This window comes from Myotis nattereri (assembly GCF_964212035.1).
Source record: "Myotis nattereri genome assembly, chromosome: 12".
In the NCBI taxonomy this organism is placed as follows: Eukaryota; Metazoa; Chordata; class Mammalia; order Chiroptera; family Vespertilionidae; genus Myotis; species Myotis nattereri.
Window position 1 is genome coordinate 9,363,980 of NC_138087.1, and position 144,179 is coordinate 9,508,158.

The 144,179-nt window shown below is 45.0% G+C and overlaps 2 protein-coding genes and 2 pseudogenes across 4 annotated transcripts; all 4 read left to right on the forward strand.

The window, feature by feature from the left end:
* Positions 1-19,273: 19,273 nt before the first annotated feature.
* Positions 19,274-22,508, forward strand: LOC308528423 (NUT family member 2G-like; the record flags this gene model as incomplete). Its single annotated transcript, XM_081104021.1, has 5 exons — positions 19,274-19,365; positions 19,826-19,965; positions 20,407-20,651; positions 21,021-21,137; positions 21,654-22,508. The coding sequence occupies 5 exons, from the start codon at positions 19,274-19,276 to the stop codon at positions 22,506-22,508; spliced, it is 1,449 nt and encodes a 482-aa protein (XP_080960147.1).
* A 12,226-nt stretch (positions 22,509-34,734) lies between these two features.
* Positions 34,735-119,029, forward strand: PTPDC1 (protein tyrosine phosphatase domain containing 1). Its single transcript, XM_081103531.1, has 10 exons — positions 34,735-34,834; positions 65,872-65,959; positions 95,588-95,759; positions 97,710-97,790; positions 98,022-98,140; positions 99,123-99,260; positions 100,593-101,812; positions 112,567-112,752; positions 114,554-114,664; positions 117,381-119,029. The coding sequence occupies exons 2-10, from the start codon at positions 65,878-65,880 to the stop codon at positions 117,495-117,497; spliced, it is 2,226 nt and encodes a 741-aa protein (XP_080959657.1). The 5' UTR covers positions 34,735-34,834; positions 65,872-65,877; the 3' UTR covers positions 117,498-119,029.
* LOC308528158 (diphthine--ammonia ligase-like) lies at positions 105,148-105,900 on the forward strand (annotated as a pseudogene). Its single transcript has one exon. The product of its transcript is annotated as a diphthine--ammonia ligase-like (transcript).
* Positions 108,421-108,595, forward strand: LOC308528050 (U6 snRNA-associated Sm-like protein LSm5; annotated as a pseudogene). The gene has a single exon. The product of its transcript is annotated as a U6 snRNA-associated Sm-like protein LSm5 (transcript).
* Positions 119,030-144,179: the final 25,150 nt, after the last annotated feature.

The window sequence follows — 144,179 nt, forward strand, 5'->3', positions numbered from 1 at the left end:
TAGTTTGGGTATATAACATAGTTATTCAACATTTGTATACCTAAGGAACAGATCATCACAATAAGTCTAGTAACCATATGGCACCATATATGGTTACTGTGATATTACTGACTATATTTCCTATACTGTACATTATATTATCATAACTTATTTGATAACTGATAATTTGTTCCTCTTATTCTTCATTTTCCCCCTTCCCCCTACCATCTTCCCCTCTGCCAACCATCAGTTTGTTCTCCATGTCTATGAATCTGTTTTGTTTTGTTTTTTATTTATTTTATCTTATAGATTCCATATGTAAGTGAAATTATCTGGTACTTGTCCTTCTCCATATGACTTATTTTACTTAGCATAATACTCTTCTAGGTCCATCTATGTTGTCACAATGGCAAGATTTCACTTCATTGCATATCCATCTATTGATGAACATTTAGGTTGCTTCCATCTTGGCTATTTTAAATGATGTTGCAATGAACATAAGTGTGCAAATATCTTTCCAAATTAGTGTTTTAGTTTTCTTCTGATAGATACCCAGAAGAGGAATTGCTGGGTCATATGGTAGTTCTATTTTTAATTTTTTTAAGGAACCTCTATATTGGCTTCCATAATGGCTGTACCAGTTTGTAATCCCATCAACAGTGTATGAGGTTCCCTTTTCTACAAATCCTTGCCAACATTTGTTTATTGTCCTTTTGATACTAGCCAATCTGACAGGTGTGAGGTGATATCTCACTGTGGTTTTGCTTTGCATTTCCCTGATAATTAGTGGTGTTGAGCATCTTTTTATGTGTCTCTTGGCCATCTGCTTGTTTTCTTTGGAAAAATATCTACTCAGATGCTCTATCTTTTTTTTAATTAGATTGTTTATATTTTTGATATTGAGTTGTATGAATTCCTTATATATTTTGGATATTAACCCCTTATTGGATATGTCATTTTCAAATATTTTCTCCCATTCAGCAGGTCATCTTTTAGTTTTGTTGATAGTTTCCTTCACTGTGCAAATGCTTTTTAATTTGGTGTAATCCCATTTGTTTATTTTTGCTTTTGTTGCCTTTGCTTGAGGAGACATATCCAAAAAGATATTTCTAAGACAAATGTCAAAGAGTTTACTGCCTATGTTTTCTTCTAGGAGTTTTCTGATTTCTAGTCTTAAATCTAAGCCTTTAATCCCGTATTGAAATAAAAGTTCAGGGTATGACTGATTATCCCAATAGTACCTACATCAGATGTTAATAAGAAAACCAGTAATGTCCATTAAGTTTCATTAGTTACTTAAGTAAGTGTGTGTAGGCCCTTGAGCTTAATAGTACCCAGTGCACAGCTATGTCCTATAAGTAAGTCCCAAATGTTTTGGGTTAAAGTACACTTAATCCATTACTTTGTGTGCAGTTGGTGTTAGAAGGTGAAGCACATTCAGCAGTAGCTTGACCCAGAGCAAACAAGTTGGAGCCACATGACCTTACAGTAGGATATTTTCAATGATATGAAACACTTCTGTGCTGTGTATTACTTTGGAACAACTGCCGGGAGCCGGTCCATGCTTGCTGTTTCAAGGGACCTGGCATATATGGCATACTGTTCTTAATATGTTTGCTCACCTTCTTGGCACTATGTGTTTTAACCAAGGTCTCTGAGAAAGGTTGTTTCCCCAGGTAGGGATTTTCCCCTGAAGTTAGGAAGGGAATAAAACCTCTTAACTAAGTGCCAGGCGGGTAATTAATCACTTTAACTATGAACAATCATGCTTAAGCTACATAATCTTTACTCCCTGGAATGGAGATAAGAAACGCCCTAATCTTTGTAATAGAGATTGATAGGATTGAATCAACTGGTATAAATACAGATGTAACAAGACAGCAAGAGACAGAGAGAGAGACAGAACCTAGGCACAGAACCTACACAGAACGTTCTCTAGGGACAGAAGAACTTCGCTGGAGAGAACATGGCAAAAGATCCTGGACAGAAACTGGCCTCAGAACCTAGAGACAGAACCTAGCGAGAGAACATGGCAAAAGATCCTGGACTGAACCTGACTACAGAAATTGGCAAGAGGACCTGACTAGAACCTGGTGACTGAACCTGGCTGGAGAACCTGGACAGAACCTGGCTGGAGAACCTAGTGAGGGAACTTGGCTACAGAACCTGGCTGGAGAACCTGGAGAACCTGGCTGGAAAATCTAGCAAGACAACATGGACACAGAACCTGGCTGGAGATCCAGAGCAGAACCTCTCTGGAGATCGAGACCAGAACTTGGCTGGAGATCCTGGCTAGGCTGCTGATCACCTGAACGCTGTCTCCGTGTCATTCCTTCTTCGCCGACTCCGTCTACACCTTTGGGGACCCCTGGACCCGCTGGGGTTGGACCCCGGCAAACAACCACTGATTTGGGGGTTCCTCTACTGCATGACAACAGTTATGGAAGTGGGGGAGGGTTTCTTTTATTCTTATCTCTTCTTATTTCCAATCTAAAGGATTTATAGGAATGCTCTATCAAACATTGGTTTATAAATCATGATGACCTGTGTTTTCCTAGCAATAACCCTATCAGGAGAATATAAACTCAGATATTTCTCTGGAGGTAATCTTTTTATTTCAATTATAGTTGACATTCAATATTATGTTAGTTTCAAGTGTAGAGCATGGTGGTTAGACATTCATATAGCATATGAAATGATCCTCCCATAAGTCTAGTAACCCCCTGACATTGTACATAGTTTTTACAATATTACTGACTATATTCATTATGCTGTACTTTATATCCCTGTGACTATTTTGTAACTGCCAATTTGTACTTTTTAAAAAATATATTTTTATTGGTTTCAGAGGAGAAAGGAGAGAAAGAGATAGAAACATCAATGATGAGAAAGAATCATTAATCGGCTGCCTCCTGCACACCCCACACTAGAGATCAAGCCCACAGCCCAAGCACGTGCCCTGACCAGGAATTGAACCGTGACCTCTTGGTTCCTAGGTCGATGCTCAACCACTGAGCCATGCCGGCCGGGTCAATTTGTACTTCTTAATCCCTTCACCTTTTCATCCAGCTCCCCAGCCCCACACCCACCTGGCAAGCATCAGTTTGTTCTCTGTATCTATAAGTTTGTTTGTTTATTTTGTTTTCTGGATTCCACATATAAGTAAAATCACATGGTATTTGACTTTTCTAACTTATTTCATTTTGCATAATACCATCTAGATCCATCCATGTTGTCACAAATAGTAAGATTTCATTCTTTCTCATGGCTGAGTAATATTCCATAACATATTTGTGGCCCCTCTTTTTTATCCAAATCCTGCTCCACGGCATCAACCCCTGTACAACAGTGTGTCTGCTGTACTCACAGCCATTCCTCACAGCTAATCAGCCTGAAAGCCAATACATACCCTTAACATACCAATAACAATCAAGTCTCACCTGCAACAGAATGGCACACACAATCCACACAAGAGACACCCCTGGAGTACCTGGCACAGTACCTGGAAGACTGCACCACTGGGACCAACAGGACACCTACAACATAAGGCCACTTTACCAAGATCAGGAGATGGAACAAATCTACCAAGTACAAGGAAACACACAGAGAGAAGCAGCTAAAATGAGGAAACAAAGAAACATGTCCCAAATGAAAACAAAAAACAGGGGAAAAATCCAGAGAAAGAACTCAACAAAACAGAGGCAAACAATCTACCATATGCAGAATTCAAAATACTTTGATTAGGATGCTCAAGAATGTAGGAAAAACATAGATAAACTGAGAACATTAATAAAGATATAGGATCTTTCTCTTCAATGAGGTGGCAGAGCAGCCTCCCCAGCAGATGCAGAGATGTAGATCTTTGTGAAGTGTGCCGAGCCAGCTTAGCCAAGGATTCAAAAGCCTGAGTGAGGGCGGCGAAGGATGGAGAAATGACACTCAACGAGAATAAGCTGGGTCAGCCATGGGCAAACTACGGCCCGCGGACCGGATCTGGCCCGTTTGAAATGAATAAAACTAAAAAAAAAAAAAGACCGTACCCTTTTATGTAATGATGTTTACTTTGAATTTATATTAGTTCACACAAACACTCCATCCATGCTTTTGTTCAGGCCCTCTGGTCCAGTTTAAGAACCCATTGTGGCACTCGAGTCAAAAAGTTTGCCCACCCCTGGTCTAGGTGGATCTTCCTGTGCCTGGCTGAGGCCACAGAGAGAGAGATCCAGAGGCAAGCTGAGCCTTTATTTTATAGCCAGAGGTAAACAAGATAGTGGTCACCATAGTTACAATGTTCTTGTGAGTTTCACTTGTTTTGGCAGCAATTGCTGCACCTCCCACAGCCCATTAGCTCCCTAAGAAGGATCTAGGGAGCGTCATAAGGTCAAACCTAATTATGCTAAGAGGACTGTGCCCTCTAAGCTGGGACCTGTTTGTGGCTTTGCCAATAGGTCAGTCTGAGGCTTAACCCTATAGCCACACCCTACATCTCGCCCTTTTTTTATTTTTAAGCTACTATAATGAAAGTAAAACTTAAGCATCAAGAACAAAACTCTGGCTATTAAAACAATAACAAAACAATGCCAAAGCAAAACCCAAACTACGGACATATTAACATTTTAAAACTTAAACATAAAGCTCTGGCTATTAAAACAATCCAATGTGTTAACATTTTTAAAACCAGTAAGAATAACAAAACAATGTCAATGCAAAACAGCAATAAGTGAGAAATCAAACTACAGTAACATTCTTCTACTAAATGAAAGTTTCTTTTGCTGATCTACTCAGAGTCCTTGGATTTGGCTGCACAAGACTTTGTAGAAGACTGGCAGCTAACCAATGCTAGCATAGCCAGAAACATGATTGAGGGAGTAGCTTCCACATCTTGTTTTTCTACCATCTTCTAGGCCTCAGTTGTTAACTTCTTCAGATGACCCCATGTTGGCACCTCAGTCCCTTGTATAGCCTTCCTTTTCTTCTTTTTTCTACTTTGCTGTCATTGGGGCAACTCTCAGTCTTTGGAACAATGGGACAAGGAGCTTTCTCTGGGTCTATTGTGGTGATGCACTTAACGCTCTGGTACCCAAATTGGCTGCTCCTTCTGGAAAGATAAAAAACACAACCTCTTCCCCGCATCATTACTAGATCTGATGAAACTCTCGTCAGGAGGCCCAATGCCTTTTGGCCACTGTACAACTCTCTGCATTGTAAAATATAGAACATTCTTCTCCCCCCTTTTTTTGTTTTTATGAAAAAGGTTTATATTGATGGAATTCTGACCATTCATAAAGAATGTTTATAGTTGATGGAATTCTGACCATTCATATAACGGTATACATTTTAGAGCTTGCTATTGCATTCCTCCTCATCCCTGGTAATGCTGTCAGGTGCTCCAAAATGTTAAATCAGAAGATATCACATGAAGCCTCAATAAGGCAGCTTATCTTAACTCGGTTAAACGGGGTAAGAACTCATTAGAAGAATAGGCTACTAAACATGGTATGATGAGACCTGAAGAAATAGCTCTGGCTTCCTAGATACATATAAACATACATGCTCCTACAACTTCCTACTTTAACTTAAAAAGTTGCAAATTATGCAGTTTTACATTTTTATTGTGAATTGGTTCTACTTTTGAGCCTTAGCACTTCAAAATAAAACCTTAACTTTGAGTCAAACTGTTAGTTTTTCTTTTTGTGTCAAGAACTTTGATGTGTTAAAACTAAGTAAAATCCATTTACTCAATCCAAAACAGGCATTAAAAAGAAAAACCCCAAATGCTTTCTTATATCCATTTTAAGAGAAGGATTGGTGCTATTACCTGAGTCCTGATCTATCACCCCAGGAAGAACTTGCCAATCCTGCGCTTCCCAGGGTGGCATGATAAAGGTTTACTGAGCTGGCTGGAAAGGCTGCAGTGCGGTCAAAGATAAGAACTCTACTGTTTGGTGGGACCCGGGCTGGCACCGCTTGAAGTTTCCCTGCCACATTCATCCATTCCCTTCCGGGAGTGGGCTCTAGACAGTCCCAAATCAGGGACCACAGCCCTGAACCTTCAACTATATATCGATCTCTAAGTTGTTTACCTACCTTCTCCCATGCCTCTACATTTACCTTTCCTTCCTCAGGAAACCATGGGCAGGTTTTACTCACAAAATCCAACTAATCGAAAAGTTGTTCATACCTCCCATGAACAGCCCCATGCTTAGAGCATAGCATTAAGCATTAGATACATATAAATTCTTTTCCTATGATCCTGAATTTCCCGTATTTTATACCTAGTTATATCACTGAACTTCGCTCCTTACCTTCCTTCTTGTTTTCTGCACGTGCTTCACTGGAGCATCCTTTCACCTGACAACTATAGTTCCCCCAAACTCATGCCCTGCGTTGGACGCCACATGTGCCAAGCCAGCTCAGCCAAGGGTTCAAAAGCGTGAGTGAGGGTGGTGAAGGATGGAGAAATGACAGACAAAGAGAATAAGCTGGGTCTAGGTCAGCCGTGGGCAAACTACGGCCCGCGGACCGGATCCAGCCCATCTGAAATGAATAAAACTAAAAAAAAAAAAAAAGACCGTACCCTTTTATGTAATGATGTTTACTTTGAATTTATATTAGTTCACACAAACACTCCATCCATGCTTTTGTTCAGGCCCTCTGGTCCAGTTTAAGAACCCATTGTGGCACTCGAGTCAAAAAGTTTGCCCACCCCTGGTCTAGGTGGATCTTCCTGTGCCTGGCTGAGGCCACAGAGAGAGAGATCCAGAGGCAAGCTGAGTCTTTATTTTATAGCCAGAGGTAAACAAGATAGTGGTCACCATAGTTACAACGTTCTTGTGAGTTTCACTTGTTTTGGCAGCACTTGCTGCACCTCCCACAGCCCATTAGCTACCTAAGAAGGATCTAGGGAGCGTCATAAGGTCAAGCCTAATTATGCTAAGAGGACTGTGCCCTCTAAGCTGGGACCTGTTTGTGGCTTTGCCAATAGGTCAGTCTGAGGCTTAACCCTATAGCCGCGCCCTACAGTGAAGACCCTGACTGGCAAGACCATCACCCTTGAGGTTGAGCTCAGCGATGCCATTGAGAAAGTCAAAGCTAAAATCCAAGAAAAGAAGGGCATCCCACCTAACCAGCAGAGTATGATTTTTGCTGGCAAATAGCTAGAGGATGGTCACATTCTGACTACATTCTTAGAAAAATACCACCTTGTGCTTGATGCTTCATCTGTGGGATGGCATCATCGAACCCTCCTTCCACCAGCTTGCCCAGAAGTACAACTGCAACAAGATGATCTGCCAAATGTGTTATATCCAGTTGTATCCTCACGCTATCAACTGCCACAAAAATAAGTGCAGCCACCAAAACAACCTGTGCCCCAAGAAGGTTAAATAAGGCCCCTCCACCAGCTCGACTGCAGGGAAGTCTTCTGCCTGAATCCCAGAACCCTGGGGCCTCAATAAAGTTACCCTTTCATTGACTAGAACAGTAAAGAAAATAAAAAGAAGAGATGGGGAACATAAAAATGAAGATGGAAAAAAGAATCAATCAAATGAAGAATACAATAACTGAAATGAAGAATACATTAGAGTGAGTCTAGAGTATATTACATGAAGCAGAGGATCAAATCAGCAATTTGGAAGACAAGGTAGCTGAAAATTGGAACAGCAATAAAGATATAAATTTTTAAAAATGCTGATAGCTTAAGAGACCTCTGGGACAACATCAAGCATAACAAAATTTAGATCTCAGTGGTACCAGAAGAAGAAGAAAGAGTATAAGGGATTAAAAACCTATTTACAGAGGTACGAATGGAAAATTTCTCTAACCTGGTGAAGGAAATAGACACACAAATCCAGGAAGTTCAGAGTCCCAAAGAAGATGAACCCAAGAGGCCCACACCAAGATACATCATAAGTAAAATGGCAAAGGTTAATGACAAAGAGAGAATCTGAAATGCAGCAAGATAAGAACTACTACTTACCTGTAACAGAGCTCCCATAATCATCTGATTCCTTAGCAGAAACTTTGCAAGGTAGAAGGGACTGGCACCAAATATTCAAAGTGATGAAAAGCAAGGACCTACTGGTATATCAAGATTACTCTACTCAGCAGGGCTATCACTTAGAAGGAGAGATATGAGCTTTTCAGAAAAGAAAAAGCAGGAGTTAATGACCACCCAACAGTATTACAAGAAATGTTAAAAAGACTCAAGAAAAAGAAGGTGTGGGTGTGGGTGTGGGTGTAGGTAGAGGTGGAGGTGGAGGTGAACATATGAATAATAAAATGGCAATAACTACAAACCTATCAATAATTACTTTAAATGTAAATAGATTAAATGCTCCAATCAAAAGACACAGGATGGCTAAATGGACAACACAGCAAGCCCCATACATATGCTGCTTACAAGAGACCTCCTTCAGATCTAAAACAAAGGGATGAAAAGTGATATTTCATGCAAATGGAAATTTTTAAATACTGGTATCACAATACTTATATCACACAAAATACACTTTAAATCAAAGGCCATAAAAAGAAACGAGGAGGACCCAGCAATTCCACTTCTCAGTATTTATTCAAAGAAACATAAAGCACTAATTCTAAAAGATATATGCATCTCTATGTCCATTGCAGCATTAATTACAACTAGAGGTCCAGTGCAGGAATTCATGCACCAATGGGGTCCCTCAGCCTGGCCTGCAGGATCAGGCCGAAACTGGCTCTCCGACATCCCCCAAGGGGTCCAGAATACGAGAGGGTGTAGGCCAGGCCAAGGGATCCCACTGGTGCTGGGGAGGGACGCAGGAGGTTGGCCAGCCAGGGAGGGGCTGCGGGAGGGCTCCAGGGCATGTCTGGTGCATCTCACTTAGTCCCGATTAGCCAGACCCCAGCAGCAAGCTAACCTACTGGTCGGAGCATCTGCCCCCTGGTAGTCAGTGCACATCATAGCGACTGGTGTACTATCTGCCCCCTGGTGGTCAGTGCATGTCATACTGAGTGGTTGAGCAGCCTTAGCATATCATTAGCATACTAGGGGCCCAGTGCACGAATTCATGCACCTTGAAAGGAACCATGGGCCGCGAAGCTGCGGCAGGCACAGGGGCAGGTCTCAACCCATACTCCATGCCTCCGCCCAACCCCTCTCCACAAGGCCCTCGGTCCACTGTCTGCCTGCAGCCCTGATCCCACTGCCGCCACCCCCACATACTGACGGCGCCAGCCCCACTTGCACCCACTGACAGTGAGGAGCAATTGGGGCCGGCACCAGCAGCAGGTGCAAGCAGGGCCCGGCACCATCAGTGGGTGCAAGTGGTGGTTACTACCCTGATTGCCCCTCAGGAGCAGGGGTAGGTGGAGAAGCCCTGAGGGGTGATCGGGGCCAGCAGCCACCACTCACATCCGCTAATGGCGCCAAGCAATCGGGGCCAGTGCCAGGCGCTATCAGCAGGTGTGAGTGGGGCCAGCACTGGCAGCAGGTGCAAGCACCGCGCGGGACCATGGCGTGGGGGAGCAACGAATTTTCAGTAACCACCAGAGGCTCGCCCCAATGACAACAACCAGTGCCCCACCTTGGTCTGGTGCCCCTGCTCACCTGCCCCACCATCCCGCCGCAGCCAACACCCACCATGTTCCATACGCATCATCTGGTGGTCAGCACACATCATAGCAACCAGTTGTTCTGTTGTTCCACCGATGGGTCTATTTGCATATTAGCCTTTTATTATATAGGATTACACTTTGATTGGTGGAATGAATGACTGGCTGACTGGGCACTTAGCATATTAGGCTTTTATTATATAGGATAGCCAAGACATGGAAGAAACCTAAGTGTCCATCAATAAATGAATGGATAAAGAAGTTGTGGTACTGAAAACAATACAATTTTGCTCAACCAAAAGAGAGACTGAAATCTTGCCATTTGCAACAACACAGATAGAACTAGAGGGTATTATGCTAAGTCAAATAGCTCAGATGGAGAAGGACAAGGACAATGTGATTTCATTTACATGTGGAATCAAAAGAACAAAATTAACCAACAAACAAAACAGAAGTATATTCACAGGTGCTGTGAACATTTTGAAGGGAGGTGGGAAGGATGGGTGAAAAGTGGAAGGGATTAATATCTACAAATTGACAATTATAAAAACAGCCATAGGGATATAAAGTCAATAATATTGTAAGAACTGCATATGGTGTCAAATGGGTACTAGACTTATTGAGGTAATCAATTTGTAAGTTATATAAATGTTTTATCACCATGTTGCACACCTGAAACTAATATAATAATTGTATGGCAACTGTAATAAAACATTTTCTTAAATTCTTTTTTAAAAAAGAACAGAAGATTCCTTCTGTCCATGGAGAGACAGGGGAATGACTACACTCCAAAAAAATATCAGCCCCAGAAAAACCAGCTCTGTCCAAGCTCAGCCATTCTAGCATTTTGCATTAATTGCACCTGGTGGGGGATTTTCAGTGCCGATTCAGGATACCAAGGTACTCCTGTTCCTCGCCCATACAACTCAGAGCCGTGCCTTCCCCATTTCAGAGCCAAAGCCAAAAAAATTTTCAACAAACAACCCCAAGAATATCTACCTTGTATACATTATACTGCATGTTTATTTAAATATGTAACATTTTAAAATATAAAACTAGGACTGGCTCCATTCTGGCATCAACCCACAACATGATCAGTACCACACTGTCATTTTATAGGGGCTAGGTTATGGAGAGGGCAGTGAGAGCTACTAGGAATCTGCTTATACTCAGACAAGCAGTTATTGGGGCATTCAAGCAAGTGAGGGGTACATTCTGTGGCAGGAGGATTCACCATGGGAGAGAAAAGACCAGGAGACTCACCATAAGGAAGGAAGACCCAATAAATTCTTGGGCGGGATTAAGAGAGGCAGGAGGCAGCTGCGGGGTCAGCTGGTGGCTACACTCATCATGTGGTTCCCTCTGGTGGTTTGCAGATCAACACGGAATAGAGAAAAGAGGGTCATGTCATCCTATCTGTGAAACATGAAGCTGAGATGAGATTCATCTCAGTGCTAGAATCATCCTGAGCCTTCAGATAACAAAGGAGAGCATGTCTAAAGTGTTCAGAAATGTCAGAGACATATATGTCCTCAGAGTGGGACTCCCCTGTCTGTCCAGGTGTCAGCTCCCAGCCATCCTCAGGGACAAAGCCTCTTCACATCCATCTCTGTCATATCACTGACCCCTGAAGTCCTCCCTATCCAAATGATTGAGGTTTCCATGGAGATAAGTGGGTTAAGAACTAGTGACATCACTGACCAGCCTGATACACAACACAACTCACAACCTGGACCCCATGTGAAGGCTGTCCTTGCCCACCCACCTTATCCTTAGGCTTTTATTATATAGGCACCTGCTGCTGGTGCCGGCCTCAATTGCTCCAAGCCATCAGCGGGTGCGAGTGGCAGCTGCCGGCCCTGATCACCCCTCAGGGCTTCTCCACCTCCCCCTGCTCCTGAGGGGCAATCAGGGCAGTAGCCACCACTTGCACCTGCTGACAGCCCCAGCCCCACTCCCAGCTGCTGCTGATGCCGGCCCCAATTGCTCCGTGCCGTCAGCAGGTATGAGTCAGTAATACGAGTACCTGCCCAGCTGATTCTTAGGGCGTTTGCCAGGGGGAACACTTTGCCATCTGACCTCCAGGAAGCCCCCTCCTCTTTCTGACTGCAGCCTGTCAGGCCAGCAGTACACCTGTGAAGGTTCTGTTCTGCATGGCTATCTGTCTACCAGGCCCACCCATCTAGGGCCCCAGATGCCAGGACCATACAAATGCTAAAGAATAAAGAAATTTCCACCTGCCTAAGGGGCAGACACCCCCAATCCATCTGTAGGAAGAGGGGGCAGAAATCACCAACATTTATGGGATTCTTTGGCCCTAAAGAATGGACCAACCTGATTAAGAGCAATGCAATGATTCAGAATGACCATGGTCTATGCAAGGCCCGCAGCCCCAGATGCCTCGCTCCCAATTCACATAGAGCCTCTCATACATATGCCCACTGATGCCTGAATATTCCTGCTTCACACACACACACACACACACACACTGAGACACACACACAAGTGGGGTGCTGGTGAATGCTGATCACTCTCAGGAAGATGCAGGAAAGCCTTCATTTGTGTTGAGTACCTGGTACAAATATTCCCAGCATGTCTAATTTCAAGCTACCCACCTGATGAACACAGAGCCCCAGAGAGACATGCACCATCAACTATCCCAAGCTAGTATGAGCCAGTTCCAGCACACCCCATCCCCTGTCAAATGATCATGTGCGTACAATGCACTTACAGCCTGCGTAGGAACCTCCACTCCCACCCAGATATATAAACAAAAATTAATTTACATATATGAACACACATGTACATTTCTACCCTCACTCTCCTGGAATATACAGATAGACCACCTCTTACTACCTAAGTTGTTACAAACAAACCCCTAATCATCCTGAATATTCACATTATACACCTACAATTATATACACACACACACAACATGGGCCTGTATATAAACATGGGCAACCACCATACCACCCAGATATACACACTGAATACTGAAAATTTCAGACCCTCTAAAAATACAAGTAGACAACTGTCTCATGTTTCACACCCAAAAAAATCCATATGAAACTCCACAGCCATAAAATGCACGCTCTCCATGATTCCTGAACACACACACACAATCTACAGTCTCTTTGTTTCCAAACACACAAAGTGAACTCTCACATTCCCTAGAATACACAGCCCATCCATAAGCTTCAAGAACTCAAATACATAGAGTGACAAACAACCTCTACTTATCAAATACATATAAGCCCACCTCACACACATTGAGAGGACACATAAAAGAAATACCACCAAATTCTGCAAGCATTACATTCTGGAACAGATGCAAAGAGGACCCTAAGCCTCCTGATACACTCACAAATCCCAAATACACACACCCACAAACCACTCACGAATATACACCCCCCACACTCAGATAGATACATGCAAAACACAAAAGCACGGACAAGCCCTTAACTCTCACTAATATGCATACACAATTCTCACACGCCTATGGAAACACACACGCTTGCAAATATTCTCAAGCCCTGATTATACAGACCCTCAAACACTATGCACTATGCCACCTCTCCAGAATACAACCTCATCACCTCGCCCCTTCAGTATGTAACAAAAGCACACTGTACACATTGTTTTCTCTGGCATCACTCTGAATATACAGACCACTGCTTGCTAACTACTACCAAATACATGTAGAAACACTTTAGTATTCTCCAAAGAAATACACTTTAAATATATCTAAGAACCCCATACACCATATGAACAAACTGATAATTCATGCACCTGGTGATAGATATAAACACAGACCAGTATACCTGGGCAAGACACGTAGAAATATCTCCAGCAAACAACATATAAAACAACATCCAAATTCCAAATTCCCCCTAGCTAATGAGTCAGCTCTCACATCCACAAATACTACAAATAACCGTATCACACACCTCCCATACATAGATACCATCCTCCATCCCCTGTATAAGCACAGAAACCATCTCTCCCTCAAATGCTCACACCCTCGGTACCCAAAATATGTAAGCCTTCGGGCCCGACTGAAAAATACAAGCCGGAGCTCCAGCAAACATCCTTGCCCGGCCATGGCCCTGGAACACACAGTAAACTCCACACACACACTCTCCACAAGCCCCAAACAGACCCCCCAATACCCTGTGCCCTGCAAACATGCACACCTGCCTCCCCATACGTATGTCCCAAACACACTTCATGCCACATACACACCTGCGCACACATAACCCCTCCCAAATTCCCCAGAATTCACTCTCCCATCTTGTGAACACACAGCCACACACGCCACACCAAACCGCACAAACACTCCTGTTCACCGGCATATAAACCTCCACACCCTCCAAAAGCAGCCTCCACCTGCACGTTCAGACACAGGCCTGGCCGCCCCGTGGCCAGACGACCGCAGACACAGCGAGCGCCCACATGGCGCACACACCTCAGACCCGCCGCCAGTGCCCAGGCCCGGACCCAGGCTGCCCGCCACCCCGGCACTGGCAGCAGCCGCATCCCGGTCGGTCGGCAGGTCGCCCTGCATGGCGGGGACAGGGAGGTGCCCATTCGGCGAGGCCCTGAGGAGGGAGGCCCGGGACTGTGGGGAGTGGGGGCTCCGCCCCGTCCACTCATTTCAGGGATGCGAGCAGCTTCTGCCGAACCCCGGCGCTGTCAGAGGCGGAAGAGCTGCCGGGAGCCGCGCTGTTCAGAAAGCGGGGGACACAGACCGACCCCGAGTTGGACGCTCACAGGCATCACTGGGCCGTGTAGGCCCCCATCACTGACCCCCAACGGGCAGTGGCTGTCACTTCCCGGTGAAAACACACAGAATATGTGAGGGTGGGGGCTGAGCACAGACCCGGGGCACAGAGCCCACAGGGAGAACCACAGAGAAGAGGGGGCGCCTGAGGAGAGAGGGGGCCGCGCGCCCCTTACCTCCTTGTTTGCCTAACGGACTCCAGAAGCCGCCATGCCAGGCCCCGCGTGCAGTCTGGGCGGCCATTGGGGACCCGCCCTGCCGTTAGCGCATGCGCATGCCTGTGGGAGCCAACCGCCCCAACGGACGCTGGGAGCAGTTGCAGGACAGAGCCCCGCCCCCAGGGGGCGTGCTCCTGCATGCTTCCTGGCGCGAGGCACTCTGGGAAGGGCCCAGGCTGTCTCTGCAGGAGAGGAAGGGTGCCCTGTGAGGCCTCCTGCAGGTCCTCCTCCCAGGAACCTCCCAGCGCGTGTGCAGGGAGCACTTGCGACTTTAAAGTTGCAAACGTGCAGTCCATGCACTTGGCTGCCCCTCGGGACAGAGTTTGGGAGAGGCCGGCCTGAAGCACTGTCGTCGGAGGGGCCAGTGCCTTCATGCCCTTGGACTGCAGGTCCGTGGTTTCTAGAGAGAGTAGGTCCTTCCTCCCAGAAGTCCGGGCGTTGCATTGCACAATTCCGGCCAAGAACTTTAGACCTGGACACACTCTAAGAGATGCCTGCCCCTGACCCCGCTCCTCCTGTATTAATTCAGTACGTGGGGGTTTTCAATAAACGCTGCTGCACAGATATTTCTGTTGCAAGACTGTTGTTCAAACATCGATCAAGACATGACTGTCTGGGCCAGTTTCCGTTGACATGGCAGGTAGCATGGGAACAATGTCACCCTGCCCGCCCTCCTTTTTTGTATTATATTGCAGAATTTCAGTTGGCAATAGAACATATATATATATAGTAGCAGAATCAACTTACTGACTTGAGTTTGCCATATTTTCCAAAGAAACTGAAATTATAGCATCATCTCTCCGGTCATTTGCAAGAGGGGAAGGAGGCAGGAGGAAGACTCCTCACTACATTTTCCATTTTGCACAATTTGTGAACTATGCAAAGGCATTACTTGCTTAAAACAGTACATTAAAATCACTCAAAGAGTAAAAAATTAGACATTGAACAACATAAAACTCTGAGAAGTAGTGATTTCTGGTCTTGCCCTGTAGGCTACAGGGCCTTGCCCGGATGGACAGGAGCCAAGGGAATGGTTTGTAAGGCTGGGCCGGCTGCATCTGCAGGGCTCCCAGCACTGGGTGGAACTTGGGGCCATGGGACTGCTTCCTGAGGAATGATGTGCACACAGCCACCTAGCATGCTCCCTCTGCTGGGTCAGTCCTAATTTCAAACACTGGGTTCCATGTGGCCATAAGTTGCCATATTTCTTCAGGCTGCATGTTCTGAATTTTGTTCAGAAAGTGTAGCCTGTGTTGAAGTCAACCAAGACCAGATAGGAAGCAGGTTGAGGGACCCAGAAATAGGGTGATGGATCAAGAACTGAAAAAAAGTCATCAGGTGACTTTGGGTGCCTAGAACTTACCTTAGAGAAGGTCATTACTGCTAGTGTGTCTTTAAATTTGTGAGTTTAAATTTGAAAGGAACTGCTGGTTCTCGCCTACCTATCAGAGCCCTCCATGGAATGCCCCCCCAGCCCATTGGTCCTCTGCCCCTCCCCCGCTGCAGAATGTCTGGAGCCCTACATTCTACAGTTCAAATCCAAACCTTCCCTCCACTGGATGCTGAGCAGCTGTTGGAGCAGCTCACTCTCTGGATTCTCGACTTGACTTTTCTCACTGTGGAGGCTACTAGGCAGCAGTGGTCAGTGAATGAGCCTGCGGGGATGGCTTCAGTAGGAGGTAAGACTATAGATTGGAGGGGGGATGTTTTAAACACGGAGCTGTCCCTCAAAACTTGGGGTTAAACTGTGACCCTGGGGAAACACGGTTTGACTGAAGTAGGGGAGGGAGCGAGCACTGGACCTCCAAGGACCTGTCACCCGGGGAGGCTGGGAGCCCATGGGAACCTGTGAGGGCACTGGCAGGAGGGCTCCTGGAGGTGGGTCAGGGTGGCTCAGGGAAATGCCTGGGTGTGGAGAAAGGACGGCAGCAGGCACGTGGGTTCTTCCCAGAGGGGAGACACGCCACTGCCACGTGTGTGGGGGGAGGAGTGAGCGATGTCGTGGGGGAAGCACAGGAAGGGTCATGAGAAAGCCTAGTCCTGTGTGCTGTTCTTCGGGCACCTGGAGCTTGCCCCGCAGTATCTTTCTAAGGGACTTGACCTGAGTTCACTAGAGCTAATGGGGGCTGTGGGAGGGTGTTAGCCAGAAAGCTGTCCAGTGGGGCTGTCTGTGGCCAAGTCCACAATAAAATGTCCTCTCGAGGGCTGGGCTGGAAGGTCCTCCAACTGCTGCAGCCCAGAGCTTCTCCCCTGCTTCTGGCCCAGAGCTCACCCCTCCTCAGCCCAGGGAGCTGCCTGTTGGCTTGGATTCCACAGGGGCATGGCGGCCGGATAACTTCCACCAAGAGAGGGCCCGGTTCCCTGAGCTGTCCCGAATCGTTCCCCCTGTGGCCACCCAGGTCTTCATACCAACTTCCTCTTGTCAAGATGAGGGGTTTGCTCAGAGTCCACGTCCCTGCTTCAGGGACAGAAAACAGGTGTGGAGCCTGGGTGGTGTTTCGTGGAACGTCTGTGAAGGCAGATTCCTTTTTAAAGGGGGGAGTGCACAGGGGCAGGAAGACCATGGTCTGTGTCAGTAGTAAACGTCCGAGGCCTCCTGTCCTGGGGAATTAGGGGCACGCGGTGTGCAGCGTGCTCTCCTGGACTAGGTCTGCTCGAGTTCCTCTGAGCGGGGACGTGTTCAGACAACTGTGTCCCACAGTCACCGGCTCACACCTGCTTCCTACTGGGCCTTCACTTTCCACTGTTGGGAGCTGGAAGGGGAAGGACCTCACACAGTCTGCAGTCCCATGACCCATCTAACAGGATGGCAGCTATGGAAGTTTCTGGAAACCCCTACCAACAGCCCCATTGCTGGCTGTGAAATGACAAGCTCCTGAGGGGCCATTAGTCGGAGTCAGTGATGGTGAACCTTTTGAGCTCAGCGTTGCCAGCATTTTGAAAAACCCTAAATTAACTCTGGTGCCGTGTCACCTATAGAAATTTTTTGATATTTGCAAACATAGTAAAACAAAGACTTATATTTTTGATATTTATTTTATATATTTAAATGCCATTTAACAAAGAAAAATCAATCAAAAAAATGAGTTTGCGTGCCACCTCTGACACATGTGTCAGAGGTTTGCCATCACTGGCCTGAGCGCTGGGGCCGAGTGGCAGGACCTGGCCCGTGTTGAGTGTTCACTGTTGGTTCTGACACACATGTGCATGCTGGTCAGTGCGTTCAGGGGTCAGATCAGGGTCCCTGTGCCTTCTTGTGGGGAGACATTACTCAAGTGTTTCTGTGTTGTTGTGCAAGCCCAGGGCAGAGAGGGGGTGATTTATTGAGAAAAGGGAAGGCTGAGGAGCAGATGGGGCCCTAATATTTCAGACACGGCCTGTGCTCAGAGGCCTTTGGGTGCCTAGAACTTACCTGGGAGAAGGTCACTACCGGGGTGGGTCTGCCTGGGGTCATCGCCCCCAGAGCAGATTGCTGCCCAGGGCCATGCCTCTGAGGCTGGCAGGGTCGGTGCCAGGGAATCCTTAGGGCGGCTCTCAGGGTCAGCGCTGGCTGGGGCCGTTTCTTCTCGCAGACCGTGGTCAGGGAGCCTTGGCGATGGGGAGCAAGCTCTCCAGTGGAGTAATTCCCAACTGGAGGTCAGAGCGTGACAATGACCTGAGGACATGTGCCACCGCCACAGTCTGCCCGTCCCAATGGCCCTCCCCTGGGAGACTCACTGCTCTGACTGCCCAGGGGCTACAGGGGCCCAGAGCGCCTCAGTGCTGTTTGCTGGTTCTCCTCCTCCCTTCACCCTTTCCTTTGTCTCAGCAGCATCTGCAGTGCTGGGAGCGGATGTGACCCTGCAGCCCGGTGCCTCCGTGACTCCTTTCATGGCACAGCCCTTTCCCCCGCCCACTACTGGCCCCGCCCACCGGCCACCTGGGGAGCAGCACCTGCTGCCCCTCAGGACCCCGTCATTCCCTCCTGGCCGCCCCCTGGTGCTGCCCACTTTGCCCAGGACACCTCTGGTGGCAGGAGATGCGGGTCAAGGCCCCGCTGAGCCTGGGGCTTGTAACATCATGGACCAGGTCTGGTCAGAAGGGGGACGACTACAGCCCTCCCAGACTCAGACCATTGTCCTGACTCAGGCCCCCCTCAACGGGAGTGCTCCAGGGACCATCTGTGGGGGTGCTGTGTGTCCTGCACCCCTCTTCTTGGAAGCCACTGCGGTGGAGGCGATTATGCCCGCCTCGGCTTTTGGAGGCACCCAGGCCGGCAATGGAGACTGGTGTCCCGGCCTTCCTCCTCAAGCTCCACCACCAGCTGCCCAGCTGGCCCCCATCGTCCCCCAAGTGGATCCTGGACCACGGCCACACGGGGCTTCCAGGGAGGGTGCCGTGGCCGCCTCCCAGTCCAAGGCCTCGCTTGATGACTCCTGTAACCCCAAGAGTGTGTATGAGGACTTCCGTCGTTGGCAGTGCTTCAAGGCCCTGGCCCGGGAGCACCTTCCCCAGAGTCCTGATGCGGGAGCTCTTTGCTGCTTCCTCATGTGAGTGCATTGGGCAGGGCAGGGGGTTCCTGGAGCTTTCAGTCCTGCCGGGTGGGGGTGGGAACCTGACGCCACTGAGCTGGGTGGGCAGGCGGGTGGAGGCCAGGCTGCAGCCATGACTGACCCTGAGGCATTACAGGCCAGCGCTCCGGTCCCTGTCCCGCCTGAGGCCCACCATGACGCTGGAGGAGGGAATAGGGCAGGCCATGCAGGAATGGCAGCGCAAGAGCAACTTTGACCGGAGGGTCTATTCTGAGATGGCAGAAAAGTGAGTCAGGGTCCTTGGTCCCCACAGCTGGGGGTGGGGGCTGACTGTGGGGCAGGGTCCAGCTGTGAGGTCCCATCAGAGAGGAGGGTGGTGGGAGGGTGTCACTCAGCACAGGGTCCCCGCAGCCCAGAGGCCTTTCTCTCCTGGGAAGCCTCTCCCTCAGCTTCAGAGAGTGGGTGCTTCTGTCCCACCTCCCAGGAGCTCCCCCTTCCTCTGACGCTGACCCATCCTGGGCTGGACATGAAGGCTCAGGACAGACTGGGGAGAAGGTGCCCCGCCCATCAGGCAGACTCCAGCCAGAGGGGCTGTGCAGGAATGTGCTCAGCCAGCCTCCTGCCTCCCCAGTGTCCGGGCCCTGACAGCCCCAAGGCACTGGCTCTCCCATCCCTCCACCCGCTGCTGCCTTTCTTGGCTCCTGGCGGCCTCCTTCTCAGCACAGCTGTGCCCCCCTCACCCCCAGGTTCATGGAGTTTGAGGCGGAGGAGCAGATGCAGTCTCAGAAGTTGCAGTGGAAGAAGGGGGCGCACACCCTGCCCCCTGCTGCCCCACCGAGACCTGATCTTCGGGGGCACCCAGCCCCAGTGGTGGGCGGGCAGCCAGGTAGGCCAGCACGTTCCCACGGGAGCCCATGGCCAAAGGCAACAGGGCCTAGGGCTGGCCACTGTCCCACCCACATGGGCCCTTCTCCTTCAGGGGGGCTTTGGTCTTTCAAGGAAAACAGCCCTGAGAGTCCCCATGGGTTCTGGACCTGGTCCACTTTCTCATCCCCTCTCCCTGCTCCCTGTCAAAGGCCCCACATGAAGTCTGCTGAGACGCGGGCTGGCTGCGGGGCCCTTTGGAGATTCGCTGGATCCGTACGTCCTCACACATGATTCTCTTGGCTGCCCGCCTCTGGCCTCTCCCGTCACATAGTCACAGGCTTCAGGTGGCCCCGACCCAGCCACACCCATATTAATGCCCCAAACACTGCCCTCAGCATTGCATGCCCTGGAGGTGGGAGCTTTACCCCCTCACGCTCCCTCCTCTTCTCTCTCTGCCCAGCTCGCACTATCAGTAAGGCTGTACCCAGCGCCCAGTGGGTCTACACAGCCCCGCTACCCCAGGAGACCGAGTCCTGCAATGGGACCCCCGCTGAGGCCGAGCAAGAGGGCATGGACATCATGGATGAGCTGCCCATGGGGGCGCCAGGTGGAGAATGGGAAGATGAAATAAAGGAGTGTCTGCAAGATGAGGGTCTCCTGAGCTACCTGGACCAGCTGTGCTCCCAGGAAGACTTTGTCACCCAGGTGGGCTGGCTGGCAGCTCTGGGTCTATAAGGTCCCAGAGGGAGGCGCTGCAGCACCCAGACCCAGGTTCTCCCAGGCTGATGGGATTGGGCTCTGCTTTGTTCCTGAGCTGGGCGTGTGAGAGTGTGTGTTTCTGTGTGCATGTGTGTGCTTTGTGTGTGTGTGGTGTGTGTGTGCTGTGTTCATGTGTGTGTATGTCCACGTATGTGTTTGTGTGTGTGTGTGTGCACCTGATGACCATGATGGAGTAAAACACCCGCCTGAGCAGGAGGACGGGTGGGTCTTGGCTTTCCCACTTGTGCTCCAGGCCCCGCTGACTCCCAGTTCGCTCCCTGCCAAGGGGCTCACAGCCGCTTCCTTCTGTCCCAGGTGGAGGCGGTCATTGACCTCCGATTCATGGAACAAATAATGTCCCCAGACGCACAGCAGGATCCCTTGGCCCTAGCTGAGGAGTTGGAGCAGGAAGAAGGGCTCACTGCTGCCCAGGTGAGCCAGGGGAGGGTGGACATTAGGGAGATGGGAGGGGGACCCCAAGTGAGCCATAGGACCCAGGGATCCCAGGGGAGTTAGAGGAGGGACAGGCCCTAGTGAGTCAGGAAGGGAGGGATCCAGGTAGATCGGGGGTGGGGGCCCTCAGGGAGCCAGGGGAGGGCGCACCCAGGTAAACCAGGGAAGGGAGCAGCCCAGAACCAGGACACACATGCCAGTGTCCACGCCACCCCTGCCTGCGGGCACCGCATGCCGAGGGTCAGCCCTGGGTGGGAGCAGGGCAGGACGACAAGAAGGAGAGGGCTACAGCGAGGAGGGGGTGGGAGCCCAGAAGGGGAGGGGCCACAAGGCTGGGAATATGGCACAGGGGACAGAGGAGAGACACATGACTGTGGTGGATTCCAGTCACGGTGTCACCTTCCCCTCCCCCCCCCCCTGTGCCATTGTCCTATCACCCACACTCCTCCTCCTCTCACGTGAGCAGCGTCAGTCACTGTCCCTTCTTCCTCCCAGCTGGTAGAGAAGCGAGTCCTGGCCTCCAAGGAGGGGGGCGTGCAGGCACCCCCGAGTCATCCCCTGTGGGACTCAAGTCCTTCTGAATCTGAGACCAGCCAAGATGCCCAGAGGCGTGACCGTGGCCCCCAGCTGGGGGTCAGTGACAAAGCCTGCCCACCAGAGACTGACTTCAAGGACCAGCAAAGGCGCGGCCCAGCAGGCGCCCACCGGCCCAGGCCCCAGGCCTTTGCTGTCTCTGCGGGGCGTCAGGAGCACCCACCACTCCGGGCTCGATGCCCCCCCTCTGCTCCCCAGGGCCACGGGCCTGCTGACTGCGCACTGGGCCCCAGGGAGGCCTGCGTCCCCAGAGAGGCCTCTCCTGTCAGGGAGACTCGCGGGCCAGCGGACAGGCCCCGTGAGGAGGAGGAGGACCTCCGCAGCCTGGCCTTCCTCTGGGCCTCTCCTGGCCGCCTGCTGCCCTGTGCGCTCTCTCTGAGTCCTGCCCCCGCCTCGGGCCTGGCCTGCCCTGGAGGTCGGGGGCCCCGGGGCGCGGCCCAGTCCCAGTCCCTTCAGAGACGAGGCCTCAGCCGCGCTGCACCTGCCGCGTCCAAGTCTCAGAAGAAGACGCCCCGCCCAGGGGCCGACCTCGGGGTCTGTGGGCGGCCAGCACTGGCTCTGGGGCTAGTGCCCTCCTCACAGCCTCGCAAGAGGAAGTGTGACCCGTCTGACCCAGGGAGTGGGAGGAAGCGGCACTGCAGCCAGGATGGAGCAGAGGGGTGTGCCCCCCACTGCCAGCGCCCCGAGGGGCCCAGACTGCATGGGGCCTGGCTGTCCCCCAGAGGAGCCAAGGGCTCCTTCTCATCACAGGGCTGATCCTGCTGTTCCACTGACATGGGAGGATGGGAGGCAGGAGGGAGGGCGGGACCCTTAGGGTGGGGGTGGGCCTGGGTGGGGGTAGGAGGGAGGGCAGGACCATTAGGGTGGGGTGGCCTGGGGTGGGGGTAGGAGGGAGGGCAGGACCGTTAGGGTGGGGGTGGGCCTGGGTGGGGGTAGGAGGGAGGGCAGGAACATTAGGGTGGGGGTGGGACTGTGGTGGGGGTAGGAGGGAGGGCAGGACCCTTAGGGTGGGGGTGGGCCTGGGTGGGGGTAGGAGGGAGGGCAGGAACATTAGGGTGGGGGTGGGACTGTGGTGGGGGTAGGAGGGAGGGCAGGACCCTTAGGGTGGGGTGGCCTGGGGTGGGGGTAGGAGTAGCACCTTTGGGGCATTGTGGGTCTGTTATTAATAAAGATAATTTTGTTTGAAAATGCTCTGGAGGCTGCTGTGTCTGTACTCGGGTCTGCGCTGCTCCTTGGAGAGGGGACCTGAGAGGAAGGGAGGATGCGGGAGGTCCTGGGCGCTCTGCATCCACAGGGGACCCTCAGTCACTCCTCCTGATTGACAGGGACCTCTTCCTGCTCCTGGGAGACACAGCTCTCTAATGCCCAGGGACCCCTCTCTCCCACCACTTCTGCTCCCAAGGCCAGACTGTGGCCTGACCCAAGAGGGAAAGGCTGGGCCTCAGGGGCACCTGTCCCCCATGGGCCTCCTGCAGGAGGAGCATCCTCTGTCTCAGTGGGTGATTGAAAGTGGAGGGGGTGGGGTGAGGCTGGAACAAGGGGGTGACAGGAGAGTCATGGCGACAAGCCTGTTAAAGGTGGGTACACGGGGAATGGCAGAGGGTGGGGAGGATACGAAGTCCCTTGGGGGGTTTCTGTGTGGGACGATCCTGTCCAGCTGGGGGAGGAGGACCCCTCTGCTGTGGCTGGGGGACGGGGCTCAGGGACAACGGGGATTCAAGGACGCCCACAACTGCTGTCCCTTCCCTCCCAACCAGGGCTGGACTCTTGTGTGATAGATGCTGACGCAGATTTACATCCGCGTGGGAAACAGGTGCTTCTCACAACCTGTGGGGCCCTTTCACAAGCACGACCATCAGGGGCGGCAGGGGCCCAGGTGCGTGTGGCCCCAGGGCTGGTGGCAGCTGAGATCCAGGCTGAGGGAGGGGCCCAGTCACCGGCTGTGGGCACTGCTACCGACCCCACAGACAAAGCAGGGACCCGACCCCGGATGTAAGAGTGAGATGAGCCAGCAGTGAGGGACGGAGCTGAGCCAGGAGGAGACCCCTGTCTGCAGAACTGCCTGTCCCAGCTCTGCTCCCACGTGGCCACGCCCTGGCCCTCACCCCTGCCTCCTGGGCACTGCCTCTTCCCCAGGTTCAAGTCTGATTCCTGCCCTGGGCTCAGGTTGGGTGGGACGGCTGAGGCTCCCGAGCAGGGCCCCAGCCCACCCAGCATGCAAAGCTGTGGCCCCAGGCGGCGGTCCAGCAGCAGCGATGGGATGGGGCGGAAGCCGCGCAGTGAAAGGCGGCCTGGCCCTCTGCTGCCCCACAAAGAGCTCGGGCGAGAATGGACTCATGTCAGGGCCCTCACCCCCTCCCACAAAACCGCAGGTCAGCCCTCAGGTCCTCCTCTGCTGCCTTCCCTTGTCCCGTGTGGCGGGCAGCACCCACTCCCCCAGCCTCCTGGGCACTTTGTGAAGGAGACTTCTCACCTGGGCCCGTCTTTCCCAGGCCGCTGCCCCCTCCCTGCCCAGCGTGGCCTCAAACAGAGAAACGGGCTCGGAGGTTGTGCCAGACTCTGTGTGTGTCGTGGGGCTGGTGCAGAAGCTGCCTCCCCTCCCGGGTGAGCATCTCCCCCATGAGCCCCGATGTGTCCCTGCCTGGGTGGCAGGCCCTGGATGCAATTGTGTGGGTGACGGACAGAGCCTGGACCCTCGGTCGCTGGTGCGAAATTGTCCTGGGACTTCTCTGCTTTCAGGGTCTTGTTGGTGAAACAGGGTAACTGCTCCCCGTCCCCGGCCCCCCACCCCCCGCCCCTAGGGTTGTCAGGAGCACTGAGTTGTGTTTGAAGGGAACGCACTTGCTCCACCCCTGTGTGCCTTGTCACCATCATCAGGTTCACACCTGGCCCCGGGTGTCTCTGCGACTGTCCTCACTCGCCTGCTGTTTCTGCCTTTGCGTCATTGTTTGGGTGAACAGTTCCCAGGGGGAGGCAGAGCCTGGGCTGCCCCCACCTCGGAGCCCTGGGGACCCCGAAATCTCCCTGGCACCTGCACAGTGGGGCTGACTGGAGGCCCATCGTTGCTTCAATCGTGGGTGAGGCCAAGTCCACGGGGTACGTGGAATCCTGGAGAGATTTGCACATTAGCGTTTGGAAAATACTACGGTAGGTGCAATGGGGAGAAAAGGGAAGAAGTGTTTCATATTTCCCTGCAGCCAACCTTCTTTATTACAAACTTATTACAGGCAGTTCTGCAGACATAAATAAAATGAACTGGGTTTGTCATAAATGAATGGAAAATAAACTTGACATGACACCCTGGAGGGCAGCGCATTAGGCAGGAAGTAGGACAGCGCTCCTAGTGACTGAGTAGAATCTGTGAAAAGGCAATGCCCTCCCGTCACTCCTCCAGGGAAATCGCGGTGCTCATACGGAGAAGGTGCTCCCTGTGTGCTCAGCGCTCTCTGCTGCTCCACTTCTTTGTAGCTCCCGGTGGGGCTGGAAGTGGGGTGGGAACAGGGAGTAATGTTGTCATATTACCTCCTCCCTTAGGGAGTCTGGGGGTGAGTTCCTTTCCCGTTTTTCTGTGAGGAGAGTGGGTTGGGAGGTCTGGGGACTGAGTGCAGGTCCCACACCAGGAACTGGGACAGCGTGGGAGGCACCAGGCAGGTTTGGCTGCAGAGACTTCCTCCTTCTCCACGAGGAATCAATCCTCTCGAGGAAGCCCTGGCATCCTGGGGAAATCCCAGTGACATGGGACCGACCTGTCACCACCCTCGTGGCTCCGAGCGGCATCTCATTGCGGATGGAGATTGCCTTTCCCTGATGTTGAGCATCTTTTCTGTGCTCCTGGCCACGTGTACATCTCTATGGAGCAGTGTGTCCTCATCGTTTGCCAAGTTTAGTTGGTTTGGCTTTTATTATTGAGCTGTAAGAGTTCTTTATATATTCTAGGTAAAAGTGTCTTTCCAGAGATAAGGTTTCCACTAAATTCTCCCATTTTGTGGGCTGTCCTTTACTTTCTCGATAGTGTCTTTGGAAGGAAAAAAGTCTTTACTTTTGATGAAGCCAAATTTATTTATTTTGTTCTTTTGTTGCCTTTGTTGTCATATCTAAAAATCTGTTGACAATCATGTATTGTGGAAACATATTCCTATGATTCTTCCTTCTTTACTCCATCTTTACCATTTTTAAGTGTACAGTTCAGTGGTGTTAATTATATTTACACTGCTGTGCAACAGATCTCTAGAAAAGTGTCATCTTTCAACATTGGATCTCTGTACACATTGGACCCTAATTCTCCCTAATTAGGGAATATAGTCAATAATCCTAACATATAAAAAGCCAGGAGCCGTCATGACCTAAACAACCAGATGGATGACTGAACAGCAAGCTGCATGGGGCAAACAGACCAGCAGGGGGGTTAGTGAGGGATGACCAAAGGACTGAACAGCAGGCTGCTTGGTGAAACCAGGCCAGCAGGGGGGTTAGTGAGGGACTACCAAACAACTGAACAGTAGGCTGTGTGGGGGACTAGGCTGGCGGGGGGGTGGGGGGGAGGGGCAGTTGGGGGCAACCAGGCTGGGGGGACAATTGGGGGCAACCAGGCCAGCGGGGGAGGGCAGTTTGGGGCGACCTGGCCAGCAGGGTTCAGTTGGGGGTTACTAGGCCGGGGGAAAGTTGGGTGCAACCAGGCCAGCAGGCAGAGGCAGTTAGGGGCAATCAGACTGGCAGGGGGGCAGGCAGGCAGGTGAGCAGTTAGGAGCCAGCAGTCCCAGATTCTGAGAGGGATTTCTCTGATTGGAGAGGGTGGAGGCTGGGCTGAGGGGACCCCTCACCCGTGCATGAAATTCATGCACCAGACCTCTAGTATTTTAGTATTACCTCCTCCCTTAGATCTGCACAACCACTTTTCTACCTTCTGTTTCTGTGACTTTGACTACTTTAGATACTTTGTGTGATTGGAATCACACAGTATTTGTTCTTTTGTGACTTGCTTATTTCACTTAACATAATGTCCCAAACGTTCATTTGCCTTGTAACATGTGATGTGGTTTCTTTGTTTTCAAGGCTCATGGTATTTACAGACCACATTTTCTTTATTTGTTCTTCTGTTAATGGACTTGGGTTTCTCTTGGCTATTGTGGAAGAAAAAAAAGGAGCAATGAATGTGAGTGTGCAAATATTTCTTTGAGATCCTTCTTTGAATTGTTTTGAAGAGAGGGTTGTGGAATCACATGCTAATTATATTTTTAATTTTGAGAAAATTCCAACTTGATGTATGTCCAGCTTACAAAAAAGCTTATGGTTTTATTATAGCTATGTGTAACCAAAATTATATATAACGATAATTTGGGGGGTTATATATAGTATCATATTGTATATATCATTTTGCCTTGGTCTTCTTTCAACATTCTGAGTTCAAGGTAATAAAATTTATATATGAGATCTCATTTAATTTTTGAATTATATATAATTTTGCATTATGTGTATATATTGAAAATAACATAATATTTGTTGTTGTGCTTTTTAAAATTATAATGTAGATGCTACAATTGTAGATGCTAAATTTTTCCATTCAAGGGCTTTGAAAAATTCTTTCATCTAATATACTTTATGTAGCTGCTATGGAAAATTATGCCATCATTTTAATAATGCTTTCTTTGTAGGTGATCATCTTCCTTGCTAACTGATTTTAAGATTGTCTTTTGTCTTTTGTGTTCTACCATTTCAAGAGGTGCAACTAGGTTCAGGTTAAAAAATGTCTATCCTCCTTGTGATTGCTTTTGATTTATTAATTGACAATATACATTCTTCATCAACTCAAGAACATAGTATTATCTTTTCAATGTTGCATTTCCTCATCATCTCTTGTCTCTACTCCTACAACCCCAAAGATATGTATATCTTACGTATTCTCTATGTGTTCATCTGCTCAGGCTGCTATACAAAATACCATAGACAAGGAGTTTAGACAACATTCTCTATTTATTTTGTTCTTTTTTAAAAATTCAATTTTTAAATATACAATTACAGTTGATAGTCAATATTATATTACTTTCATAGCGTAGAGGTTAGACATTTATATAACTTACAAAGTGATTCCCATGGGAAGTCTTGCATTCACCTGATACCATGTTTAATTAGTACAATATTAGAGGCCCGATGCATGAAATTCATGCAAGAGTAAGCCTTCCTTCCCCTGGCTGCTGGCACCGGCTTCCCTCTGGCACCCAGGATCTGTGCTTCCCTCGTAGTCCTGGCTTTGTTTGGAAGGATGTCTGGTCTAATTAGCATATTATGCTTTTATTATTATAGATTATTGACTATATTCCCTGGGCTTCACTCTATATCACCATGACTGATTTTTAAATGTCAATTTGTACCTCTTAATCCATTCACCTTTTTCACCTACCTCCAAAATCCCCCTCCCATCTGGCAACTATTTGTTTGTTCTCTGTATCCATGAATTTATTTCTGTTTTGTTTGTTCATTTATTTTGTTTCTTAGATTCCACATATAAGTTAAATACTATAGCATTTGTCTTTCTCTGTCTGAATTATTTCACTTAGCATAATATGCTGTAGGTCCATCCATGTTGTCGCAAATAGTAAGATTTCACTATTTTATGTCCAAGCAATATTCCATTGTATGTATGTACCACTTCTTTCTCCATTTGTCTTTTCATTGGAGCATTTAATCCATTTACATTTAAAGTAATTAATGATAGATATATAGTTATTGCCATTTTATTAGTTGTTTTCTAGTTGTTCTTGTAGTTCTCTTGTTCCTTTGTTATCCTCTTTCTCTCTTCTGTTGAATGTATTTGACTTTCTGTAGTGTTGTGCTTCAATTCCTTTTTATTTCTTATATGTCTCTTGTATATTTCTGGTTTGTGGTTATGATGTGCTTCAAATATATCAAGTTATGTTAATAGCAGCCTATGGTCACTTAAATTTGAACACATTCTAAAATCACTATCATTTTTTATTCACCCTCTTCTTGTTTATGTGGTGTGTGTGTGTGTGTGTGTGTGTGTATCCCTTAATTTACTGCTGTATTTACATATGATCTTCCTACTCTTACATTTTTAAAAATATATATATATTATTGATTTTTTACAGAGAGGAAGGGAGAGGGATAGAGAGTTAGAAACATCGATGGGAAATATCGATCAGCTGCCTCCTGCTGATCTTTCTCCCGCCACCCCCTATGTGGCACCAAATTCTTCTTAACTGCTGGGGTCAGAGCGCGGAGGGATGAAAGAGCCTCTTCTAAAACTAAAAGGGAATATGGATGTAGACGGGACTCTTCAAGGTGATGAGGTTCCCCCTCCCACCTTTGCCACAGGTTTCTGGGCTAGGTAGCTGGAGCTGTTTCCTCCCTCAACCCCTAACAGAGGCAAAGAGGTTTGTCCCCAGCCTGCTGGACTCTTAGACCATTATCCTGTACTCCTTTGGCAAACCTTGTGGCTCCCGGGCTCAGGGAGGTATAAGCGATCTGTGCCGTGGGTGCCCCTGCTTCAGCTCCTCTCTTGATGCATGTACATACTGTTTATCTGGGCTGGGGGTGGGGGAGGGAGACAGCAGCAAACTCAAGCACAGGGGCCACTACAGAGCAGCGTCTACCCTGGGTTCCTCATGGCTGTGGTGGTGGGGATGTGCCTACTGGGTATGTGCCTGCAAGCAAGGTACATGCCCTTGAACGGAATCGAAGTCAGGACCCTTCAGTCCACAGGCCGACGCTCTATCCACTGAGCCAAACCGGCTAGGGCCCTACTCTTACATCTTAACCTTTGTACAAACTTTAATGTTGGTTGATCCACTGCTTTTATTATGTGTTTTCTTTTGTCAATGAGAATATATTCTTTGCGATATTTTCTTATTCATATTTTTATTTTCCTTCTTTTTCTTAAAGAAGTCCCTTTAACATTTCTTGTAACTCCTTCAGTATTTTCTTGGCTGGCATACTCGTTATCTTTCATTTGATTATCAATGGTAGCCTTACTGACTATAGTAACCTTGGTTGAAGGTTCTTACTTTTCAGCACTTTGAACATTTGGTGCCAATGCCTTCTGACCTGCAAAGTTTCTGTTGGGAAATCAGCTAACAGTCTTATGGGGGGTTAGCTCCCTTTTACATAACAAACTGTTTTTCTCTTGCTGCTTTTCATATTCTCTCTGGAGGCTGGTGGCCAGTGTGGGGCCAGGATGGCATTGGCCATACAAAGGCGGGAAACTGCAGTAGCTCCGTGTTGGGGAGGGGGAGATGGGGAGAGGGGGGGCGGGTGGGCGGCGCACACCCTGGATTCTTCCCTCCCTTCTCCCAGACCTTCCGGGCTGGTCTCAGAGCGTAGCGGGAAGCAGAGCAGGACCTGGGCTCCCCGTGCCCCTAAGCAACTCCGCCCTGCACCCTCCCTCACGCCCTCGTCCTCCTCCGCGCGGGCCCCCAGTCCTCCAGGCCCGCGCCCCCGACCCTTCGCGCTCCCGACGCCCTGGAACCGCGCCGTGCGCCGCCCGCTGGAGAGCGCCCAGCAGCTCCGCCTGCGTCACGGCCGCCACGGGCTGCCATTGGCTGGCGCACGTCACGTGCAGCGGCGCGCGGCGGCGATTGGGTGGACGGGGTGGCGGAGGCGGGGCTCCTCGGCTGGGGCTACAGGCCCGGGGGAGTGCCCGCGCGCCCGGCGGTTGTGTGGCGGGTGGGTGAGGCCGTGAGGGGGGCGGTGCTGCCCGTCCTGCCGGGGGCGGACCGGAACCCGCTGCCGCCTGGGAGAGCCCCGCCGGGCGGGGGCCGGGGCAGCGGAGCCTGGGAGGAGACCGACCTCCGCAGGGACAGCGGCACCGGCGGCTCCGGGGCGTCCAGACGTCCGGCTCTTACGCGGTGAGCCTGGGCCCTTCGTGCTGGGAGGGGGTCTCGGGCCGTAGGTTCGGGGCTGCCGGCCGGCGCCGCCCGGACCGACCCGGTCTTGAGGAGCTGACCGGCGGTTCTGGCGGGGAAGCCTCTGGCTCTGATGCTGGCAACTAGTGACAAGTGAGTCCCGAGCGCGGAGCCCGCGGAGACCTCTGGCCGACGGGACGCGACTCCGCCTCCGTGTGTAGCCGACCCGGCACAGCGCTCCCCGCTCACCACCTGGGGGCGGAGAGGACGGTCCCCGGGCATCCCCTGGGGGCGGAGAGGACGGTCCCCGCGCACCCCCTGGGGACGGAGAGGACGGGCCCCGGGCATCCCCTGGGGGCGGAGAGGACGGTCCCCGCGCACCCCCTGGGGGCGGAGAGGACGCCGACAGGTCAGCGCCTCGCGCCTCCCGAAGTCTGCAGAACGAGCAGATGCACAGTCGCTGTGAGTTTCATGTCCTGGGGCAGGGTTTCGGAAGAGAAAATGGCCAGAAAGGCCCCGGGGGGCGGGGATGCTGAGAAAAAGGGAAGACGCCGCTTTAGCGGAGAAACGCGCATTCCGAATAGCTGTCCGCACATGCAGGGGAAGCAGGCGGCGCTCACACGCGTCCCGCACAGAGCGCTCGGTCTCCACAGCCCCGCGAGCCTCCTCCCACTTTCTGTGTGAGAAGTAGGGGCGCCGCCAGAGCTATTCATTGGGGAACTGAGACGTAACCCAGGCAGCCCGGCCCCAACCACCTGCTCGTCCTGTCTCAGCCTCCAGTCCAGCGTGGCCCCACCTCCTCGTGCACCGGAGTTCCACCTTGTGGCCCTAGCCGGTTTTGCTCAGTGGTTAGAGTGTCTGCCTGAGGACTGAGGGCTCCCAGGTTAGAGTCCAGCCCAGAGCACATACATCGGTTGCAGGTTCGATCCCCAGCCCTGGTTGGCGCTCGTGTGGGTGGCAACCAATTGATATATCTTTCTGTCTCTCCCTCTCTCTTTTCTCTCTCTAAAAATTAATGGGGATTTTTTTAAAAAAAGAAAAAGAATCACATCTTGTGACTTTTAACAGGTGCAAATTCCCAACCAGCTTCAGGAATGTGGATTGTCTGGAACCGGGCCTGGGGAATCTGTATTTTGACTTTACTGGGTGATTCCATTTGGTGATCCAGGGAGCATTTTTTTTTTTTAAACAATATATTTTTGTTGATGTTGGAGAGGAAGAGAGAGAAACATCAATGATGAGAGAATCATTGATAGGTTGCCGCAGGCCCCCTACTGGATCAAGCCCGCAATCCAGGCATGTGCCCTTGACGGGAATCGAAGAGGGAACCCTTCAGTCCGCAGGCCAAAGCTCTATCCACTGAGCCAAACCAGCTAGGGAGCATTTTGAGGACAACTACTGTTGTCTAATTTCCCACCCAGTTTTCATGGGGTTGTACACAAGGGACTCAAAATGTCCCTTCCTGAGCAGATTCCAACGCCTCCTCTGGGCAGGTGACTGACAAGCTTCAGGTGGAAATCCTTTGTTGGGAGAAGCCAAGGCTTATGATGAGATAGCATGTTGCGCTGCTGAACAGCTCTCAGTTTGAGAAAGTGCTGACAATTTGCTTTGACTTTTGTAGAGTTTCCTTCAGTCCTATTCTGACCTTCCTAAAAAAGCAGGTCAAGGCATTAATTTTAAAGTTAATATTAAACTGTAAAACACCATGAAAAAGTTTAAAAACGACAATTCACCCATAAATGTCGGTACTCTAACAGAATTATTTTCATGTTCTGTTGTATTGTCCAATTAATTAACCATCTTCCTGTTGTTAATCACATAGATTGTTCAGGTTCACAAAATTTAGGAAATTCTTCTGAGAGATGGGCTTGAACTATAAATTCCAATTGGAAACCTGGCAGTTACCCTGAAGATTAATCTTAGATCACAATTCTGATAAACGGCATATCTTCCTTTTTCCAAACTAAAAATGCCTCAAAGTCTGAAGATCTTTAGCTCTAAAATAAATGGTATAGTGGGTTTGAGAATGTGTACATTGGAATGTTTCTTTTCTAGTGACTTTATCTGTTCTTTCCCATATCACTTCAACCTCACCAAAGGATGTATTTAATTACTTAATTTGCTTATATATTTACTGTTGTAAAAATTATTAAATTATGTAAACATTTCTTTGCAAACAGTAACTGTATCATTTAATGAATTAGTGTGTGTCACTAGGAAAAGTTATTTATTTTTTCTGGTTCCTGTAGAGACAACATGGAGTAAAAGAGATAAAATGGGCTTTGTTTTAAGAAAGATGTGATAGCCTGGCTTGCGTGGCTCAGTAGTTGAGCATCGACGTGTGAACCAGGAGGTCACGGTCCAATTACCAGTCAGGGCACATGCCCAGGTTGTGGGCTCGATCCCCGGTGTGGGGTGTGCAGGAGGCAGCCAATCAATGATTCTCTCTCATCATTGATGTTTCTATCTCTCTCTCCTTCTCCCTTCCTCTATCTGAAAAGGAAAAAAACTATATATATATATATATATATATATATGAAAGACGTGATATTCTAATTCCAATTTCAACACTTTCTTTTTTTAAATATATTTTTATTGATTTTTTACAGAGAGGAAGGGAGAGGGATAGAGAGTTAGAAACATCGATGAGAGAGAAACATCGATCAGCTGCCTCCTGCATACCCCCTACCAGGGATGTGCCCGCAACCAAGGTACATGCCCTTGACCAGAATCGAACCTGGGACCCTTGAGTCCGCAGGCCGACACTCTATCCGCTGAGCCAAACCGGCTAGGGCTCAACACTTTCTTGACCTTGGGCCAATGACTTCCCCTCTGATTCTCACTTCACTCATATTTATGGTGCCTCCAAGATTTTATCTAAGATAGCATGTATAAAACCCTGGTAGAGTAATAAGCACAATTCTTTTTCTAGTTTTCTTTCACCTTCACTCTCTTTAGAATAATTTTGTGGGTTCCAACCCTGCTGTGATATTTGAGGTTATTTTCATTTTCAAAAAGATGCAACTTTTTTCAGAATCTATGTGTGAAGCATTTTTTAAAAATAACCAGCTTTAAAAAATATTTTTGAGAAATCTAAGGGCATATTGTCTAGCTTTTTATCATAATTTGCTGTGGCCAAAATCATCCACTTGTTAATTCAGTAAATATGAGTACTTGTTAGTGCCAAGCACCTATGTTAGATGTAGGGGAGATACCAGTGAAGAAGATAGGGACTCTGTTCATACAGAAATTATGTAGGAAAAAGGCAATAAGCAAACAAAACAAGGTAATTACTGATTGTGATAAATGCTTGAACAATAAAACAAAAGTCTCTGTTAATATGATGAGGAAATGTGTTTCTCACTGAGTGTCATTTGTAACAAAATACTGGTTAGAAAATTCTCTTAAATTCAAGTCTCAATTAAGATTGTGCAAGTAGATTGTGTGTCAGGAAATGGGAAACTTTAGGAAAATAAATTAGCGCAGGTAAAGATTACCCAGGTCTGAAATACTGTTTGTAATGGATCCAACAGATATAGTTTCTGTTTGTCCCATAAAAATGTCAGTACTTTGATAGTCCTTTGGCTTAACTTCTAGGAAGTTCTAATTTTCTTTTTCTTGGAGACTACTGCTTTTAATAACAATTAGCATGGGCACCTAGTTCGGTAGCAAATTATGTCCAAAAATATTTTTCTCAGAGATTTCTGTAAAATGTATTGATCCTTAAGCCCGTGGGAATTTTTAACACCAAGAATGAGTATGAACTGACCATTAGACAGGTGTGAGAGAGAACAACTAACCCCGTAACCTTCCACATAATTTAAAAGTTACATATCTTAATTTTTCTCGTTGATCAAACGATGATCACAGTAAACAACAGATTGGGTTTTTAAAGAACTGAACTTTGCAAGTGACTAGTTGTGATGATGAAGATTCAAAACTCCCTAACTATTTACACTTACATGAAAAAATAACTTTAAATATTAATATGATTCTGCATTTTCTCAGTTTACTAATTTTTATTGCCAGCTATCTAGTTACATATTTGGACATTACTTTTTTGTCATGGTTTAAAAATCTAACATTTGTCCTTTGGTGGTAAAACTTATGATTTTAATTCACAGCCTTTCAAGTGGCAGTTTCTACAGCAAGGTGATCACCTCGCCTCATGGTGGCTGCTGTGAAAGAACACATCCCCTCTTTGTTCTTTCAGTGTGGGCATGAGTAAGTATCAATCTCTGGATCAGACTTTTTGTCTGGATGCTGCAGTGTTTGTAGCACAAGGAGTTGGCCATTGCAGGTGGGGAGTAGTTAGGAGAAGGCCCAGATAGTTTACTTGAGAGAAACTAAGGCTTGCCCTTTTGGTCTCTGCATCATTTCTATTCACCATTTCTTCTCCAGCACATTTGATCTAATCATTGTGGCATCCTACCCTTCAAAAGGAAAGTTATCTGGATATAGATTATATAATCTCGGGACTTTATTTCATCAAAATTTTGAGCACTTACTCTGTGCCAGGAATTGTAATGAATTAAATGGATCTATTTTAATAGATTCATTGGCAAATTTTATAGGTTTAAGAAGGGCCTTTTGATCTTCCCTACTCATGGAAGCATTTTTTCATTTAGAATCATGCCTTTGCAAAGTCATATTTGATAAGTTACTTTTATAGTTTATAAGTATTAATTCAACTCTAGGTGAAAAAGATTGTAGAGAATGACATTTTCTTCGTTTTTAGAAATCTGTTTTAGGAATTAAATTGCCCAGTAGTTTAATTAGTGTTATGACTGTTTCCCAATAAGTTTATATGTAATACATATGGTCTTTTAAAAATAACATTTTTTTCTTATAAAGGTAATATGTATTCAGTGTCAAATATTGCTACTCAGAAAATAAAATAAAATGTACCCTGTTAATATTTTGATATATATTCTTTGAGTCTTTCGTCTAAGTACATTTATTTATATTTTTACAAAAATGAGGTCATACTCTGCTTTTCAGTCACATGATTCCAGTTCTTTTAAAGCAGTTATTTTATCACTAGACTAGGGACGAAAGAATCCATTTATTAAATTGCTCTGCAGGATAAATTCAGAAACTCAAAGCACCTGCCCGGGAAGAAAATCCACTTCTCATTTCCTTCCTGAATTCTGATTCCATCCCCGCCCCCCGCCACCACCACCACCAGCCACCAACGCACCCCCACTCACAGGATGGTTTTCTTGGGAGAATCTCTGAAGAAAGGTTTATCAAGTTCAATGGTTCTCAACCTTCTGGCCCTTTAAATACAGTTCCTCATGTTGTGACCCCAACCATAAAATTATTTTCGTTGCTACTTCATAACTGTAATGTTGCTACTGTTATGAATTGTAATGTAAATATGTGATATGCAGGATGGTCTTAGGCGACCCCTGTGAAAGGGTCGTTCGACCGCCAAAGGGGTCGTGACCCACAGGTTGAGAGCCGCTGTCAGTTACACATAGTTAACATTTTACATTCTTGTCAAAACTTTTCAACCAGTCCTTAAGCATTTTTTTTAAATTTATTAGTTAAGGTATTATAAATGTGTCCTCATCCCCCCCACCCCATTAACCCCCATCTTCCCCCGCAACCACTCATGCTCTTATCCCTCTGTTGTCCATGTCCATTGGTTTGGCTTATATGCATGCATACAAGTCCTTTGGTTGATCTCTTCCCCTTACCCCCACCCTCCCCTACTTTCCCTCTAGGGATTGATAGTCTGATCGCTGTTTCTCTGTCTTTGGGTCTGTCCCTGTTCATCAGTCTATGTTGTTCTCTATATTCCACAAATGAGTGTGATCATGTGGTATTTATCTTTCTCTGACTGGCTTATTTCACTTAGCATAATGCTCTCCAGTTCCATCCATGCTGTTGCAAAAGGCAAGAATTCCTTCTTTTTCACTGAAGCGTAGTATTCCATTGTGTAGATGTACCACAGTTTTTTTAATCCACTCATCTGCTAATGGGCACTTAGGCTGTTTCCAAATCTTAACTATGGTGAATTGTGCTGCTATGAACATAGGGGTGCCTATATCCTTTCGGATTGGTGTTTCTGGCTTCTTGGGATATATTCCTAGAAGTGGGATCACAGGGTCAAATGGGAGTTCCATTTTTAGTTTTTTGAGGAAGCTCCATACTGTTCTCCACAGTGGCTGCACCAGTCTGCATTGCCACCAGCAGTGCAGAAGGGTTCCTTTTTCTCCACATCCTCTCCAACACTGTTCTTTGTTGATTTGTTGATGATAGCCATTCTGGCAGGTGTGAGATGATACCGCATTGTCGTTTTAATTTGCATCTCTCATATAATTAATGACTTTGAGCATGTTTTCATATGTCTTTCGACCTTTTGTATGTCCTCTTTTGAAGAGTGTCTATTTAGGTCCGTTGCCCATTTTTTGATTGGATTGTTTATCTTCCTTTTGTTAAGTTGCATGAGTTCCCTGTAAATGTTGGAAATTAAACCCTTATCAGTGATATCATTAGCAAATATGTTCTCCCATGCAGTGGGCTTTTTTGCTGTTTTGTTGATGGTTTCCTTTGCTGTGCAAAAGCTTTTTATTTTGATGTAGTTCCATTTGTTTATTTTCTCTTTAGTTTCCATTGCCCTAGGAGCAGTATCAGAAGAAATTCCTTCGGCATATGTTTGCGATTTCGCTGCCTGTGGATTCCTCTAGTGTTTTTATGGTTTCCCATCTTACGTTTAAGTCCTTTACCCATTTTGAGTTTATTTTTGTGTATGGTGTACGTTGGTGGTCTAGTTTCATCTTTTTGCATGTATCTGTCCAATTTTCCCAACACCATTTATTTGAAGAGACTGTCTTGACTCCATTGTATGCTCTTGCCTCCTTTGTTGAATATTAATTGGGCATAGTGGTTTGGGTCGATTTCTGGGTCTCTATTCTATTCCATTGATCTATTTGTCTGTTCTTTTGCCAGTACCAAGCTGTTTTAAGAACAGTGGCTTTGTAATACAGCTTGATATCTGGTATTGAGATCCCACCTACTTTGTTCTTCTTTCTCAGGATTGCTGCAGCTATTCGAGGTCTTTTTTTATTCCAGATGAATTTTTGAAACCTTTGTTCTAGATCTGTGAAATATGCCGTTAGTAATTTAATGGGGATTGCATTGAATCTATAGATTGCTTTAGGTAGTATGGACATTTTGATGATGTTGATTCTACCAGTCCATGAACACTGTATGTTCTTCCATCTGTTTATGTCTTCCTCTATCTCTTTTTTCAGTGTTCTGTAGTTTTTCGCATATAAGTCTTTTACCTCCTTAGTTAAGTTTATTCCTAGGTACTTAAATTTTTTGGTGCCATGGTAAATGGGGTTGCTTTTTTAGTCTCCCTTTCTGTAAGTTCACTACTGGTGTAAAGAAATGCCTTAGATTTCTTGGCATTAATTTTGTATCCTGCTACATTGCCGAATTCATTTATTAAGTCTAATAATTTTTTGATGGAGTCTTTAGGGTTTTCAATGTACAGTATCATGTCATCTGCAAATAAGGACAGTTTTACTTCTTCTTTTCCAATTTGTATGCCTTTTATTTCTTCTTCTTGTCTGATCGCAATGGCTAATACTTCCAGTACTATGTCGAACAGGAGTGGTGAGAAAGAGCATCCCTGTCTTGTTCCTGTTCTTAGAGAAAATGGTTTTAGTTTTTGCCCATTGATTATGATGTTGGCTGTGGGTTTGTCATATATGGCTTTTATTATGTTGAGGTATGATCCTTCTGTTCCTACCTTGCTGAGAGTTTTTATCAAGAAAGGGTGTTGAATTTTGTCAAATGCTTTTTCTGCATCAATTGATATGACTATGTGGTTTTTTTTCTCTCAATTTGTTTATGTGATGTATCACGTTTATTGATTTGCGGATATTGTACCATCCTTGCATCCCTGGGATAAATCCTACTTGGTCATGGTGTATGATCTTTTTGATGTAGTGCTGGATCCGATTTGCTAGGATTTTGTTGAGGATTTTGGCATCTATGTTCATGAGGGATATTGGCCTATAATTCTCTTTCATTGTGTTGTCTCTATCTGGTTTTGGTATTAGAGTGATGCTGGCTTCATAGAATGAGCTTGGAAGTGTTCCTTCCTCTTGAATTTTTTGTAGTAGTCTGAGGAGGATATATTTTAGTTCTTCCTTGAATGTTTGGTAAAACTCCCCTGTGAAGCCGTCTGGCCCTGGCCTTTTGTTTGCTGGGAGCTTTTTGATGACTACTTCAATTTCTTCCATAGTTATTGGCCTATTGAGATTTTTATGTTCTTTCTGATTGAGTTTTGGAATGTTGTATTTTTCTAGGAATATGTCCATTTCCTCCAGGTTGTCTAGTTTGTTAGAGTTGCTCATAGTATTTTTTAACAATTCTTTGAATTTCTGAGGGGTCTGTTGTTATTTCACCTTTCTCATTTCTGATTTTGTTTATTTGAGGCCTCTCTCTTTGCTTGTTGGTGAGCCTGGCTAGAGGCTCATCAATCTTGTTTGTCCTTTCAAAGAACCAGCTCTTGGTTTCATTGATCTTTTGTATTGTTTTTTTGGTCTCTATGTCAGTTATTTCTCCTCCGATCTTTATTATCGCCTTCCTTCTGCTCACTCTGGGCTTTTCTTGTTGCTCTCTTTCTAATCCTTTGAGTTGTAGAGTTAAATGATTTACTATCATATTTTCTAGTTTTTTGAGGTAGGCCTGTAGTGCTATAAACTTCCCTCTCAGGACTGCTTTCATTTTGTCCCATAGATTTTGGATTGTTGCGCTGTTGTTGTCCTTAGTTTCCAGGGTATTTTTAATTTCTTCTTTGATCTCCTTGGTAACCCAATCATTATTTAGTAACATGCTATTCAGCTTCCACATGTTTGAGTTTTTGGGATTGTTTGTATTGTAGTTTATTTCTAATACTAGAGGCCCGGTGCACAAAAATTTGTGCACTCGGCGGGGAGGGGGGGTCCCTCAGCCAGGCCTGTGACCTCTCGCAGTCTGGGAACCCTCGGGAGATAACGCCCTGCTGGCTTAGGCCTGCTCCCGGGTGGGAGGGCAGGCCCAATCCCTAGGTGCAGCCACTGGTCGGGCTCAGAGCAGGGCCGATTGGGGAGTTGGGGCGCCGCCCCCTGTCATGCACAGAGCAGGGCGGATCGGGAGGTTGCGATGCCGCCCACAGTCACGCTCATGGTAGGGCTGATTGGGGGGTTGGGGCTCTGCCCCCTGTCATACTCAAGGCAGGGTTGATGGGGAGGTTGAGGCACCACTCCCTGTCATGCACAGAGCAGGGCCAATCAGGGGGTTGGGGCGCTGCCCCCTGTCACACACAGAGCAGGACCCATCGGGGGGTTGGGGCTCCGTACCCTGTCACGCACAGAGTATGGCCCATCAGGGGGTTGGGGAGCTCCTCCCTGTCATGCACAGAGCAGGGTGGATCACGGGGTTGATTGCCGCCCTCTATCACCCACAGAGGAGGGCCGATCAGGGGGTTGGGGTGCCACCACTGTCACATTCAGGGCAGGGCCAATGGGGAGGTTATGGCTCTACCCCATCACACACAGAACAGGGCCCGTGGAGGGGGGGTTGGGGTGCCGCCCTCTATCACCCACAGAGCAGGGCCGATCAGGTGGTTGGGGCACCGCTACTCTCACACTCAGGGCAGGGCTGATGGGGAGGTTATTGTTCTACCCCGTCACACACAGAGCAGAGCCCATGGGGGGCGGGGTCTGGGGCGCCCCACCCTGTCACACACAGAGCAGGGCCAATCAGGGGGTTGAGGCGCCGCACCCTGTCACACACAGAGCTGCAGGACTATCAGGAGGTTGGGGAGCTACCCCCTATCAGGCACAGAACAGGGCTGATCAGGGGGTTGGGGTGCCTTCCCCTGTCACGAACAGGGCAGGGCAGATAGGGAGGTTGTTGCCCCACCCCCTGTCATACACAGAGCCGCAGGGCGATCAGGGGGTTTGGGCACTGCCCCCTGTCATGCTGATCCCTGTGCCGGGAGGCCTCTCAGCTCCGCTGATCCCGGTGCTGGGAAGCATATTACCCTTTTACTATATAGGATAGAGGCCTGGTGCATGGGTGGGGGCTGGCTGGTTCGCACTGAAGGGTGTCCTGGATCAGGGTGGGGGTCCCCACTGGGGTGCCTGGCCAGCCTGGGTGAGGGGATGATGGCTGTTTGCAGCTGGTCACACACCCTTCAGGGTGGGGGGTCCCCACTGGGGTGCCTGGCCAGTTTGGGTGAGGGGCTGAGGGCTGTTTTCAGGCTACGTTGTGACTGAAGCTCCCAACTGCTCCTTTTTTTCCTTTTTTTTTTTATTCTGGGCCAGCTTTAGCCCTGGCTCCAACTCTGAGGCCTCTGCTGCTGAAAGCAGGTATCTGGTTTGTTTAGGTTCTATAATCGAAACACTGTATCAACTCCAGCTCTGAGATCCCGGCGGGCTGAAAGCAGGTTTCTGGGGTTTTGTTTAGCTTCTGTATTTGTAACTATGTTTCAGACTGCAAGCTCAGAGGCCGGCAAGGCAGGCAGGGCACGTTGGTTTCCTCCATCACTGAAGCAAGCAAGCCTCATGTTCGCTTCAAGCTGCTAGGCTGCCGGCCGCCATCTTGGCTGGCAGTTAATTTGCATATCTCACTGATTAGCCAATGGGAAGGGTAGCAGACATACGCTAATTGCCATGTTTCTCTTTTATTAGATAGGATTATGCCATTGTGGCATGAGAGGGTGCTTGGTATGATTTCAATCTTCTTGAGTTTGAGGTGACTTTGCTTGTGACCCAATATGTGGTCTATTTTTGAAAATGTCCCATGTGCACTTGAGAAGAACGTATATTCCATGGCTTTGGGGTGAAATGTTCTGAAGATGTCAATTAAGTCCATCTGATCTAGTGAGTCATTTAGGATTGCTGTTTCTTTGCTGTTTTTTTTTCTAGAGGATTTATCCAGTGATGTCAGTGGTGTGTTTAAGTCCCCTACTATGATTGTGTTGTTGTTGATCTCTCCCTTGTTATTTTCCAGTAGGTTTTTTATGTATTTGGGTGCTCCTGCATTGGGTGCATATATGTTTATCAGGGTTATATCCTCTTGTTGTATTGATCCCTTTAGTATTATGAAGTTGCCTTCCTTTTCTCTTGTTATCGCCTTCACTTTGAGGTCTATTTTGTCAGATATAAGTATTGCTACCCCAGTTTTTTTTTATTTCCATTTGCCTGAAAGATATTTTTCCATCCTTTCACTTTTAGTCTGTGTGAGCCCCTTGTTCTGAGGTGGGTCTCTTGTAGACAGCATATATATGGGTCATGTCTTTTTATCCATTCAGCCACTTGATGTCTTTTGATTGGAGCATTTAGTCCGTTTACATTTAAAGGTATTATTGAAAGGTACTTGGTGGGTTGTAGTCATTTCTATTTTTGTGCCTGTGTTCTTTCTTACCTTTATATTTCTTCTTTTTACAGTATTCCCTTTAGCATTTCTTGCATTGCTGGCTTGGCAGTGATAAACTCCCTTAGTCTTTTTTTGTTTGGAAAGCTCCTGATTTCCCCTTCAATTTTGATTGATAGTCTTGCTGGATAGAGTATTTTTGGATTCAGTCCTTTGCTTTGCAACACTTTGTATACCTCCTTCCATTCCCTTCTAGCTTGATGTGTTTCTGTTGAGAAATCATTTGATAATCTGATGGGGGATCCTTGGTAGGTAACTCTCTGTCTCTCTCTTGCAGCCTTTAAGATTCTCTCTTTGTCATGTACATTTGCCATCGTTATTATGACGATGTTATTATTCTTGGTGTGGGTCTTTTGGGGTTCATCTTGCTTGGGACTCTCTGTACTTGTGTAACTTTTTTCTTCTCCATATCTGGGAACTTTTCTGTCATTATTTCTTCAAATAGATGTTCTAATCCTTGCTGCTCTTCTTGTCCTTCTGGCAGCCCTATTATGCGTATGTTACTTCGTTTCATGTTGTCCCAAAGCTCCCTTAGGCTCTCCTGCTTTTTAATTTTTTTCTCCTGTTGCTGTTCAGATTGAGCTTGTTTCTCTACCTTATCTTCTAACTCACTAATTCGGTCCTCTGCTTCTTCTAGTCTACTGTTGAAACCTTCCATGGTGTTTTTGATCATAGCTATATCACTTTTCATTTCTTCCTGATTCTTGCATAGGTTGTTGATTTTCTCATCCATCCGGTGAATGAATTGTACAACCATTACTCTGAATTCTTTTTCTGTCATGTTGCATGCTTCAATTTCATTAATTTCCTTTCTTGGCGACTCTTCATTTTCTTTCCTCTGGGGGTTGTGTTGTCTCCCCATTCTGATTATCTCCAGATGGTTCAAACGTCAAGTTGTGTGGGCCTGGGTCATGTGCAGCAGGAGCTTCGCACCACCCTAGTGTCACTGAAGAGCTCTAACACTAAGATGTGTGGTTGTGGTGGGTTGGTGGGAACCAGGCTCACTCAGAATCAGTGTTACCAGTGCTCAATGTGGCCTCATGTGCGCCCTTAGAATCAGGGACCCTGCCTGCACCAGGCTGTAACAGAGACCCCCCTGGAGTGTGTTGAAAATCAGAGCCCCCTAGCGTGTGCCAGGAGTCAGAGTTCCCCAAGAATCCAGTATCAGAGTCTCTGTTGCTTTGCGCGGCCTCTCATTGAGAATCAGGGTTCCTGTGTGCCCTTGCACCAGGAATTGGAGTCACTGGCTCTTAGTATGAATGCACAGGGGATCAGGGATCCCAGGCGCAGGTGATAAGAAACACAGTCAAGTCACTGGTGCTTGGTGCTGCCTCCTGCCTGGAGAATCGGGGTCCCGGGCCCCGCGCTGCGTGGGACAAGTTCCCGGTGTTCGTGTGTTAATTGCCAGGCTAGGGCTCCTGTAGCCGGCGCTGCGCAGTTCAAGTTCCTGATGTTCGCACATTAACTCCCAGGCCAAAGCTCCTGTAGCCCGCACTGCGCAGGAACAGTTCCAGGTGTTCTCACACTTCCAGGCTAAGGTTCCTGTAGCAGCACTGAGGCCTGGACAAGGGGTGGGTCTATCAGTTACTATGGTGCTGCCTGTGAGCCTGCAGGGAGGGGGATGAGCTCTGTTACTCACGGATCTGCCACGGGGATTTCTGGACTCTTGGTGTCCGTGGGTCTGTAGCTGTGTTTGCAGGTCTCTTTCCCTAGTGGCTGCAGGGTCCTGGTTTGCTTCTGAGACCAGACTGGGTGGGGCTGAGGCCAGGATCCTAGTCTCAAGCAGCTCTGTTTCTCAAGATGGCGTGGTCTCTGTGCCAGTGCTGGCCGCCCAGCAGTGTCCACTCAGAGAGCGGGGCTTTGCCGTCTAAGACTGCCCGTTTTAGCAGCCCCTTAGAAGACCTGCGGAATCTAACTGTCCCTTGCTCATACACACACATACCACACACGTCCACACACTCCTCTATCACTCCCTCGCGCTCTCATACTCTCTCCCTCCCTACCTTCCTGCCGGTCGCCTCTTCCCCTCCCACCAATCCTTCAGCATTTTTATTTTTTACTTTATTTGCTCAAGGCAAAGCATTGAGAGTGGAGTTTGGAGTAACATGGGAAAATAAAAACATATGCTGGGATTCTTTCTCAGATTGTAGGGAAGGGGGAGGTACCTGAATAAAAATGTGTTTAGAGTTGAGTGACATATATTCAAGTTAAAAATTCTTCTGTTCTAAAGAAAATGGCCCAACTTTTATTTATTTTTATTTATTTATTTTTTATGGCCCAACTTTTAAACTCCATTTTGCCTTTTGTGTATTACCTCAAACTTTCTAGCAATTTTATTACATCTATTGCTAATTTGACTATTAAATTATTCCTGCTTTGAAATACACAATATTTTTGCCCACATTCTTAATGCCTGATAGTCTGTGAGAAATTACATATAAATGACTCAGGCCACAAATTGAAACAAAGGTTGAAATGTGTTTTAAAATGTAGCATTAAAGTAAATACCTAAAAAATGTATGTACTAGTAATCAGTACAACTACATAATTTTTTGGAAACAGCATTTTTATTCCTATTGAAGTCAAACATTGAGTATAGATATTTGGAAAATACCAGTAAGCCAAAAACAAACAAACAAAAAAAAACACAATACCACCACTGTTAATATTCCATTAGTTTACTAACCTAATTTACCTTTCTCTTAATCTATACAGACAGTCCTCGGTTATGTCGGACTTGACGTACATCGTTTCGTGATTATGTCATCATCTCCCATTTATTTATAAAAAAAAAAAAGTTCCGTCATGTCGACATATATCCTTTATGTTTTTTATTATTTATTTACCACAAGTAAAGGTCAGGAATTGTTATCTTTGTAAAAAAAATTTTCTTACTGTTTCACTTCATTACTGCTGTGTATGTGCTCCATGTGAGTGACAAAGGTGCTTATGTAGGTGGGTTCAGACTTACGCAAAAATCGTGTTATGTCGCGCCGTAGGAACGGATCTCCAACATAACCCAAGGACCTACTGTAGTGGATTCTATCTAGAGTGGTCATATAAATGGCAAGATCTGCTATGAGGGCTTTGGCCCACTTCATTTCAATAGAAATTTTGAACCTGTTCAATGCATGGACGGGCTTATTCCTATTTTAAGGTCAAACTCTTATCCCTGTTTATAAACCACGATAGATTTTGACTTCCCTTGAATCTATTTAGGGAAAGGCACGAATAAACTACTTTTTAAAGTTTGTTTTAGATATCTGAGTAATAACAAAATAAGAAATAATATAAGTAAAAATGGTATGTACAGAAATATTATCTATCTTATCTACTTATATAAAAACCCTGGGTGTAAAATCACGGCCAGAACTGTGACCAACCAGAAGGAAGTTAGTCTTGTAGGGGTGCTCTTGGAAATGGCTGCACCCTCCCACAGCTGTTTCCTGGAGGGTGAGGTTTCAGGCAGGAACCCGCCCTCGGAGCAGAGCATGGAAATGAAATGATTTGTAATGGATCTATTAGTGAAGCTACCTTTGGAAATATATATCTATAGATCAGTGGTTCTCAACCTTGGCTGCACATTAGAATCACCTGGGAATCTTTTTAAAATCCTGATTTCTGGGCCTCATCCTCCAGAAAATCTGTTCTTTGTTACTAATGTTGTGGCCTCACCCCATAACAAACAATTTCCGGAGGATGCGGCCCAGGAATCAGGATTTTGAAAAGATTCCCAGGTGATTCTAATGTGCAGCCAAGGTTGAGAACCACTCCTATAGATAATATTAAAAATATATCTAAATGTGTAATTCTTTGTCCAAAAAATGAGCATGTTCAAAAATTAAATGAAGAAAATTTGGATATACTCGATGGAGATTTTCACACATATTTGAGTGATGATTCCATTGATTCCACAGATGATGCTGAAAAGGAAAATATTCCCATCGAATTTCTTAATAGTATTACTCCTTCGGGAATGCCATCTCATAAATTAAAATTGAAAGTGGGTGCAATCATCCTATTGAGAAATCTCAATAGTAAATGGGGTCTTTGTAATGGTACCAGATTTATTATCAAAAGATTATGACCTAACATTATCAAAGCTGAAGTATTAACAGGATCTGCAGAGGGAGAAGTTGTTCTGATTCCAAGAATTAATTTGTTCCCATCTGACACTGGCCTCCTATTTAAATTGATTCGACGACGGTTTCCCACAGTGCTAGCATTTGTGATGACTATTGATAAATCACAAGGACAAACTCTAGACAGAGTAGGCATATTCCTACCTGAACCCGTTTTCGCACATGGTCAGTTATATGTTGCTTTCTCTCGAGTTTGAAGAGCATGTGACGTTACAGTTAAAGTTCTAAATACTTCATCATAAGGGAAATTAGTCAAGCACTCTGAAAGTGTTTTCACTCTTAATGTGGTGTACAGGGAGATAGTAGAATAAGTTTAATCACTTTATCAGTCATTGTTTGCATCACTTGTTTTTATATCATGGTTTTGTTGTTTTCATATCATGTTTTTGTTGTTTTCATATCATGTTTTTGTCGTTTTTATATCATGCCTCTGTTGTTATATCCTTTTGTTACTGTTTATTTATTAATAAATTTATATATTATTTTTATATATATTTTACTAATTTCCTTTCATCTCTCACACTTCTATTATAGAGAAAGGGCAAATAGCAATATTAAAATATCTCTGCTAATTAATTCCCTTTTTTTAAAAAAATTTATCTTATTGATTTTTTACAGAGTGGAAGGGAGAGGGATAGAGTTAGAAACATTGATGAGAGAGAAACATCGATCAGCTGCCTCCTGCACACTCCCCACTGGGGATATGCCCGCAACCAAGGTACATGCCCTTGACTGGAATTGAACCTGGGACCCTTGAGTCCAAAGGCCGATGCTCTATCCACTGAGCCAGACCGGTTAGGGCAATTAATTCCCTTTTAATGTGCACAAATTTCATGCACCAGGCTACTAGTCCTATCTAATAAAAGAGAAACATGCAAATTGACCATAACCCCGACACCCTTCCCATTGGCTAATCAGCGAGATATGCAAATTAACTGCCAACCAAGATGGCGGCCAGCAGCCATGCAGCTGAAGGGAACAGGAGGCTTGCTTGCTCCAGTGACGGAGGAAGCCAATGTTCCCGGCCTGCCGCTGCTGAGCTCTGAGCTGCACTCTAAGCAACTATGTTGCAATTATAGAAGCTAAACAAGCTCCAGAGACCTGCTTTCAGCCAGCCAGGCCTCAGAGCTTAGAGCGGCAGTGATGGCAACAGAGTTTCAATTATAGGAGCCGAACAGACCCAGAACCTTCTTTCAGCCCTCAGAGCTGGAGCCGGCTCTCAGCTCTAGTGACAGCTATAGAAGGTAAATAAATCCCAGAATTTAAAAAAAGAAAAAAGAAAAAAAGGAGAGGCTGGGAGCTTAAGTTGCCCTCCAGCCTGAAAACGGCTCTCAGGCCCTCACCCAGACTGGCCAGGCACCCCAATGGGGACCCTCACCCTGAAGGGGATGTGACCAGCTACAAACAGCCATCAGCCTATCATCCAGGCTGGCCAGGCACCCAAGCGGGACCCCCACCCTGATCTGGGACACTTTCAGGGCAAACCAGCCGGCCCCCACCCATGCACCAGGCCTCTATCCTATACTACAGGCAGGGCAGGACAGCACGAGCTGCCATCCGGGCCCCATGTGCAGCCCTGGGCAGCGGGGCATTAGCCCCGCCCCCAGCCGGGACCCCTGTGTGCCACCTGAGCCCCCAGCCGGGACCCCCGTGCCGCCTAAGCCCCGCACTGCTAAGCCCCGCCCCCAGCCGCGACCCTATGACTATTGGAGAGCAGGAAAGTGCTGCTGGGCCCTGGGTCGCTGTGGTGATCCGGCCATCGGAAAGTAGAAAAGTGCGGCCTGTAGGCAGCCCCCAGCTGCGCCTGATCTGGGAGCAGGTAGCAAGCCTGGCCTGCGGGCAGCCCCCAGCTGCGCCTTCTCCCCGGTCGCCATGAGGATCCAGGAGCAGGAAAGCAAGCCTGGCCTGCGGGCAGCCCCAAGCTGGGCCTGAAACGGGAGCAGGAAAACCCGGCCTGCAGGCAGCCCCCAGCTGGGCCTGCTCCCTGGTCGCCATGGTGATCCGGGAGCAGGAGGGCAAGCCCGTCCTGTGGGCAGCTCCAAGCTGGGCCTTCTCCTCAGTTGCCATGGAGACCTGGGAGCGGGAAAACCCGGGCTGTGGGCAGCCCCCAGCTGGGCCTGCTCCCTGGTCGCCATGGTGATCCGGGAACAGGATAGCCCAGCTTGCAAGCAGCACCCCCATCCTGGCCATAGCTCAAGGGAGAGTACAACATGCAGTGGAGGCCAGGAGCCTGAGAGATCAACACAGAGGGGCTCCTGCTCCAAGCCTCCATGGTGTGGCTGCGGGCAGGCCCCTAGCAGACACACACACACACACACACACACACACACAAACACACAGTGCCTGCTCTGAGCCTCCACTCCAATGTGGCTGGGGGCAGACCCCCAGTGGGGACACACACACACACACACACACACACACACACACACACACGGGACACCTGCTCCAAGCCTTAAGTTGCCAGACTGCCAACTTAAGCTCCCAGCCTCTCCTTTTTTTCTTTTTTCTTTTTTTAAATTCTGGGATTTATTTACCTTCTATAGCTGTCACTAGAGCTGAGACATCAGTGGATAGGACATCCACTGAGGGCTCCTGGACTGTGAGAGGGGCAGGCTGGGCTGAGGAACCCCAGCCCCCAGTGCACAAATTTCATGCACCGGGCCACTAGTGTATATATAGAAAAGCCTAAACGACTGAATGACTGGAATGACCAGCTGTTATGATGCACACTGACCACTAGGGGGCAGAGGCTCAACGCAGGATCTGCCCCCTGGGGTCAGTGCACTCCCACAGTGGGAGCGCCGCTCAGCTGACCAACCATCCTGATGGCCCACCAGCTCGGCAGCAGCCACTCACTCCCTCAGTAGTCCTGCAGGTTCAATCTCTGGAGAAAGGGCCAGGCACCCCTGTGAAAGGGTTGTTTGACCGCCAAAGGGGTCACGACCCACAGGTTGAGAACCGCTGTTTTAAGCCTGTTTTGTAAAGGACCTAGCATGCATCTAACTTAGCCTGCCTAATTTTATTCAGTAAAAGGCTTTACACAATTAGCTGACTCTATTTCAGTGTTTTTTTTCCTTTGAGCAAAAGCTTATTGAGAACAGAGATGAGAAACAGGACCACACGGGGAGGTTTTCTTCTCTCTTTGATTAGTTGTGTGTGTTTCCTGGTGCACATGGGAAAAGAATTCTCATTTAGATAAGTTTCTTCTCTTCTAATATGATGGAATGATTAGATATTTCTAACAGGCATTGTGGATTTTTAAAGTGTGAATGCCCTTAATGGTCTAAATTGTTGTAAAGAGATTGTAGAATAATTATGCTTTTAGCTTGTAGTTCCAGGGTCTTGCTTCATAATTATTACTTGGATCCATGGTATACCTTCTTTTTTTGTTGTTTTTGTTTTGTTAATCCTCATCCTAGGATATTTTTCCATTGATTTTTAGAGAGAATGGAGGGGAGGGGGAGAGACAAAGAGAGTAACATAGATGTGAGAGAGACACATTGATTGGTTGCCTCTGGCATGCCCCTCAACTGGGGCTGGGAATGGAGCCTGGCACCTAGGTTGTGCCTTGATGGGATTCTGGGTCCCTTCAGTCCTCTGGCCGATGCTCTATCTTCTGAGCCAAACCAGCTAGGGCTAGACCTTTTTGTTTAAAAATATATTTTTATTGATTTCAGAGGGGAATGGAGAGGGAGATAGAAACACCAATAATGAGAGAGAATCATCGATTGACTGCCTCCTGCATGCTCCCCACTGGGGATCGAGCCCACAATCCAGGCATGTGCCCTTGACCAGGAATCAAACCCAGAACCCTGCAGTGTGCACGCAGACGCTCTAACCACTGAGCACACCAGAAGAGCCAGACAGTTACCTTTTAAAGGTCAGGGACTATTTTATTTGTCCTTGTATTCTCCCCTACATCTCATAGTTCTTGGTACCTAGTAGGGGCTCACGTATTTATTACATTGAATTGGGCGGTTGTTCATGTGAGTCCCTACCTCTCCTGGCCTCTTCCCCTGTAAACACACTCCAGTGTACCTGTCCCATTTAAGCTATGTTCCTGGAATAGTCTGTCCTCCTATGCTGAAAAAATATACCTGCACAAGAACACAATTTTACATGATTTAAAGTTGGAAAGATATCAAAGCTTACCTACTTTTATTATCATTGAACATGTCAAAGTTTTCTGTTACCAGACATAACTGAAAACTTCATTATTTTTGTTGCTCAAAGTGTTTCATCTTTTGCCATGGGGGCTCTTTCAGTTGCCTTCTATATCCCTTTGACATACTCCCAGCAGTTTGTGTTTTGAGTACCTCCCTACTTTCTGGCACTACAGGATAGATGCTCTAGGCTCATCTATAATAATAAAAGCGTAATGTGCTAATTAGACTGGACAGCTGAACAGCGGAAAGACTGTTTGGACGATCTTCCAGTTGACCTTCCAGGCAAAGCCAGGGCTGCAAGGGCCGAGGCAGCCGGGGCTGTGAGGGCCTACCCTTGCATGAATTTCGTGCATCAGGCTTCTAGTCTTATATATTCTGTTCCAGCACTAAGCCAGCCATTTCAGCAAGGATCCCTGGATCCTTTTGTTGGGGAATGATATTAGAAACCAGGATTTGCTCTGATGTGCTCATTGTTACAGGGATGTCATTGCTTTTAAACCGTGTCAGTGACCAGAGCTAGGAAATAAATGTATGCATATTAACCTCTGTATACATATATACCTGTATTATTTCTCCTTTTACTCATCAGTCTCTATATTAAGCTAAACAGGAATTCCCACTGATGACTTGGACACTAATTCAGAACTACTATGGTTCATTCTAGACTTTCCCCCTTATGTATCTGTCATCCTTCATTCCAACAGTGAGAAACCTGGCCCCTACCATTCACTATCTTTTTACTTATTTTTTCAGTCCCAGTGTATATGATGGCAGCATCAGAACTTCTAACCAGTACCTCCATGGGAAGCAGCATTACCATCTGTGGTGTTCATGTACAGTTTATTTTGTCTTACAGTTTCTAGTCATTTCCAAAGTTACTTAGATCCTTTCCTCTCTATTCCCTCCAGTGAGGCTATATCATACATTTGTAATACAATTAAATTCTTTTTTCATAGTGATATGCATTTAAGATTCCTCCATGTTTTTTCATGGCTTGGTAGCCCATTTCTTTTTAATGCTGAATAATAGTCCATTATTGGGATGTATTCCAGCTTATGTATTCATTCACCTATTGAAGGGCATCTTAGTTGCTTCCAAGTTTTATGAATAAAACTGCTGTACATATCCATGTGCACGTTTTTGCACATAGTTTTTAGTTCCTTTGGGAAAATACCAAGGAGTGCAATTGCTGGTTTATATATTAAGAGAATGTTTAGTTTTGTAAGAAATCACGATACTGCCTGTACTATTTTGCATTTCTGTAAGCCATGTATGTGAGTTCCTGTTACTCCATATCTTAATCATCATTTGGTGTTGTCAGTGTTCCAGATTTTTGCCATTCTAATAGATGTATATTAGTATCCCATTGTTGTTTTAAAATCCTCACCCGAGGATATGTTTTTATTCATTTGAGAGAAAGAGGAATGGAGAGGAGGAAAGAAAGAGAGAGAGAACGAGAGGACATCCATGTGAGAGAGAAACATCAATCAGTTGCCTCGCACATGTGCCCCAACCTGGGTTCAATCCTGCAACCTGGGTATGTGCCCTGACTAGGAATCGAACCCTCAACCCTTTGGTGTTCAGGATGATGTGCCAACCCACTGAGCCACTCTCTCCAGGGAGCATTGTTGTTGTTGTTGGGGTTTTTTTGTTGTTGTTTTTTATGTGCCTCAGGCATGAAACAGCTCTGGCCACCGACACAGGCATCAAGCTTGGATGAACTAAGGACTGTACATCTGCTTTGCCCCTGACTGATTTAAGAGCAACACCACCAATCAGGTGTCTCCTTGCCCATTGCCAGGGGGTTGCATTGTTGTTTTAATTGCATTTCCCTGATGACATATAACATGAAGTATCTTGTCATATGCTATTTGCATCTATATATCTTCTTTGGGGAGGTGTCTGTTAAGGTATTTGGCCAATTTCTTAATCAGGTTGTTTGTTCTCTTATTGTTGAATTTTAAGAGTTTTTGTAAATTTTGGATAATAATCATGTGTTTTTTGCAAATATTTTTTTCCCAGTCTGTGACTTATCTTCTCATTCTTGTCTCTAGCAGATCAGAAAACTTTAATTAAGTCCAATTTATTAATTATTTCTTTCATGGATTGTGTCTTTTTGTATCTAAAAAGGCATCACCATACCCAATGTCATCTGGGTTTTCTCCTATGTTATCTTTTATAATTTTACATTTTACATTTATGTCTATTGTCCATTTGAGTTAATTTTTGTGACGAGCATAAGGTCTGTGTCTAGATTCATTTTTTTGCATGGTAGATAACCAGTTGTCCCAGCATCATTTGTTGAAGAGACTGTCTTTGTTCCATTGTATTGTCTTTTCGCCTTTGTTAAACATCAGTTGACTATATTTATGTGGGTTTGTTTCTGAGCTCTCTGTTGTGTTCCATTGATCTTCGTGTCTTACCAATACCACATTGTCTTCATTACTTTTTGTCATAGTCTTGAAGTTAGTGTCAGTCATTCAGCTTTGTTCTCCATCAATATTATGCTGGCTCTTCTAGGTCTTTTGCTTCTACATATAAACTTTAGAATCAGTTTGTTGATGTCCATGAAATCACATGCTGGGATTTTGGCTGAGATTGTATTGTATTTCAAGATTTTGTGAAAATTGGCTCAGGAACTGTTAAAAGGCTTTGTGATTTGACAACATAAACAGAACCCAGGAGACACACCTTCACAATAATCTGTATGAATACCTACTGTTAGATAAATGCAAGCTAAGTAGTTAGAGTGTTGGCTAGTGCACCGAAGGGTTACGGGTTCAATTCTGAATCAAGGATATGTACCTGGGTTGCAGGTTCGATTCCTGGCCCTGGTCAGGACATGTGTGGGAGCAACCAATCGATGTTTCTCTCTCACATCAATGTTTCTCTTTCCCCTCCCTCTCACCTTTCCACTCTCTCTAAAAAAAAGTAAAATAAAATAAATTTAAACATATAGGAATAATTAGTCAGATTTGGCTGTTTGTGAGAAAATGCAAGTGAGTATGGAAATCTTGTTTGTGAAAACCAGCTTTATTTATCCATCTGTTTCATCATAATGTGTTTCCTGAAGAATCTGAACTAAACAGCATTTTTCTTTCAATGATGAAATCTTGAGGATCTTGTTGTAGTGTTGTTTTTCCCTGACCTGTGGCAAGTCTTCTGAGAGTGAGGACCTTCCCTAAGGTGTATTTAAGGTATGAGATCACAAAAGCCAGTGAAGTCCATAGTGAACTGCCAGACATGTATATTCAAGGCAGCCTTTAGTGCTTTCCCTGGGGACTTATGGGGACTCACCTTGTTAGAAAGGTTTGGGGGGAGGGAAGACTATAAAAAGAAAAGGTGTTTTTAAAATGTTACCCCAAGGGTGACTTGAGGAGAAAGGGAATTTTATATAGTTCTGTCATTTATTTGACGTTGCAGATTCTGAAGTGAGGACATTTCAGTTTAAAATAAATCTGTTTTGTTTTACTACATAAAGAATCATCAGGAGTACTTTAATTCTTTAAGGACAAAAATCCTATCTAATAAAAGAGAAACATGGTAATTAGCATACGACCGCTACCCTTCCCATTGGCTAATTAGGGTGATATGCAAATTAACTGCCAGCCAAGATGGCGGCCGGCAGCCAGGCAGCTTGAAACTAACATGAGGCTTGCTTGCTTCAGTGATGGAGGACTCCAGCGTTCCCTGCCTGCCTTGCCGGCCTCTGAGCTTGCAGTTTAAGAAACATTGTAACAAATATAGAAGCTAAACAAAACCCCAGAAACCTGCTTTCAGCAAGCCTGGGATCTCAGAGCTGGAGTTATACATTGTTTCGATTATAGAACACAAACAAACCAGATACCTGATTTCAGCAGCAGAGGCCTCAAAGCTGGAGCCAGAGCTAAAGCTGGCCCAGAATAAAAAGAAAAAAAGGAGGAGTTGGGAGCTTCAGTCGGCCTGAAAACAGCCCTCAGCCCCTCACCCAGACTGGCCAGGCACCCCAGTGGGGACCCCCACCCTGAAGGGTGTGTGACCAGCTGCAAACAGCCATCATCCCCTCACCCAGGCTGGCCAGGCACCCCAGTGGGGACCCCCACCCTGAAGGGTGTGTGACCAGCTGCAAACAGCCATCATCCCCTCACCCAGGCTGGCCAGACACCCCAGTGGGGACCCCCACTCTGATCCAGGACACCCTTCAGGGCAAACCAGCCATCCCCACCCATGCACCAGGCCTCTATCCTATATAGTAAAAGGGTAATATGCCTCCCAGCACCGGGATCAGCGGAGCCGAGAGGCCTCCTGGCACCAGGATCAGCATGACAGGGGGCAGCGCCCAAACCCCCTGATCGCCCTGCAGCTCTGTGTGTGACAGGGGGCGGGGCCACAACCTCGCTACCCACCCCGCTCTGTTCGTGACAGGGGAAGGTGCCCCAACCCCCTGATCAGCCCTGCTCTGTGCCTGATAGGAGGGAGCTCCCCAACCCCCTGATCGCCCTGCGGCTCTGTGTGTGACAGGGTGCGGCGCCTCAACCCCCTAATCGGCCCTGCTCTGTGTGTGACAGGGTGCGGCGCCCCAACCCCCCCCCCCACGGGCCCTGCTCTGTGTGTGATGGGGTAGAGCCATAACTTCCCCCTCAGCCCTGCCCTGAGTGTGAGAGTGGCGGCACCCCAACCCCTTGATCGGCCCTGCTCTGTGGGTGATAGAGGTCGGCACCCCAACGCCCCCCCCACCACGGGCCCTGCTCTGTGTCTGATGGGGTAGAGCCATAACCTCCCCATCGGCCCTGCCCTGAGTGTGACAGTGGCGGCGTCCCAACCCCCTGATCGGCCCTGCTCTGTGGGTGATAGAGGGCGGCGCCCCAACCCCCTGATCTGCCCTGCCCTGAGTGTGACAGGGGGCGGTGCCCCAACTCCCCTATCGGTCCTACTTTGTGAGTGACAGGGGGGAGCTCCTCAACCCCCTGATCGGCCCTGCTTTGTGCATGACAGGGGGTAGCTCCCCAACCCCCTGATTGACCCTGCTCTGTGCGTGACAGGGTACGGAGCCCCAACCCCCCTGATGGGCCCTGCTCTGTGGGTGACAGGGGGCGGTGCCCCAACCCCCTTATTGGCCCTGCTCTGTGCATGACAGGATACGGAACCCCAACCCCCCTGATGGGCCCTGCTCTGTGCGTGACAGGGGGTGGCGCTGCAACCTCCCCATCGACCCTGCCTTGAGTGTGACAGGGGGCGGTGCCCCAACCCCCCAATCGGCCCTACCCTGAGTGTGACTGAGGGTGGCATTGCAACCTCCCAATCTGCCCTGCTCTGTGCATGACAGGGGGCGGTGCCCCAACTCCCCAATTGGCCCTGCTCTGAGCCCGACCAGGGGCTGCACCTAGGGATTGGGCCTGCCCTCTGCCACCCGGGAGCAGGCCTAAGCCAGCAGGGCGTTATCTCCCGAGGGGTCCCAGACTGCAAGAGGGCACAGGCCGGGCTGAGGGAACCCCCTCCCCGCCGAGTGCACAAATTTTTGTGCACCGGGCTTCTAGTATATATATAAAAGCCTAAGTGACCGACCATCTGTCCGTTTGACCAACCAACCGGCTGTACATATGACAGGCACTACCAATTTAAAAATAAACATTGACTCTTGCATGCGTGATACATATAAAACTCTCACTGGCGCCAATCGCACATGTGTGTTTTGATCTGTCATTGTCGTTTGTGAATTTGGTTGTTTTTGTTGACATTTGAAGTATTAACAGGATTTGCGGAAGGAGAGGTTGTTCTGATTCCAAGGATTGATTTGTTCCCGTCTGACACTGGTCTCCCATTTCAATTAATTCGAAGACAGTTTTCCGTGATGCCAGCATTTGCGTTGATTATTAATAAATCACAAGAACAAACTCTAGATAGAACAGGAATATTCCTACCTGAACCCGTTTTCATGGTCAGTTATATGTTGCTTTCTCTCAAGTTCGAAGAGCGTGTGACGTTAAAGTTAAAGTTGTAAATAGTTTATCACAAGGGAAATTAGTTAAGCACTCTCAAAGTGTTTTTACTCTTAATGCGGTATACAGGGAGATATTAGAATAAATTTAATCAATTTATCAATGTTTTCATATGTTTTGTTTTTATATCATGTCTTTGTTATATCTAGTGTTTATTAATCAATTTATATATTATTTTCATATACATTTTACTAATTTTCTTTCATCTCTGACACTTCTATTATAGAAAAAGGGCGAATAGTGATATTAAAATATTTCTTCTAGTTAATTTCCTTTCAATGTGCATGAATCCATGCACCAGGACACTAGTACTACTATAATATTAAGAAACTACAATGGGGCCTTGACTTACGAGTTTAATTCGTTCCGTGACAGAGCTCGTAACTCAAATTACTCGTCTGTCAAATCAATTTTCACCATTACAATGACACGTGATGCTGGGCTGATGTTGTGGTGTTCACTGTGCCGTTTGCTGCGCCAACTAGCGGTGGGGTATCTGAAGCTGGCTCGTAACCCGAATTTTAGCACGCAACTCAAAGCAAAAAATCGGCCGAAAAACTCGTTAGTCGGGACACTCGTAAGTCAAGGCCCTACTGTATGTTTTAGCATTTGAGCTACTGAATAAATCTTCAGTCAGTCCTTCAGGAGGAGGGAATGTAAATAAAATGTGTAATTGTTATCAGACAAAGGCATCTCAAGGAGAGAAAAAATGGGCTTAGGGTTGGAGTTACTTGCCGGGGTCCAACCCCAGCGGGTCCAGGGGTCCCCAAAGGTGTGGACGGAGTCGGCGAAGAAGGAATGACATGGAGACAGTGTTCAGTTGATCAGCAGCCTCGCCAGGTTCTGTAGCCAAGTTCTGGTCAGGATCTCCAGAGAAGTTCTGTTTAGGATCTCCAGCGAAGTTCTGGTTAGGATCTCCAGCCAGGTTCTGTGTCCATGGTCTCTTGCTAGGTTCTCCAGCCAGGTTCTCCAGGTTCTCCAGCCAGGTTCTGTAGCCATGTTCCCTCGCTAGGTTCTCCAGCCAGGTTCTGTCCAGGTTCTCCAGCCAGGTTCAGTCACCAGGTTCTAGTCAGGTTCTCTTGCCAATTTCTGTAGTCAGGTTCAGTCCAGGATCTTTTGCCATGTTCTCTCGCTAGGTTCTGTCTCTAGGTTCTGAGGCCAGTTTCTGTCCAGGATCTTTTGCCATGTTCTCTCCAGCGAAGTTCTTCTGTCTCTAGAGAACGTTCTGTGTAGGTTCTGTGCCAATTTCTGTCTCTCTCTCTCTTGTTACATCTGTATTTATACCAGTTGATTCAATCCTATCAATCTCTATTACAAAGGTTAGGGCGTTTCTTATCTCCATTCCAGGGAGTAAAGATTATGTAGCTTAAGCATGATTGTTCGTAGTTAAAGTGATTAATTACCCGCCTGGCACTTAGTTAAGAGGTTTTATTCCCTCCCTAACTTCAGGGGAAAATCCCTACCTGGGGAAACAACCTTTCTCAGAGACCTTGGTTAAAACACATAGTGCCTAGAAGGTGAGCAAACATATTAAGAACAGTATGCCATATATGCCAGGTCCTTTGAAACAGCAAGCATGGACCGGCTCCCGGCAGTTACTGTCACCATGCATATTTGTTGGAAAAGAAAACAGATTCAACCTTCAGGGAATTAGAAGAAGCACAAATCTGTCAGGTTGAAGATCAGCAACAAGTGAAGATACAGATGTGATAAGGAAAACTAAGTAAAGGAAAATGCTGCCTCTTGTGTTTGCGTGGTGGTGCTGTCGTGTCACTGATATGTCCTTAGCAATTACCTCGAGTTAGGTAAGTCATGATTGCCACTCCCTTACAGATGAAAAAGTGAATTTCAGAGAGATTAAATGATAATGGTGGGGTGGCAACTACCTTTTATTGAGCATTTATCTTCATTCATTTATTCATTTAACAGATCTTTATTATGCACCTACTGTGTGTCAGGCCCTATTGTAGCCTTTGGAGACAGAACAAAGCAGACAGAAATCTGTGCCTTCACGGAGCTTACGTTTTAGCAGGGGAAGGCAGACAATACACGAAATAAGTAAGTAAATTATATGTGTGTTAGAGAGGTTTTCTTCCTAAGTCCTGAGGAGAAAAGTGAAACAGCAAAGGAGAGCTGATTTAAATTGCAAATAGGGTAGCTAGAAGGATTTTGAAGAGAGGGATGACATGACCCAGCTGAAGTTAACAAGATCACTCTGACTACTGTGTTGAGAACAAACTGAATATGGTCCAGGCATAAATTAAGTCTGTATACAGCAAACCCAAAGGCTAACATGGGCCAAATAAATGAGGCATGCGGCCTGTAGGCCACGAGTTTGACATACTTGGTATACAGGCTCTCAGGTAACCTTTCAACAGCTACCAGACAGAGTGAGTCTCAGATGTTAATAAATGTGCCTAAGATCACACAGCTAGTAAGTGACAACAGGTGTATTGAAAATGTGTTTGGATTTTATGACCTTATGTTAAGACCAGCTGTATTTGTGTTTCTGTTGGAAGGAAGGAGACTGAAATGTAAGGGGCTGTGTTCTTGATATATGTCTTGGATAGCAATGAATGAAGATTTGGATGAAGGATCAGCCAATTACCTGCACAAAGCAAAACAAATTTGAAAATCTCATTGTGGGAAGGGAGATCTGAAAAGTTTCTTGCAAGCAAAGGAATTATAATTGGTGCAGACCCAGTGTAGCTGAGTTAAAAAGCATAGATTGATAAGCTTTTGTTTAGTGTGAGGTCTTTATTGTTGAGAAGCTGTATGTGTAATGGTTCATACATACAACTCTGGAGCTGAACTGTGTGGGGTTTCAAATCCCAGATCTACTACTTCACAGCTCTGTGAATTCAGGCAAGTTATTTGACTTGTCTTTGCCTTAGTTTCCTAACCTATAAAATAGGAATCCTCTATAATAAAGAATTAATATGCCTATGGTCATCATGCCCTCACGCCATCATGCCTTAACGGCTCAGACACTCAACACTGGGGAGAGATGAATGGGGACCAGCCAGGCACAAATGAGCTCGCAAGAGAGGAATGGGGACCAGCCTGGCTGTAGCCTGGGAGAGGGACAAGCTGCCTGCCCCACGGTCCCAGGCTCCAGTGGCTGTGCATGTGCATGTGCCTGCAGCCTGGGAGAGGGACAAGCTGTGTGCCCTGCAGTGGCTGGGGCTGCGGCCCAGGAGAGGGACAAGGTGCCCACCCTGTGGTCCTGAGCACCAGCAACTAGGGCTGTGGCCCAGGAGAGGGACAAGCCACCCGCCCCATGGTCCCGGGTGCCTGCAGCTGCGGCCCTGGCGAAGCCAGCCAGAGGGAGGGAATCCTGGGTCCCGGGTGCGGGGCGAGGCAGAGGTGGTTAGGGGCGATCAGGCCAGTAGGGGAGCAGTTAGGGGCGATCAGGCAGGCAGGCAGGCAGAAGTGGTTAGGGGCGATCAGGCAGGCAGGCAGGCGAGCGGTTAGGAGCCAGTGGTCCTGGATTGCGAGAGGCAGTTGGACATCTCCGAGGGATCCCGAATTGGAGAGGGTACAGGCTGGGTTGAGGGACACCCCCCCCCCTGCACAAATTTTGTGCACTAAGCCTCTAGTAATATATAAAACTAAACATGTTCATACCATGTGACCCAGCCAGCAATCATGCTCCTTGGTGATTACCTGAAGAAGCTGAAAAATCCATGTCTACACAAAAACCTGCGCAGAGATATTTATAGCAGTTTTATCCATAATTGCCAAAACTTGGAAGCAACAAATGTATCCTTCAGTAGGTGAATTTATGAATAAACTGAAGGATGCATTTATCCTTCTGTGACATCTTCAGACAATGGAATATTATTCAGAACTAAAAAGAAATGGCTGTCAAGCCATGAAAATACATGGAGGAGTCTTAAATGTGTATTAATAAGTGACAGAAGCCAATCTGAAAAGGCTACATACTGTATGATTCCATCTCTGTGACATTCTGGAAAAGGCAAAACTATGGAAGCAGTAATATGTAGTAAGTCTCGGGTATTAAACCTTTAAAATTTTCCATTCTTCTACTGTTTTTCCTAGGTTAGAAGAATTACTTTTTCATAGAAAGCATGTATTCATGCCCTTACTGGTTTGGCTCAGTGGATAGAGCGTTGGCCTGCGGACTGAAGGGTCCCGGGTTCTATTGCGGTCAAGGGCATGTACCTTGGTTGCGGGCACATCCCCAGTAGGGAGTGTGCAGGAGGCAGCTGATCGATGTTTCTCTCTCATCAATGTTTCTAACTCTCTATCCCTCTCCCTTACTCCCTGTAAAAAATCAATAAAATATATTTTAAAAAAAGAAAGCATGTATTCATGTTGTTTGGTAAAAATGTAGTATTTAAGCTTTACAAATGTAGATAATTTACAAATAAAGATAATTTTTACTTTTTCAAAGTATAGTCACATTAGTATACATATGATATTCTTCAAAGATGGGCCATCTTTAATTCTGTCTGCTGTTGCGTTTTAGCAGTAGTGCTGTTAACCTGCAACAAGGGATGGCATCTAGCCGTTGGAATGGGAGGCACTGAAACGGGACTGACATCTCATACTGAAGAAAGCCTTTCTTATCGTGGCAATAGAGCCAGAAAAGTCCAAGGAAACAGACTACGCAACAATGAGAATACTAGGCAGAACCCACCATTAACATAATTAAAGTATGGTAAACTGTTAAAAAGATACTTGACATACATGGTGAAGAATTGATATTCTTAATATAGAAGAACATCTTGCAAGTCAGTAAGAAAAGGGCAAATATCCAGTAGGAAATGGGGCTAAGCTCTGCAGCAGGCTGTTTATTAATAAGGAATTTATTTTTTTTTCCCCTAGCCGGTTTGGCTAAGTGGGTAGAGCATCAGCCCACAGACTGAAGGGTTCTGGGTTCGATTCCAGTCTAGGACGTGTACCTTGGTTGCAGGCTCGATGCCCCGCCCTGGTCAGAGGCAGCCAATCGATGTTTCTCTATCTCCCTCTCCCACACTCTAAAAATCAATGGAAAAATGTCCTCAGGTGATGATTAACAAATAAATAAATTAATAAATAAATAAGAAATTCATTTTTTAAAAGCCTCTGAGCAACTGATTTGCCTCACTAAATAACGATATCCAAAGTAAAACGATGATTCTGTTAAAAATATTTGAAATGCCCAGCATTAATGAATAGAGAAAAAATGCAGCTAGAAATGTGTGAGCTCAGACAAGGTTTCCCTCCTGAGAAAAAGAAGATAAGGATAGTACACACCTCCTCATGGTACCTGGAGTCCAGTCAATTTTAACTGCTGAATGAGCCATCTATCTGCATATTATAAGGGCCCAGCAGGAACCAACTGAGTTAAGTGACAAGGGTCTGCTCCCAATACATATCCTTGTGAAATTTTAGGAACCAAAGATACAGATACTGCAGTAGATCTGTTACAAGTCTCAGGTTAGTGTCATCAGCAGTATTGTTAGCTAAAATACAGTAGAAAATACCTTCAAAATTCATGGTTTTCAACCTAGAATTCTGTTAGTAGCCAGATTATTAGCTGAGTACAAGGATAAAATAAAGATACTTTCAGAATGTAGGTGATACCATTATAATAACCTGGTTATTATTTAACAGGAAAGGAGTAAAGGGAAGACTAGATAATATAGGCTTGCCATTTACGTAGCTTTACTAATTTAACACTCTCCAAGTCTGTTCCCTGCTAAGCAGTGGAGGAAGGGACTGGACAAAGGCAGTTTAAACACATGCCCGGTAAGGTCTGAGCAATGTGGGAAGATGTATGTCAGTCACACCTGAGAACAAATTAGTGGCCAGAATAGGTGTGGCCACTGCAAGGGCGTGAAACCTGAATACATAAACTACACGAAGGAATCTCTTTCTCATGTGCAGGGTTCCTGGCTCTCCTGTTTCAGGGGGCACTATAAGTATTTCTGTCTTAGCTGTGACCACCACGGCTAGAGAGTAGACGAGTCCTGAGTAGAGGCGGCTGGGGATTGAGAAAAGGAAAAAAAGAGACAGACACAAAGACTTTAAGTAAAGCTGGGGCCAGGTGGGACGCTGCCCTCTGATGGAGAGACAGTGACCCAGAGCTGGTGCAGCGTGTTTGTTACATATAGCCTGATACCAGGAAGTTTTACTAAAGTTTTAGACAAAGGAAATTATGTGAAATCATGGTTAAAGATCACACTGCAATTCTTCATTCTTATGACTTCTTTGTAATTGTCACTCCTGGCTGAGCCCAGATAATTGTGTCCATTCCTGGTGCCTGGCTGAACTTAGATAATGAAACCTACCCCCTGGCGCCTGAGCTAAAGGTCAGGCTGGCTGACAACATACCTGCCTCTGGCAAGGTATGTTTCCAGGACGTGGCTCTGCCGACAGTCAGCTCATGCACCTTCCCAGGAGCTCTCTAGAGGGCGCACTCCCTACACCCTCGTGGCTCACAGCCTTGTGGGACTCTACACCATGGACTTTAATTAACCTAAATGTTTGGACTGGACCCGGCTGCAACATGGAAGGAAAGCTCTGGACACTGCCTTGCTTTTGGCTTTACTGGAACCGTAGCTGCCCCTCTTTCAGGACTGGGTTAAAGGACATGGGACTTTTCAACCCAAGGAATATATCCCCATGCAAATAAAGTTTTTTGCCACACCTCATTCACCCATGGGGGCTTCTGAAAAGGCTTAGTTCAGTGGTACCCCAAGAGCCACCCCACTCCCTCAAGCCAGGGTGGAATTTGATTTTCCAATAACAAAAGGAAAGTTTACCTTCCATTCACCTTTTATGGAAAAAACAACAACAACAACAACTTAAGGATAAATCAAAGCCAAGCAGCATCTAAGGACCAGAGGCCTTGGTCCTATAAGAAACACATAGTCCAAATTTGCAGCAAAACACACAAGTTTTAAGCAACAAATGAAATGAAAGAAAAAGTCCATTGGACACTGATGCCTAGAATGTTTAACTCTGAGCAGCACAGGTGTGGTGATAGCAAGAGTATCTTCTTTTGTATGGGTCCAAGCACAGTACTTGATAAATATTTTTCTAAAAAGGTGTGTGTACCCAGACCATGTATGTGTGTATTAGATATTGAGCCAATTTCCCCATCTTTTATGCCAGGATTTTATACTACGGTTTAATTACGATGAATTAATAACCAGAGGTATTAGTATAGTGACCTCCTACACCCCAGAAGAATAAAAGCCAATGAGTACATTGTTATCTCTGAAGGGTAAAACCTGGGCAGGGTGATAGGAGTGGAGAGTTTATTCTCTACCTTTTATCTCACTTTAAAATTTGATATATATATATATTTTTTTAATATATTTTATTGATTTTTACAGAGAGGAAGGGAGAGAGAGATAGAGAGTTAGAAACATCGATGAGAGAGAAACATCGATCAGCTGCCTCCTGCACATCTCCTACTGGGGATGTGCCCGCAACCCAGGTACATGCCCTTGACCGGAATCGAACCTGGGACCTTTCAGTCCGCAGGCCGACGCTCTATCCACTGAGCCAAACCGGTTTCGGCTAAAATTTGATATATTTTTAACAATCCATATTGAATGTATATTTTAACCTCAAGATGTATTAACAAATTATTTCTAGCCAGTTTTTTCTTTGACTGTTGATGTATCCTGATGTGTTTTGAGCCTGCTAAAAATACTAATGTGATGGTAAGCCACAGATACTGTCCTGACCAGAGAGCTGTTTTCATTCTTTTTTAAAAATATATATTTTGTTGATTTCTTACAGAGAGGAAGGGAGAGGGATAGAGAGTTAGAAACTTTGATCAGCTGCCTCCTGCACACCCACTACTGGGGATGTGCCTGCAACCATGGTACATGTCTTTGACCAGAACCGAACCTGGGAACCTTCAGTCCACAGGCTTACGCTCTATCCACTGAGCCAAATCAGTCAGGGCAATTCTTTCTATGATCACACCACTTCTGGGGGATAAACTCCAGCTCTGGGCACGAAAATATGAGTAACTAGAGTGTAAGTAGAAAGGGATATCCAGGTGGTGAGGTCTAGAACCATTACACATGAAGAGTGGTGACAGGAACTGCTGGTGTATAGTCTGGGAAGATGTAATTTGGGAGTAAGGGGAGCATGATCGCCAACTTTAGACACATGGAAGAAACAGTTTATTGTTCTGTGTGGGCTCAAAGGGCAGAAGTAGGACCAATGGGCAGAATCACAGAGCACCCGCATTATGAAGAGCTTTCTAACTACCAGAGCTGTGTGATGACATCACTGTTTCTGTTCAGAGATATTGCGGAGGTCATGTTCGTGTTGGGTAGGTTTCCGCTAAAGGACGTCTGCACCTCCACCTCCCTAGAGGACATCTGCACCCCCACTTCTAATCATGACCTCCTTATTAGAACAAAAGATGCTCCTAGTGCTCTTCTCACTTAGGAATTTATAAGGGTTTATTTATTATTTTTTTAAATCCTCACCTGAGGATATTTTTCCATTGATTTTTAGAAAGAGGGAAAGACAGAAACACCGATGTGAGAGAAACACATCGATTGGTTGCCTCCTGCATGCACCCTGACCAGGGCCCGGGCCTGAGAGGAGCCTACAACTGAGGTATGTGCCCTTTACCAGAATTGAACCCTGGACCCTCTGGTCCGCAGTCTGACACTCTATCCACTGAGCAAACCGGCTGGAACCATAGGGGATTAGTTGCTCTGTTTCAGGAATCAGAAGAGACCACTATGTAAGTTTCTTAATTCACAGTCTTACATATGGTAAGAGCTTAAGAACGGTGACGGTTTTTGCTTTTTTGACATATTTACTTAACTTTTCTCAGTGGAAACTGTAGTGACACAAAAATCACTTAGTCATAAAATTTAACTACAGATGAAAGTCACATAAATTTTGTAAATCCTCAATTAACGAAATTAGTAAAGAATGAATGGTTCTGTTCAATTGCCTAGTATACTGTCAAGTCCACAGTAAATGTTACCCCTTTTGCCCAGTTCAAATTGATTTCTCCTTGATGCTTTGCAGCCACCCTGAAGTGGACAGCCCTCATGCTTGTCCAAGCCTGTCTTGTGACACTAAGCACATAGTAGCATTATTTGTGTCTACTTTTCGTCTTCCTGACAGATTATAAATGTATAAGGGAGAACATGTCTGGTTTCCTCTATAATGTCCTTAATATCTAGCACAGCACCATCCAGTAGACTATCATGTGACCCATGTGTTCAGTTTTACATTTTCTAGTAGCAACATTAAAAATTAAAATGACACAGTATATAAAAATATTTCAATGTAGAATGAATGTAAAAATATTCATAAGATATTGTACATTCTTTGTTTTTGTACTAAGTCCTCAAAATCTTGTACTTTACTCCTACAGCACATCTCAAATCTGTACTAGCCACATTTCAAGTACTCAGCAGCCACTTAGCTAATGACTATTGTGTTATACTGCAGAGGTCTAGCATATTACAGATAATTAGTAAATGACTGACCAGTGGGCAGTCTTTCAAAAAATAATTTTTTTTTTCTCTCAACAGAAGACCATGGCTGCAGGAGTCTTGCCTCAGAATGAACCACCATATTCCACTTTGGTGAATAACAGTGGGCATGCTGCAAACATGAAAGGTAATCGTTCTTTAATATGCTCTTTTTGTCTCTGCAAACTAGAGTTTAATCAAATTAACTATATGATTGGACGTAAAAGAAAAGGCATGATTCTTCATTCATATTGAAATCCCATGTTACAGGTACTACTTGTGGCCTGTTGTTTATTTCTGTCTGACTGTTTTGCCTGTTAAAATTCCTTTTCTAAATCCTGAATAATGATCTTGGCCTGTTAAGAAAGGATTGAAAACAATGTTTGTCTCCTTAATAATTCTTAGACTGAAATTATCCATTTGTTCCTCTCTTCAAACGCCTCCTTGTGAATCAAACTTTCATTTCTTTTCTTCTGTGGTGACTTGCAGGGTCACTTGTGAAGCTCACTCAGAAGCACGCTAGCCCTGCGCCTCTCAGGTTTTGTCTCTCCGTGGTACCAGGAAGGAAGGGTGTTGTCACTTGGACTCTCACTGCCACTTGCCCCTCACTTTTTCTTACTGTCACAAATTGTAAGCTGGGAGCATGCCTTGATTTTGTGCCTCTTTGGTCCTTCAGTCAGCCAAGAGATGTTGGGTAATTTGGTGTGTTTTTTGGACAGTACCCATTGCATGATTTTCTTAGTGCCCACTCTGGGTTTTACCCAAGTTCACTTTATTTCTTCTGTATAGGATTTTTCCCCCCCAAAGTATGGATTAGATAATATAAGGAAAAGTAAGGGAGTATGGGTCTGAAGTTATTGGATGGAGTTCACTGCTTGCTGAGAGTGGTTCAGTGGATTGTGCACTTGTTGGAATCTCCTCCACCAGGGGGAGCCCTTTTTCACCAAGAAAACCAGTATTTCCCACTTAATGACCCTGTTAGATCCTCATTTGTCTGTCTATATTGTATCTGACTACTACTGGTTACTATCATTTGTGGACAGCGTCTGTGTGCCACACTTACTGTATGTTAGTGTCACTGCCTTAGAATGAAATGCTGTCTAAAACAAATGCAACAATGGTGTATGCTTACTGCTTCCATTGTAGAATAATGGGTTGTTTATTAACTCTTCAGCTAACAAGTGTAAAAGTTAGATGAACCTTTTCCCGTGTCCTTTCTTTTGTTGCAGTGTTACTTTTTAGTTGGTGTTTCTCCCTGGGGAGTCTGTTGGCTTTAGAGGTGGGGCACCTCCTCATTGTGCAGGAGAGCCCCAGCACTGATCCCTGCGTCCTCCCCAACGGAGTCCAGTAATGTCCCCAAATTACAGTGACAATCAAAAAACTCTAGACTTCTCCAAGCACTTCTATTGTGATTCACTAAGTAAGCTGATTTTTACCTTTCCCAAAACCATCTTTTTATTTATTTATTATTTTAATCCTCACCTGAGGATATTTTTCCATTGATTTTTAGAGAGAGTGGAAGACAGAGGGAAAGACAAAGAGAAATATTGATTAGAGAGACACATCAATTGGTTGCCTCCTGCATGTGCCCTTTGGAGAAAGCTGCAATCAAGGTACATGTCCTTGACCGAAATTGAACCCGGGACCCTTCAGTCCATAGGTGGACACTCTATCCACTGAGCCAAACTGGCTAGGGCCCAAAACCATCTTTTTAATTAAAACTGTCCTCATTATATAAATATAGCTAATTTTAAATTTGGGGGGAAATCTGGAAAATTTAAAAAATTAATTTATCTTTTTGTTGTTGTTATTGTTGCTAATCCTCACCTGAGGATATTTTTTCCATTGATTTTTTTTTAGAGAGAGAGTTGAAGGGAGAGGTTGAGACAGAAAAAGAGAAACATTGATGTGAGAGAAATATCAATTGGTTGCCTTCTGCACACACCCTGACCGGGACTGGGGATTGAGCCTGCAACTAAGGTACGTGTCCTTGATTAGAGTCAAACCTGAGACCCTTCAGTCCACGGGCCAATGCTCTAACCATTGAGCAACCGTCTAGGGCTACATCTAACTTTTTCAAAGTGCATCTAATCTACAAAAGTAGCCAGTTATTCTTTATTGAGTTAACATTGGGATGGTAACTCTTTTTTTAAATGTTCGCCAGTGAGGGTTATGTGTCGGAAAGTTGAAATACTGAGATTTCAGGTTTAAAGAGCTGTGACATGTGTAGGACAGTGTTAAGGTTAGGGTTGGGGTTAGGGATAGTGTTAGGATTTAGGGTCAGGACTTGGATTAGGGTTAGGGTTAGGATTCGGAGTTAAGGTTAGGGCTAGGGTTAAGTATAGGGTTAGAGTTAGAGTTACAGTTAGGATTTCAGGTTAGGGTTAGTGATATTGGTAGGATTAGGGTTAGGGTTAGGGATTAGGGTGTGGACTAGAGTCAGGGTTAGCATTTAGTGTTAGGGTTAAATGTGTTGGGTACTGTTTGAAAGACTCAGAGTTCACATTGGCAAGGCTGGGAAATGTTTACGGAAGTGTTTGAAACACTTGGTAGTTATGTGAAATGTGTAGGGAAGTGTTGAAAAAATGAGAATTCCCATTAAAAGAGCTATGGCATGTGTAGGATAGTGTTTAAAACACTTAGACTCCACATTGAAAATGCTGGGATATATGTAGTAAAGTTTTTGAAAACACTCATAATTCACTTAGAAGGACCTTGGATATATGTAGGAAAGTGGTTGAAATACTTAGAATTCACTTTTATAAAGTGGGGAAATATGTAGGGCAGGGGTCCTCAAACTACGGCCCGCGGGCCACATGCAAATACAAATATTGTATTTGTTCCCGTTTTGTTTTTTTACTTCAAAATAAGATATGAGCAGTGTGCACAGGAATTTGTTCATAGTTTTTTTTTAAACTATGGTCCGGCCCTCCAACGGTCTGAGGGACAGTGAACTGGCCCCCTGTTTAATAAGTTTGAGGACCCCTGATGTAGGGGGAAAAAATGTTCGCCGGTGAATCATGGGAAAAATTAATTAGGGAATACATAAAATATTTAAATTATTATTAAAGAAATAAAGACTTATCAAAAACTAGCTTTGGAATGAGACAGACAGATTTAAATCTTAGTTCTGCTTCTTTTAGAAAAAATATCAAACATTTATTTGGGGAAATTTCAAAAATTTACCAAAGTATACAGAATACAGTCAAGATACTCATGGAGGTACCACCCCTCCCCATGGAGGTACCATCACCCAGCTTTAACAACTTCAGCTCACTCACTTTCTCCTCTCCTTTCTCGTGCTTCCATTTACTTCATTTTATTCATTAAACATGTCATCATAACCATAACTAAAAAAGTTAATAATTGCTTTATGTTAGCAAATATCTAAACACTGCTCAAATTTCTAATGATCTCATATATGTATGTGTGAATCGAGATCCAATAAAGGTCAATATTTCATAATTCAACTAGATGCATGAAATTCGTGCAAGAGTAGGCCTTCCTTGCCCTGGCCGCCAGCACCGGCTTCCCTCTGGCACCTGGGACCCGGACTTATCTCCAGCACCCAGGACCTGAGCTTCCATCACAGCCCCGGCTTCGTCTGGAAGGTTGTCTGGAAGGACATCTGGTCTAATTAACATATTACGCTTTTATTATTATAGACTAGAGGCCCAGTGCATGAAATTCATGTGGGGGGGGGGGCCCTCAGTCCGGCCTGCACCCTCTCCAATCCAGGATCCCTCGGGGAATGTCCGACTGCTGGTTTGTGCCCGCACTTTTAACAGATGACAGCTCCATTGTTGTTTCTTTCTTTTCATGCTTAAGCCCATTGTAATTAGTAGGTTTTCAAAGTGTGTATACATTTTGGGGGGACACCCTGTATATCTCTAGTCAGTGGTGAAAGGAACCAATGGCAGATTTGGAACCCCCGGACAGGTAACCTCGCTCATCCCTCATGTCTCCCCACTCCACTTTCCACCTTCGCGGGCAGCAGGAGAATCAATGTTTTCTCTCATTAACTCAGAAAAGCACGTCCTGTCACCCGCTGCCTGGCAGGAGTGCACTAGGCCCCAACGAGCGAGGCTCAGTCAGGGCAGCCTTCGTTTATGGGTACCAGCACCCAAAGTGCACATTCCTCCTCTGCAGTTGCCCCGACTATCCCACCGTTTCACTGAGAGGACGGAACTCCTCGCCTCTTCTGGGTTCCTGATCTTGAATGCTGACGCAAGGCACCTCAGCAACGGCCACCCACACCCACCAGGTGTGTCTGTCTGCACCTGCTCCCACCTCAACACCTGCATTAGCCCCACGGAGGTGATCTCGTCACTGCACTGGCCTCCGCAGGAACAGGATATCACCACTCCGCCCTCTCACTGTCATCTCACAGGCGTCCACCCTCAGCACCCAGAACACCCAGACACTCTCCAAAGGACATGAGTGTGTCGGAGGGGATGTGCGCAAGTCCTGTGGGGGATGTAGGCATGCTGGGGTTGATGGAAGTGTGGTGGAGGGGCGGGGCGGGGGGGGCGGGAATTTGCGCACACAATGGTCCGGGACTGTTGCAGGTGTGCTGGGGGACATTCGCACGCCAGGGGGGTGAGGAAAAGATGTGCGCACCGAAGGCCTGCAACTGTGCAGATCCGCAAACCCCCGTGGCACGGCCAGGAGGACATCAATCTGGCCTGCCACGGTGGCTGTCCCTGCGATTGCGCACCTTCTGGGCCAGGAGGTGGGACTTGTGCAGCCACTTCTCGGCGCTGATGGCCTGCAGGTGCTATTTCAGCTCAGCCTGCAGGCTCCGCTTGGCGTGCTCACGGCTGCCACCACTGCCATGTGGGGAGTACAGGCCACCCTCCATCGACCCGCCTCCCCGACCCAGAGGCTCTCCGCGTGCGCTGCCCACAGGCCCAGAGTGTGTTGCCCACCAGCCGCTCTGTGCCTGTGCATGCTGCCCACCCGCCTGGAGGGCGCTGCCCACTGGCCCAGAGCTGCCCACTGGCTGCTCCGCACCTACGTGTGCTACCCAACAGCCTGGACCAGCCGGGGTGGGACTCCCCACCCCGCCTGCTCCACACCTCCACGCTTGCGCACTGCCCATAGGCCCTCTGGACAGGCCTGGCCACCACCATCTTTTGTCACAGAATGACCCTCAATTTCCATATTCCCTCCTTATTGGCTGTGAGAGTCGCCATCTTTGTCATGGAGTTATAATCAATTTGCATATTCCCTCTTTATTAGATAGGCTATGTATCTTACATCTTTTTTAACATGGGGTTTCCCCCTATTTCCTCTATCTCCTTTTTACTTACAGTTTATTTGTTGAAGAAACCAGGTTTTTTGCCCAATAGAGTTTGCCATGATCTATATTTTGCTGATTATATCCACACTAGAGGCCCAGTGCACGAAATTCTTGCAAGGGGCTCAGCCCTTGCAGCTGCAGCCCTTGCAGCCCAGGCTTCATCCTGAAGGTCATCCAGAATGGCAACTGGAAGGGCGTCCAGAAGGATGTCCAGTCTAATTAGCATATTACACTTTTGTTATTATAGATGGTGCTTTCTATAAACTGAGTTGGTAGAGGAATGTAGAGTCTATAGTCAGGTTGGTTTGGGGTTTTTTGGCAACAATATTTCATGGATGGTACTGTTCTCTTTTATCAGGATGCCCATGATGTTTGGTTGTCTATCTTCTTGTGATGTTAGTTATTTTATTTTGAAATAATTTTAGACTTACAGAAAAGCACACAAAGAATTTCTATATACTGATTACTATTCACCCAGAGATCACCATTCAAGTTTCGTCAACTGACCCAAAAATATTCTTTGGTATATGATATACCAAAATTTAATATTAAAAGGATACTTGTCATGGTTTTGTAGATTCTTTCAATGATCATAGTTTGTGCTTTTGTGAACTTTATGAAGATTACAGGCCATTATTTGCAGCATGTTCCTCAATTCAATTTTATCTCCTATTTAGTCATGACAGGATTGAAGTTATGCATTTTGGACAGAAACATCACAGAAGTGATTCTGTGCTTTTCTCACTACATCCGTCATGAGATAGAAGATGTCATTTGCCCCATCACTGGAAACGATAAGTTTGATTATGTCAGCAAAGTGGTGTCTGCCGAGATTAATCCATTATAAATTATTCTTTCTCCCTTTGTTGCAGAAGACCAGGTTAAAAACCAAGCCACACTTAGAGAAAGGGAGTTACATTTTATTATTAAATTCTGTGCAGGCCCAGAGAAAAATGTGTCTTTCAAATTCTGGGCCCCCAATATGGAGGAAACTCTATTTATACTTTTTCTAGTCCTTTGTCTCCCAAATTTGGATTGAGACTTCCGGGCCTTCTGAGAAATAAGGCCTGCGTGCTGGGAAGGGGCCATGAGACCATATCTCAAGGCCTGGCCTGGTGTCAGCACTGACAACTCTGTCTAGGGCATAGTTTACAGCCTCTCTGGAATGGGAGTAGTCGTGTTTTCCTTATTATTTAAGACAGAAGCCAGAATAGCAGGGTTGAAATTTCCAACAGCAGTTTTTATATAAGATGGATGCTTCACCTTCATAACTAATATTTTGTGGAGTGATGCTTTGAGACTAATGTAAATGCCCTGGTCCTCATTCAACTTTTACCCAGTAGTTTTATCATCTATTGGGGTTTCTTGGCTGAATTAATTATTACTATGGTAGATAATTAAATAGTAGTTTTCTAATTCCATCATTCCTTCTGCATTTCTTTTTTTAAAATATATTTTTATTTCAGAGAGGAAGGGAGAGGGAGAGAGATAGAAACATCAATGATGAGAGAGAATCATTGGTTGGCTGCTTCCTGCACGCCTCCGCACTGGGGATCGAACCCACAGTCCAGGCATGTGCCCGTGACCGGAATCAAACCCAGGACCCAGGCCGCAGGCCAACACTCTGTCCACTGAGCCAAACCAGCTAGGGCTCCTTCTGCATTTCTTAATTGGCATTCTACTGTATGGAAGAACTCTATCCATTTATTTGTTTAGTTTTGGGGTTTTTTTTCCACTGTAGATTCCTATTCTGCTTAATGGAATGTAATTCTTTACCACAGTTTGTTTGGATGCTCAAATTGTCCCATATTTGGCCAGTAAGAGCTCCCTCAAGCTGCTTGCTATGTCTTTTGACATTTCCCCACCATTCCTGCATTCCTTGCTTTCTGGCACACCAAGCTCTTTTAGTCTCATCTTGTACTTTTCCTGTCCTAGCTCTGAAATCAGCCATTTCTCCATAGGGCCTTGTGGGGAATGGATTTAGAAATCAACATGGGCTCACTAATGGATGTGCACACTACTACTGGAATGTCATCATTCCCAAGCTCCCTAGAAGACAAAGCTAGGAAGTGTATGTTCATATATACACATGCTATGTCTATCCACTTTTACATGCATATTTATTTCTGTTCTATCTGTATATATTGAAAACCATGAGGTTGTATTGGTACTTCCATTCTAAACGAGCCATATACCATCATTCTACCTTTCCTCATTTTTTATGTTTCTAATTCTCTTCTGCACAAATGAGAAACCTGGCTCTTATTATCCCCAATGTGTTTACTTATTTACCCAATCCTTTTCACAACCAGTCTTTGAGCCCTGTCTGGCCATTGTCCAACTCAGGTCTTTTTTTCCACACAAGGCTCACACCCTGCCAGGTCACATGCCACATGCTGTACTAGTTGCCTCCCCTGCCTTAGCCCAGACCTCTGCTAAATGACCTTTACTTAGACCTGCCTAATGGCTGTTTTTTCTTTGACTATATGTACACTTTCAATTAAAATATTGAAATAATGATACAGTCACATGCAAATGTAAGAAATAATACAGAAAGATCCCACTTACCCTTTATTCAGTTTCTACCAATAGTAACATCTTACACTAAACTAAAACTGTACAATATCACAGCCAGGATATTGACATTGTTTCAGTCAACATAAGGTCACTTCTATCACTACAAGGATCCCTCCTGTTGTCTTGTATAGTCAAACCCACTTACATCCATGACTCTGACCTCTGATGACCATTAACCAGTTTCCCATTTCTATCATTTATTTTAAGAATGTTATACCCCTAGCAGGTTTGACTCAATGGATAGAGCATCAGCCCACAGACTGAAGGGTCCCAGGTCCAATTCGGCCAAGGGCACGTACCTTGGTTCAGGTTCCCTGGCCCTGTTCGGGGTGTGTGTAGGAGGCAACCAATCAATGTGTCTCTCCCATGTCGATGTTTCTCTCTGTCTCTCTCTCTCCCTTCCACTCTCTCTAAAAAATCAATGGAAAAAATATCCTTGGATGAGGCCTAACAAACAAACAAAAAAAATGTTATATAAATGAAATCATACAACATGCAGCCTTTTAGATTTAGCCTTTTTCACTTGTCCTGATTCCCTTGAATTTCATCCAGGTTGTTGTGTGTATCTACAGTGTTTTTTTTTTTTTTTTTATTTCTGAGTAGCATTCTCTGGTATGGGGTTTAGCCATTCACTCATTGAACGACATCTGGGTTGTTTCCAGTTTTGGGTTATTATGAATAAAGCTGTGTGAACATGCACATACAGATTATTGTGTGAACGAACATGAATTGTGTCATTACTCTGTGATAAATGGCCAAGAGTGTACTTCCTAGGTCATAAGATTGTTGCATATTTAGTTTCATATGAAACTGCCAAACTATTTTCCAGAATGGCTACACCATTTTACATCCCTACCAGCAATGTAAGTGATTAAATCTCTCTGCAGCCTCACCAGCATTAGGTGTTGTCACTAGTTATTTTAGTCATTCTAGTACGTTTCTTGTGGTATCTCATTGCAGTCTGCTGAACTCACTTATTAGGTCTAGGAGGTTTTGGAGAGTCCTTGGAATTTCCTGTATAAACAATCATGTCTGCAAATAGGGATAGTTTTGTTTCTTTCCTTTATAATATGTATGATATTATTTTTCCCCTTGTTGTAGTGGCCTAGAACTTCTACTGAACAGAATAAGAGTCATGAGAGCAGATATCCTGCCTCCATCCTGATCCATACCTATCAGTATGATGTTGTTTTCAATAGATGCTCTATAACAAGTTGAATTAATTGCCCTTTCTTGTTAACTTGAATAGGTGTTGGAATTTATCAGATGCCTTTTCTGTCAGTTGAAAATCTACTCATATGATTTTTTTTCTTTAGCCTGTTATATATAATATATATATACTAGAGGCCCGGTGCACAAAGATTTGTGCACTCGGGGGTGAGGAGGGGGTTCCCTCAGCCCGGCCTGTGCCCTCTCGCAGTCTGGGACCCCTCGGGAGATAACGCCCTGCTGGCTTAGGCCTGCTCCTGGGTGGCAGAGGGCAGGCCCAATCCCTAGGCGCAGCTCCTGGTCGGGCTCAGAGCAGGGCCGATTGGGGAGTTGGGGCTCCACCCCCTGTCATGCACAGAGCAGGGCGGATCGGGAGGTTGCGATGCCACCCCCAGTCACTCTCAGGGTAGGGCCGATTGGGGGGTTGGGGCACCGCCCCCAGTCACACTCAAGGCAGGGTTGATGGGGAGGTTGCGGCGCCACCCCATCACGTACAGAGCAGGGCCAATAAGGGGGTTGGGGCACTGCCCCCTGTCACGCACAGAGTAGGGCCAATCAGGGGGTTGGGGAGCTCCCCCCTGTCACGCACAGAGCAGGGCCCATCAGGGGGTTGAGGAGCTCCCCCCTGTCACTGAGAGAGTAGGGCCAATAGGGGAGTTGGGGCACCGCCCCCTGTCACACACAGAGCAGGGCAGATCAGGGGGTTGGGGCGCCGCCTTCTATCACCCACAGAGCAGGGCCCATCAGGAGGTTGGGGCGCCGCCACTCTCACACTCAGGGCAGGACCTATGGGGAGGTTATGGCTCTACCCCGTCACACACAGAGCAGGGCCCGTGGGGGGGGGGGGCGGGTTGGGGCGCCGCACCCTGTCACACACAGAGCCGCAGGGCGATCAGAGGTTGGGGAGCTCCCCCGTATCAGGCACAGAGCAGGGCTGATCAGGAGGTTGGGGCGCCTTCCCCTGTCACGAACAGAGCAGGGCGGATAGGGAGGTTGTTGCCCCACCCCGTCACACACAGAGCCGCAGGGCAATCAGGGGGTTTGGGCGCTGCCCCCGTCACGCTGATCCCGGTGCCGGGAGGCATATTACCCTTTTACTATATAGGGTAGAGGCCTGGTGCACGGGTGGGGCTGGCTGGTTTGCCCTGAAGGGTGTCCTGGATCAGGGTGGGGGTCCCCACTGGGGTGCCTGGCCAGCCTGGGTGAGGGGATGATGGCTGTTTGCAGCTGGTCACACACCCTTCAGGGTGGGGGTCCCCACTGGGGTGCCTGGCCAGTTTGGGTGAGGGGCTGAGGGCTGTTTTCAGGTTGGCAGGTGACGGAAGCTTCCAATCGCTCCTTTTTTTCTTTTTCTTTTTTTAATTCTGGGCCAGCTTTAGCTCTGAGGCTCCAGCTCTTAGGCCTCCGCTGCTGAAAGTAGGTAATTGAAACAATGTATAACTCCAGCTCTGAGATCCCAGTTTGTTAAAATGTTTCAAACTGCAGGCTCAGAGGCGGCAAGGCAGGCGGGGAACGTTGGTTTCCTCCGTCACTGAAGCAAGCAAGCCTCATGTTAGTTTCAAGCTGCCTGGCTGCCTGCTGCCATCTTGGCTGACAGTTAATTTGCATATCTCCCTGATTAGCCAATGGGAAGGGTAGCGGTCGTACACCAATTACCATGTTTCTCTTTTATTAGATTAGATAATTATATTGATTGATTTTTTTTTTAAATATATTTTATTGATTTTTTACAGAGAGGAAGGGAGAGGGATAGAGAGTTAGAAACATCGATGAGAGAGAAACATCGATCAGCTGCCTCCTGCACATCTCCTACTGGGGATATGCCCGCAACCCAGGTACATGCCCTTGACCGGAATCGAACCTGGGACCTTTCAGTCCGCAGGCTGACGCTCTATCCACTGAGCCAAACCGGTGCTGGCTTGATTGATTTTTTAATGTTTATCCATTCTCACAGGCTTGCAGTTAATCCCATCTGATAATGGTATGTGATTATTTTTATGCATTGATGATTTTGATTTGCTAATATTTTGATGAGAATTTTATACTTAAGTTCTAAAGAGACATTGAATTGTAGTTTTGTGGGGGTTTTTGTACAGTCTTTGCTTTAGGTGAAAGAGTGATCCTAGCCTCATAAAAAGGGTTGGAAATGTTCTGTCCTCTTCTATTTTCTGAAAGATATTGTGTGAAATCGGTTAAATTCTTTAAATGTTGGGTAGCATTTTCCAATATCTCGGCAGTAGTCTTTTGCCCTAGGAGGCTACAGATTTTTTGTTCATTACTCAGTATTTTCAAGTAACGACCATTATTTGTCTGCCCTGAGTAAGTAACTTGTATCAGTCCTTCAGGTATCCCCAGACAGGTTACAGCCATGGGCAAACTACGGTCCGCGGGCCGGATCCGGCCTGTTTGAAATGAATAAAACTAAAAAAAAAAAAAGACCATACCCTTTTATGTAATGATGTTTACTTTGAATTTCTATTAGTTCACACAAACACTCCATCCATGCTTTTGTTCCGGCCCTCCGGTCCAGTTTAAGAACCCATTGTGGCCCTTGAGTCAAAAAGTTTGCCCACCCCTGCTGTTAGAACAAACACACAATAATTTTCAAAGAGTGCTGCCAAGCAGGGGTGTGGGGGGTGGAGAGTAGGTGGGGCAAAGACAAGTGAAAGTGTTGCCTTTTCTCTTGATTCAGCATTTGCTTGGTTGCTGTACATCTCTCAGTATTTTCCAGAGTTCTGACAAAGTTGGTTCTGACAGCTTCTGATTGATTTAGATGTTTCTGTTGGTAGGATGGGTGTTTGGAGATGCCTACTCCTCTGTGCTGTTAGTGTCACTTCTCTCTTTTATTCTTGAAGAATATTTTTGCCAGCTATAACATTTGCATATGACAGTTCTTTTCTCTCAAAAACTTGAAAAATGTTATGCCACTTCCTCTAGCCTTCATTCTTTTAGGTGAGAAATGGCTGTCATTCAGATTGGGCTTTTTTCCTATAACTGTCATTTCTCTTTGGTTCCTTTCAAGATATTTTTGTCTTCAGTTTTCAGAAGTCTTATTAGAATACATCTTAGCATAGATTTCTTTGCTTGTATCCTATCTAAGGTTCCTTTAGCTTCTTAAACAAGTAGGTTTAAGTCTTTCCCCAAATTTGGGAGACTTGCAGCCATTATGTTTTCAGTCCCACTCCCTTTCTGCTTTTCCTTTGAGACTCAATGATATGAATGTTGTTAGCCCTTTAGTTAATTCCCTACAGGCATCTGAGAATCTGTTGATTTGTATTAGTCTATTTTTCTCTCTGTTGTTCATATTATATAATTTCTGTTCATCTATCTGTGCTCAAGGTCACTAATTACACTCTGTCATCTTCACTATGCTATTTAACCCATCCAGAGAGTTTTTAAATTTTAGTTATGTATTTTTCAGTTCTGTTATTACTGTTTGGTTCTATTTTTTTATAACCTCTACTTCTTTGCTGAGCATTCTACTCATTTGTTTTAAGAGAATTGGTAATTACATGTTGAATTATTTTTAGGATAGCTTCATTAAAATCCTTATTGGATATCTTCAACATATTTATCTCTGTTTTGATATCTGTTGATTGTCTTTTCTCATTCTTGTTGTGATTTTTTTGGTTCCTGGAATAACAAGTGATCTTGTATTGTAGATATTTTGAATCCTGTTTGTTTTCATTTTAGTGAGTGTTCTCCCTATTGAAGTGTAGCTCGAGACCAGGTGAGCCTGAATGCTTACTTTCCCATTCAGCCTTGTTGACTCCACCCCAACAAAAGTGGAGCACTTACACTGCCTCCTTGCACATGAATCAGATGGAATTTCAGCTCCCCCATAAGCTCCCTGACACCTTTGTGGAGAAAGTGGAGCATTGCCCTGCACTCTCATGTTACTTTTGAGTGGGGGTGTAAGACCAGCTTCCTGAGTAAAGAAAGATGACCAGCTTCCCACTGGACCCCACTGTCATCTGGGAAAGAGGAAGTGAAAAGATGATTCACCCCACTTTGTTGCTGCAGGGTGCGACTGAAGCTCATTTTCCTGCTGTGCCCTGTGGCCATGGGTGAGGTCAGGAAACATAGTGCCAACTATCCCACCTCTTACCACTTCTTTTCTCCTCATGCATGCAGGTGGAGTTGGAGGCTCAGCTCCCCACTAGGCTCCAGTGACACTGGGGACAGTGTGGGGAAGACAGGAGAGCCAACTAGCCTGCTTCACACATTTTTTAATTCATTCATCAGTTGATGGACATTTGTGTTGTTTCCACTTTTTGGCTTTTGTGAGTATGCTGCTTTGAACATTTGTGTACAAGTTTTGGTGTGGGCATGTTTTCATTTTGGGGGGTATATACTTAGTAGAACTTTGGGGTTGTATGCTAACTCTTTGCTTATTTGAACTGTCAGATTTTCTTCCAAAGTAGTTTACCATTTTACATTCCCACTAGCGTTTTTGAGGGCTCTTATTTTTTCACATCCTCACCAACACTTATTGTCTGACTTTTTTATCATAGTTCTCCATGGGGGTATGAAGTGGCATCTCATTGTGGTTTCAGTTTGCATTTTTTTTTTTTGACTGACGATGTTAAATGTCTTTTCATGTGCTTGTTGGCCATATTTACTTTTTTTGAGAACTACCCATTCAAATCTCTTGCTCATTTTTTATGATAAAATTCACTCTTTTAAAATATTCAGTGATTTTTAGTACATAATAGTATACAAAGCTGTGAAATTATCACCACCGTCTAAATCCAGAACATCATCATCAGATCATAAAGAAATTCTGTACCAATTAGCAATCGATCCCCATTTTTTCTTTTCCTTAGTCCCTGCTAACCACTGATCTACTTTTGTCCATATAGGTTTGCCTACTTGGGACATTTCATATAAATAGAATAATGCTAGTATATGTGATATTTTGTGTCTGCCTTCTTTTATTTAGCGTGATAATGTTTTTAAGGTTCATCTTTGTGGCATGTATCATATGTCATCCTTTTTATTGTTGAGTAGTATTTCATTGTATGAATAAACTACATTTTGTTTATCTATTTGGATTGATGCACAATTTGGTTGCTTGTGCTTTTGGCTAGTCTAATAATGCTCATGAATTTTTGTGTACATGTTTTTGTGTGGGTGTATTTTCTGTTGTTTTTGTTAATCCTCACCCAAGCATATCTTTTCCATTGATTTTTAGAGAGAGTGGAAGGGAGAGATTGGGGGAGGGGGAAACAGAGAGGGGGCGGGGGGAGAAAGAAGAAACATTGATGTGAGAGAGATACATCGATTGGTTGCCTCCTACATGCTTCCTTCCTGGGCCTGGGGTTTGAACCTGCAACCTAGGTATGTTCCCTTGACCAGAAATCAAACCCAAGATCCTTAGGTTCATGGGCCAACACTCTCACCACTGAGCAATACCATCCAGGGCTATGTGGATGTATTTTTTTAAAATTATTGTTTAAAGTATTACATATGTCTCCTTTCTCCCCGATTGACCCCCCCCCCCCGCTTGCCACTCCCACCCCCAAAGACAAGCCCTGGATGTATTTTTAATTGCTCTTGAGAATATAACTAGGAGTGGAATTACTGGGTCACATGGTGACTCCATGTTTAACGTTTTGAGGAAGTGCCAAACTGTGGTTTTGAAATGTATTTTCCTACTGACTAATGATACTGAATATCTTTTCTTTTTTTTAATTCTCCTAGAATGTGCTTATTTTATTTTTTTTTATTTTTTTATTGCTTAAAGTATTACAAAGGGTATTAATATGTGTCCATTTTTCCCCCCGCCCTAGGCAGTCCCCTAGCCTCCCCTATCCCCCAGTGTCTTTTGTCCATTGGTTATGATTATATGCATGCATACAAGTCCTTTGGTTGATCTCTTACCCCCTACCTCCTACCCCCCAACCCTCCCCGGCCTTCCTGCTGCAGTTTGACAATAGGTTTGAGGCAGCTCTGCCTCTGTATCTATTATTGTTCAAAAGTTTATAATGGTCTCTGTTATCCATGAATGAGTGAGATCATGTGGTATTTTTCCTTCATTGACTGGCTTATTTCACTTAGCATAATGCTCTCCAGCTCCATCCATGCCGTTGCAAATGGTAAGAGTTCCTTCCTTTTTAGAGCAGCATAGTATTCCATCGTGTAGATGTACCACAGTTTTCTAATCCATTCATCTACTGATGGGCACTTAGGCTGTTTCCAGATCTTAGCTATGGTGAATTGTGCTGCTATGAACATAGGGGTGCATATATCCTTTCTGATTGGTGTTTCTGGTTTCTTGGGATATATTCCTAGAAGTGGGATCACAGGACCAAATGGGAGTTCCATTTTCAGTTTTTTGAGGAAACTCCATACTGTCTTCCATAGTGGCTGCACCAGTCTGCATTCCCACCAGCAGTGCACAAGTGTTCCTTTTTCTCCACATCCTCTCCAGCACTTGTCGTTTGTTGATTTGTTGATGATAGCCAGTCTGACAGGTGTGAGATGGTACCTCATTGTTGTTTTGATTTGCATCTCTCGGATGATTAATGACTTTGAGCATGTTTTCATATGTCTCTTGGCTTTCTGAATGTCCTCTTTTGAAAGGTGTCTATTTAGGTCCTTTGCCCATTTTTTGATTGGATTGTTTATCTTCCTTTTGTTAAGTTGTATGAGTTCCCTATAAATTTTGGAGATTAGGCCCTTATCAGATATAACATTGGCAAATACGTTTTCCCACACAGTGGGTTTTCTCATTGTTTTGTTGATGGTTTCTTTTGCTGTGCAGAAGCTTTTTATTTTGAAGTAGTCTCATTTGTTCATTTTCTCTTTAGTTTCAAGTGCCCTAGGAGCTGTATCAGTGAAGAAATTGCTTCAGCATATGTCTGAGACTTTGTTGCCTTTGGATTCTTCTAGAATTTTTATGGTTTCCTGTCGTACGTTTAAGTCCTTTATCCATTTTGACTTTATTTTTGTGTATGGTGTAAGTTGGTGGTCTAGTTTCATTTTCTTGCATATATCAGTCCAATTTTCCCAACACCATTTATTGAAGAGACTATCTTGGCTCCATTGTATGTTCTTGCCTCCTTTGTCAAATATTAATTGAGCATATTGGTTCAGGCCGATTTCTGGGCTCTCTATTCTATTTCATTGATCTATATGCCTATTCTTGTGCCAGTACCAGGCAGTTTTGAGAACAGTGGCATCTTGATATCTGGTATTGAGATCCCACCTACTTTGTTCTTTTTCAGGATTGCTGTAGCTATTCGGGGTCTTTTTTTATTCCAGCTGAGTTTTTGGAGAGTTCATTGTAGATCTATGAAGTATGCCATTGGTATTTTAATGGGAAGTGCGTTGAATTTATAGATTACTTTGGGTAGTATGGACATTTTAATGATGTTGATTCTACCAATCCATGAACATGGTATGTTCTTCCATCTGTTTATGTCTTCCTCTATATCATTTTTCAACGTCCTGTAGTTTTCTGAGTAGAGGTCTTTTACCTCTTTAGTTAAGTTTATTCCTAGGTAGCTTAATTTTTTTGGTGCGATGGGAAACGGGATTGTTTTTATAATCTCTCTTTCTGAAAGTTCACTATTGGTGTATAGAAATGCCTCAGATTTCTTGGGGTTAATTTTGTATCCTGCTACATTGCCAAATTCATGTATTAAGTCTAGTAGCTTTTTGATGGAGTCTCTAGGGTTTTGTATGTATAATATCATGTCGTCTGCAAATAAGGACAGTTTTACTTCCTCTTTTCCAATTTGGATGCCTTTTATTTCTTCTTCTTGCCGAATTGCAATGGCTAACACTTCCAGTACTATGTTGAACAGGAGTGGTGAGAGGGGGCATCCCTGTCTTGTTCCTGTTCTTAGGGGAAATGGTGTTAGTTTTTGTCCATTGAGTATGATGTTGGCTGTGGGCCTGTCATATATGGCTTTTATTATGTTGAGGTATGATCCTTCTACTCCCGCCTTACTGATAAAACTGAGAGTTTTTATCAAAAATGGGTGTTGAATTTTGTCAAATGCTTTTTCTGCATCAATTGATATGACCATGTGGTTTTTTTCTTTCAATTTGTTTATGTGATGTATCATGTTTATTGATTTGCAGATATTGTACCCTCCTTGCATCCCTGGGATAAATCCTACTTGGTCATGGTGTATGATCTTTCTGATGTACTGCTGGATCCTATTTGCTAAGATTTTGTTGAGAATTGGCATCTATGTTCATGAGGGATATTGGCCTGTAATTCTCTTTCATTGTGTTGTCTCTATCTGGTTTTGGTATTAGGGTGATGCTGGCTTCATAGAATGAGCTTGGAAGTTTTCCTTCCTCTTGAATTTTTTGTAGTAGTCTGAGGAGTATAGGTTTTAGTTCTTCCTTGAATGTTTGGTAAAACTCCCCTGTGAAGCCGTCTGGTCCTGGGCTTTTGTTTGATGGAAGCTTTTTGATGACTGCTTCGATTTCTTCCATAGTTACTGGCCTGTTGAGATTTTTAGATTCTTCCTTATTGAGTTTTGGAATTTTGTATTTTTCAAGGAATTTGTCCATTTCCTCCAGGTTGTCTAGTTTGTTGGAGTAGAGCTGTCCATAGTATTTTTTAACAATCATTTGTATTTCTGTGGGGTCTGTTGTTATTTCGCCTCTATTGTTTCTGATTTTGTTTATTTGGGTCCTCTCTCTTTGCTTCTTGGTGAGTCTGGCTAGAGATTTGTCAATCTTGTTTATCCTTTCAAAGAACCAGCTCTTGGTTTCATTGATTTTCTGTATTGTTTTTTTGGTCTCTATGTCATTTATTTCTGCTCTAATCTTTATTATCTCCTTCCTTCTGCTCACTCTGGGGTTTTCTTGTTGCTCTCTTTCTAATTCTTTGAGTTGTAGATTTAGTTGATTTACTACCATTTTTTCTTGTTTTTTGAGATAGGCCTGTAGAGCTATAAACTTCCCTCTCAGGACTGCTTTCATTGTGTCCCATAGGTTTTGGATTGTTGTGTTTTCATTGTCATTAGTTTCGAGGATGTTTTTAATTTCTTCTTTGATCTCATTGGTAACCCAATCAATATTTAATAGCATGCTATTCAGCTTCCAGGTGTTTGAGTATTTGGGGTTGTTTTTATTGTAGTTTATTTCTAATATTATGCCATCATAGTCTGCGAAGATGCTTTTTATTATTTCAATCTTCTTGAATTTGGGGATACTTTGCTTGTGACCCAATATATGGTCTATTTTTGAATATGTCTTATGAGCACTTGAGTAGAATGTAAATTCTGTGGCTTTGGGGTGAAGTGTTCTGAAGATGTCAATTAAGTCCATCTGATCTAGTGAGTCATTTAGGATTGCTGTATCTTTGCTGATTGTTTGTCTAGAGGACTTATCCAGTGCTGTCAGTGGTGTATTAAAGTCCCCTACTATGATTGTATTGTTGTCGATCTCTCCTTTGATATCTTCCTGGAGTTTTTTTATGAATTTGGGTGCTCCTGCATTGGGTGCATATATGTTTACCAGAGTTATATCTTCTTGTTGTATTGATCCCTTTAGTATTATGAAGTGGCCTTCCTTATCTCTTGTTATGGCCTTCACTTTGAGGTCTATTTTGTCTGATATAAGTATTGCTACCCCAGCTTTCTTTTCCTTTCCATTTGCCTGAAAGATATTTTTCCATCCCTTCACTTCCAGTCTGTGTGAGTCCCTTCTAATGAGGTGGGTTTCTTGTAGACAGCAGATGTATGGGTCATGTTTTTTTATCCATTCAGCCACTCGATGTCTTTTGGTTGGAGCATTTAGTCCGTTTACGTTTAAAGTTATTATTGAAAGGTACTTGTTTGTAGCCATTTCTTTTTTTGTGTGGCTGTTTTCTTTCTGAGCTTTTTATTTCTTCTTTTTATACCAGTCCCTTTAGCATTCCTTGCATTGCTGGCTTGGTGGTGATAAACTCCCTTAACATTTTTTTGTATGTGAAGCTTCTTATTTCCCCTTCAAGTTTGAATGATAGCCTTGCTGGATAGAGTATTCTTGGATTCAGTCCTTTGCTTTGCATCACTTTGTAAATTTCCGTCCATTCTTTTCTGGCCTGATGTGTTTCTGTTGAGAAATCATTTGATAATCTAATGAGAGATCCCTTGTATGTAACTTTCCGTCTCTCTCTTGCAGCCTGTAAGATTCTCTCTTTGTCCTGAACATTTTCATGGTAATTATGATGTGTCTTGGTGTGGGTCTTTTCGGGTTCACCTTGCTTGGGACTCTCTGGGCTTGTGTGACTTTTTTCTTCCCCACCTCAGGGAACTTTTCTGATATTATTTCTCTGAATAGGTTTTCTAATCCTTGTTCCTCTTTCTGTTGTTCTGGCACCCCTATTATTCGTATATTGTTTCGTTTCATGTTGTCCCTTAGCTCCCTTAGGCTCTCCTCCTGTCTTTTAATTTTTTTTTCCAATTGCAGTACATTTTGGGTGTGTTTTGCTTCCTTGTCTTCTAATTCACTAATTCGGTCCTCCGCTTCTCCTAGTCTACTGTTGATACTTTCAATGATGTTTTTTATTCCAGCTATATCACTCTTCATTTCTTCTTGGGTCTTACTTAAGTTGTTGATTTTTTCATCTGTTTCTTCTTGCTTCTTGCATAGGTAGTTGACTTTTTCATCTATTTCTTCTTGCTTCTTGCAGAAGTTGTTGATTTTTTCCTCCATCCAGTTTTTGCACTCTAGGACCCTTATTCTGAATTCTTTTTCTGTCAGAGGCATGTTGCATGCCTCTGTATCACTTAGCTGCTTTTCTGGAGAGTCCTCCTTCTCTTTCCTTTGGGGGTTTCTTTGTCTACCCATGTTTGATCTCACTGACATATCTAGACGTTGAGTCGTTCAGTGGCTGCTTCCTGGGTGGCAGTGACTCCTTGGTCTGTGGTTGCTCTTCGTGCAGTTGCAGTAGCAGCTGCTATTCAGTTGGCAGCAGCTCCTCTGGTGGGTGCTGTTCACAGCTGTGGTGGCTCTTCTGGCTGGTGGGAGGAGGTTTCACGTACAGCTGCTGTTCCTCAGCAGAGGGTGTGGTGCTCAGGAGGCTGTTGTTGCTTGGATCTGCTGCGTTGATTTAAAGGCACAAAACACAACACAACAAGGCACCACGTACCAGGCACTAAACACAAATATATTCACAACATCAACAACCCCAAATAAAGGTGACCACCCGAATTAAGAGAATTAGGGGATAAGGAAGAAGGAAGAGAAAAAGATAAAAGAGAAAAAAGAAAAGAAAAGTAGGGACCAAAAAAAGGAGTGCAAAAATGAAATTGGGAAAAAGGAGGGGGAAAATAAAAGTGAGAAAAGAAAAGAAAAAAAAAGAGCGAAAAGAGAGAATGAAGTGGAAGAGGGGAAGAGACTGTTTATAAGAGGAGAATACTCCTATAGAACCGACACTAATCCCAACAAATTCCAGCAACAGCTCCCTGGAGATGAATGCAGACTAGAAGCAATCAATAATATAATGATGAAAATAGAATGGAGAACACCAATCCCAAAATAAAATAAAGAGAAAATTAAATGGCACTTCAAAAAATGGCAAAATGGTAGCAGTAATAATACTGGTCAAAAACAAGAAGGTAGTAATTCAAAGGGTAAAATCAGGTGATGGAAAAAGAAGAAAAGAAGAAAAAAAGAGAAGAAAAAAATTGGTTTCTTAGTTAAAAGGTGAAAAAAGAAAAAAAATATTTGCAGTAGTGAAGGTCCTTCGGTTCCTCCTATCTTCAGCCTGGATCGCCTTAGTCCTGCCAGGTATTCAGGGGAGTGTTGAGTTTCCCTGCGATACACTGTTCCTCTGTGTTGTAAACCACAGTCCTTATTTTAAAGCAGGCCGTATTTGTTTCCCAGACTGCCTTATTTTGTGTTTAGCAAAGAGTCAGTTTGTGGCTCAGCCTCTGGGTGGCAGTGTTCTGGGGTTGGCCTCTGAGGCTATAAGGCTTCTCTATCACACTTAAAACTGATTTGGGCTTGAATATCTTTTCATGCTTATTGGCCATTTGTATATCTTCTTGGGAGAAATGTCTATCCATATCCTTTGCCCATTTTTTAATTGGCAGTGTACATGCATCCATGTAGAAACAAGTACATATGTAAATGTGTGATTTGTGTCTTTGCATGTATGTAGTGCACCTGTTCCTTAGCTCTGTCCACTGAGAGGTCCTGGTGGTAACACTAGTAGCACTGAGCATGCCTAGCACCCAGACTTCTTTCTAAATACTGTTCTTCACCAGTAAACATCAGGGCTTCGTGGATCTAATCATGAGGAAACAGACACATCTAAATTGAGAGATGTTCTACAATATAACTGGCCTGTACACTTCAAAAGTCAAGGGCATCCATGTCAAGAAAAGACTGAGGAACTTTTTCTAGAGTGAAATAAATGAAAGAGACAGGATGACTAAGTACAGCATTGTATGAATGTTGTATGGGCTAATGTTCTATAAGGAATCTACTTATATTAAAACCCTGAGTGTAACATCACGGCCAGAAGCGCGACCAACCAGAAGGAAGTCAGTCCTGCAGGGGTTGTCTTGGAAATGGCTGTGCCCTCCCCCAGCTGTTTCCTGGAGGGCGAAGTTTCAGACAGAAACCTGCCCTCAGGGCAAGGTTTCAGGCAGGAACCCGCCCTCGGAGCAGAGCGTGGAAGTGAAATGATTTGTAATGGATCTATTAGTGAAGCTACCTTTGGAAATATATATCTATAGATCAGTGGTTCTCAACCTTGGCTGCACATTAGAATCACCTGGGAATCTTTTTAAAATCCTGATTTCTGGGCCTCATCCTCCGGAAATTCTGTTTCTTTGTTACTAATGTTGTGGCCCCACCCCATAACAAAGAAACAATTTCCGGAGGATGCGGCCCAGGAATCAGGATTTTAAAAAGATTCCCAGGTGATTCTAATGTGCAGCCAAGGTTGAGAACCACTGCTATAGATAATATTAAAAATATATCTAAACATGCAATTCTTTGTCCAAAAAATGAGCATGTTCAAAAATTAAATGAAGAAAATTTGGATATACCCAATGGAGATTTTCACACATATTTGAGTGATGATTCCATTGATTCTACAGATGATGCTGAAAAGGAAAATTTTCCCATCGAATTTCTTAATAGTATTACTCCTTCGGGAATGCCATGTCAAAAATTAAAATTGAAAGTGGTGCAATCATCATGCTATTGAGAAATCTCAATAGTAAATGGGGTCTTTGTAATGGTACCAGATTTATTATCAAAAGATTATGACCTAACATTATTGAAGCTGAAGTATTAACAGGATCTGCAGAGGGAGAGGTTGTTCTGATTCCAAGAATTAATTTGTTCCCATCTGACACTGGCCTCCCATTTAAATTGATTCAATGACAGTTTCCCATGATGCCAGCATTTGTGATGACTATTAATAAATCATAAGGACAAACTCTACACAGAGTAGGCATATTCCTACCTGAACCCGCTTTCGCACATGGTCAGTTATATGTTGCTTTCTCTCGAGTTTGAAGAGCATGTGATGTTACAGTTAAAGTTCTAAATACTTCATCACAAGGGAAATTAGTCAAGCACTCTGAAAGTGTTTTCACTCTTAATGTGGTGCACAGGGAGATATTAGAATAAGTTTAATCACTTTATCAGTCATTGTTTGCATCACTGTTGTTTTTATATCATGTTTTTGTTGTTTTCATATCATGTTTTTGTCATTTTTATATCATGCCTCTGTTGTTATATCCTTTTGTTACTGTTTTTTTACTAATAAATTTATATATTATTTTCATATACATTTTACTAATTTCCTTTCATCTCTCACACTTATAGAGAAAGGGCACATACCAATATTAAAATATCTGCTCTAATTACCTTTTTTAAAAAATATATATTTTATTGATTTTTTACAGAGAGAGATAGAGAGTTAGAAACATCGATGAGAAAGAAACATCTATCAGCTGCCTCCTGCACACCCCCCACTGGGGATGTGCCCGCAACCAAGGTACATGCCCTTGACAGGAATTGAACCTGGGACCCTTGAGTCCACAGGCTGATGCTCTATCCACTGAGCCAAACCGGTTAGGGCAATTAATTCCCTTTTAATGTGCACGAATTTCATGCACTTGGCTACTAGTCCTATATAATAAAGATGTAATATGCAAATGATAGCTACGTAACAACTGACCATGTAACGACCGGATCACAGATCAACAGGATGGTGGGGCAGCGAGCTACAAGTGGGCGGCGGAGAGCTACAGGAGGGGGCAGGGCAGCAAGCTATGAAGGGTGTGCTGGGGAAGAGTGGGGGCAGGGGGAGCTATAGGAGGGCGGGGCAGCGGGCAGAGAGTTGCAGGAGGGCTGCTGCGAGCTATTGATTCATGCACAGGGCTACTAGTCTATAATTATAAAAGTGTAATATGCTAATTAGGCCGGATGACCTTCTGGACAAAGCCGCAGTGGGGCAGGGGTAGGGGGGCCATGCCCCTTGGATGAATTTCATGCATCGGGCCTCTAGTATTGAGATAATCAGTGAAGCCTGAGTGAGGTCCATGGAGTAAAGGGCAACTAGTAATGTATCAGTCATAATTTGGGGGAATTGTAGAGAAGAACCTCATTATTTATGGGAAATAAATGCTGTTAATTGGAGTAATGGGACAGCCTATCTGCAGCTTCTTCTCAAATGGTTCAAGAGAAAATATTCTTTGTTATAAGTTTTCTGTAAACTTGAGATTGATTCAAAATAAAATAAAATCCTCTCCAAAAAGTGTTTAAAATTAAAGTTAAGTTGTTCAACTGGTTTGCATGCTGCTGAGCAGTCAGAACCAGTCCATCTTGAAGCAGAGGCTATTGGAGACCTTAAGCAGAGCAGTTTCAGGGCAGGCAGAGACCAGAGTTAAATAGAAGTTGAGGATGAGACTGGTGACAAATGGAAATGATAGACATGAGCAGCTTTTTTAGGAGTTTACCTGTGGAGGGAGAAGGGGGTCCGTTAGAAGGAGAATCATAGTGAAGGATCTGGAAACAGTGATATACTAAGGATGTCTGAAAAAAATTAACTTATCCTAAATAGGGGAGATCTTGGAGAAGTTTTGTCTTCAGATATTTAAATACCTTGCAAGTCAGATGATTTGTTTGTTTTTGTTTGTTTGTTTTAGAGGGATGAATTTGCAACCAGTGTTTACAGAGAAAATTGGATTTTGACTCATCATTAGAAAACCTCTTGAGCTGTACAGCAATTGAATAATTAGTTGCCATGTGAGAAGTGAGCCTCCTGTCACAAAAAGTGGAAAATGATAGGTTGGAAAGTAGGTGTTCCAGCCCAGTTCCTGGACGTGACTCCTTTATTGATTTAGGAATGAGGTTAGATGGACTTCCTGCTCCCACCCCATTCTCTAAGTAGGAATTCTTAGTCCTTTCGGAAATCTTGAGTATAACAGGAAATTACCAATTTTTGAGATTTGTCTTTAATTTTGTTGTTTATTGTGCTTATGACAAGTGTAGATAATTTCACATTGCAGTAACCAGTAACTCATTTGGTTCCTTAGATATTACTCTGGATGATTCTGAGTAAAACTGTGGGTGTGTTACCGGTGGGGAGAGGTCCTCATCCCCACCTGTTGCTCGTGGGGGTGGATTCCTTGCAATATCCCAAGAAAAAGAATTTTCTGAAACTTGCGAGAGAGGATGAGATATTGTAGAAAGCTTTTATTTCTGTGGAATTACACCCCTAAAATTCCAAGATCCCATTTCTCTTAGTCCAGTCATAGAAGAAGTACAGTTGGGGCTTCAGCAGAGCTAAAATCAGAGCCAGTGTCCAGAATTTTCTTTCCATGTTGGAGCCAAGTCCAGTCCAGCATCAGTCCATTTGTCCATTGCATGTGGGCTTGGCGAATGCCAGGAAGCCAAGAGTCAAGAGCAACAAGACAGAGAACTCCTTTATTAGGAGATTATGTATTCCCAAATTTTTGCAGGCTTTCATTGGTCCCATCCATTCTGACAAGTCCGTGGTTCCCCAGGTTTGACTGACAGGTACTTCCCCTGGTCACCCCAGCTTCACTGCACATACGTCTATCCTTTATTGGACCCTTCCCGCCAGCGATCTACAGAGAATGGGAAGGTGGTTCCCTGGGGGTTGCAGTTGCAGCTCCTGGTGAAGCTGCCCAAATGACCTGCCTGTAATGTCTGGCCTTCTCTTTGTTCCTTTTCTATTGTTAATAACTAGTTAATTACAACAGTATCTGGTGGGACACACACACACACACACACACCACACCACATCACACACACCACATGTGCAAGCAGGCCGTGTCCATTATGCTGGGAGAGAGGTCTTTTGTACATTGATGATCACAGCAGCTCAGGAGAGTGTAGGATTGCTTGCAGGGATTATCTTTTATATTGTTTTCCTACTTTTTCTTGGAGGCTGACTTTTTTTAGAGACAGCATATTTAGGAGTGAGAAGGGTAGGGACAGTAATGAGGCAGGGTCCCCCATGATTTTATATTCATGAAATATAGGAAACTGACATTTTCTTATGTATTTAGAAAAATATGTTGTCAAAGGAGGAAAAATAGATCAGTTGTTAGCAGGTATGTGGGAAAACAACAGTAGTGTTGGTTATTGTGGCCTACAAATAAGTAATGATTGTGCAGGATGGAGGAAAGGAAAGCAGAGAGAGGCTAATGCGGCTGAGGATAACGAGCTTCTACAGAAGCTCTCTGTGGCCACTAGGAGAAGGGTTCTGTGCCTTTTAAGTGTCTGCTGAAAGCATGGCCCTTCATAAAATGACTAAAACATTCCATTCTCTATAAAATATGAAATAGAAACTAATATAGTCTTGCTGCTCCTGTTTATCTAAAGATATGGCTTCTGGTTTTTTCTTATTGATAATTTAAATAAAAATTAAGATGTTATTTCTAAGAGTCTGAACAATTTATCATTAGCAAACTAGAACTGATCCCTATTTAAAATTTTTAATTGATTTTTAGGGTGAAGCACAAATATGCTTTCTTATAGATTTGTGAAACAAAAATGTGGGTATATATAACAAAATTGATCCACAAAATTAATCAGAAGGTTTCTGGGGTCCAAGAGATTGGCACAAAACCCTATCAGAGATAGCATCTCTTGATCTGTATTTTAGCTCTGTATTTCTCTCTGATCTCAGAAATAAACCTGTGTTGAGTTGCTAAAAATATTTCCTCTTTCAGCATGTTCATACTTAGTTGTTGAAATATGTGAATCCTATATAATAAAAGGCTAATATGCATATCGACCGAACAGCAGAACAACCAGTTGCTATGACATGCACTGACCACCAGGGGGCAGACGCTCAATGCAGGAGCTGCCCCCTGGTGGTCAGTGCATACCCACAGGGTGAGCGCTGCTCAGCCAGAAGCCCTGAGCTGGGTTCACGGCTGGTAAGCACAGTGGCGGGAGCCTTTCCTGCTTCTGCGGCAGAGCAGGCCTAAGCTGTCAGTCAGACATCCCCCGAGGGCTCCAGGACTGCTAGATGGCGTAGATGGGGCTGAGGGACCCTCTGCCCCCCCCCCCCAACAAGGGCACGAATTTTGTGCATTGAGTCTCTAGTAAAAATATAAGCTTTGCAATTTAATTTTGCTTACCAGTCATACCATCCCTAGGAATTTACTAAATAAGAGAACATAGAATCAGAAAGGTTCTAGTCCTGAAAATGTTTGTCTTATTTTTAAATAAAATCATGGATAATAATATAAATATCTAAGAGCTAAGGAATAAATAAGTAAATTATGTATCAGCTAAATATGTCATAATTATTGTGTTTCCATTAAATAAAAATCATGATAAAACTAAAGCAAAAAGTGTATTTACAATATGATTATAAACATGCAGAAAATCCACATGCCTATGGACAAAGACTGGAGGGAGATGAGTCTAGAATGTTCAAGGTGGGATTGGCGGTACACTTCCCTATTAAAGCCATTTGGCATAAATAAATGTAGTTTTTAAAAATGAATATGGCCGTGAGTTGGGAGTTTTGCCAAGGAATAGTTTGGAGCATGAATTGGTGGAGTGACAGTTCTGTTGTGTCTAGGGGAAGTGCAGGCCTCTGCCCCTGCTTACCATGCCCACAGGTCAGCTGTGCTCCACCTCAGCACCAGTCTAGCTGCAGCGCATGCCACAGGAGTGGGTCCACTTCCCTAAATACTCCCAGTCAGGGTCCCTAACTGTCTAGTAACTGAGTGTGCTTAAATGGTTACATGTTTACTATTTGAGGTCAGCCCAGTTAAGATTTCACAGCGAAACTTACTCCTGAGATGCTATGTTAACTGTCCCACCCTTAGCTTCATCCAGACTAGTCACCCTCATCACACTTATTTTCTGCTTCAGAACCATTGAGAGCAGTCACCTGGACTCTCCTCTGTAGGTGTCCTTAGAGTTGCAGACATAGGGACCTCCCATTCGCTGGCTGAGATTTCCTTTGCCACCTCACATGCCTTGTATCTCAAAGGGAGCTTGCCTGCCAGATTGTCACACACCTGCTCCTCACTGGCTCCTGTGTTCAGCAGTAGCTTCAGTGTCTCTCTGCCGCTCACTTAGGGAGGAACTCCCGGCACTGTGTCCAGCCCCCCTCCAGCTGCCATCTGTCTGCCTCTGCACTGTCTCACACCCTTGCTCTGCTCCAATTACTGTCCCTAGGTCCCTAGGTTTGTGCTTCCAGCCCTGTCTCTGCAGGGCAGCGTGAACCTCTGCACAGAGACTTGTTCAGAACTTGAGTCTGGCTCCCTGATCCCCAGCTAGCAGGTGAGAGCCCCTTAGTCAGGGGTCTTCTGCCATCAGGTTCCAACTTGCCTTCCACGCAGCACCAACTCTTTTCTCTCCTGTAAAGTTTTGGAAGCTGTGCTTCTAGATTGGTTACATTAAAAAAAAATTATTCTCTGTTGCTGTACACAGAATAGCAAGGGCATGGTGCTACACTGTGGGTAGGAATTGGAGCACCAAATTGTCTTATTTGACAGAGTGCCTCCTGTTGGGGAGATGGGTTCCTTTTAAAACGTGCTTGCTTAAAGCATTATTAATTGTTAAAATAAAAAAGGACAAAACAAAAAAGAGCCCTATCTATGGCAGTAGATTGTTTCCATGTGCCCATGGTTAAATACCATTTTGGAGACAAGAGACAGAAAGATGAGGGGTGGAGTGTTGCGGTGGGGGGCGGTACAGCCTGACATTAACCAAGGAAGAGGAGGACAATTGGTGGTTGTTAAAGTTTCTGTTCCCTTTATATTCTTTATCCTCAAGTTACAACACCCCCTCACCCAGTTCCTTTAAAAAATGTGATGCTTAGTGAGGTTTGTTTGTAGGCCTCTGCCAAGACATTACCCAAGCTTCTTTCTCCCCAGTCACTGACAAAAGGCACCGAACTGTATTTGAGTTTTTGAGAAGCCTGACTATCATAACTATCCAATAAAGGCATCGCCAAGAATTGGGTTTTCACATTCTAAAAATAAAAACTAAAAGTAAATGTCTTCTGATTAATATACCAGCCCTACAGACATCTTTATTTGTTTTATCCAAGTATTTAATAGTTCTGCCAAGAAAACAAGATTTTTTTTGGTTTTAAAAAATGCAGTGGTGGTTTAATAATGTTATAAATATCCAGCATGTCCCACTTCATTACAATTAACTTTCTATCATTACAGTATTTTAGATGTAATATTTTGGGCAGTCAGATCTTTTAAATGTTTGGAAAACAAAATAGAATAGTTGTAATTTAGGAATAATTTATTTAAAATACATGTTTCCTCCACATATTTGAACAATCTGTTCAAAACGCAGCTCATTCATGTGGGACTTTGCCTGTGCAACTCTGAGTGGGAATCAGTACTTTCTTTGTTCGTCACTATGGAAACAAGTCAGCCTATCCTGAATGGCTGTTAGATCATGCAGAGTGATGCTCTTATCTCAGTGTAACTTCATCACGGAGCAAGCTGGCACTGACATCTCCTGGCTTCCAGCTCTCCCCTTGGGGGCCCAGCGCCATGCAGGACCTGCCCCGGCGGCTCTCAGCCATGCCCTTCCTCAGCTCCTTCTTACAGGGCCGCCGGCACTCCGCCTCAGACACAGTACTGAGGCTGCCGCAGGGGCAGCACAGCTCCGGCTCCGGCTCCAGCTCCGCCACCAAGATGCTCTCCTCATCCTCTCTCCAGGTGATGCTAGCTGTGTCCTCTCTCAGCTGCGCCAAGAGAAACCCAACTTGCCCCGAGAGAAAAAGTAAAACTCCTTTTCTTTTTAAAGATTGCCTCAACTTTGAGTTTAAATGTAAGGAATGTGAAAAGGCTGTGCTGTGCTTATACCTTTTTAATTTTTGACCATTCTGCATTATACTTTTTACTGTCTGTCATGCTGAGAGTTTCAGTGGATATATAATAGATAAAATTACTGACTTGTGTGTTTTTTCTTTAAAAACGTAGTTCTGAACAAACCTCACTCCCTTATAAAAGATCTGCTTTTATGGTTTCTTCTCTTTGTGACCAGTATGACATGTGGAGATTGTGTACGAGAGAGTTTCCTACATTAAGAGATAGTGAACTTAGATGCAATGGAAATGGATTTAATCTTGACACAGTAAAGGGTGGTCAGCACCAGCTCCCCATCTGCAATCTGAGATAAAATGGCAGCCGTTTCCCAGGTCACTGTTCTGTTTGGAGAGCGGAGTTTCAAATCCCTTCCTGCATGTTCTAGGCAATTCAGGACGTCCAACACCAAAGTATACAAAAGTCGGAGAGCGTTTACGGCATGTCATTCCTGGACACATGGCCTGCTCCATGGCCTGTGGGGGCAAAGCTTGCAAATATGAAAATCCAGCCCGCTGGAGTGAGCAGGAGCAGGCCATTAAGGGGATCTACTCGTCCTGGTGAGTGATTCTGGCGGTCTGTTGCAGCTCTTCCCTGCGGCTAAGTTGAAAAAGGCAGTAAAGATGTATGTCGTGCCGGGTGGCAGGAGGCCATGGGAGAGGACGCACGGGGCTCTGAGGCCAGAGCCGTGCCTCCTGCCTCTTGCTGCCTGACAGGCCGTGGCCGACTCACTTAGGCACTCTGAGCCTCCGTGGTCTCGTCTGTGAGATGGAAATGACACAGCCAGTGCCACGGGGTCTTTTTTAATTCAGTGAAATAATGTATGTACATATCTTAAAGAAATGGTAACTAGATCGCTCTTAAACTTCAGAAATTGCTAGAAATAATAAAAATGCTAAGCTATAAATTTGAAAAATTATGAGGTAGTTTCCAATTTCATACAGGTAAGCTTTAACCTTACTGTAGTTTTGGTCCTATTCTCTGTGTGAAAGGACCCACTTTCACACAAATGCATCTTCAGTCTGCCTCAGTAGTCGTGGTCCAAGTTGTCAGTTCAGTGGGCAATATAAGATACTTGCATTTTTTATGGTTTATTAATAGTAAACTGTCAAGTAGATCTTTTCAATTTAGTGATACCTGAAAAGTTTTGATAATCAGACCAAATCCCATTTGAAAATCACTGTTTAAAGAATTCTAGTGATGAACCAATGTATATAGCAAGAATCCATTTACAAATTAGATAATTTGTTGACCAGAGTCTCTTAACTTGCCACCCATACTTTTTCATACTGGATTTGCTGGGTACATGGATTTTGATAATGTTGGGTGTCCACTGTCACTGTTCTGCACAGATCATATTCTAGTCCGTCACTGTCTTTCTTAAAGAACCTTGTGAGAAAGCCAACACTATTCCTGATGTAATTTCTAATAATGCAGCTTAAGGCCACATTAATATTTTTATTTGTTTTTTACTGAACCATCTGAATCTTTTGTTTTGCCTCTGCTGATATCATGTTACATCTCTCCTCATCTCATACCAAGTACTATTAAATCTTGGTGGTTCCAATGTTTTGGGGAGCCCTGTTGAATTTCAGGCATTATGCCAGGGGTGGAGGGGGGAGTTGGTATCTTTTTGGATCCTGCCCTGTTTATTTAACGTTACTCCTCTCAGGTTCATGTGACCCACATCTTTGGGTAGACTGCCTGATGTACCTTGTACATAGCCATTTCTTAGGTCTCTGTCCATTTGTGCAGTTAATAAACACGCATTTGGCTACAGGCCAGGCACTGTGCTAGACACTTTCAAATTATTACCTCCTCTTCATCAAACTGTTGTGAAGTAGGCATTGGTAAAGTCATTTTATTGGTGAAGAAATTGAGGTCCAGAGAAACTAAGTAATGTGCTACACAGCTTTTAGAAAGTAGAAAAGACAGCATTTGAAACCAGGCCCAACTGATTCCAGAGATCTTATTTTTTGCTAAATTGCAATAACTCAGCATTTATTAATAACCATGTGTGGGGATTTTTGCTGAAGACTTTACATCTGTGTCATGTTGAATTCTCACACCAACCGTCCAAAGCAGGTGTTTTTATTCCATTTAACACATAGGTAGCTGAACTGCAGATAGCTCAAGAACTGAAAATGCCTCCTGTTGTCCCCCTCACTTGGTTAAAAACTTATGGATAATGAACCTCACCTTTGCTCCAGTTGAGGTTTCTCCATCATGTCCACTAGAATCTCTTGAGTGTCCTTGAAAATGTTTTGTTGCAGTCCATACTTAAGCCCTGGAATTTTCCCAGAGATTTAAGCAGCTAGGTAGGGTTGTTGTTTTTTTAGAGCCCTAATCATAATGCAAAATTTAGGCCAGATTTGGATAAGGAGATTTTTATCTTACAGAGTTTTTGAAATCCTAAAAAAAAAAGTAGTAGCTAGTTACCCTGCTCTCAGTCCATGGAGCTGGAATGGTCTAGGTTTTGTGGTTTCACCAGTCTTTTATCGCATCTGTAGGATCACCGATAACATCCTGGCCATGGCTCGCCCGTCCACTGAGCTCCTTGAGAAATACTGCGTCATCGAGCAGTTTCAGAGGTAAAATGTCATATTGTTCATACACTTTAATAAGCCAGCTCATGTTTTCTCTTCCATTGCTTTTGGCATCGATGGAAAAGTGTTTTCATTTTAACAATAGGTGTAAAAAACGTATTTCAAATAAGATATTTGAGAATAATTCATACTGTTTATTAATGCTAAAAGTGATTACTTTTTAAAAAAATGCTAGCTAATTCCCGGTATGACTCATTCTTTTCTTTTTCTTTTAAGCCATGGCTTAAAAACAGTCATTAACCTGCAGCGGCCTGGTGAGCATGCCAGCTGTGGGAACCCTCTGGAACAAGAAAGTGGTTTCACGTACCTTCCTGAGGCTTTCATGGAGGCTGGCAGTAAGTCCTTCCACCCTTCTCTCCAAGACAGTACTCAGAGACTTTGGTCTGCTCAGCTCTTAGCTTTAAAAGGTGATGGAAATAACTGTGCAGTAGTAGGGCTCCTAAACATGAAGATGAGCTCACTTTAACTTTAAAGAATGCTACCATTCTTCTGTGGTATTGCTGTTGAAAGGGCAGGCTTTCTTCTTCTGTGAGAGGGACCTTGAAAGGAGACCCTGTAGAAATAATGGTAACATGTGATTAGTGATTGCATTAACATTAACAGTATGTCAGACCTGTTATCTCATTTTATCCTTAAAGCAGTCTAGTAACATAGTTGTTTCTGCTTCACCCAGGCTTAGCAAGTTCTGCTTTGCCCACAGTCACACAGCCTAACTGTGTTAGCAGGATTGGAACCCAGGGCTTGCTGATGCTTTTGTTGCAGCACAGCAGTTCTGCCCCTGGGTAGGATGCTAGGATTCCTTATGTGACACTTTCAGAAGCTCCTTAGTCATAAGAACTTCAGGGTGGGATCCCACCAGGTTAGAAAGGATCAACCTGTGCGATTTTAGAACTTTTTTTAAGAAGCTTTCATCTAGCTCTTTTTTCCCCACTGGGTGGAAAAATCTGTACCATCTTCTGCCGTTTATCAGTCATTTAGACTATGTTTAACCAGGATTATGCTTTCTCTCCAGAGCTGAGGCATTTGCGTGTAGATCACTGACTTTATTAATTTGCAATCCTGCTTTTCCATAATTCTTTCTATCTGAGTTTCAGCAGGAAATGCCTAAAGTAATAGGGAATGTGCTTTGTAAGAAATGTTAACAATAAACTTACTGGAAATGTAAAAAGCCTATTATTCCAGGCCTACACATCTAGTGAGATCTGCGTGCCTTACAGTTTTCTACTCTTCATGAACTCACTCATGTTCTTCACATCTCCTTGCAAATATTTTTCCTGTATGTTGATGCTTTTTTCCTATTCTCTTTTCATTGCCCAGTTTATTTCTACAATTTCGGATGGAAGGATTATGGTGTAGCGTCGCTTACCACCATCTTAGATATGGTGAAGGTGATGACATTTGCCTTACAAGAAGGAAAAGTAGCTATCCATTGTCATGCAGGGCTTGGTCGAACAGGTAAATTCTAGGAGGTTGTTTTATTGCCTTGTAGTATATTTAAACATATAAAGAATAATATTATTTAATATCCACTGTCTTTAAAAATAATAATGAAAATAGCAAGCATTGTTTTACCTACTGTTCTAAGCATTTTACACTTACTGTCTTAATAAATCTTTAGCAACAATGTGAATTTTGAAAAGACTAAGCAATTTGCTACATCAAGTAAGTGGAAGGGCCAAGATTTAAATTCATGACTGTCCAAATTTTGTTTGTGAAGGAGAGTCTGTCCATGCCTAGAATTCTATATAAAAATCAACTATTTTACTTAAACAGGCAGCAGAATCTCAGTGTCATGCTGGTATTGGACAGAAATAAAGACTGATGAGTTGGAATCTTCATTACCATTTGCTTCAACCATATACCTGAGCTTGACTCTGGCCGTAGTGTACCTGTGTACCTGCCATGGAGTCTCCCACCTGCTCAGGAGCTTCGTTAGGGGAATGTATAATGTTTATAATGTTTCCCTTAATGTAAAGTGCTTATAGCAATATAGTGTTATATCATGGTATGGAAAAAACACACATATTCACGTAGAGACAAGTCTATAAGAAGAATTGTCAGGGGGGGGAATAGATTGTGAATGTGACTGCTTCCCAAATTTAAAAATGTCCAGTTTGGCAGAATGCCAGGCAGGAATATTCCAGCAACTGATGGCAAAGGCAGTGTATGGATCCATTGGATGGAAATTTTCAGAAACTGTTAAATGGGAAATAGAAGCAGGATTTTATTTCTCCCATGTTAGAGTTGAGCATAAGAGGATAAACATGCTAGATCACCTCCCCTTACTCCCCAATTACTCAATCATTCCCCTATTTCACACTCAGTGATTCCCCCCAACTCCGCGCTGACTCCCCTTACTCCACACTTAGTCATCCCCCACTCACTCCACCATTACTCCGTCATCCCCCGTTACTCCACACTTAGTCATGCCCCACTCCCTCCACAATTACTGCATCATCCCCCACTTACTCCACACTTAGTCATCCCCCACTCACTCCACCATTACTCCGTCATCCCCCGTTACTCCACACTTAGCTTCACTGCGACAATTTCTGTGCTTCCTCTGGGTACAGTGTGCACTGAGTGGTCTCAGTCAAGGCAAGGGGTACCATATAGACAAATAAATATATAAACACCTATGCAAAAAGTTACAAAGTTATATTATCCTTAAAACGTTTTCCTATTTATATGGTTTCTAAAAACATATAAAATTTAAATAATCTGAGAGTGATAAATAAAAATATATATAAGCTTTTCTCATCTAGTTTTTTCTTCTTCACTATGTAGGTGTTTTAATAGCATGTTACTTAGTTTTTGCAACAAGAATGACTGCTGATCAAGCCATTATATTTGTTCGGGCAAAGCGTCCCAATTCCATTCAGACTCGAGGACAGCTACTGTGTGTGAGGGAATTTACTCAGTTTCTGATTCCTCTTCGCAACATATTCTCTTGCTGTGACCCCAAAGCACATGCTGTCACCTTAACACAGTATCTGACTCGCCAGCGGCATCTACTTCATGGTTATGAGGCGCGACTTCTGAAACACGTGCCAAAAATTATCCACCTTGTGTGCAAATTGCTGCTCGACTTAGCTGAGAACAGGCCCATAGTGACAGAAGCGGTAGAAGCACCCGGCCTCTCGGCCGAAATTGAAAAGACCGTTTCTGAGGTGGTCACAATGCAGCTGGACAGAGAGTTCCTGAGGCACGACAGGGAGGCGTCGGACTCCTCCACTCCCACTGCAGTGGCGGCGGATGTTGAGAATCAGGATATGATTCTTTCCAGTGAGCAAGAGTTTGACCCTCTGTGGAAGAGACGGAATGTAGAGTACCTTCAGCCCCTGACTCACCTGAAAAGGCAGCTCAGCTACAGCGACTCCGATTTACAGAGAGCCGAGTCACTCCTGGAGCAGTCAGGGACCCCATGGACCGCATCTGCTCAGGTCGCATTCTGCCACACCCCTAGGCAGCGGGTGCCCGTAGGCCACTGTGACACCCCACAGACTCCACAGCTGGATTTCAATAAGGAAATGCTGGTCCACAATACATTTTCTTTCTGGAATCCAACTAAATTTGGAGGCTTAGAACGACTGAAAGATGACGGGTCACCAATTTTCCAAAGGAAGAATATTCCAAAGGAAGTACAGCGAAGTAGAACCTTCTCTTCAGGTGTTTCAGGTTCATCCAACCCTGGGGAACCAATTACACCCAATGTTGCAGATATCCCCAAGAAACCACACTGTTCTCCCCAGCGAGGGACCCAATGTCAGTGTGAAGTTCATGGTGGCCGCAGCAGTCCTGTGGACTATGGCTCCAGCCCCAAAGCACAGTCCTCGGTTGGACCTAAAACACAGAGCAGCAAAGATGTGCCTGAAGTCGCTCCACACACTGCTCTACAGTCTGAATTGAGTGTTGAAGAAAGGAGAATACTGGCAGCCAAAGCCCTGGCAAACTTAAGTGAGTTTGCAGAAAAGGAGGAAGTGAAAAGGAAGGTAGAAATGTGGCAGGTATTTGCATTTCACTTAATTACATATGCAAAAACATCATTCATTTTCCCAAATTTACTTGTATAATTATGAAGACATGTTTGTTATCATACTTCCGAACTTCAGGTTTCTCAGCTGTAATCGGAGCCCGATGTCATAGAAATGACAGACTTTCTTCAGTCTCCTGTGGAAGAAAGCACTTAGCACTTGGCAGGGTGCCTGAGAGAGAGAGGCGTGGATGGGACTGATATTAGTAACTTCCTTCTTTCTTGCTGGGTTTGTGAGATAGACTGACAGACAGATGTACAGGCCATAGCAGACAGCTGTAAACTGACCTGAAAGATCTCTAGGCCAACCCAAGGCCTAGCAGTGAGAACACTGACACATAAATGAAATCAGAGCAAATTCTTTTACAAAGGTCATCCATACAAGTGTTGAGTGAGGTCTAGAGGGAGCATGACAGATGCCATTTGCTCAGCATTCCCTCTGCAGACTCCCTGGTCCTGCCCCAGTGGCACCTGTCAGATCTGGAAAGCAAATGAAAGCAACTACAGAGTACCTGTGTGCCATGGGTTTCTGAGGTTAGGTCTTTTGGGTCCCTTTCTTGGCTTTTACTTGAAATTTAAAATGTTAACCCTTTTTTGAGTAGTACTTTCACTAGAAAGACAGTCTTAAATCAACCACACACTCTGCCCTGAATGAGCAGCTGATCTAGAGGAAAGGCAGGCCTTATAAACTTAGTTATCAGAACAGATCAGCTGCCCAGTGTGGGGCTGACCCAGGGAGGCCTGGCTTAGTGAAATCAGCCTTGTTAGCCCATAATCAACTACAAGTTATTTGTATAGCAGCTCTTCTGTATCCTGCCATTAGTGAAGCAGGGTGTGTACGCTTCTGAGGAGGGCCAGAACCTTCCTGCTGCAGGGGAAGGAAAATAGACATGGAACCTCATGTCAGCTTGTAACTGTGACGGGAGGAGAGCGCCTCACACACTTTCGCCATCAGAATTGGTTTGCTCAGTCAGTAGTTAAATGTGGTGGGTTGATGTTGTTTTTTTCAACATGAAGCGTGTTCTTTATTCCCTACTCATACCTGAACAAGCCTTCCACCCAGTGGCCAGGTCTTGCTGCTGCATTGCTGTATGTCATGGTAGCTAGCAGCAGACCCTTTAGCTTCCAGTGTGACAGCTCATGCCCCTCGTGGGCCAGCCCCCTCTGTGCCCACACTGCTCAGTGTGGTACATGGGCCACATTGTTTCAACATGTAACATATATGAAAGCATTTTCTAGAGGTAAATACTACTGTTTTGTTTGGATAGGTTTGCCTCTTTATTTTTCTTTTTTAGAGTTTATTATAAGCCTTTCAGTAATAAAAACAAATTAATTGAATTCTGGAAAGAGTAAACTAAGAGGGCTTCCGGTCAAGATGGCGGAAGGTAATTGCCTTCTCCCACAACCACATCAAAATTACAACTGAGCTACAGAGAAACCATCACTCAAAACCGCCTGAAACCGAGCTGAACAGAACTCCTATCACTACAGATATAAGGAAGAAGCCATGTGAAGACTGGTAGCAGGGGCAGAACTCAGAACAGAACAGGTTGGTCCTACACCCATAGTGTGACAGTTTTAAATAAGGAGGGATATCTTCAGTGCAGAGGTCCCCCCTGAGGAGCAAGTGGCCCAGCCCCACACCGCATTCCACCAGTCCTATATTCCGGTCTAGGAGGAGGAGTTCCCATAACTTCTGGCTGTTAATCCAGCACAGATGGTGACTAAATGAGATGGAGGGCTCCTGGAGTCCCAGGCATTCCACTTAAAGGGCCTGTGCATAGACTTAGACTCACAACAGCTTGAAATGTGCCAGGACCATACAGGAAGGAACTACAGGGAGCAAGGGCTGGAGGGGCAGCTTTCCCCTAGACAGAAGTGCTGTCAGAGACCATATTTCCTTTGCTGAGCTCTCCCCCATAGAGCCTGCAAGTGGACATCATATCTGAGTCTCCATCAACGTGGCTAACACTGTTTTATCTTCCCTGGTGATTCCCTGAGACCCTGCTCCACCCAAATTCCAGGCCCACCCAAGCTGTTTCCAGTGGCTTTTCTGTACTAACAGCCTGTCTTGGCTCATTCTGCAGAGTTTCCTAAAATCTCAAACAAGCAGCATCTGGCCTCAGCATGCCCCGTACCTCTTGCTAAGTGGCCCCTAACTTGACACCATTGGCAGCCAGCCTTGGTAGGCAGTTTGGCCTCTCCCAATCACCTTCAAGCCTAGCATAAGTAGCAGCCATCTGCAGATCGTTTTGTAGCTCATGTCCGGTGGCCCTGGGCAGGGCACAGGCAGTAGCTGACTTTGCCCTGCACCTTTTGGAGGCCCCAGAGCCAGCACACCTGGTGGACAGCTTCAGAACATGCCAAAGCACCACCCAACCACCTCCACAAGTGACACACTAAACCACACTCAAGATGTGGTTGGTCTCAGTGGGCATCAGATCCCCACTGAAGCAAGTCCTGCTCCATGGGGTAAGCCCCTGCACAACAGATCCTTCATAGAGGTCATGGCCAGTCTTTACGGCAAAATGGCCTGTGGGTAAGTTTTTCCCATTGACATACCAATAGCAATACATTACAACAGGAGGATGCACACAGTTCACACAGACACACCGGAGAGGCTGTGCCACTGGGTTCTTTAGGACACCTGCTACATAATGCCACTGCACCAAGACTAGGAGACAGCAGCTCTGCCTAACGCATAGGAACAAACACAGGGAAGCAGTTAAAATGAGACTAGGAAACATCCCAAGTGAAAGAACAAAATGCCAGAAAAAGGAACTAAACAAAAATGGAGACAAGCAATCTACCAGATGCAGAGTTCAAAACACTGGTTATAAGGATGCTCAGTGATCTCAATGAGAACTTCAACAAAGAGATAAGCATAAAAATGGAGAGAGAAAATGTGAAAGAACCAGTCAGAAATGAAGAATACATTATATGTAATCAGTAGAGTATGAGCAGAGGATCAAATCAGTAATTTGGAAGATAAGGAAGCAGAAAATACCCAATCAAACAGCAAAAAGAAGAATTCGAAATAGTGAGGGTAGTATAAGTAGCCTCTGGGACAACTTCAAGCATACCAACATCCACATCATGGTGCTGGAAGGAGATGAGAAAGACCAAGGGTTTAAAAACCTGTTTCAGAAAATGATGGAAAACATCCCTAACCTGGTGAGGAAATAGACATACAAGTCCAGGAAGTACAGAGAGTCCCAACCAAGATGAACCTAAATAGGCCCACACCAAGACTCATCATAATTTAAATGGTGAAGGCTAGGCCCACTATGCCTGTGCACTGCGCCCAGCATGAGGGTTGTAGCTCTGATCGGTGGTGGGAAGGACAGCTGTTACAATATGATGCAGTGCATTGCTGCTGTGCATTAGATTGCTGTTTTAGCAAATCTAAGACCAGCTGAAAACCAAGTGGGGTCAGGTGAACTGGATAGCTACATGTATCAGACAGTGGGTCCTCATGCCATTGATTTGTATGAAGAAGCAACGACTCTTCCCCCTCTGTTGCCGTACCATAAGAGGAAGGAGTGTGGGTACAGGATGAGTGTTCACCAAGTGTGAAGGTGATGAGGCTGAAGATCTCCATGAGCTTTGAAACTTCAGGAAAAAAAAGTGGAAGGAATGTCAGTAGGTTCTGCACTTTCTGGTTATCAGCATGTTTAGTAGAAAATGTGTGTAAAGGCTTAATTTTCAGCCTTTAGCTTACCTTTGGTAGAGAAACAAAAATCTGCTCTGAGCGATGACAGGCTCTAACATTCAGGCAATCATCATAAAAGTAGCAGCTTTGGGTTTAGACCCAGATACGCATTTAGGAAAAACCCTACATCAAATGGAGCCTTATCTCAGTGCTTTCTGAGAAATATGGAGTCCATGTTTGTGGAGAATGTGAAAAGTTCACATTGGATTGCCCTCTATTTAAGAAGAAAATAATAAGAAGTAGTCATACATTCAGCTGATGCATTTGCACCTGTGGCTTAACTACCCTTTTTAGAATTGCACTTGGCAGACAAGGTGTTCCCAGTGCCTAACAACTATAGAACATCTTAAAAAGTATTTTTGATCATTTACTGAGCTGCCATTTTTATATGAAAAAAATTACATAGCATTTTCTCAATTATTATGTCCAGCTTTTCCTCATTACAGTTTTCGATTCTAAAAAATATAGATCAGCCCTGACCGGTTTGGCTCACTGGATAGAGCATCGGCCTGCGGACTCAACGGTCCCAAGTTCGATTCCGGTCAAGGGCATGTGCCTTGGTTGCAGGCACATACCCAGTGGGGAGTGTGCAGGGGGCAGCTGATCGATGTTTCTCTCTCATAGATGTTTCTAGCTCTCTGTCCCTCTCCCTTCCTTTTTGTAAAAAATCAATAAAAATATATTTTAAAAAAATATATAGATCATCAGCCCTATCCAGTTTAGCTCAGTGGATAGAGCATCAGCCTACAGACTGAAGGGTCCCGTTTTCAGTTCTGGTCAAGGACACATACCTTGGTTGCAGGCTCGATCCCCAGCCCTGGACAGGCACATACGGGGAGGCAACCAATCGATGTGGTGCTCTCACATCAATGTTTCTCCCTCTCTGTCTCTTCCCCTCCCACTATCTCTAAAATTCAATGGAAAAATATCCTTGGGTGAGGATTCCCATCAGGAAAAGTTAATAGAACCATTTTGTTGTTATTAATCCTCACCCAAGGATATTTTTTCCATTGTGTTTTTAGAAAGAGTGGAAGGAGGTGAGGGGGAGAGAGAGAGAGAAACATCAATGTGAGAGAGACACATCGATTGGTTCCTCCTGTATGCACCCTGACCCAGCTGGGGATCACCTGCAGTCGAGGTACATGCCCTTGACTGGGGATTGAACCTGCGACCTTTTGGTGCACAGGCCAATGCTCTAACCACTTAGTCATGCTGGCTAGGGCAATAGAACCATTTATTAATTGGGGAAATGTGAATGCCTTCTTCATTATGTTGTCAAGTTACTCTGGATTCACTCTGACTTTTGTTAATATATTCTATTCATGTCTTTTTTTGATATGTGCCTTTTTAATTTTTTTTACTTTTGCTTCATATACAACGCTCGTTTCTATGGTATCTTTTCTTTCATCACACAGGTTTATTTTCCTCTTTATCTCTTTCCTGCTCTCATCTCTGCCGGTAATATGGTACAGAGGCATTTGAAAATGAGGGTGAAAAGACAATCGCTTTATTTAGTCAATCAAATTTATTCTGTTGGGTGTCACCAAAATGCTCTATCATTTTTGTTTTCAGCACATTCATTATTTCAACATTATTGGACTATATTTCAGCGAGGGAGGGAGGGAGGGGGGGAGGGAGGGAGGGAGGGAGGGGGGAGAGAGAGAGAGAGAGAGAGAGAGAGAGAGAGAGAGAGAGAGAGAAACATCAATGATTGATAGAGAATCATTGATTGGCTGCCTCCTGGACGCCCTCTACTTGGGATTGATCCCACAACTGGGGCATGTGCCCTGACCTGGTTCATAGATTGACACTCAACCATTGAGCAGCAACTTTTCAGTATTACTTGTGCTGACTTCAGACAACTTTTTTTTAAAATAGCTAAAGTTGAGCAGATCATAAAGTGTTCCCACATACCCACTTCCCCCAACACAAATACAGTTTCCCCATAATCAACATCCCCCACCAGTGTGGTTCCTTTGTTACCATTGATGAATTATGGTGTAAACTGTGAATTTTGTGGGATTATGATAGTACATGGACATATGGTCACCCAGGGTTCATAGTTACATTATGATTCCCTCTTGGTATTTATTGTACATTGAGCAGATACATAATGACATGTATTCATCATTATGTATTATACTGAATATTCTCACTACCCTAAACATATTCCATGCTCCACCTATTCATTGCTTATCCCCACTGCTTCTGGCAACCATTCATCTTTTTACTGTCTCCATAGTTTTGCCTTTTCTAGAATGTCATATAGTTGAGTTAATATAGTATGTTGGCATTTTAGATTGGCTTCTTTCACTTAGTAATGTGCATTTAAAGTTCCTTCATAGCTTTTCATGAGTTTTTAAGTGCTAAATAATATTCTATTAACTGGATATACCAAAGTTTATTTATACATTCACCTACTGAAGGACATCTTGGTTGCTTCCAAGTTTTTGCAATTATAAATAAAGCTGCTATAAAACAAAAATAAATAAAATGTTAAAGATTAAAATCAGATAATCTTCAAAGCAGCAAGAGAAAAGCAATTAGGATGCACTTCCAGTGTTGCCATGGTGGCTAACGCTACCACTAACCCATTGCAGCTGATGCCTCTTTCACAGAGGTTCTCAACCTGTGGGTCGCGACCCCTTTGGCGGTCAAACGACCCTTTCACAGGGGTCGCCTAAGACCATCCTGCATATCAGATATTTACATGATGATTAACAGTAGCAACATTACAGTTATGAAGTAGCAACGAAAATAATTTTATGGTTGGGTCACAACATGAGGAACTGTATTTAAAGGGCCAGAAGGTTGAGAACCACTGCCTAGAGCTTGTGGACAAGTGTATAGGCTCAAGAATTCAAATGGTGATGAAGAGTGATAAGAAATTGTTGGCACACTTCTAGGATTTGATGACTTTGTCAATATGTCACTGAGTTTTAAATCACACCAGAATGAAGAAGGATCACTAAATTAGGCCAGATTTTGCTAAATAGAAATAATATAACAATGCTGGTTCCTGGAGGAGAAGGACCTGAAGTATGAATGGATTTCTTTGACTTACCTTAGATTCTGTTTTGTCTTATACTGACAACAGAATATCATTTTTTTTAACCTTTCACTATCTAGATTTTGTGAAGCCATGTTTCCCGTTAAAGGGGAATGCTTTGAAGAGGCATTGTAAATGCCATTTTTTAAGTTAATCATGTTTAACTTGGGGGGAAAAGAACATTAAAGACTAAAATAAAGGTGGTTTGGGTTAATTGTCATTTTATTTATTATACTGCAATAGCCATTGGAACAAAACTTATGGTCATTTTGTCAGTTGCTCTCTTGTCATTTTACATCTGTTTCCTTATTTATAGGAACATTTGGTTCTCAAAAATTGTTCCAAACAGAATGTTGAACTTTGAATTTTGAACAGGTGCATTTAACCTGAAATTATTCAATTCAGTTCAAACTGTGATGCTTTGAAATTAGGATTTTTCTACTGCACTCAAGTTTCAGTACTTCTCTTAAAAACAAACAAGTAATCTGTGCACATTGTAGAAATGCAGACAAATGAAAACATCATACTTTGATGTCTATTCTCTCAGACTTTCTCAGTACACATTTTATATTTTAAAAAACTTTTTTTCCCTGCTTATGCTGTTTTGTGGCCTCCATTGAAGACTTTTTAAAAATTTAAGTGGTGAATGTCTTTCCATGTCATATTTCAGCAACATTAATGTGTGCACAGTATTTCATTAAATGGGTTTACCATAATTTATTAGCCTATTATTATTGGCCACAGTAATCTAACTAAATCTTTATACATTTTCATTTTTCTTAGAAAACGTTCAGAAGTATGTACTGTCAAAAGGTATATATTGTCATGTTGCTAACAAAATGTTTATAATTGGTTTTTTATACTTTACATATCACCATTGGCTATGTTCTCTCTTCTCTCATTGTCATTGTGATAGGCAAAACTTGGTATGTTTAAAATTTTCTTTATTAATTTTGTATTTTGTATTTTGATTATGTCTATGCGGCTTTTGCCATTGAGATACTTGTCTAGTTTTTTACTAATTTGTAAGAATTTTTAATAGGTTCCTCTCACTCATGTATTTTACAGGTAAATTCCCCAGTTTGTAGTTTGCCTGTTAGAGGTACATTTTTTGACATAAATAAAAAATATTTTATGTAGTAAAAAAAAAGAGAGAGAGAGAGAGAGAGAGAGAGAAAAGCAATTAGTTACTTAGAAGGGAGCTCCCGTAAGACTGTCAGCTGATTTCTCAACAGAATCTTTATAGACCAGAAGGGATTGACATGAAATATTCAAAGTGATGAAGAGCAAGGACCTTGCAGCCAAGATTATTCCACCCAGCAAAGCTATCATTTAGAATTGAAAGACAGATACAAAGAGCTTCCCATATAAGAAAAAAACTAAAGGATTTCATCACCAACAAACCAGTATTATAAGAAATGTTAAAGGGTCTTCTTTAAGAAGAAGGAAAAAAAGATAAAAAATATGAATAATAAAATGGCAAGAAATATATATCTGTCTATTACTTTAAATGGTTTAAATGCTTCAATCAAAAGACATCAGGTGGCTGAATGGATAACAAAACAAGACCCATACGTATACTGTCCACAGGAGACTCACCTCAGATCGAAAGACAGACACAGACTGAATATAAAGGGGTGGAAAAGATAGTTCATGAAAATGGAAATGGGGAAGAAAAAAAAGCTGGGGTAGCAAAACTTATACCAGACAAAATAGACATAAACAAAGGCTATAACAAGAGACAAGGAACAACCCAGCAATTGCACTTCTGGGTATTTATGCAAAGTAACACAAAGCACTAAATCAAATAGACGTATACATCCATAGGTTCATTGCAGCAGCATTTACAGTAGCCAAGATATGGAGCAACATGTGTCCATCAACAGATGAATGGATAAAGAAGTGGTGAATACGTACAATGAATATGACTAAGCCATAAAAAAAGAATGAAATCTTACCATCTATAACAATATGGATGGACCTAGAGCAGTGGTTCTCAACCTTCCTAATGCCGCTACCCTTTAATACAGTTCCTCATGTTGTGGTGACCCCCAATTCCATTGTCACAAATTGAACATAATTAAAGCATAGTGATTAATCACAAAAACAATCTGTAATTATATATGTGTTTTTCCGATGGTCTTAGGCAACCCCTGTGAAAGGGTCATTCGACCCCCAAAGGGGTCGCGACCCACAGGTTGAGAACCGCTGACCTAGAGGGTGTTGTGCTGAGTGCAATAAACCAGACAGAGAAAGACAAATGTCAGACGATTTCACTTATATGTGAAATCAGAAAAGGAGAACAGGCAGAACAGAAACAGATTCATTGATACAGGGAATATTGATGCTTGCCAGAGGAGAGGGGACTTGGGGGACTGGGTGGAAAAGGTGAGGGGATTAAGAAGTAAAAATTGGTAGTTACAAGCAGTCACAGGGATGTAAAGTACAGCATAGGGAACATAGTCAATACTGTATGGTGTGTGATGGGCACTAGATTATCAAGGTGATCACTTTGTAAGTTATGTAAAGGTCTGATCTTTATATAACTTGAAACTAACATTGTACATCAACTATAATGAAAAATAAAAAGTCATTTAAAAGAAAAAGTAAAATGAACATGATTTAAATGGCATAATGCGCCTTGTCCCTATACTTTCTTGTCTTTTATCTCGTGATTTCACAGTAATACTTGGAGGCAGATGATATTATTCACAGGTTCTTTGTTAATCTATATAGTCCTTATAAATTAAGTATCACAGATGGGGGAACTATGGGTCCCAGGGATCACATGACATGCTTGCAGTCACATGGCCCAAATGCCCTAGAGCAGGATACAGCTCATGTGTTTAATACTTTTCATCGTTCTTATGTCTTTCCTAATCCCACTGAAGATTTCAGAAAACATTGATGTAACAGTCATTTAATAAGAGGGTCTTCGAGTTTTGTCGTTTCTGCCCAGCCTGTTTTCTCAAGTTGACTTATTTATGCCAGAGGACCCTGGTGGCATGAAGAAACATCACAGACTGGGTGGAGTAGACCTGGTGGGAATGCCTGTTTTGCCCTTTTCTCAATTTGAGCTCCTGGGCAAGTTATTTTATCTTTCCTGAGCCCCAGTACATTTGTCGATAGAGGGAATTGGGTTGCTGTAGAATCAGAGGTAAGTAATGTATCAGAGTTCCTATCATAAGGAAAGTGTTCTACAATTACAGAATGGGTGAATGAATGAATGGTAGCAGTTACTATGCTTATTACTATTGCAAGCATATTTCATTTACTAAAACATAAATCTGAAATTAAATGTCCTGTCAGAAATTACAATTCTTATCACTTTCCTCTGTTCTCTGTGAGGCAAAGTTTTAACATCGCCTGCCTAAATTATCTCCCGGCATGTGGGGTAGCGGCAAGACTTCCTAGTTTTTATACCCCATCAAATTTCAGGGTACAGTGCTTATTGTTTGTTAAATGCTACATAGGATTCTAAAGAATTTGAAATAAGGACATTTATCAACTTTTAGGCATTTTGGGGAATACACTTTAAAGTTTCAGTCAGAAGCTTTTCCTTACCCCAGGTTAATTTGCCAATGTTCTTTTATTTATAATTTTAATCTACCTTTCTACTTCATTGCAGCAAATATTTCTGATTTGTTCCCCAAGACCCTGAAAGGCAGGCTCCCTTCCTGAGCTGTTGCTGTGGTTTCTCAATGAGGTGGAAAGCTTAGGTTAATAACTAAGCCATTCTCTGCACTGGGAGCTTTAGGAGGCCTCAGGCTGCTCAACACCTGTGGGGCAGGGATGCACTTTATAGAGGGAAACAGGCTTAGAGAGGTTCAATATCTCAACCCAGTGTGCCTCCTGGATAGCTTGAGGTTCATCAGATGTCAGATGGTGCCTGCTTCCTCTCCCTCCCTCCCTTCTCTCTTCCTTATCTCTCCTCCCTCTTTCTCTTTTTTTCTTCCTTTCTTTTTAGAAAGAGCTAAATTCCCGAGACGGAGCTTGGGAAAGAATATGTGGTGAGAGGGATCCTTTCATCCTGTGCAGTTTGATGTGGTCGTGGGTGGAGCAGCTGAAGGAACCTGTGATAACCCAAGAGGATGTGAGCATGTTGGCTGACAGATGTGCAGATGCTGCAGACGCACTGTTTCTATTAGAGAAGGTAAGGTAGCTGCTGGGCCAAGTGATGCAGTTAATTGTGTAAGTTCACACACTAAAAAAAACCATTGTGAAAAGGGAATTCATATGGAATCACATATCTGTGTCTAATTTAAGTTTCTGTGTTTAAGTTTTTCCAAGAAATACCCAGTATAAACATTTAGAAGATACAAAAATAAAAAGAGAAATGCCCATAATCCCAGGAAAGCCACTTTAAACATTTTCACATCTTTCAGACTTATGACCACGTATGTTAACTTGGTAGAAATCATTTCATATACAACTTTATGCTTCATTTTTGCTCAAAATTATAACAGGTATATTTCCATGTTTAGTGTAACATTTTCATAAATATTAACTTGATGGACAGGTAATACTCTAACACTGTGGAGATATGTTATAATTAACCATTTTCACTTTCAAGTATTCGTTTCTACTTATTTACCATAAGTGTACAATGTGAAGAGCTGTGAGGTAGGTTGGAACATGCACTCATTTGTATTTTCTGTGAAAGGGAAGTGTGTCACGTACATATGTATGTAATCCATGTATAAAAGGTAGAAGACTATAAAAGGAAAAACAAGAAATGGATAGATAATGATGGTGATTGCCTTAGGGAACGTACTAGGAGACAATAGGTCTAGGGAGGGAGGGAAGGAAACTGACTTGTCATTGCAAATCCTTCTTACAATTTAATATTTTTAACCATAGAGAAATGTTACATTTTATTTAAAAATAGGCTTTGTTTTTATTTTAGGAAACTATTATCTCATAATCAGCCTTGCGTTACCTACTGTGCTGCTGTGTCTCCCGTTTCCACATCTGCGCTACTGCTGGTCACACAGACACGCAGACACACAGTGGTGTGATGCACGGCTTTAAGATGAGATGTTTCCTGCATTGGGAGACCTCTTAGGCTGGTTTCTCAGCAGGTAAATTACAGAGATGAGCCTGGAGAAGGGTTGAGGGACGCAGTTACCCTTCTTGGGTGGTGGCGGGCCAGGCCCTTGCTGAGCTGTAGATTCTGTGTTCACCTTTGTTCATCCCCCTGGCCCGGAAAGGTAGAGGATCCGTTTTACTGAAAAGGGAAGGTGACATAACTGCCCCAGGCACGCAGCCTGTGGCAGAGCAGGATTCACGCTCACGGTTCTGGCACAGCGTGTGCTCCCATCGTCACTCACTCTATGGCCACGGGTAGGCGTTGGCATCATGTCAGGGGCTTACTTCTGTCAGCGTCACTGTTGTGATTATGTGTGCTTGAGCAGATGTCCAGGTGCAGCCAGTGGCCCTGAGGGCCACGTGCATGGATGCCCACTGTGCAGGGGTGGGGCTTCTCCTTTGTTTCTCTGAGGGCAGCCCCAGGAACCAAGTCTGGACGCTTTGTCAGAGACCTTCTCCTAAGCTCCCAGGCTTCCCGGGGGCTGCCCAGTCTCTCCTGACACCCCGCCGTCCTCCAGTGTCTGCAGGCAGCAGGGCGAGCAGGTCCCTGGTTGCCGTGACATGTCAGCATACACAGCCCAACTGACGCCATTGTGTCCAGAAACAATAAGAGTGGATCATCCCTTCAGTTCACTTCAAGGAAAACATTTCATTTGAAATTGTGCTTCATGTAATAACTGAGCAGCTCCTGAAAGCATTCAGACACGTAACAGTAAACACTGGTAGAGCCCTTGGGAGAGAGTGTAGTGTTGGCGGTTATAAGCACTTGGTCACATGCCAGTTCCTGGCGCTCCACTTGCTTTGAGTTTATTTCTTGAGGCATTTTTCAAAAAAACTTGTTTGATTTCGATTTCTGCAAAAAACAGGGCCAGCACCAGACTATTCTTTGCGTGTTGCACTGCCTGGTGAGCCTGCAGCCAGTTCCCGTGGATGTGGAGGAAGCTGTCCTGGCCCACGCCATCCAAGCTTTCACCAAGGTGCGTGGCGCTTTCCCTCCTTCAGACCACAGCAGCATGACCTTTGCAAGTTAGAATCCAGAGGTCAGCTGCCTCCTCTAAAATAAAACTGTTAGCTACCTCTCCTCTTCGGGGAAATGTGTTTGACATTTCTTAAAAGTAGTTGCAGACTTTGGGCTAAAATTGCCCGTTTTCTAACAGTGATATTAGAAAATGCTGACCTGTGGGGTTTTTTTGTAGAACACTGAAACAAAGAGCTTTTATAAAGAGAAACAGTTGGGTATTGAGAAAATATTTTAAATGTTGTGCTAGTAGGAGTCAGAGAATTTTGTTGTTGAGCCAGTTCTACCTTGGGTCTGAACAAGAAATCATCTAGTGAGAATTCAGTGTCCAGCACTGACGATTAGGTAGTGTGTTCTAGTTGGCAAATCCTAAGCAGAGAGTAAAAAACGTTTCCTTCCTCTGCACATCCTTCTGGCTTATAACAGTCTTTCCTGGCTGAAGAAGAGTCAGGTGCCTGCCAAGTGAAGAGGTTTCCCTTACCCATTCAGCTAATTTTTTGGTACTTCTCACTTATGATATGAAAATGTCATTAAACAAAGAACCCAGCATTTCAATGATGGTGTCTGTGGTCAACACTAATGATGATATCAGTCATTATCGGTAATTCACCAGTCTCCTCCGCCTCCGCTCTTTCCAAAGTGATATTATTCTGGCAGGCTTTCTTGTTCCTCATCTGGAGCTTTATGGCACTAAGTTTCCAGAGTCAGCAGCGCAAACCCCAGTCACATGATCCTTTATGTCTATATTTTATTACATTTTCATAGGCCTTCATAGACCAAGAAGCTGCTTGCTGTGTGGGGAAGGCTGTGGTTTGGTACTTACCAAAGTAAACAGTGGAGACTGTTATTAATGTTAGTAAGTTTCTGTAAATATGATGGACAATATAATGAATGGTTAAGATAAAAATAAGTGTCTGATTTAACTGAAAATGATACTTAATATTGGTCTGTCCAAAATTCTTCACAACTCCTTTTGGCCTTTGAGGGAGATACTAGTGAAGAGTTAAATATGCCAGCTGTTCCAAATCTGTCCATAAAAATGTCAGGAGAGAGTCCTTGGGCCTCTCCCCCTGTGCACAATCATAGGAGCAGTGAGTGACAGCTCTTGTCCTGGGCTTCCCGTGTAGAAAAGGCCGTGTCTCCCTTCACGCAGAGCTCAGCAGGCTTGCTGCAGCCCTGCATTGAGATCCTCGGCTATGGTGCAAATGCCCTGCTTGTGCAGCGTCCACCTGTGCCCTCCACATCACCCCCATGTGACCTGGAGGGCAAAGGAACCCACATGTGATTATGTTGTTCAAGTTACAAGGTTGTTAGTCTCTGGCCCCGCAGTCTAGTGTCTCCTTCCAGGGTCCCCAAGCCAGCAGATGTCAGCATGTGAGCAGAGTGAAATCCCAGACGCTTCCCAGCACTTCACAAGGGGATGGCCCTCCCTCCCTCCAGGAGCAGGAGGAGGGGGTCACTGGCCAAGGGATCTCATCCTGTCACAGGAGTCACATGTGTCTTTGCGGGTCGGGTGGAAGCATGGTCATTGCTCTAGTTGTCCATCCTGCATCACTCCTAACCCTGTAGTACAGTGAACTTGGGCAGATAGTTTGCCTATGTGTACATGGTGCCTTCCCACCAAGGAAATGGCTACATAGGTTTTTATGTGTGTCACACCCATGTCAGGATCTCATATATAGTACTCACCGAAACCCTAAGGAGATGGGCATTGCGGCCTCCTCTTATATAGAGGTCAGGGATGACCCGAGGCTGCATGGCTGGCAGGTGGAAGGCCAGGCTCCTGTTAGGCCACCCCGGTGCAACACTGGTAGCTAGTGCACGTTGTTTTCATGAGGAGGCCTTGCCCTTATTCAGTGATCAGGTTCTGGTTCCAAAACACACTGCACACTCAGTGTCGACCGGATTCCTGACAGTGTATGAGTAGACTACATATACGGGCACTAGATTTAAGTCTTTGGGTGTTCATTGACCAATTTGTCATTGATGTAATTAGCAATTCTAATATGTAATTAAAATTAATGTGAGAAATGTATTGTGTGTATTTTTTAAATATATATTTTTATTGATTTCAGAAGAGAAGGAAGAGGGAGAGAGAGATAGAAATATCAGTGATGAGAGAGAATCCTTGATTGGCTGCCTCCTGCATGCTCCACACTGGGGATTGAGACCACAACATAATCATGTGCCCTGACCGGGAATTGAACTGTGACCTCCTGGTTCATAGGTCACCGCTCAACCACTGAGCCACGCTGGCCTGGCATATTGTGTATGCTTTTAAATTTATATATAATTTTGCCCTAACCGGTTTGGCTCAGTGGGTAGAATGTGGCCTGAGGACCAAAGGGTCCCAGGTTCAATTCCAGTCAAGGGCACATACCTCGGTTGCAGGCTCCTCCCTGGCCCGGGCCCTGGTCGGGGTGCATGCAGGAGGCAAGTAATCAGTGTGTTTCTCTGACATTGATATTTCTGTCTTTCCCTCTCCCACTCTCTCTAAAAGTCAGTGGAAAATATCTTCGGGTGAGGATTTTAAAAAGTTAATTAATTTTAAAAAATGTTATATATAATTTTGCTAATAAGTGTTATTTTTCCCCCATCCCATTTCTTTTCTCCCAAAATAGACTGGTTAAAATTCTTGTTTCAGTGTCCTGAATATAAATTTTCTTTGTCAACAGGTTCATTTTGATTCTGAAAATGGACCCATAGTTTACAACACCCTAAAGAAAATATTTAAGCACACACTTGAAGAAAAAAGAAAAATGACAAAAGACAGCCCTAAGCCTGGTGTTTAGTGCAGCTGACTTCCCTTCACTTCGAATATTTCAGACCAGAAGACCCAGGCGGCATTTCTGCTCCTAGAGGAACAAGGTCAAGTGCAGAGCTGCTTCATCTCCCAGCACTTTGCTTCGTGCTCATGGTTGTGCTAAGAATGTCTGCTTCTGTTTGGAGCAATTCTGTATTTTAAGATATCGTTGAGCTACATTTTTATGTTGAAAAATTGCCATAAAGTTGGTGCCGCTTTATTTATTTAACTGAATTAATATTGTTGTATTACTATTTTAAGTAATGTATGTTTACATCCTTATTCTTTTTGACATTTTGGAAAAAAGTTGTAACTCTTCTTTCCAAAACAATTATCTTGTTGGCAGAACTCCTACCATTTTTACCAAGTAGATGTCAGTAGTAAAATCTCAGTGTGTATCCATCCCCTGATGCATGATGTAAGGAAGTCACCAAGTGTCTTAAACCAAGTGTTTCTTATTTCTTAATAAGAAGGTTGTTGATACAATGTTTTTAAAGGATTTTTTCCAATTGTTGAAATCTTTTGTGTGTTTTTTCTTTTTATAAATGTGGCAAAGGGTTTAAAAATATATTCTTTTTCAGAGTAGTTTAGTTTTATTGTTAAAGGAATGACTGTGAGATGGTTGGGTTTTTTTTTTCCTTGTAGAAAGTAGACTTGCTCAGGCTTCTCGACAATGTTGCCAACCTTTGCTGTCACAGGAGACAGGAGTGGTTCTCACACATCAGCCTTATTCCCACTCCCCTGGGCTGCTGCTGAGTCAAATAGCATCTTCACAGAGGAATTGGGCTCAGTGGCCGGCACTGTGGAAGCTGCTCTGAAGCAGGACCCCACAGGAAGGCTGGCCTCCAGGCACTGCAGCCCTCCCCAGTGCCATGTCTGTTCATGCTGACGGGGTGATAGCGTGACATCTGGCCCATACCTCCCAGTCTGCCATTCTATAGACCAAGTTGCCTTTGACTGCCTTTTGACTAGAACAAGTAAGATTTTTAAGTTGAATTTGACCCACTTAGGTTATATTCGCCCTACTGGCTTTAGATAAGAACCTAAACTGGTTTCTTGTAGAACCAGACTATCAATCAGCTATTGAAGCCATAACTAATATTCAAATGAACAGGTGGGGTACCTAGGCCAAGCCAGAGAGGATCGAATTTTTTCCCAATAAAGGTGATATTAATCAAACCATTTTCAAACTAAAGAAACTACTTAATCATAAAGACAGAATGTCAGGAAAAGCTAATTAACAACAAATGAATTTTCTCTAACTTCTGCATTTGTGTATCAAGCTCTAGCACATTAAAAATATTTTAGTCATTATCAGTCTTACTAACTCTGCTGGCAAACACTAAATGCCATTTCCTCCCACACTGTTTGCATTTTCTTAGGAAATCAAATCCAATGAGTTTTCATGAACCGGGTTGTCCATTCCTGATATTTCTCATTTTCAAGTGCCTGATTTAGGAAATTAGGAGAAAAGACAACTGCATTTTATCCAAAGATATGTTATTAAAATGTTTTGTACCCAAAGAGATGTCTGTTCTCTTCTCATTCAGTCTCATGTGGGCAAGTGGCACCACGGCGTGTCTGATGGTGTGACCCCCCTGTGCGCCTCTAAAATCTAAGTACACCCACTCACAAAGGAGAGCCGGTGGGAGAGCTCATTAGGCTGTATACAGGTACTGTATTTATTTGAATAAAAGTGGAAATAACCCAAACGCTTATCTTTTACTTCTTCAGCTTGGGAGTCACGCACATCCTGATGCAGTTGGTGGTTAGACTATCCTGATGGGCAGACTGAGCTTTAGGCTGAACAGGCAGCTAGTCAAGCTCTCCTCAATTTCGACTCTGTGGGATCAGAATGACCAAGGGTGTCAGAGGACCCGGGTTGGAGAATTCTAAGAGGAATGGGCAAGGAAAATAAGGCTGACAAGATTCCTGACTTCCTGTTTTTGAATGGATGAGGAATTCTTAGTTGCCCAGAGAATAGAAATCTACCTATAGGAAGAAGTTACAGGTTGCAAAATTCAGCTCAGCACAAGTAGGGAGGGCCAAGAGCAGGCATTCAGAAGTTCCTACCCCAGGGAGCACATGCATTGTCTTGCCTATTTCTCTTACCAGACCTAGAGAGGAAAGACTCTTGCCTGAGGAAAGAATCCCACCCATTCTGAGTGACTTTGAACCATGCCTTCCTCCTCCTGAAACCACCTGCCTATGGAGCTTGGAACCAGGTAAAGCTGCCCAGCACAGAGGGCCCCATCAGGGACCCTGAGACCCTCTTAGCATTCGACTCCATGATGGCATCATAGAGCCTCAGCTGGTCCGTAAGTGCAGTGAAGATGCCCCACATGTTTGGTCTGGAAAGACTGCACTGGCTGTGCTGCTCACAGGGCCTCTAGCACAGCACACTTAGGACGTGAACGATTTCTGCCACTTCTGGGCTTTGCTACTTTATAGCATTGGCTGATGCTCTTTGAGATAAAGTAATGCTGCTTCAGAGATTGCTTTGTCTATTTGCATAACTCAAAAGTACTGTGCTGATCAGCTTAGTCATATCTCTAACCAGCCTCCCAGTATTATCTGAGAAAGAGTATGTGCTGTCAATCACTCTAGATTCCATGAAAACAGCAATAGTCATAGTTAATAGAGATAACATCCCTATTTTCTCTTAAATGGAGAATGCTTCTATGCCTGCTGCTATTTCAGGCTCTTCTCTAGATGTCTGGAAAATGTTCCAGACACAGTGTCTTATAGACAGAGTGCATGCCTCAAGATCTTGATATTCGAAGGGCTACAAATCATTTGGGGCTAGCTTAAAAGCGACTGTTTACCCATAGGATCTTTGTTCCAAATTTACAAGCATTGATGTATTTTCAGTGCAAGTAAATCAAGAACAGCATTCCCTTTGGTGCTTTTTGTTTGTGTAAATGTGGCCCAGGATTATTAGCACCTTATTTTAAGTTGTTCTTTACAATGTGAGATGGTTGAATATTGTGTACAGATAAAAATGGCATGACACAAGTTCCACAAATCCTGTTACCCAATGGTGCATTACTTTTTAGTCATGCTTTTAGACATGAGCTGATGTTTGATTAGCCCAGCACTACAATAAAACTGATTTATAAGTAATCACAATGGGGCCATTTACTAGTGGAGCTGTGGTGAACCTTCATTCCAAGCCAGCCAATAAAATATGCAATCACTGAAAATAATCTATCTACTTATATAAAAACCCTGGGTGTAACATCACATCCAGAAGCTCGACCAACCAGAAGGAAGTCAGTCCTGCAGGGGTCGTCTTGGAAACGGCTGCACCCTCCCCCAGCTGTTTCCCAGAGGGCGAGGTTTCAGGCAGGAACCCGCCCTCGGAGCAGAGTGTGGAAGTACTGAGTCCTGGGTTGCCTTGCCAGAGCTGCTTCCCGCGAGGCCTGAGGGAAGAACCCACCTTCGGAGCGCCAGGAGCGCCCAGCAGCAGTCAGTCCTGGGTTGCTGAGGCAGTGGCCACAGCGTGGTAGAACTCTGGGTCTGGCCCAACAGGGGGCGTGGCCAGCCTTCAAACCAGACCCTGACAGTAGGGAGGAGGCAGCCCTATTCCTCACAGAATTTGCTGTTGGATAGCTTGCTGTCAGTGGCCTGCCAGCCAGGAACCCCATTCACCTGCACCCTGGACCCTGACAGGAGGGAGGAGGGAGCCCCATTCCTCATGGAATCGACAGGTGGCCAACTTGCTGTCAGGGGCCTGCCAGCTAGGAATCCTATTCACCTGCATATCTGTATAAAGTTTTAATACATTATATTAGAGGTCGTGGTGGTACTGTTTTACCCACAGCATCTACAGGAATTGCTGCAAATTTACTTCTTGGTGGAAGCACCTTCCATTCCCAATATAAATTACTGATTCCATTAAATGAAACTTCAATTTCTAGACTCGATATAAAGAGTGAAGTTGCTAAAACTATTAAAAAGGCCCAACTTCTCATTATTGATGAATGCACCATGGCATCCAGTCATGCTATAAATGCCATAGACAGATTACTAAGAGAAATTATGAGTCTGAATGTTGTATTTGGTGGGAAAGTTCTCCTTCTTGGAGGGGATTTTCGACAATGTCTCAGTATTGTACCACATTCTATGGGATCGGCCATAGTACAAACAAGTTTAAAATACTGCAATGTTCAGGGATGTTTCAGAAAGTTGTCTCTTACAACAAATATGAGATCAGAGGATTCTGCTTATAGTGGATGATTAGTAAAACTTGGAGATGGCAAACTTGATAGCAGTTTTCATTTATGAATGGATATTATTGAAATCTCCTGGGAAATGATTTGTAATGGATCTATTATTGAAGCTACCTTTGGAAATACTATATTTATAGATAATATTAAAAATGTATCTAAACGTGCAATTCTTTGTCCAAAAAATGAGCATGTTCAAAAATTAAATGAAGACATTTTGGATATACTCGATGGAGATTTTCACACATATTTGAGTGATGATTCCATTGATTCCACAGATGTTGCTGAAAAGGAAAATTTTCCCATCGAATTTCTTAATAGTATTACTCCTTCGGGAATGCCATGTCATAAATTAAAATTGAAAGTGGGTGCAATCATCATGCTATTGAGAAATCTCAATAGTAAATGGGGTCTTTGTAATGGTACCAGATTTATTATCAAAAGATTATGACCTAACATTATCGAAGCTGAAGTATTAACAGGATCTGCAGAGGGAAAGGTTGTTCTGATTCCAAGAATTAATTTGTTCCCATCTGACACTGGCCTCCCATTTAAATTGATTCAATGGCGGTTTCCCATGATGCCAGCATTTGTGATGACTGTTGATAAATCACAAGGACAAACTCTAGACAAAGTAGGCATATTCCTACCTGAACCCGTTTTCGCACATGGTCAGTTATATGTTGCTTTCTCTCGAGTTTGAAGAGCATGTGATGTTAAAGTTAAAGTTCTAAATACTTCATCACAAGGGAAATTAGTCAAGCACTCTGAAAGTGTTTTCACTCTTAATGTGGTATACAGGGAGATATTAGAATAAGTTTAATCACTTTATCAGTCATTTTTTGCATCACTGTTGTTTTTCTATCATGTTTTTGTTGTTTTCATATCATGTTTTTGTCATTTTTATATCATGCCTCTGTTGTTATATCCTTTTGTTACTGTTTATTTATTAATAAATTTATATATTATTTTCATATACATTTTACTAATTTCCTTTCATCTCTCACACTTCTATTATAAAGGGCAAATAGCAATATTAAAATATCTCCGCTAATTAATTCCCTTTTAACACATTGTTTGTGGGTAGTTTTTATCACACGCTAGCAGGTGGCGCGGGCCATTTTTGCTAATTTTTTGCGCAAATGGCAACGTTCAGTATAATTATGATAACTTTAGTTTATGTATTTATATGTTACCCGCATTCTACTGCTAGTCTATAAAAAACGTATCCTGCGTCTATAAAATACGTGTCCCGTGCTCTACTACCAGTCAACGTAAAACGTATAAATACGTTTCCCGCATACAATGTGTTAATGTGCATGAATTTCGTGCACCAGGCTACTAGTATATATATATACCGGCCAACCGGTCAGAAGGTATGACACGCAATGACCACCAGGGGGAAGACAATGCACAGGCATGGAAACATGGAACAGACTGGTGAATCTCAGAGGGAAGGGGAGGGGAGAGTGCAGGAAGAGATTAACCAAAGATCTTATATGCATACTAGAGGCCTGGTGCATGGATTTGTGCACCATTGGGATCCCAGGCCTGACCTGTGGAGATTGAGCCAAAACCAACTCTCCAACATCCCCTGAGGGGTCCTGGATTGCGAGAGAGTGCAGGCCAGGCCAAGGGACCCACCGGTGCACAAATCCGTACACTGGGCTTCTAGTGTCACAATAAGACTTTAATATCATAAGCCCTTTTGTACTGAAAATGAAAGTTTCAGCCCTGGCTGGTGTGGCTTGGTGGGTTGGGCATCATCCCATGCAGCACAAGGTTGCCAGCTCAATTCCTGGTAAGGGCACAATCCTGTGCTTCTGGCTCAATCCCCAGTGGGGGCCTGAAGGAGGCAGAGCAATGTTTCACTCTTGCATCGATGTTTCTCTTTCTCTCTTTTCCTTTCCCTCTGAAAAAAATCAATAAAAAAATCTTTAAAAAGAGTTTCCTATATCCACTGCAACTTCTGTCACAACGGAAGGCTCTATGCCCTTGCTGCCTATCTTTCTTGAATATAATGAAAAGATGTTTTACTCTTAAGATTGCCTACTTGGAGGAGTAGTTATGATTTTGGAATAGGTTCCTCCTTACATGACCATTTGATCACAGTCTGCAAATACTACTTGGTTTTGATTTAGTGGGTTGCTTTGTCATTTTCTTTCTCTTAAAAATAAAAATGTAAGCAAATGACTCAGTCATTCAATTAGGTCTAACCATGGTGGAATGGCCATTGCTGAAGGTGAAAAAAGGCCAAATATTGGCCATTTCATATGGTTCAACCGAATACTAAATGCAATATTTCTGGGACCAGTAGATGACGTGTCCTAAATGATTTTTGGCAAAGTTAATTAGATTAGATGATCAATTATTTTCTGAGACTCTCTTGTATGCTCACAGTAGTTCCAATATAAGTGGAAGACAATATGAGGCACATTGTTTCAGCAACAGGTTTGTGCCTACTCTGTGCTTGGCCCTCTGCTGATGCTGGGGACATTCAGGAATCATATCCACCCCTCCAGCTAGGAGTTGAGTCTAGTACACGTCCACATGGACCATGTCACTTGTTCAGGCTGTCTTCTCCCTCTGTCAGCACTCTAATTGAGTTCTGCATTGTCGGCCGCCTCGCTACACCTTCAATCCACACTTCCATTCTTTCTATACAGTGCTGAGTGGTTAAGTCTCAACACTTTATCATTCTGTTAATTCAGAATGCCCTTCAAAACTTGGCTCTGATTCCTTGGAACAAAATATGTGCTAATTAGCTCTTTGTTAAATGTTATTATATTCAGCTATCTGACTATCCCATAGCCCAGAGAGATGGGGAGGTACTATGGGCAGAATCATGCCCTCCTAAAATTCAGTGTTGAGTTCCCAACCTCTAGTACCTCATAATGTGACTAAACTTGGGTTTAAAGAGGAAATTAAGTTAATATGAGGTCATTAGAGTGGGCTTTAATCCAACATGACTGATGTCCTTACAAGAAGAGGAGATTAGGACACAGACACACACAGAGGGAAGACAATGTGAAGATACAAGGAATAGACAGTCATTTACAAACCAAGGAGAGAGGCCTCAGGAGAAACCAGCCCTGCTGACACCCTGATCTCGGACTTCCAGCCTCCAGGACTGTGAGGAAACAAATGTCTGTTATTTAAGTTGCCCAGTCTGTGGTATTTGTTCTGTTCCCTAAGCTGACAGAATAAGAGACAAAATTGCCTGTTCCTCCTCAGTACTGCCACTGTACCTTGTGTGTGTTTCTCTATAGATGTACCTCAAACTTGGTTTTGCCTGTTTTTAAACTTTACATAAATTGAAAAATGCAGTGTGTATCCTTTTGTGACTTGCTTTTGTTGTTCAGCACACACATTTATCTGGGTTGATGTGTGATGCTGCAGTTCACATGTGCTTACATGGCACTCCATGTGTGGATACACCATAACTTATCCCTTTGGCTTGTGGTAGACACTGGGTGGTTAATATGTGTACATGAATATAACATGTGAATGCACTGCCAGTGTCTCTAGCCTTTGTTGCTTAGGGTGGAAGTTATGGATGTTGGGGTTATGTTCATGTTCAGTTTCCTATGCAATGACAAGTATTTCCAAAAATAAGTGTACCCATTTATACCCGCAGCAGCAGTGAACAAGAGTTCTCGTTTGCTCTGTGTCCTTGTCAACACTTAGTACTGTCTCAATTCTTTTTTAAAATAAATCTTTATTGTTCAGATTATTACAGATGTTCCTCTTTCTCTCCCCCCCCCCATAGCTCCCCTCCACCTGGTTCCCACCCCACCCCATGCCCTTACCCCCCGCCACTGTCCTCATCCATAGATGTAAGATTTTTGTCCAATCTCTTCCCGCACCCCTCACACCCCCTTCCCCCTGAGAATTGTCAGTCCACTCCCTTTCTATGCCCCTACTTCTATTATATTCACCAGTTTATTCTGACTTAATTTTTAGATTCACTTGTTGATAGATATTTATTTGTTGTCACTTTGTTGTTCACAATTTTTATCTTTACCTTTTTCTTCTTCTTCCTCTTCTTAAAGAATATCCTTCAGCATTTCATATAATCCTGGTTTGGTGGTGATGAACCCCTTTAGCTTCTTCTTGTCTGTGAAGCTCTTTATCTGACCTTCAATTCTGAATGATAGCTTTGCTGGGTAGAGTAATCTTGGTTGCAGGTTCTTGCTATTCATCACTTTGAATATTTATTGCCACTCCCTTCTGGCCTGCATGGTTTCTGTTGAGAAATCAGCTGACAGTCGTATGGGTACTCCCTTGTAGGTAACTAACTGTTTTTCTCTTGCTGCTTTTAAGATTCTCTTGTTGTCTTTAGCCCTTGGCATTTTAATTATGATGTGTCTTGGTGTGGTCCTCTTTGGATTCCTCTTATTTGGGGTTCTCTTCACTTCCTGGACTTGTAAGTCTATTTCTTTATCAGATAGGGGAAGTTTTCTGTCATGATTTCTTCTAATAGGCTTTCAGTATCTTGCTCTCTCTCTTCATCTGGCACCCCCATAATTCAGATGTTGGTACGTTTGAAATTGTCCCAGAGGCTCCTTACACTATCTTCATGTTTTTGGATTTTTTTTTCTTTTTGCTTTTCCGGATGGGTGTTTTTTGCTTTCTTGTATTTCAAATCTTTGACTTGATTCTTAGGATCCTCTAGTCTGCTATTGGATCTCTGTATATTATTCTTAATTTCAGTCAGTATATGCTTAATTTCTGACTGGTCCTTTTCCTTTTTTTTTTTTTTTTTTTTTGGCATTCTCATTAAGATCTTTGAAGGTCTCACTAAGTTCCTTGGCCGTTTGTAGAAGATTCTTGAGTAACCTTAGAACTGTGGTTTTGAACTCTATGTCCTCCATTCGTTTGCTTTCCTCCCATTTCTTTCATTTGTGACATGTTTCTTTGTCTCCGCATTTTGGCTGACTGCGAGGACCCGCTGTGTCTATAGTGGAAGAACTGCTGTGCTGGAGACACCCTTATGGGGTAGGACTTGCTTCAGTGTGGCTTTGGTGCTCACTGAGTCTGCCTCTTGAGTGTGTCCTTTATGGATGTGAGGAGTTGAAATCTGGTATCTGACCACTGGGTACCCTGGCTCCTGGATCTCCAAGTCAACCACTGTGAGTCCACCCAGCAGGAGCTACAGCGATATCAGCAGATTTCTCCTCTTTGTTTGGGGTTTGGAAGTTTTGGAGCTCTCTGACCCAGCTGCAGTTTGTTAGATTAGGCTGCAAAAGGGCAGTAGGTTCCTTTGCCCTGCTGGGCACAGCTTGGGTGGGGATGTAACTTGAGTGGGGCGTGGTCTCACAGAATCACCAGGGCAGAGCAAACAGTAATGGCTTTCGTCAGCCATCTCCAACCATTCCTCGCATCTCGGCGTCTCTGCGTCCCAGAGTCCCCGAGTCCCGTGCCCCCACAGTAACAATGATCCCTGCGAGCAGCTCTGCGAGAAAGCCACCCTTGCTTTCTGACCTGCTGCAAGACAGTCCAGTTTCTCCCCGTAGGAGTCTGGGTCCCCAGAGTCTCACCATAAACGAGTTCAGTGCATTCGGGAGCTTGTATCCCCTTATGATTGGAAAAAAAAAAACTGCGCACCCAGTTGCAGCCCTCCTCACACGCACCTCCATACCTCTCTGCTCTTGGCACCTCTGCACCTCCTACCCAGTCTCAATGCACTTTTTTCTTTCCTTCTAGTTGTAGAACTTCCACTCGGCCAGCTTTCCCATGGTTCTGGATGATAGCTATTTTGTCTTTTAGTTGTAGTTTTAATGTGGTTGTGGGGGTCAGCACATACAGGTTTATACTTTATGCCGCCATCTTGGTTCTCAGTACTGTCTCACTTCTTGATTTTTGCCACATCCGGTTGGTGTAAGATAGTGTCCCAAAGTGTTAGGTTATTACATGTCGGAACCATTTGTACACCCTGCCAAGTGCTTGTTCACTTACGCATCTATTTCTCCAAGGGCTTAAACACGTGGTGCTATATTTGGTGGTTTTTCTTTCTTTTCATCCACAAGACCTGTCACTCCTAGTGTTAACACCTAGCACATGGAAGGGACTCAACAAATGGGGAAGACCAAGAGGTGTAAAAAAGGTGACCATAGGCAAGGGGTGTGGAGGCTTGAGGAATGCCACTGTGGGGACCCAGAGATCCCTTGCTTCCCATTGTTCCAGTGTGCAGAAGCCCAGGACTGCCAATAGGCACAGAAAAGAAAGCTCTGAGGGACACCTGCTCTCTGAGACAAAGGACAGCCTATCAACAGGAAGACCTTCTGATAGCATCTGCTTCAGTCAAACACCAGGGAGACCACCACCTCTTGCAGCACCCTACTACCCCTCCAGGGAAAGCCAGTAGTGATCGATCCCCACCCCCACGTGGTATTACTAGGTAGGTGGGGCTGATGCTTTGTCCCCACCAACAGAACAGGCTGTGGGGTTCCAATTCCCCCATTCGAATGGGGGCAGGGGCATCTCAATGAGTTGAGCAGTGGAGACGTAAGCAATGGAGGAAGCTGGTCACACTCCTGTAGCACGTCTTCCCACCCCAGTGCCAGTGAGCCCAGGAGAGCTGAGTTCTCCCCAGCACCAGGAGACTACACGACATGGCACAGAGCAGGCTGGTCAGCACTCCCACCAGCACCGAGGAGCAGAGCATAATGACAAGGCCAGCCTAGTAGCTCACATGCTGTCTCCTGACCCTCCTCTCCCCTAGCATTGGTGGGCAGAGGGAGCTTACACCACCTGGAAGGAAAGTGCCGCAGGTGGCATTAGGGGCAGAGGGGAAGCTGCACGGCCCCACCATCAGCAAGGAGGCAGCCTGAGTCAGCACTGCTTGGGGGCACAGGAATGGCAGGCCCACGACACACCCACCCAGTCCCATCCACAACCCAAGGGGCTGCCCGAGTAAATATGGCCAAAGGAAGTCCCCTGAACAAAAGCCAGTGCTACAGAAGGAAGGGCTTGAAAGGAAAAGAGAACATTGGAATGAGTCGACCTAATGGACTGCGGCCATAAGTTTATTATATCATACTTAACGGTTACAACAAAAAGATAGCACCATCTGATGCAGTGTTCAGCATATATGGAGGAAATAGCTAGGGAAATTATATTTAAAAGTAGGGAGTGCAGTGAATAGGGACATAATGGAAGTAATGTTTTTGCACTTCATTCAAAGTAGTAAAACATTGCCCACAGATGGTGCCAAGTTATATACGCAATCCCTAAGAAAATCATGGAACTGACATGCTCAAAGACCATGATAGATCAGGATAAAAAAATTTTTTTAATGTTCAAGTAACCCACAAAAAAAGAAAAGAAGCAAGAATGAGAAAAACGGCAAACAGAACTCAATAAAATGATGTAAGTTTTAACATCAATTACCTTAAATTCAGATGGTCCAATTGCATCAGTTAGGTTGGCAGAATGGATTAAAAACATGACTAATAAGTGCCATCTACAAGAAACTCACCAAAATATGTTATAGACAGGTTAAAGTAAAAGAACAGAAAAAGATATGCAAACATTACATTTTTAAAGCGGGAATGATTTTATTAGTATCAGGTAAAATAAACGTTAGGGCAAAGAAAATTACTAGAAACATTGCACAATGGTAAAAGGATCAATACACTGGGGACACAATCCTGAATATGTACATACTAGACACAATAACATGAAGCAAAACTGAAAAGCTGGAAGGAGAAATAGACAGTGAGGGCTGGACTGCACCCCATTCTCAGCAACAGGACTGCTAGACAGAAAGCGAGGGGGAAGGACTAAAACACACGTACGTGCACACACACATGACCCTGGTTTCTGCACACATGTAACACTAACGTACACCCATGACAGTGGCTCCTGCACACAATACGTGCACACAGGCATACAGGACACTGGCTCCCACACAGGACACACACACACGGACACACACAACACTGGCTCCTATGCAGTAGTTCTGACTGGTGTGTCTCAGGACACCTGTGCTCTCCTAAAAACCATTAGGTTCTTCAAAGAGCTTTTGTTTATGTGTATTATATCTATATTGGAAATTAATAAAATTTTCTAAAATAATCCATTTTAAAAGAACATAAACCCATTCACTACTTAAGTATATTTTCCTAAACCAAAGTAAGAGTGGTATTGATTTTAAAGTTTTGCAAATCTAATGTCTGACTTAAAAGACAGTTGGATTCTCTTCTCTGCCTCTGCTTCACACATCATGTAACCTCTGGAAAGTTCCACTTTGTACATTCATGAGGGAGAAATGCACATAACACCTTAGTATTATGAAAACGTGAGAAGTTCGCAGAAACCTGAAAAAGTCTCAGGTCCCCCAGGTATCCTTGCTGGTGTGTGGCCTTTATCAACTCAAAACTAATCACCCAGAGCTCTTGCCAGCAAAGCCTCCTGTGAAGAAGGTGCTGCTGGAAGCAGAGTTCAATTTGATGAAGAGGGAGAAATTAGGGGCAAATGAAAAAGAAGGTCTAGATAACGTAGAGAGAGAAACAAAAAGTATAAGGTCATTTTCTTCATCATTTTTCAAAAACCACAGAGATGCCCAGTTGGTGTGGCTCGATGGTTGAGCATCAACTCATGAACCAAGAGGTCACATGCTCAATTCCAGGACAGGGCACATGTCAGGGTTTCAGGCTTGATCCCCAGCAGGGGGGTGTGTAGGAGGCAGCCAATAGATGTTTGTCTCTCATTGATGTTTCTATCTCTCTATTCCTCTCCCTTCCTCTCTCTCTCAAATCAATAAAAACATTTTTTTAAAAAAATACTGAGAAAGAAGCTCTAGAGCCATGAAGATGGAAAAGCAGTTCTGCCCCATCTCACATAGCAAGAGCAACAGTGGAGGGCCATTGCTCACTCCCATTTAAATGTAAAAAAAAAGAACCCCTATGACTAATTAAAGTAGTAGAAATATATGTTTGCAAAATAAGACTATTACCTAATATTTCAAAATGAGCTTTAAATATTAAGAGTATAGAAGCTATGAGAGAACAGCAAAACATTAGAATATGAAACATTTCAAAATGAGATTGAATAAAAAGAAGTTCTGAAAAAAGTGGATGAATTCAAGAAAGAAATAAAAGGAAACATTTTGAGAAATTGAAGATTAAACTAGATGGAACACCAGAGCAAGTAAATCTTTGAGAAAAATAAAGGTGAGAAAGAGGAAAACAAACCAAATTTCAAAACAAAACAGATTTAAAAGATCTGAGAAAAGATGAGAGATACTGAACAGTCAAAGAAGATTCAACATAAGTATAATAGGAATATCCAAAACAGAAAACCACAGTGATGGAAAAATTAATATTAAAGAAAAAAACTATAACACCAGCATCCATGGAGGGGGAAAAAAACTATAACACCAAAAACAAGTTGCCCAATGTAAGACAACTACATCCTGGGTGTCCCAAAAACATGTATACGTACTTTAACCGCTGACAGCCCAATTGATGTTTCTTTCTTTTCAGCCAGACTAAGCTTTGAACAAACGAAATTCATCCTAAAATGCTCCTGGAAGTTTGAAAACGCAGTTGAAGTACAAATACTGCCTTTATAATTATTCAAAGTGTGTATACATTTTGGGGGTGACACAGACTTTCTTATGGGGATGCATAAAAGATAAAGTTTACAGTACAGAACTAGCAACTGTCAATGAATTGAGGGCACACAATACCAAATGAAATGATTCTTGATGTTTGTGATTCCGTTGCTTCACGTTATCAGCAATGCCTGGACCAGAATGGTCATCAGTTTGAAAACAGACATTGTAAAAAAATTATTCATTTCTGTAGATTATTTTTAATTTTGAAAATGAACTGTATTTAATAAGCACTGACTTTATAATCTTTCAAATTGTGTATATAATTTTAAGGGGGGGGGGGGAACACCCTATATTTACATGGGAAAATCAACCCAGACTGGCCCACAATGATATTTACTTTAGTAAAATTATTGGGCTTTAAAAGCAAAAGAAAAGCCCTTTGAAAATCAGACAAAATAATCAAGTTGTTTATAAGGGTAATAAAACCAGATTGATATCAAACTTTTCAAAAGGAGCACCATGCCAGTGGTGCTCACATGAGTACCTTGTTAGGATATTAATATTACCTAAGCCATCTACAGATTTAATGCAATTCCAAGAGCCTATTTTTGCAAGAATGGAAAAAGATTTTTATTTCCAACCAATGCAACCTTAATATATAAATGCCACAAACTTGTATGAACATAAAATCACTCAGAATATTGTTCACACTAGTCCTTCCTGAGGAATCTTCTAGAACCAGGGTCAGGCCAAATCCAGCCCAACACTTCTTTTTTCTTTTACAATGCATTAGTCATACAAAAAAATGCAAAACATCCATGAGTCCATCCTATATAATAAAAGGGTAATATGTAAATTGACCCTGACAGTAGAACAACCAGTTGCTATGACGAGCACTGACCACCAAGGGGCAGACGCTCAACAGAGCTGCCCCCTGGAGGTCAGTGTGCTTTCACAGGGTGAGCTCTGCTCAGCCACAAGCAGGGCTGAAGGCTGCGAGTGCAGCGGTGGTGGCGGGAGCCTCTCCCACCTCCTCGGCAGTGCTAAGGATGTCCGACTGACTGCTAAGGCCTACTCCCCAGGGAGCGGGCCTAAGCCATCAGTTGGATATCCCCCGAGGACTCCTGGGCTGCCAGAGGAATGTCTGACTGCCAGCTTAGGGGTGATCCCCTGGGGAGCAGGCCTAAGCCAGCAGGTGGACAACTCCCGAGGGGTCCCAGGCTGCAAGAGGGCACAGGCCAGACTGAGGAACCCCCACTCCCAGTGCACAAATCTTCAGGCACCGGGTCTCTAGTATTACTAAAAGTGGGGAAAATGAGACAAATTTCTTATACAGAAGAATTCCATATTAATTTAGGCAGATAGTCCTGTCTTTCCCTCTTAAGTGTGGGATACATTTAGTAATTGGCTTCTAGAAAGTAAAGAATGAAAGGGGATAGGGAGATGAGTAAGTTTAAAGTGGGGAAACCTGGCAAACACACCCTTGGCCAGGTGATCAAGGTCACCATCATCAGTGATGCCATGTGCAGAGCATGAATCATGATATGGAATGAGAAGAAGGGCATTTCACCTCCATGGTCTTTCTCCCAAGACCCATAATGCCAAGTTCAAACCTGTTTATATGGGACAAAAATGAACTTGGATTCATAGCTTGCATTATCTACAAAATAAACTCAAAATGTATCCTGGATCTAAATGTAAAATCTGAACTATAAAATTTCTAAGAGGAAATATGTGTGGCCTTGGGCTAGTCAGAGATTTGTTAGATGTGGCACCAAAAGTACCTCCATAAAAGAACAAGCTGATAAACAGGACGGCATCAAAAGTACAAACACAGGCTCTTCAAAAGACACTGTTAAGAAAATGAAGGCAGCCACAGAGTAGGAGGGAATCTTTGCAAAGCGTGTATCTGATAAAGGACTTGCATGCAGACTATAGAAAGTCTCCCAAATATACATGTAGCAATAAGAAAAAAGAAAAATAGCCCACACTTTTAAAAATGCAAAATATTTGATACACCACCAGAGATACAGAGTTGACCAGCAAGCACATGAAAAGATGCTAAGCATCATTAGTCAATAATGCAATGAAAAGTACAATGAGGTATCACTGGATACCTTTTAAAATGGTAAAATGAAAAAGACTGGCTGTACCAAAAGTTGCTGAGGATGCAAAGGGGAACAGCTGGAAAACAGTCTGGCAATACCTTCAAAAGTTAAACAGACGCCTACCACCTGACCCGGCCATTCCACCCGTAGGCATTTAAGATAAAGAAGGTGTATGGCCCCACCGAGATTTATACACAAGTGTTCCTAGCAGCTCTATTTGGAATAACCAAAAACTGGGAACCCAGATGCCCAGGAACAGGTACATGGATAACTAAATAGGAGCACGTGCGAATGTGGAATGCTGCGCAGCAATAAAATGATGAACTACTGGTGCAGTTAGCAACAGCAGGAATGAATCTCAGCCTAATGGTGCTGAATGGAAAAGCCAGGCCAAAAAATAAGTGCAGACTGTATGATTCCATTAATGTAAAACTCGACAAAAGGCAAAGTCATCAGTAGTGACAGACAGCGGATGTGCGGTTGCCTGGCCGTGGAGGCATCCCGAAGGGCCTGGAGGAGACTCTGGGAGTGGCTACTGCCACTGTTTAATTGTGGTATTGGTTGCATGGGTGTCTACACATCAGAACTTATCAAAGCGTACACCTTAAGCATTGTATGTTAGCCCTGGCCAGGCAGCTCAGTTGGTTAGCGTGTTATCCCAATAGGCCAAGGTTGCAGGTTCAATCCCAAAACAGGGCACATACAAGAATCAGCCGATGAATGCATAAATAAGTGGGACAACAAATCAGTGTTTCTCTCTCTCTGTGTCATCAATCAATAAGAATAAATAAATAGTGTATGTTCATTTTACTCAATAACACTGTTAAAGAAAGTAAACTATATTTGCAAATGAAGAAAAAAATGTTTTGGAAGAAGGAATGTTAAAAATGGTCACAGTGGTTTTCTCTGGGGAGGGAGTTGACATGAGCCCTTATGGTCAAGGGGGACTAGAGTTGTAACTTACGACTCGGATTTTCATAGCACAAGGTGCCCACATATTAGCTGTGCTATTTCTAAGTTAAAATAAATGGCTAGCTTATAACTGGGCTCTGGTGTTTGTTGACTCTGCATCTTCAGAGAACCTCAGAGTTGTAATATTTTTACAGTAGGAGCTTTGTTTTTATAATCTAAACTATCTTTCAATGAATTGCAATTTATGTCTTATTTAAAAGGCTCTCCTTGAGAATTTCTGAAGGACTGAGTTTGGAAAAACCTGCCTTGTGCCTTACATTTCCTCTCCAGTTCTGTGAAAAGCGAAATACTATTTTTCTAGACTCTGACTAATGCATGAACGTTTGGGCCACTGCCCACGCAGAGCACAACCTCTATTGCCAGATGTTTGTCTTGCTGCTTTCCATGTTTAAAGGTTTCAGAGGAGATTTAGCCATTATAGCTGCGTTATTATTTTTTCAGCAATTAAAAATGTTGACAACCAACATTCACAAACTAATCTGAAGGCAGAGAAATCTCAATTTAATTAAAGGGCCTCAGAAAGGCTTCTGCCTGTCACCTCCCCACACGGCACCACCGGTGGGTGTCCCCAAAGTCATCACCAGGGGAATTCTAACAGACAGCACCTCCCGGCCGCCACCCAGGACTGTGAGTCGTGAAGAGGCCCAGTGTGTAAAATCAACCTCAGGCAAATGAGAAGTGGTACTTCAGGAAGCACTGGGTCCAAACCACAGAGCAGAACGTTGAATTAACTCGAGGACCATCTAAGTTCATTTCCTCTGGCGTCATTTATTCAGCCCTCACTCAGGCACCTTCCCGTGCCCGGCTGTAGGGACACAAGACATGCAGCTGGCTCACCAATAAAGAGGCAGGTGGCCCTGGGAGCACACAGTAGCCCCAGGCAGGACAGTCCCCCCAGGGAGCAGGTTCTGGGAGCCGCATTCCTTTGAGAAGCTGGGGAAGGCTCCACAGTGGGGGGCTTGGCCTACAGATTCCTGGTAGAAAATACAGGCTGGGAATTCTGGATAAAGAAACCATGTCTGGAGGGGCTCTGGCCTTTTGTTCTGGGGAGACCACGTCATTCTTTGTCCCTGGTCTGTAGGAGAGGAGAGAGTTGGGGGAGGAATAAAGCCAAGAGGCCGTCTAATGCCAAGTTTCAAAGAACCCTCCCCCATGACAAATAGTGGGTGCTGTGTGCAGTTTGCTCCCTCAGACATGCTGACGGACAGGGCTGCAGGGCTCAGAGACCCGCCTTCTAATTTGGGGTCTTCTCTTGACCCTGGGGAAATCACTGGGCCCTGTCCCTTGGTCCTGGCCTGGCCAGGGTGCTTGCTCATGCAGGCGTCTCCAAGCCCTCGGAGACGGTGGTGAAGGAACCGGCTCCACTCCGCCCCCCACCCCCCACCCCCAGCACGGGATGCGCATCCTGGCTGAGGCTGTCTCGCAGTGACCCCGAAGAAATGGAGACCTCCAGGATCTGTCCCTCCCAGCTCCAGGGACCAGGCTTGTCTGGAGTAGCATGCCCCCTCCCCCTGCTCCATCCCCCATCCCAGCCCCTTCTCAGCCATGACAGCAGCCATAGCCACCAGGGCTCAGCCACCGCCCTCAGGAAGGCCGCCACCCCAGGGGCCACTTACCTAAAAGTCAGGCATCTTGGATACGCGTCATCTGTAGTCAAACTCTCCGCTTTCGTGTCCTGGGTGTTAAACTCACACAGTCACGTGACCACCACAGTGGCTATTCAGGACCTCAGCCCCACCCGCCTGTCTTCTTCCCTCTGGCTGAGCATTTCCCCGAATGTCCCCTCGAGCAGAGCAGCCGGAGGTCTGGCTCCTCACGCAGGCTGCCCCGTGCACCGGCAGCTCCTCCTGCGGCTGGGACATTCCCGTGTGGACAGGCCACAGCGTCCCCCAGGACACGCGGTCTGGGGGACCACGCTCCTCTGGTCTGGGCGGTTGTGAGGACGGCCGGACTCACGGGCGGCGGGTCTGGTGGGAACGCAGTGCCGATCCTCCGGGTCGCAGCCTCGGAGCGGGGAGAGGCTGGCTGCACTGCGGCCGAAGCCACAGCCAGAGAAGCGGCTGCAGTTGTGTTCTTCCCTCTTCCTCAGCCTCCACAGAGCAGCCTGGGCCCCGGGTCGCCCTCACCGCCTCTGCCCCCCAACGCCCACCATTGGTTCTGTCCACAGATGGATGGGCACGTGTAATAAAGGCAATCCTGGTTAAGCCAACTCCTCTTCTCCATCATACACCCCACCTTTACCAGCTCCATACACCCACCCCACCTTTCCCGGCTCCATGCACCCCACCTTTCCTGGCTCCACACACCCCACCTTTCCTGGCTCCACACACCCCACTTTCCCGGCTCCACACACCCCACCTTTCCTGGCTCCACACACCCCACTTTCCCGGCTCCAGACACCCCACCTTTCCCGGTTCCACACACCCCACCTTTCCAGGCTCCACACACCCCACCTTTCCCAGCTCCATACACCCCACCTTTCCCGGCTCCAGACACCCCACCTTTCCAGGCTCCACACACCCCACCTTTCCTGGCTCCACACACCCCACTTTCCCGGCTCCATACACCCCACCTTTCCCAGCTCCATACACCCCACCTTTCCAGGCTCCGCGCACCGGCTGCTGATGGGTCCTTTTCCGTAACTGCCTCCTCTCCTTCCTGTGTCTGCATGTGCACATGGGGCCCCAACCCTGTCCTGCAGACAGCCCCCCGTCATCTGAGAACTGAGAAGGAGCGGCAGCGCCCCGCGATGGGGTAAGTGAGGGCGGCCGCCCCACCTGAAGGCGTTCGGCGCTCACGGAGCACAGCTGCTCTGCTGGTCCCCGGCTTTCCTTCTTGATCCCAAGGCTGCTGCTGAGGCCCCAAGCCCGTGTCTGCACACAACCGCACTCAAGGCAGGAAGGCAGGGAGAGGGAGTTCCCTTTTATCACGGGAGGACATTTCCCCCGGAACCTTCCAGCAAAGTCCCCTGCCGTCTCCTTGGAGAGAACGGAGTCAGGCAGCCACGCTGGCCCTAGATGTCTGGGATGGTATCTGGTCGGAATGGCACTGCTGTCATGGTCTTGTCCCCGTGGGGGCTCCTCTCCGGATGGGACACAGAACCCTGAGCACAGCCAGGGCGCTGTTACCAAGCTCCGGATGGAGTCAGCAGCAAGCAGCTGCCACACCTCACACAGGCCTGTCCGTTCCCAGTTGTGAGGAATCTTGTCCTCTCCAAATGTTTCCGGCTTCTGGGCTCTCCTGGTTTATAACTCCCTGGCTTGTTTGATCGGTTAGATTGCAAACCCAGTCCCCGAGGGCTGTTTGCTCACAGTGAGCTGGAGGGAGGTGAGTACTGGCATGGGCAGGGGGTGGGGTGGGGGGATCTGGGGGGATCATCATGGCTGCAAAGTGGCTCCCGCAACCCCAAGTTTTGAGTCTTCATTCAAGGCAAAAGGTGAAGGAAGTGTGGCCGAAATACATTCATCTCTCATCCAGAGGGCAAGGACGTTTCCCGAAACCTCTCAGCACACTTCAATGCAACACTCATTGGCCAGCATCACAGGACAAGACCACCCCCCATGTCAGATAGTCTGACTAAGAAAGTTGGGGGTCCTGGCTCCGTCGTGGAAGACAGCCAGGAAAGGGGCCCACTGGACTTTGCACCCCTCTCTCTGACTGTCTTCTCCCTGGGACTGACAGCTGTCCGTGAGCAGGCATTTGCCCATCGCCGGAGCCTCGTGGTGAGTGAAGGTGACGGTGTGGGAGGTCAGGGCCGCAGAGCGGCTGCCGCTGTCAGGAGTAACCAGCAGCTCTTCCGGCCTCAGTGTCACAGCCCATCCTGTGTCTCAGCCGACTGCTCAGCCCATGTTTGCGAATGGAGGCTGAGAGCAGGTGGTTTTGTGCTCATTTCTTCCTGTTATGACCACATCGAGGAGCGTAAGGAAACCATCCCTTTTCCCAGCAACAGGGCCCTCATCTGTGAGGCAGCACAGCCCCTTAGAAGCTAAGGGGGCGTCGGGTGGGACGTGCCATGTTTTCATGACCTGCCGCCACGGACACGTCACTTCACCCCTCCATGCCTCAGTTTCCCTGACTCGGGCAAAAGCTAATTACTTGAGCCTCTTAGGGGTGTGGAGGTTAAATGAGAGAGAATGTGACAAGTGCTGGGCCAAGGTGCTCAGTTAGTACTCCTCACTGAGACTAGCCGACCTGCCGAGGAACCCCAGGCCAGGCCAGCCGCTGCAGTCACCCCCCGTATGAAAGGGGTGGGGTGAGGGAAGGCTAACTAACACGCCCGAGACTAGAGGTGCGCAGAAGCACCGATTTCAACACATCGCGGCTGAGAACAGGAGAGAGGGGGCCGTGCTGTGGGCTGGAGGCTGGAGGCTGGAGGCTGGAGCTGAGCCTCCGCTCCTCACTCGGTCCCCACCCACTTGGAGAGCGGAAAGGAGTGGAGTGGGCATGGGGGCAGGCTGGACGCCAGCTGTGTTTAGCTGCTACGAAGACAGCAAACTCTTGAAGAGCTGGGAAGAAAGTATTTTAGGCTTTGCAAGGCCATGTATGGTCTCTGTTGCATATCTTCCTTGTGTTGTTGTTTGTTTTTGTTTTCTTGCAATCCCTTAAAACGTATGAAAAGCCACGTGTGGCTTGCGAGCTGCACAAACAGCAGCTGCGGGCTGGATGTGGCTGGCTGGCTGCACTTGCCACCCCCCCAGCACGCCCGGTGCCTCAGGCATCAGGGGAGCTTCCGTGTTTCTTCCATCCTCTGGGCAAAACCCTGCTGTGTCCCTTGGGCCTGTGTCACAGAGCCATGTCCTGTCCCTGTCCTCGCAGGCTGCTAGGGAGGAAGGGGGGCCTGTGGCCGCCATGGGTGCACTGAGTACTGCACTGTCCTGCTGTGTGTGTGTGTGTGTGTGTGTGTGTGTGTAGTTGTTCACACCCCTCTGCTGCTCCTCTCCTGTTTTGCAAACAGTGCGTGGAGCTAATCTTGGGGTGCCAGCGCTGCACCCATGTCAGTGGGCAGTTGTGCTGTCCCGTGTGTAGAAAAGAGGAGTTTGGGCCCTTCTGCTCCTGAGGCTGCAGCCTTCCCACACTTTCGAGGCTCACGCCATTATGATCCGTTCCAGGTTAAACATTTCTTCTGCTCCCCGTTGCCTCTAGGACAAAATGCAAAGCACTTTGTATGCATGTAACACCTCCTTCAATATGTCTTACCCCGACCCTGGTGCCCTACATGCCCTGGCACCTCCCGTGCCCCTACCCTGACCACACCTGAGTTCTCCAGGTGCAGGCCCCTTGCTGTCCCGCAGAAGAACTGGGGCTGGCTGGAACCCACGTCTCTGAAGGGCTGTTGGGTGTGGGGAGCAGGCTTGGGAGACATGCTGGGGCCCAGGGTAGGAGCTGAGAGGACCTGCTGTGGCTAAATGTGAGAGAGGAGGTCCGTCGCTAGGGGAGGGGCCATTTCTCGGCCCTTGCTAGGCGCCTTGTCCCTGCGTCAGGACCCCAGAGGGGGAGAGCTGAGTAAGAGCTTGTCCTTGCAGGAGCGAGTGGCCCTGAGTCCTGGGAAGTCCCACAGTGAGGACAGGAAGGCTCCAGAGGTGACAGTGGGAGGGTCTGCAGAGCAAGGCAGCTGTGGTTGCAGAGGGCATTCTGGGAAGAGCAGACAGCCATGGCGAGGCCCAAGTAAGGGGCCTGCAACAGAGACACTCAGGTGTGGTCAGGGTAGGGCACGGGAGGTGCCAGGGCACGTAGGGCACCAGGGTCAGGGTAACACATATTGAAGGAGGTGTTACGTGGCATACAACATGCTTTGCATTTTGTCCTGGAAGCAACGGGGAGCAGAAGAAATGTTTAACCTGGAAAAGCTCATAATGGCATTGGCCTCGAAGGTGCACATTATCTCCTTTACATTCTCCCCTGGAACCTTCTTAGTCAGTTACTTGTGCAGCGTCTCTCCCTACAGGGGGCTGTGCACACTGTGACAGGTGTTTCTCCCAGCCCTTCGGGCATTTGGGAAGGAAGGAAGGAAGGAAGGAAGGAAGGAAGGAAGGAAGGAAGGAAGGGAATACAGGTGGGCTGCGGAAGAGGGATCTATCTGCTGAATGTGGGAGCAGGAGCTCAGGAGCTCAGAGGCACCAGATGCTTGGATTTCTTTATCTTGTTATCACTAATTTGTATATTTATTTTAAAATTAAAGTAGCACATACAGAGGTTGAAGGGTAAAGGCTAGAAAGGCGTTTACAGAGAGAAGCGTACTCTGCGCCATCCCCGGAGGCATCCTCTAACTTTTTCTAGACGATTCTCCTGTAGTGACCTCCGCAACCCAAATAATGTGCTCATTCCACCTCTCTCGAGGACGTGACTGGCCTTCACGCCTCAGATAGCTGAGCATTTCTCTCCAAGTCTCTCCTGTACCTCCCACCCCCTGATTTAAGCAGCACACTTACATGTGTGTCTCCTGTTCCAGCCACAGGGGGCAGCAGGACCCTCCGGCCACCCACTCTGTGGAGTGAGGCTGCTGGTCCCTTCCCTGCTCTGGCTGTCCTCCTCCCTAACGCAGATGCAGACGCAGATGCAGACGCAGGGCCCTGAAGACTCCCAGAGCCCGTGGGAAAATGCTGCGGGCACAGGGAGTGTGCTGGGGGCTTTGTTGAGCTTGGGTGGGGGGTGTGGGCTGTGCAGGTGCACCCCCAGGAGAGGCTGGTGTTGAGCAGGTGTGGGCAGTGCCTGACCCCAACAGGACACAGAGCCTGAGGGGGAGGTGTTGCCACAGCCCTGTCTGGTGGAAAAGGGAAGGAAAGCTCTTCAGACTGAGGGAGCAGAGGCAGGGAGCGGCGAAAGGGGGCGAAAGAGGACTGGCCCCCTTTTCCACACTCTTCAGTTTAGTTTGAAAAGAGAGGCGAAACCCGGGTGCTGGTACTGGGGGTCTGGCCAATTTGTTTTCCATGGAGCATTCTTGCCTCTGAAGTCTGAAGGGGAGGAAGGCATTTTGTAGCAAATGCTAGGCTGGTCCACCCCCTGGATCATGATCATTCTCATCCGGATGGACCAGGGAGAGTCTGAAAGAGCATGGCCAGTCCAGAGAGAGGGACACTCTAGAACAGTGATGGCGAACCTTTTGAGCTCAACGTGCCAGCAGTTTGAAAAACCCTAGCTTACTCTGGTGCCGTGTCACATATAGAAATTTTTTGATATTTGCAACCACAGTACAACAAAGATTTATATTTTTGATATTTATTTTATATATTTAAATGCCATTTAACAAAGAAAAATCAACCAAAAAAATGAGTTCGCATGTCACCTCTGACACTCGTGTCATAGGTTCGCCATCACTGCTCTAGACAAATATGTTAATGTTTACTGCGTGGAAGCATCACAGAGGAGAAATCTCTAAATCTGAATCTGCACCGAGGACGGGACCTCCTGGAAAGCTTAAGTAGGTACTTTTTGCAAAAAAGCAAAGAGCATTCACTTTAAGAGTAACAATGATAGCAACTCTTTTACATCTTAAAGCTCCGTGTTGCTGATGAGATTTCCGTCCAGCAGCCTCAGGGGGTGCAGGGAAGGGGCGGGGTCTCCACTTCACAGACAGGAAGCCAAGGCTTCGGACTCAAGTCACCAGGCTGGAGTTCACATAGCTGTGTCCCCTCAGCTCATAGAATCCATATGGCAGGTGCGTGAAGTGCACACGGCCGGCTTATACTTTATCCCAGTGAATCACACGTGTGTCTCCACAGAAGCCCACTGAGACCAAGATCCGGAACGTTTCCTCCCCCCTGACCCCTCCCGGCCCCCCACACAAGAGACTATTCTAACTTCTTTCACCAGGGGCTAGTTTTGTCTAAATTACATAAAGCAGTGGTCTATACTATTTATGACTAGTTTCTCCCATTGGCATAATTTCTCTGAGGTTCATTCATGCTGCTGTGTGTACCAATAGTCCATCTTTTTATTATTGCTGTGGTGTTCCACTGTACATGCAAACACACATGCACACGCATGTGGATATGCATGTGCACAGACATGCACACATGTGTGTGCACATACCTACACACGTGCGCACACAGCTACTTACTTATCCCTTCTTCTCTTAGATAACATTTTGGATAGTTTCCAGTTCACAAAGCTGGAACTTGGCATTTGCATCTTTCCATTCAGACTCCTGGGCTCGATGACCATATGTTTTCTCCACGGAGTAGCGGGAGCAAGCATGCACAGCTACTTACTCGCTCTGGTCCCACAGTGGCGCTGGGGAAGGGCAGCGGGGTCCCGGAGGCTTTAGATCATTGTCTGGCTGGAGATCTGCAGGCGGAGCTGGCGTATCAGTTGTTTGGCACAACAACTTCCCTCAATAGTACGGAAGCCCCTGGGGGCGGGGCCAGGTGCGTTTGTCCTGTTCACTGTATCATTTCCAACACAGTAGGTGCTTCATCAAAGTTTGTTAAGCAAATGGATTTTAAGGTCATTGCCAAATAGGTGGGCTTCAGTGATGGTAACTCGGGGTGGCAGATGGTCCTGTGTTTCCACTTGTCGTTTTTATTATTATTGTTCAGGTATGACAAGGCCCACAGACAACTGCCATTGAAAGATAGTTTGTCACTCACAGTTTCCAAGAGGAGGGGACACACCACACCACGGGCGGTGGAGCGCACACCGGGGAGCACTGGCGTCGGGGGAACGTGGACAAGAGCCTTCACTGTGGTTTCTGTAGGAAGGAGCAGGCGAGGCAGGGTGAGGAGGCTTAGGGTTAGCCAGCTGGGATCATTTCAGCTGGCTCTGTGGCACGGGGACTGTCCCTCTCTGGGTCGTACCTGGCACTGGGATGACTAGGACAGGTAGATAAAGAAATAGCAAATAGAAAGGAGATGTGGGTGTGGGCTCTGGGTGGGACCCTTATTCCCAGGGGAGACCCTTACTCTCTCTAGGAATGGGCTGGCCTGGAAGGGCCATTCCTCTAGCCCTGCAAGGCCCCAGATGCCACAGCGTCACAGCACAGTATACAAAAGATGTGGCTGATAAACTTTGGTCTTCAATGCTCAGATCAGCTGTCTTTTCTTGCAAACAAGCCCTGATCTCCATCACTCCAGGGAGACTTGGTTCTTCTTCTCTGTGCTCCCCTGCTCATCCAACCTCACAGTCACCCGAGGACCTGTCTCGCCCTGGGCTGGGCTTCCACGGAAGATGAGCAGTGAGCTAGCCAGACTCACAGGGGAAGAAAGCAGGTTCCTGTTTCCTGTGGAGTGTGTGGCGGTGTCTCTGCAGATGGTGATACCATGCACGCACTAGCCAGGCAGAGGGCTGCAGGTGGGAGGAGTTACTTTGCAGGGGTGAGGAGAAATTCATAGTCACTTCTTTTGCAAGTCTTATCAGCACTCCCTTGGTGGGTGGTGTGCTCTCGCCCCCACTCTCCCTGGTGCTTATGTGCACAGAAAGGAAAAGGTATCCTTACTCTTTCCCCTGACAGTGGGCAGTAGGGATTTGCCGCCAGTTCTGCTGTTTCTGCATGTTACATCTTTCATTTGATGGGAAGAAAAACAAATGGGCTGTAGAGGAACATCCTGGCTGAAACATACTGGGAAAGTTTAAAGAAGAACTTGAAATACTTCAGACCAAGGAACAAAAGCAGCTCGCTCAAATGTGTGAAAAGCATAGAAAAACCATGACTCTGGTATTCAATTATACATGCTTTCCTTTATTCATTTAGGTGCCCAGTCTGGAAAATTACCCAGCAACCTCAGCTTTAAAACCAGATATTTGCTTAGGAATAAGTAGAGGATTCTTTCCAAATAAATGCACACACCCATGTTGACTTCATTCTC

What these genes read in the sequence shown, in the direction of transcription:
- PTPDC1 (XM_081103531.1), top strand. Translation starts at nt 65,878, where the DNA reads ATGGCTGCAGGAGTCTTGCCTCAGAATGAACCACCATATTCCACTTTG. An exon ending in GCATGCTGCAAACATGAAAG is followed by an intron (nt 65,960 to 95,587) that starts GTAATCGTTCTT and finishes TGCATGTTCTAG; the next exon opens with GCAATTCAGGACGTCCAACA. An exon ending in CACTGTTTCTATTAGAGAAG is followed by an intron (nt 112,753 to 114,553) that starts GTAAGGTAGCTG and finishes TGCAAAAAACAG; the next exon opens with GGCCAGCACCAGACTATTCT.